The sequence below is a fragment of the Equus caballus genome, chromosome 9, assembly GCF_041296265.1.
Source record: "Equus caballus isolate H_3958 breed thoroughbred chromosome 9, TB-T2T, whole genome shotgun sequence".
NCBI lineage: Eukaryota > Metazoa > Chordata > Mammalia > Perissodactyla > Equidae > Equus > Equus caballus.
Window position 1 is genome coordinate 44504175 of NC_091692.1, and position 139881 is coordinate 44644055.

Here is a 139881-nt window from a genome sequence, read left to right on the forward strand (position 1 = left end):
CCCAGAGCATCTTGCTTCCAGCTCTTTGGGAAGCTAAGAAACAACTCGCTCTGCACAGTGCTCTTACAGCCTACCGGGAACATCTCTTACAAAGGCCTGTGAAACACAGTTTCCTTGCAGGCCTGATCTGGCTGAAGTAGAACTTCTGCCCTTGGTGTGCCACATTGCCCTAGAGCTGAAAGGCACAACGTGCAGGCTTCCTCACAAAGGGCGAGGTGGGCCCCAGAGCTTCTTGCTTCCAGCTCTTTGGGAAGCTAAGAAACAACTCGCTCTGCACAGTGCTCTTGCAACCTACCGGGAACATCTCTTACAAAGGCCTGTGAAACGCAGTTTCTGTGCAGGCCGGATCAGGCTGAAGTAGAACTTCTGCCCTGGGTGTGGCACATTGCCCTAGAGCTGAAAGGCACAACGTGCAGGCTTCTTAACAAAGGGCACGTTGGGCCCCAGAGCATCTTGCTTCCAGCTCTTTGGGAAGCTCAGAAACAACTCGCTCTGCACAGTGCTCTTACAGCCTACCGGGAACATCTCTTACAAAGGCCTGTGAAACGCAGTTTCTTTGCAGGCCTGATCAGGCTGAGGTAGAACTTCTGCCCTGGGTGTGCCACATTGACCTAGAGCTTAAAGGCACAACGTGCAGGCTTCTTAACAAAGGGCGAGTTGGGCCCCAGAGCATCTTGCTTCCAGCTCTTTGGGAAGCTAAGAAACAACTCGCTCTGCACAGTGCTCTTACAGCCTACCGGGAACATCTCTTACAAAGGTCTGTGAGACGCAGTTTCTTTGCAGGCCTGATCTGGCTGAAGTATAACTTCTGCTCTGGTTGCGCCACATTGGCCTAGAACTGAAAGCTACAACGTGCAATCTGCTTTCCAAAGTGCGAGTTGGGCCCCAGAGCATCTTGCTTCCAGCTCTTTGGTAAGCTAAGAAACAACTCGCTCTGCACAGTGCTCTTACAGCCTACCGGGAACATCTCTTACAAAGGCCTGTGAAACGCAGTTTCTTTGCAGGCCTGATCTGGCTGAAGTAGAACTTCTGCCCTGGGTGTGCCACATTGCCCTAGAGCTGAAAGGCACAACGTGCGGGCTTCTTGACAAAGGGCGAGTTGGGCCCCAGAGCATCTTGCTTCCAGCTATTTGGGAAGCTAAGAAAAAACTCGCTCTGCACAGTGCTCTTACAGCCTACCGGGAACATCTCTTACAAAGGCCTGTGAAACACGGTTACCTTGCAGGCCTGATCAGGCTGAAGTAGAACTTCTGCCCTGGGTGTGCCACATTGCCCTAGAGCTGAAAGGCACAACGTGCAGGCTTCTTCACAAAGGGCGAGTTGGGCCCCAGAGCAGCTTGCTTCCAGCTCTTTGGGAAGCTAAGAAACAACTCGCCCTGCACAGTGCTCTTACAGCCTAAGGGGAACATCTCTTACAAATGCCTGTGAAATGCAGTTTCTTTGCAGTCCTGATCTGGCTGAAGTAGAACTTCTGCCCTGGGTGTGCCACATTGCCCTATAGCTGAAAGGCACAACGTTCAGGATTCTTAACAAAGAGCGAGTTGGGCCCCAGAGCATCTTGCTTCCAGCTCTTTGGGAAGCTAAGAAACAACTCGCTCTGCACAGGGCTCTTACAGCCTACCGGGAACATCTCTTACAAAGGCCTGTGAAACGCAGTTTCTTTGCAGGCCTGATCAGGCTGAAGTAGAACTTCTGCCATGGGTGTGGCACATTGCCCTAGAGCTGAAAGGCACAACGTGCAGGCTTCTTAACAAAGGGCAAGTTTTGCCCCAGAGCATCTTGCTTCCAGCTCTTTGGGAAGCTAAGAAACAACTCGCTCTGCACAGTGCTCTTACAGCCTACCGGGAACATCTCTTACAAAGGTCTGTGAAACGCAGTTTCTTTGCAGGCCTGATCTGGATGAAGTAGAACTTCTGCCCTGGGTGTGGCACCTAGCCCTAGAGCGGAAAGGCACAACGTGCAGTCTGCATTCGAAAGGGCGAGTTGGGCGCCAGAGCATCTTGCTTCCAGCTCTTTGGGAACCTAAGAAACAACTCGCTCTGCACCGTGCTCTTACAGCCTACCGGGAACATCTCTTAAAAAGGCCTGTGAAACGCACTTTCTTTGCAGGCCTCATCTGGCTGCAGTAGAACTTCTGCTCTGGGTGTGCCACATTGCCCTAGAGCTGAAAGGCACAACGTGCAGGCTTCTTAACAAAGGGCGAGTTGGGCCCGATAGGATCTTCCTTCCAGCTCTTTGGGAAGCTAAGAAACAACTCGCTCTGCACAGTGCTCTTACAGCCTACCGGGAACATCTTTTCCAAAGGCCTGTGAAACGCAGTTTCTTTGCAGGCCTGATCTGGCTGAAGTAGGACTTCTGCTCTGGGTGTGCTACTTTGCCCTAGAGCTGAAAGGCACAACGTGCAGGCTTCTTAACAAAGGGCGAGTTGGCCCCAAAGCATCTTGCTTCCAGCTCTTTGGGAAGCTAAGAAACAACTCGCTCTGCACAGTGCTCTTACAGCCTACCGGGAACATCTCTTACAAAGGCCTGTGAAACGCAGTTTCTTTGCAGGCCTGATCTGGCTGAAGTAGAACTTCTGCCCTGGGTGTGCCACATTGCCCTAGAGCTGAAAGGCACAACGTGCAGGCTTCTTAACAAAGGGCAAGTTTTGCCCCAGAGCATCTTGCTTCCAGCTCTTTGGGAAGCTAAGAAGCAACTCGCTCTGCACAGTGCTCTTACAGCCTACCGGGAACATCTCTTACAAAGGCCTGTGTGATGCACTTTCTTTGCAGGCCTCATCTGGCTGCAGTAGAACTTCTGCCCTGGGTGTGCCACATTGCCCTAGAGCTGAAAGCTACAACGTGCCGTCTGCTTTCCAAAGGGCGAGTTGGGCCCCAGAGCATCTTGCTTCCAGCTCTTTGGGAAGCTAAGAAACAACTCACTCTGCACAGTGCTCTTACAGCCTACCGGGAACATCTCTTACAAAGGCCTGTGAGACGCAGTTTCTTTGCAGGCCTGATCTGGCTGAAGTATAACTTCTGCTCTGGTTGCGCCACATTGGCCTAGAACTGAAAGCTACAACGTGCAATCTGCTTTCCAAAGTGCGAGTTGGGCCCCAGAGCATCTTGCTTCCAGCTCTTTGGTAAGCTAAGAAACAACTCGCTCTGCACAGTGCTCTTACAGCCTACCGGGAACATCTCTTACAAAGGCCTGAGAAACGCAGTTTCTTTGCAGGCCTGATCTGGCTGAAGTAGAACTTCTGCCCTGGGTGTGCCACATTGCCCTAGAGCTGAAAGGCACAACGTGCGGGCTTCTTGACAAAGGGCGAGTTGGGCCCCAGAGCATCTTGCTTCCAGCTCTTTGGGAAGCTAAGAAACAACTCGCTCTGCACAGTGCTCTTACAGCCTACCGGGAACATCTCTTAGAAAGGCCTGTGAAACGCAGTTTCTTTGCAGGCCTGATCTGGCTGAAGTAGAACTTCTGCCCTGGTGTGCCACATTGCCCTAGAGCTGAAAGGCACAACGTGCAGGCTTCTTAACAAAGGGCGATTTGGGCCCCAGAGCATCTTGCTTCCAGCTCTTTGGGAAGCTAAGAAACAACTCGCTCTGCACAGTGCTCTTACAGCCTAAGGGGAACATCTCTTACAAAGGCCTGTGAAACGCAGTTTCTTTGCAGGCCTCATCTGGCTGAAGTAGAACTTCTGCCCTGGGTGTGCCACATTGCCCTAGAGCTGAAAGGCACAACGTGCGGGCTTCTTGACAAAGGGCGAGTTGGGCCCCAGAGCATCTTGCTTCCAGGTCTTTGGGAAGCTAAGAAACAACTCGCTCTGCACAGTGCTCTTACAGCCTACCGGGAACATCTCTTACAAAGGCCTGTGAAACACGGTTACCTTGCAGGCCTGATCTGGCTGAAGTAGAACTTCTGCCCTGGGTGTGCCACATTGCCCTAGAGCTGAAAGGCACAACGTGCAGGCTTCTTCACAAAGGGCGAGTTGGGCCCCAGAGCAGCTTGCTTCCAGCTCTTTGGGAAGCTAAGAAACAACTCGCCCTGCACAGTGCTCTTACAGCCTAAGGGGAACATCTCTTACAAATGCCTGTGAAACGCAGTTTCTTTGCAGTCCTGATCTGGCTGAAGTAGAACTTCTGCCCTGGGTGTGCCACATTGCCCTATAGCTGAAAGGCACAACGTTCAGACTTCTTAACAAAGGGCGAGTTGGGCCCCAGAGCATCTTGCTTCCAGCTCTTTGGGAAGCTAAGAAACAACTCGCTCTGCACAGGGCTCTTACAGCCTACCGGGAACATCTCTTACAAAGGCCTGTGAAACGCAGTTTCTTTGCAGGCCTGATCAGGCTGAAGTAGAACTTCTGCCAAGGGTGTGGCACATTGCCGTAGAGCTGAAAGGCACAACGTGCAGGCTTCTTAACAAAGGGCAAGTTTTGCCCCAGAGCATCTTGCTTCCAGCTCTTTGGGAAGCTAAGAAACAACTCGCTCTGCACAGTGCTCTTACAGCCTACCGGGAACATCTCTTACAAAGGCCTGTGAAACGCAGTTTCTTTGCAGGCCTGATCTGGATGAAGTAGAACTTCTGCCAAGGGTGTGGCACATTGCCGTAGAGCGGAAAGGCACAACGTGCAGTCTGCATTCGAAAGGGCGAGTTTGGCGCCAGAGCATCTTGCTTCCAGCTCTTTGGGAACCTAAGAAACAACTCGCTCTGCACAGTGCTCTTACAGCCTACCGGGAACATCTCTTAAAAAGGCCTGTGAAACGCAGTTTCTTTGCAGGCCTGATCTGGCTGAAGTAGAACTTCTGCCCTGGGTGTGCCACATTGCCCTAGAGCTGAAAGGCACAACGTGCAGGCTTCTTAACAAAGGGCGAGTTGGGCCCCAGAGGATCTTCCTTCCAGCTCTTTGGGAAGCTAAGAAACAACTCGCTCTGCACAGTGCTCTTACAGCCTACCGGGAACATCTCTTACAAAGGCCTGTGAAACGCAGTTTCTTTGCAGGCCTGATCTGGCTGAAGTAGAACTTCTGCCCTGGGTGTGCCACATTGCCCTAGAGCTGAAAGGCACAACGTGCAGGCTTCTTAACAAAGGGCGAGTTGGCCCCAGAGCATCTTGCTTCCAGCTCTTTGGGAAGCTAAGAAACAACTCGCTCTGCACAGTGCTCTTACAGCCTACCGGGAACATCTCTTACAAAGGCCTGTGAAACGCAGTTTCTTTGCAGGCCTGATCTGGCTGAAGTAGAACTTCTGCCCTGGGTGTGCCACATTGCCCTAGAGCTGAAAGGCACAACGTGCAGGTTTCTTAACAAAGGGCAAGTTTTGCCCCAGAGCATCTTGCTTCCAGCTCTTTGGGAAGCTAAGAAGCAACTCGCTCTGCACAGTGCTCTTACAGCCTACTGGGAACATCTCTTACAAAGGCCTGTGTGATGCACTTTCTTTGCAGGCCTCATCTGGCTGCAGTAGAACTTCTGCCCTGGGTGTGCCACATTGCCCTAGAGCTGAAAGCTACAACGTGCCGTCTGCTTTCCAAAGGGCGAGTTGGGCCCCAGAGCATCTTGCTTCCAGCTCTTTGTGAAGCTAAGAAACAACTTGCTCTGCACAGTGCACTTACAGCCTACCGGGAACATCTCTTACAAAGGCCTGTGAGACGCAGTTTCTTTGCAGGCCTGATCTGGCTGAGGTATAACTTCTGCTCTGGTTGCGCCACATTGGCCTAGAACTGAAAGCTACAACGTGCAATCTGCTTTCCAAAGTGCGAGTTGGGCCCCAGAGCATCTTGCTTCCAGCTCTTTGGTAAGCTAAGAAACAACTCGCTCTGCACAGTGCTCTTACAGCCTACCGGGAACATCTCTTACAAAGGCCTGTGAAACGCAGTTTCTTTGCAGGCCTGATCTGGCTGAAGTAGAACTTCTGCCCTGGGTGTGCCACATTGCCCTAGAGCTAAAGGCACACCGTGCGGGCTTCTTCACAAAGGGCGAGTTGGGGCCCAGAGCAGCTTGCTTCCAGATCTTTGGGAAGCTAAGAAACAACTCGCTCTGCACAGTGCTCTTACAGCCTACCGGGAACATCTCTTACAAAGGCCTGTGAAACACGGTTACCTTGCAGGCCTGATCTGGCTGAAGTAGAACTTCTGCCCTGGGTGTGCCACATTGCCCTAGAGCTGAAAGGCACAACGTGCAGGCTTCTTCACAAAGGGCGAGTTGGGCCCCAGAGCAGCTTGCTTCCAGCTCTTTGGTAAGATAAGAAACAACTCGCCCTGCACAGTGCTGTTACAGCCTAAGAGGAACATCTCTTACAAATGCCTGTGAAATGCAGTTTCTTTGCAGTCCTGATCTGGCTGAAGTAGAACTTCTGCCCTGGGTGTGCCACATTGCCCTATAGCTGAAAGGCACAACGTTCTGGCTTCTTAACAAAGCGCGAGTTGGGCCCCAGAGCATCTTGCTTCCAGCTCTTTGGGAAGCTAAGAAACAACTCGCTCTGCACATGGCTCTAACAGCCTACCGGGAACATCTCTTACAAAGGCCTGTGAAACGCAGTTTCTTTGCAGGCCTGATCAGGCTGAAGTAGAACTTCTGCCATGGGTGTGGCACATTGCCCTAGAGCTGAAAGGCACAACGTGCAGTCTTCTTAACAAAGGGCAAGTTTTGCCCCAGAGCATCTTGCTTCCAGCTCTTTGGGAAGCTAAGAAACAACTCGCTCTGCACAGTGCTCTTACAGCCTACCGGGAACATCTCTTACAAAGTCCTGTGTGATGCACTTTCTTTGCAGGCCTGATCTGGCTGCAGTAGAACTTTTGCTCTGGGTGTGCCACATTGCCCTAGTGCTGAAAGCTACAACGTGCCGTCTGCTTTCCAAAGGGCGAGTTGGGCCCCAGAGCATCTTGCTTCCAGCTGTTTGGGAAGCTAAGAAACAACTCGCTCTGCACAGTGCTCTTACAGCCTACCGGGAACATCTCTTACAAAGGCCTGTGAAACGCACTTTCTTTGCAGGCCTGATCAGGCTGAAGTAGAACTTCTGCCCTGGGTGTGGCACCTAGCCCCAGAGCTGAAAGGCACAACGTGCAGGCTTCTTAACAAAGGGCGAGTTGGGCCCCACAGCATCTTGCTTCCAGCTCTTTGGGAAGCTAAGAAACAACTCGCTCTGCACAGTGCTCTTACAGCCTACCGGGAACATCTCTTACAAAGGCCTGTGAAACGCAGTTTCTTTGCAGGCCTGATCTGGATGAAGTAGAACTTCTGCCCTGGGTGTGGCACCTAGCCCTAGAGCGGAAAGGCACAACGTGCAGTCTGCATTCGAAAGGGCGAGTTGGGCGCCAGAGCATCTTGCTTCCAGCTCTTTGGGAACCTAAGAAACAACTCGCTCTGCACAGTGCTGTTACAGCCTACCGGGAACATCTCTTACAAATGCCTGTGAAACGCAGTTTCTTTGCAGGCCTGATCTGGCTGAAGTAGAACTTCTGCCCTGGGTGTGCCACATTGCCCTAGAGCTGAAAGGCACAACGTGGAGGCTTCTTAACAAAGGGCGAGTTGGGCCCCAGAGCATCTTGCTTCCAGCTCTTTGGGAAGCTAAGAAACAACTCGCTCTGCACAGTGCTCTTACAGCCTACCGGGAACATCTCTTACAAAGGCCTGTGTGATGCAGTTTCTTTGCAGGCCTGATCTGGCTGCAGTAGAACTTCTGCTCTGGTTGCTCCACATTGCCTTAGAGCTGAAAGTCACAACGTGCAGGCTTCTTAACAAAAGGCGAGTTGGGCCCCAGAGCATCTTGCTTCCAGCTCATTGGGAAGCTAAGAAACAACTCGCTCTGCACAGTGCTCTTACAGCCTACCGGGAACATCTCTTACAAAGGCCTTTGAAACGCAGTTTCTTTGCAGGACTGATAAGGCTGAAGTAGAAGTTCTACCCTGGGTGAGCCACATAGCCCTAGAGCTGAAAGGCACAACGTGCAGGCTTCTTAACAAAGGGTGAGTTGGGCCCCAGAGCATCTTGCTTCCAGCTCTTTGGGAAGCTAAGAAACAACTCGCTCTGCACAGTGCTCTTACAGCCTACCGGGAACATCTCTTACAAAGGCCTGTGAAACGCAATTTCTTTGCAGGCCTGATCTGGCTGAAGTAGAACTTATGCGCTGGGTGTGCCACACTGCCCTAGACCTGAAAGCTACAACGTGCAGTCTCCTTTCCAATGTGCGAGTTGGGCCCCAGAGCATCTTGCTTCCAGCTCTTTGGGAAGCTAAGAAACAACTCGCTCTGCACAGTGCTCTTACAGCCTACCGGGAACATCTCTTACAAAGGCCTGTGAAACACGGTTACCTTGCAGGCCTAATCTGGCTGAAGTAGAACTTCTGCCCTGGGTGTGCCACATTGCCCTAGAGCTGAAAGGCACAACCTGCAGGCTTCTTCACAAAGGGCGAGTTGGGCCCCAGAGCAGCTTGCTTCCAGCTCTTTGGTAAGCTAAGAAACAACTCGCCCTGCACAGTGCTCTTACAGCCTAAGGGGAACATCTCTTACAAATGCCTGTGAAATGCAGTTTCTTTGCAGTCCTGATCTGGCTGAAGTAGAACTTCTGCCCTGGGTGTGCCACATTGCCCTATAGCTGAAAGGCACAACGTTCAGGCTTCTTAACAAAGTGCGAGTTGGGCCCCAGAGCATCTTGCTTCCAGCTCTTTGGGAAGCTAAGAAACAACTCGCTCTGCACAGGGCTCTTACAGTCTACCGGGAACATCTCTTACAAAGGCCTGTGAAACCCAGTTTCTTTGCAGGCCTGATCAGGCTGAAGTAGAACTTCTTCAGTGTGTGTGCCACATTGCCCAAGAGCTGAAAAGCACAACGTGCAGGCTTCTCTACAAAGGGCAAGTTGGGCCCCAGAGCATCTTGCTTCCAGCTCTTTGGGAAGCTAAGAAACAACTCGCTCTGCACAGCGCTCTTACAGCCTACCGGGAACGTCTCTTACAAAGGCCTGTGAAACGCAGTTTCTTTGCAGGCATGATCTGGCTGAAGTAGAACTTCTGCCCTGGGTGTGCCACATTGCCCTAGAGCTGAAAGGCACAACGTGCAGGCTTCTTAACAAAGGGCGAGTTGGGCCCCAGAGCTTCTTGCTTCCAGCTCTTTGGGAAGCTAAGAAACAACTCGCTCTGCACAGTGCTCTTACAGCCTACCGGGAACATCTCTTACAAAGGCCTGTGAAACGCAGTTTCTTTGCAGGCCTCATCTGGCTGAAGTAGAACTTCTGCCCTGGGTGTGGCACATTGCCCAGAGCTGAAAGGCACAAGGTGCAGGCTTCTTAACAAAGGGCGAGTTGGCCCCAGAGCATCTTGCTTCCAGCTCTTTGGGAAGCTAAGAAACAACTCGCTCTGCACAGTGCTCTTACAGCCTACCGGGAACATCTCTTACAAAGGCCTGTGAAACGCAGTTTCTTTGCAGGCCTGATCTGGCTGAAGTAGAACTTCTGCCCTGGGTGTGCCACATTGCCCTAGAGCTGAAAGGCACAACGTGCAGTCTTCTTAACAAAGGGAGAGTTGGGCCCCAGATCATCTTGCTTCCAGCTCTTTGGGAAGCTAAGAAACAACTCGCTCTGCACAGTGCTCTTACAGCCTACCGGGACCATCTCTTACAAAGGCCTGTGAGACACAGTTTCTTTGCATGCCTGATCTGGCTGAAGTAGAACCTCTGCTCTGGTTGCGCCACATTGGCCTAGAACTGAAAGCTACAACGTGCAATCTGCTTTCCAAAGTGCGAGTTGGGCCCCAGAGCAACTTGCTTCTAGCTCTTTGGTAAGCTAAGAAACAACTCGCTCTGCACAGTGCTCTTACAGCCTACCGGGAACATCTCTTACAAAGGCCTGTGAAACGCAGTTTCTTTGCAGGCCTGATCTGGCTGAAGTAGAACTTCTGCCCTGGGAGTGCCACATTGCCCTAGAGCTGAAAGGCAGAACGTGGGGGCTTCTTGACAAAGGGCGAGTTGGGCCCCAGAGCATCTTGCTTCCAGCTCTTTGGGAAGCTAAGAAACAACTCGCTCTGCACAGTGCTCTTACAGCCTACCGGGAACACCTCTTACAAAGGCCTGTGAAACGCAGTTTCTTTGCAGGCCTGATCTGGCTGAAGTAGAACTTCTGCCCTGGGTGTGCCACATTGCCCTAGAGCTGAAAGGCACAAAGTGCAGGCTTCTTAACAAAGGGCGAGTTGGGCCCCAGAGCATCTTGCTTCCAGCTCTTTGGGAAGCTAAGAAACAACTCGCTCTGGACAGTGCTCTTACAGCCTACCGGGAACATCTCTTACAAAGGCCTGTGAAACGCAGTTTCTTTGCAGGCCTGATCTGGCTGAAGTAGAACTTATGCTCTGGGTGTCCCACACTGCCCTAGACCTGAAAGCTACAACGTGCAGTCTCCTTTCCAATGTGCGAGTTGGGCCCCAGAGCATTTTGCTTCCAGCTCTTTGGGAAGCTAAGAAACAACTCGCTCTGCACAGTGCTCCTACAGCCTACCGGGAACATCTCTTACAAAGGCCTGTGAAACACGGTTACCTTGCAGGCCTGATCTGGCTGAAGTAGAACTTCTGCCCTGGGTGTGCCACATTGCCCTAGAGCTGAAAGGCACAACGTGCAGGCCTCTTCACAAAGGGCGAGTTGGGCCCCAGAGCAGCTTGCTTCCAGCTCTTTGGTAAGCTAAGAAACAACTCGCCCTGCACAGTGCTCTTACAGCCTAAGGGGAACATCTCTTACAAATGCCTGTGAAATGCAGTTTCTTTGCAGTCCTGATCTGGCTGAAGTAGAACTTCTGCCCTGGGTGTGCCACATTGCCCTATAGCTGAAAGGCACAACGTTCAGGCTTCTTAACAAAGCGCGAGTTGGGCCCCAGAGCATCTTGCTTCCAGCTCTTTGGGAAGCTAAGAAAAAACTCGCTCTGCACAGGGCTCTTACAGCCTACCGGGAACATCTCTTACAAAGGCCTGTGAAACGCAGTTTCTTTGCAGGCCTGATCAGGCTGAAGTAGAACTTCTGCAGTGTGTGTGCCACATTGCCCTAGAGCTGAAAGGCACAACGTGCAGGCTTCTTAACAAAGGGCAAGTTGGGCCCCAGAGCATCTTGCTTCCAGCTCTTTGGGAAGCTAATAACCAACTCGCTCTGCACAGTGCTCTTACAGCCTAGCGGGAACATCTCTTACAAAGGCGTGTGAAACGCAGTTTCTATGCAGGCCTGATTTGGCTGAAGTAGAAATTCTGCCCTGGGTGTGGCACCTAGCCCTAGAGCTGAAAGGCACAACGTGCAGTCTGCATTCGAAAGGGCGAGTTGGGCGCCAGAGCATCTTGCTTCCAGCTCTTTGGGAAGCTAAGAAACAACTCGCTCTGCACAGTGCTCTTACAGCCTACCGGGAACATCTCTTACAAAGGCCTGTGAAACACAGTTTCCTTGCAGGCCTGATCTGGCTGAAGTAGAACTTCTGCCCTGGGTTTGCCACATTGCCCTAGAGCTGAAAGGCACAACGTGCAGGCTTCCTAACAAAGGGCGAGTTCGGCCCCAGAGCAGCTTGCTTCCAGCTCTTTGGGAAGCTAAGAAACAACTCGCTCTGCACAGTGCTCTTACAGCCTACCGGGAACATCTCTTACAAAGGCCTGTGAAACGCAGTTTCTTTGCAGGCCTGATCAGGCTGAAGTAGAACTTCTGCCCTGGGTGTGGCACATTGCCCTAGAGCTGAAAGGGACAACGTGCAGGCTTCCTAACAAAGGGCACGTTGGGCCCCAGAGCATCTTGCTTCCAGCTCTTTGGGAAGCTAAGAAACAACTCGCTCTGCACAGTGCTCTTACAGCCTACCGGGAACATCTCTTACAAAGGCCTGTGTGATGCAGTTTCTTTGCAGGCCTGATCTGGCTGCAGTAGAACTTCTGCTCTGGTTGCGCCACATTGCCTTGGAGATGAAAGGCACAACGTGCAGGCTTCTTAACAAAGGGCGAGTTGGGCCCCAGAGCATCTTGCTTCCAGCTCATTGGGAAGCTAAGAAACAACTCGCTCTGCACAGTGCTCTTACAGCCTACCGGAAACATCTCTTACAAAGGCCTGTGAAACGCAGTTTCTTTGCAGGCCTGATCTGGCTGAAGTAGAACTTCTGCCCTGGGTGTGCCACATTGCCCTAGAGCTGAAAGGCACAACGTGCGGGCTTCTTAACAAAGGGCGAGTTGGGCCCCAGAGCATCTTGCTTCCAGCTCTTTGGAAAGCTAAGAAACAACTCGCTCTGCACAGTGCTCTTACAGCCTACCGGGAACATCTCTTACAAAGGCCTGTGAAACGCAGTTTCTTGGCAGGCCTGATCTGGCTGAAGTAGAACTTCTGCCCTGGGTGTGCCACATTGCCCTAGAGCTGAAAGGCACAACGTGGAGGCTTCTTAACAAAGGGCGAGTTGGGCCCCAGAGCATCTTGCTTCCAGCTCTTTGGGAAGCTAAGAAACAACTCGCTCTGCACAGTGCTCTTACAGCCTACCGGGAACATCTCTTACAAAGGCCTGTGAAACGCAGTTTCTTTGCAGGCCTGATCAGGCTGTAGTAGAACTTCTGCTCTGGGTGTGCCACACTGCCCTAGACCTGAAAGCTACAAGGTGCAGTCTCCTTTCCAATGTGCGAGTTGGGCCCCAGAGCATCTTGCTTCCAGCTCTTTGGGAAGCTAAGAAACAACTCGCTCTGCACAGTGCTCTTACAGCCTACCGGGAACATCTCTTACAAAGGCCTGTGAAACGCAGGTTCTTTGCAGGCCTGATCTGGCTGAAGTAGAACTTCTGCCGTGGCTGTGCCACATTGCCCTAGAGCTGAAAGGCACAACGTGCAGGCTTCTTAACAAAGGGCGAGTTGCGCCCCAGATCATCTTGCTTCCAGCTCTTTGGGAAGCTAAGAAACAGCTCGCTCTGCACAGTGCTCTTACAGCCTACCGGGAACATCTCTTACAAAGGCCTGTGAAACGCAGTTTCTTTGCAGGCCTGATCTGGATGAAGTAGAACTTCTGCCCTGGGTGTGGCACCTAGCCCTAGAGCTGAAAGGCACAACGTGCAGTCTGCATTCGAAAGGGCGAGTTGGGCGCCAGAGCTTCTTGCTTCCAGCTCTTTGGGAAGCTAAGAAACAACTCGCTCTGCACAGTGCTCTTACAGCCTACCGGGAACATCTCTTACAAAGGCCTGTGAAACGCAGTTTCCTTGCAGGCGTGATCTGGCTGAAGTAGAACTTCTGCCCTGGGTGTGGCACCTAGCCCTAGAGCTGAAAGGCACAACGGGCAGTCTGCATTCCAAAGGGCGAGTTGGGCGCGAGAGCATCTTGCTTCCAGCTCTTTGGGAAGCTAAGAAACAACTCGCTCTGCACAGTGCTCTTACAGCCTACCGGGAACATCTCTTAAAAAGGCCTGTGAAACACAGTTTCCTTGCAGGCCTGATCTGGCTGAAGTAGAACTTCTGCCCTGGGTGTGCCACATTGCCCTAGAGCTGAAAGGCACAACGTGCAGGCTTCCTAACAAAGGGCGAGTTGGGCCCCAGAGCAGCTTGCTTCCAGCTCTTTGGGAAGCTAAGAAACAACTCGCTCTGCACAGTGCTCTAACAGCCTACCGGGAACATCTCTTACAAAGGCTTGTGAAACGCAGTTTCTTTGCAGGCCTGATCAGGCTGAAGTAGAACTTCTGCCCTGGGTGTGCCACATTGCCCTAGAGCTGAAAGGCACAACGTGCAGGCTTCTTAGAAAAGGGCGAGTTGGGCCCCAGAGCATCTTGCTTCCAGCTGTTTGGGAAGCTAAGAAACAGCTCGCTCTGCACAGTGCTCTTACAGCCTACTGGGAACATCTCTTACAAAGGCCTGTGAAACGCAGTTTCTTTGCAGGCCTGATCTGGCTGAAGTAGAACTTCTGCCCTGGGTGTGCCACATTGCCCTAGAGCTGAAAGGCACAACGTGCAGGCTTCTTAACAAAGGGCGAGTTGGGCCCCAGAGCTTCTTGCTTCCAGCTCTTTGGGAAGCTAAGAAACAACTCGCTCTGCACAGTGCTCTTACAGCCTACCGGGAACATCTCTTACAAAGGCCTGTGAAACGCAGTTTCTTTGCAGGCCTGATCTGGCTGAAGTAGAACTTCTGCCCTGGGTGTGCCACATTGCCCAGAGCTGAAAGGCACAACGTGCAGGCTTCTTAACAAAGGGCGAGTTGGCCCCAGAGCATCTTGCTTCCAGCTCTTTGGGAAGCTAAGAAACAACTCGCTCTGCACAGTGCTCTTACAGCCTACCGGGAACATCTCTTACAAAGGCCTGTGAAACGCAGTTTCTTTGCAGGCCTGATCTGGCTGAAGTAGAACTTCTGCCCTGGGTGTGCCACATTGCCCTAGAGCTGAAAGGCACAACGTGCAGTCTTCTTAACAAAGGGCGAGTTGGGCCCCAGAGCATCTTGCTTCCAGCTCTTTGGGAAGCTAAGAAACAACTCGCTCTGCACAGTGCTCTTACAGCCTACCGGGAACATCTCTTACAAAGGCCTGTGAGACGCAGTTTCTTTGCAGGCCTGATCTGGCTGAAGTAGAACTTCTGCTCTGGTTGCGCCACATTGGCCTAGAACTGAAAGCTACAACGTGCAATCTGCTTTCCAAAGTGCGAGTTGGGCCCCAGAGCATCTTGCTTCCAGCTCTTTGTGAAGCTAAGAAACAACTCGCTCTGCACAGTGCTCTTACAGCCTACCGGGAACATCTCTTACAAAGGCCTGTGAAACGCAGTTTCTTTGCAGGCCTGATCTGGCTGAAGTAGAACTTCTGCCCTGGGTGTGCCACATTGCCCTAGAGCTGAAAGGCACAACGTGGGGGCTTCTTGACAAAGGGCGAGTTGGGCCCCAGAGCATCTTGCTTCCAGCTCATTGGGAAGCTAAGAAACAACTCGCTCTGCACAGTGCTCTTACAGCCTACCGGGAACATCTCTTACAAAGGCCTGTGAAACGCAGTTTCTTTCCAGGCCTGATCTGGCTGAAGTAGAACTTATGCTCTGGGTGTGCCACACTGCCCTAGACCTGAAAGCTACAACGTGCAGTCTCCTTTCCAATGTGCGAGTTGGGCCCCAGAGCATCTTGCTTCCAGCTCTTTGGGAAGCTAAGAAACAACTCGCTCTGCACAGTGCTCTTACAGCCTACCGGGAACATCTCTTACAAAGGCCTGTGAAACACGGTTACCTTGCAGGCCTGATCTGGCTGAAGTAGAACTTCTGCCCTGGGTGTGGCACCTAGCCCTAGAGCTGAAAGGCACAACGTGCAGTCTGCATTCGAAAGGGCGAGTTGGGCGCCAGAGCTTCTTGCTTCCAGCTCTTTGGGAAGCTAAGAAGCAACTCGCTCTGCACAGTGCTCTTACAGCCTACCGGGAACATCTCTTACAAAGGCCTGTGAAACACAGTTTCCTTGCAGGCGTGATCTGGCTGAAGTAGAACTTCTGCCCTGGGTGTGGCACCTAGCCCTAGAGCTGAAAGGCACAACGGGCAGTCTGCATTCCAAAGGGCGAGTTGGGCGCGAGAGCATCTTGCTTCCAGCTCTTTGGGAAGCTAAGAAACAACTCGCTCTGCACAGTGCTCTTACAGCCTACCGGGAACATCTCTTAAAAAGGCCTGTGAAACACAGTTTCCTTGCAGGCCTGATCTGGCTGAAGTAGAACTTCTGCCTGGGTGTGCCACATTGCCCTAGAGCTGAAAGGCACAACGTGCAGGCTTCCTAACAAAGGGCGAGTTCGGCCCCACAGCATCTTGCTTCCAGCTCTTTGGGAAGCTAAGAAACAACTCGCTCTGCACAGTGCTCTTACAGCCTACCGGGAACATCTCTTACAAAGGCTTGTGAAACGCAGTTTCTTTGCAGGCCTGATCAGGCTGAAGTAGAACTTCTGCCCTGGGTGTGCCACATTGCCCTAGAGCTGAAAGGCACAACGTGCAGGCTTCTTAGAAAAGGGCGAGTTGGGCCCCAGAGCATCTTGCTTCCAGCTGTTTGGGAAGCTAAGAAACAACTCGCTCTGCACAGTGCTCTTACAGCCTACTGGGAACATCTCTTACAAAGGCCTGTGAAACGCAGTTTCTTTGCAGGCCTGATCTGGCTGAAGTAGAACTTCTGCCCTGGGTGTGCCACATTGCCCTAGAGCTGAAAGGCACAACGTGCAGGCTTCTTAACAAAGGGCGAGTTGGGCCCCAGAGCTTCTTGCTTCCAGCTCTTTGGGAAGCTAAGAAACAACTCGCTCTGCACAGTGCTCTTACAGCCTACCGGGAACATCTCTTACATAGGCCTGTGAAACGCAGTTTCTTTGCAGGCCTGATCTGGCTGAAGTAGAACTTCTGCCCTGGGTGTGCCACATTGCCCTAGAGCTGAAAGGCACAACGTGGGGGCTTCTTGACAAAGGGCGAGATGGGCCCCAGAGCATCTTGCTTCCAGCTCATTGGGAAGCTAAGAAACAACTCGCTCTGCACAGTGCTCTTACAGCCTACCGGGAACATCTCTTACAAAGGCCTGTGAAACGCAGTTTCTTTCCAGGCCTGATCTGGCTGAAGTAGAACTTATGCTCTGGGTGTGCCACACTGCCCTAGACCTGAAAGCTACAACGTGCAGTCTCCTTTCCAATGTGCGAGTTGGGCCCCAGAGCATCTTGCTTCCAGCTCTTTGGGAAGCTAAGAAACAACTCGCTCTGCACAGTGCTCTTACAGCCTACCGGGAACATCTCTTACAAAGGCCTGTGAAACACGGTTACCTTGCAGGCCTGATCTGGCTGAAGTAGAACTTCTGCCCTGGGTGTGCCACATTGCCCTAGACGTGAAAGGCACAACGTGCAGGCTTCTTCACAAAGGGCGAGTTGGGCCCCAGAGCAGCTTGCTTCCAGCTCTTTGGTAAGCTAAGAAACAACTCGCCCTGCACAGTGCTCTTACAGCCTAAGGGGAACATCTCTTACAAATGCCTGTGAAATGCAGTTTCTTTGCAGTCCTGATCTGGCTGAAGTAGAACTTCTGCCCTGGGTGTGTCACATTGCCCTATAGCTGAAAGGCACAACGTTCAGGCTTCTAAACAAAGCGCGAGTTGGGCCCCAGAGCATCTTGCTTCCAGCTCTTTGGGAAGCTAAGAAAAAACTCGCTCTGCACAGGGCTCTTACAGCCTACCGGGAACATCTCTTACAAAGGCCTGTGAAACGCAGTTTCTTTGCATGCCTGATCAGGCTGAAGTAGAACTTCTGCAGTGTGTGTACCACATTGCCCTAGAGCTGAAAGGCACAACGTGCAGGCTTCTTAACAAAGGGCAAGTTGGGCCCCAGAGCATCTTGCTTCCAGCTCTTTGGGAAGCTAAGAAACAACTCGCTCTGCACAGTGCTCTTACAGCCTACCGGGAACATGTCTTACCAAGGCCTGTGAAACGCAGTTTCTTTGCAGGCCTGATTTGGCTGAAGTAGAACTTCTGCCCTGGGTGTGCCACATTGCCCTAGAGCTGAAAGGCACAACGTGCAGGCTTCTTAACAAAGGGCGAGTTGGGCCCCAGAGCATCTTGCTTACAGCTCTTTGGGAAGCTAAGAAACAACTCGCTCTGCACAGTGCTCTTACAGCCTACCGGGAACATCTCTTACAAAGGCCTGTGAAACACAGTTTCCTTGCAGGCCTGATCTGGCTGAAGTAGAACTTCTGCCCTGGGTGTGGCACCTAGCCCTAGAGCTGAAAGGCACAACGGGCAGTCTGCATTCCAAAGGGCGAGTTGGGCGCCAGAGCATCTTGCTTCCAGCTCTTTGGGAAGCTAAGAAACAACTCGCTCTGCACAGTGCTCTTACAGCCTAAGGGGAACATCTCTTACAAATGCCTGTGAAGTGCAGTTTCTTTGCAGTCCTGATCTGGCTGAAGTAGAACTTCTGCCCTGGGTGTGCCACATTGCCCTATAGCTGAAAGGCACAACGTTCAGGCTTCTTAACAAAGCGCGAGTTGGGCCCCAGAGCATCTTGCTTCCAGCTCTGTGGGAAGCTAAGAAACAACTCGCTCTGCACCGGGCTCTTACAGCCTACCGGGAACATCTCTTACAAAGGCGTGTGTGATGCACTTTCTTTGCAGGCCTCATCTGGCTGCAGTAGAACTTCTGCCCTGGGTGTGCTACTTTGCCCTCGAGCTGAAAGGCACAACGTGCAGGCTTCTTTCCAAAGGGCGAGTTCGGCCCCACAGCATCTTGCTTCCAGCTCTTTGGGAAGCTAAGAAACAGCTCGCTCTGCACAGTGCTCTTACAGCCTACCGGGAACATGTCTTCCAAAGGCCTGTGAAACGCAGTTTCTTTGCAGGCCTGATCTGGCTGAAGTAGGACTTCTGCTCTGGGTGTGCTACTTTGCCCTAGAGCTGAAAGGCACAACGTGCAGACTTCTTTCCAAAGGGCGAGTTGGGCCCCACAGCATCTTGCTTCCAGCTCTTTGGGAAGCTAAGAAACAACTCGCTCTGCACAGTGCTCTTACAGCCTACCGGGAACATCTCTTCCAAAGGCCTGTGAAACGCAGTTTCTTTGCAGGCCTGATCTGGCTGAAGTAGGACTTCTGCTCTGGGTGTGCTACTTTGCCCTAGAGCTGAAAGGCACAACGTGCAGGCTTCTTTCCAAAGGGAGAGTTGGGCCCCACAGCATCTTGCTTCCAGCTCTTTGGGAAGCTAAGAAACAACTCGCTCTGCACAGTTCTCTTACAGCCTACCGGGAAATCTCTTCCAAAGGTCTGTGAAACGCACTTTCTTTGCAGTGCTGATCTGGCTGAAGTAGGACTTCTGCTCTGGGTGTGCTACTTTGCCCTAGAGCTGAAAGGCACAACGTGCAGGCTTCTTTCCAAAGGGCGAGTTGGGCCCCACAGCATCTTGCTTCCAGCTCTTTGGGAAGCTAAGAAACAACTCGCTCTGCTCAGTGCTCTTACAGCCTACCGGGAACATCTCTTACAAAGGCCTGTGAAACACGGTTACCTTGCAGGCCTGATCTGGCTGAAGTAGAACTTCTGCCCTGGGTGTGCCACATTGCCCTAGAGCTGAAAGGCACAACGTGCAGGCTTCTTCACAAAGGGCGATTTGGGCCCCAGAGCAGCTTGCTTCCAGCTCTTTGGTAAGCTAAAAAACAACTCGCCCTGCACAGTGCTCTTACAGCCTAAGGGGAACATCTCTTACAAATGCCTGTGAAGTGCAGTTTATTTGCAGTCCTGATCTGGCTGAAGTAGAACTTCTGCCCTGGGTGTGCCACATTGCCCTATAGCTGAAAGGCACAACGTTCAGGCTTCTTAACAAAGCGCGAGTTGGGCCCCAGAGCATCTTGCTTCCAGCTCTGTGGGAAGCTAAGAAACAACTCGCTCTGCACATGGCTCTAACAGCCTACCGGGAACATCTCTTACAAAGGCCTGTGAAACGCAGTTTCTTTGCAGGCCTGATCAGGCTGAAGTAGAACTTCTGCCATGGGTGTGGCACATTGCCCTAGAGCTGAAAGGCACAACGTGCAGGCTTCTTAACAAAGGGCAAGTTTTGCCCCAGAGCATCTTGCTTCCAGCTCTTTGGGAAGCTAAGAAACAACTCGCTCTGCACAGTGCTCTTACAGCCTACCGGGAACATCTCTTACAAAGGCCTGTGAAACGCACTTTCTTTGCAGGCCTCATCTGGCTGCAGTAGAACTTCTGCTCTGGGTGTGCCACATTGCCCTAGAGCTGAAAGCTACAACGTGCCGTCTGCTTTCCAAAGGGCGAGTTGGGCCCCAGAGCATCTTGCTTCCAGCTCTTTGGGAAGCTAAGAAACAACTCGCTCTGCACAGTGCTCTTACAGCCTACAGGGAACATCTCTTACAAAGACCTGTGAAACGCAGTTTCTTTGCAGGCCTGATCTGGATGAATTAGAACTTCTGCCCTGGGTGTGGCACCTAGCCCTAGAGCAGAAAGGCACAACGTGCAGTCTCCATTCGAAAGGGCGAGTTGGGCGCCAGAGCATCTTGCTTCCAGCCCTTTGGGAACCTAAGAAACAACTCGCTCTGCACAGTGCTCTTACAGCCTACCGGGAACATCTCTTAAAAAGGCCTGTGAAACACAGTTTCCTTGCAGGCCTGATCTGGCTGAAGTAGAACTTCTGCCCTGGGTGTGCCACATTGCCCTAGAGCTGAAAGGCAGAACGTGCAGGCTTCCTAACAAAGGGCGAGTTGGGCCCCAGAGCATCTTGCTTCCAGCCCTTTGGGAAGCTAAGAAACAACTCGCTCTGCACAGTGCTCTTACAGCCTACCGGGAACATCTCTTACAAAGGCCTGTGAAACGCAGTTTCTTTGCAGGCCTGATCTGGCTGAAGTAGAACTTATGCTCTGGGTGTGCCACACTGCCCTAGACCTGAAAGCTACAACGTGCAGTCTCCTTTCCAGTGTGTGAGTTGGGCCCCAGAGCATCTTGCTTCCAGCCCTTTGGGAAGCTAAGAAACAAGTCGCTCTGCACAGTGCTCTTACAGCCTACCGGGAACATCTCTTACAAAGGCCTGTGAAACACGGTTACCTTGCAGGCCTGATCTGGCTGAAGTAGAACTTCTGCCCTGGGTGTGCCACATTGCCCTAGAGCTGAAAGGCACAACGTGCAGGCTTCTTCACAAAGGGCGAGTTGGGCCCCAGAGCAGCTTGCTTCCAGCTCTTTGGTAAGCTAAGAAACAACTCGCCCTGCACAGTGCTCTTACAGCCTAAGGGGAACATCTCTTACAAATGCCTGTGAAATGCAGTTTCTTTGCAGTCCTGATCTGGCTGAAGTAGAACTTCTGCCCTGGGTGTGCCACATTGCCCTATAGCTGAAAGGCACAACGTTCGGGCTTCTTAACAAAGCGCGAGTTGGGCCCCAGAGCATCTTGCTTCCATCTCTTTGGGAAGCTAAGAAACAACTCGCTCTGCACCGGGCTCTTACAGCCTACCGGGAACATCTCTTACAAAGGCCTGTGAAACGCAGTTTCTTTGCAGGCCTGATCAGGCTGAAGTAGAACTTCTGCCATGGGTGTGGCACATTGCCCTAGAGCTGAAAGGCACAACGTGCAGGCTTCTTAACAAAGGGCAAGTTTTGCCCCAGAGCATCTTGCTTCCAGCTCTTTGGGAAGCTAAGAAGCAACTCGCTCTGCACAGTGCTCTTACAGCCTACTGGGAACATCTCTTACAAAGGCTTGTGAAACGCAGTTTCTTTGCAGGCCTGATCAGGCTGAAGTAGAACTTCTGCCCTGGGTGTGCCACATTGCCCTAGAGCTGAAAGGCACAACGTGCAGGCTTCTTAGAAAAGGGCGAGTTGGGCCCCAGAGCATCTTGCTTCCAGCTGTTTGGGAAGCTAAGAAACAAATCGCTCTGCACAGTGCTCTTACAGCCTACTGGGAACATCTCTTACAAAGGCCTGTGAAACGCAGTTTCTTTGCAGGCCTGATCTGGCTGAAGTAGAACTTCTGCCCTGGGTGTGCCACATTGCCCTAGAGCTGAAAGGCACAACGTGCAGGCTTCTTAACAAACGGCGAGTTGGGCCCCAGAGCTTCTTGCTTCCAGCTCTTTGGGAAGCTAAGAAACAACTCGCTCTGCACAGTGCTCTTACAGCCTACCGGGAACATCTCTTACATAGGCCTGTGAAACGCACTTTCTTTGCAGGCCTGATCTGGCTGAAGTAGAACTTCTGCCCTGGGTGTGCCACATTGCCCTAGAGCTGAAAGGCACAACGTGGGGGCTTCTTGACAAAGGGCGAGATGGGCCCCAGAGCATCTTGCTTCCAGCTCATTGGGAAGCTAAGAAACAACTCGCTCTGCACAGTGCTCTTACAGCCTACCGGGAACATCTCTTACAAAGGCCTGTGAAACGCAGTTTCTTTCCAGGCCTGATCTGGCTGAAGTAGAACTTATGCTCTGGGTGTGCCACACTGCCCTAGACCTGAAAGCTACAACGTGCAGTCTCCTTTCCAATGTGCGAGTTGGGCCCCAGAGCATCTTGCTTCCAGCTCTTTGGGAAGCTAAGAAACAACTCGCTCTGCACAGTGCTCTTACAGCCTACCGGGAACATCTCTTACAAAGGCCTGTGAAACACGGTTACCTTGCAGGCCTGATCTGGCTGAAGTAGAACTTCTGCCCTGGGTGTGCCACATTGCCCTAGAGGTGAAAGGCACAACGTGCAGGCTTCTTCACAAAGGGTGAGTTGGGCCCCAGAGCAGCTTGCTTCCAGCTCTTTGGTAAGCTAAGAAACAACTCGCCCTGCACAGTGCTCTTACAGCCTAAGGGGAACATCTCTTACAAATGCCTGTGAAATGCAGTTTCTTTGCAGTCCTGATCTGGCTGAAGTAGAACTTCTGCCCTGGGTGTGTCACATTGCCCTATAGCTGAAAGGCACAACGTTCAGGCTTCTAAACAAAGCGCGAGTTGGGCCCCAGAGCATCTTGCTTCCAGCTCTTTGGGAAGCTAAGAAAAAACTCGCTCTGCACAGGGCTCTTACAGCCTACCGGGAGCATCTCTTACAAAGGCCTGTGAAACGCAGTTTCTTTGCATGCCTGATCAGGCTGAAGTAGAACTTCTGCAGTGTGTGTACCACATTGCCCTAGAGCTGAAAGGCACAACGTGCAGGCTTCTTAACAAAGGGCAAGTTGGGCCCCAGAGCATCTTGCTTCCAGCTCTTTGGGAAGCTAAGAAACAACTCGCTCTGCACAGTGCTCTTACAGCCTACCGGGAACATGTCTTACCAAGGCCTGTGAAACGCAGTTTCTTTGCAGGCCTGATTTGGCTGAAGTAGAACTTCTGCCCTGGGTGTGCCACATTGCCCTAGAGCTGAAAGGCACAACGTGCAGGCTTCTTAACAAAGGGCGAGTTGGGCCCCAGAGCATCTTGCTTACAGCTCTTTGGGAAGCTAAGAAACAACTCGCTCTGCACAGTGCTCTTACAGCCTACCGGGAACATCTCTTACAAAGGCCTGTGAAACACAGTTTCCTTGCAGGCCTGATCTGGCTGAAGTAGAACTTCTGCCCTGGGTGTGGCACCTAGCCCTAGAGCTGAAAGGCACAACGGGCAGTCTGCATTCCAAAGGGCGAGTTGGGCGCCAGAGCATCTTGCTTCCAGCTCTTTGGGAAGCTAAGAAACAACTCGCTCTGCACAGTGCTCTTACAGCCTAAGGGGAACATCTCTTACAAATGCCTGTGAAGTGCAGTTTCTTTGCAGTCCTGATCTGGCTGAAGTAGAACTTCTGCCCTGGGTGTGCCACATTGCCCTATAGCTGAAAGGCACAACGTTCAGGCTTCTTAACAAAGCGCGAGTTGGGCCCCAGAGCATCTTGTTTCCAGCTCTGTGGGAAGCTAAGAAACAACTCGCTCTGCACCGGGCTCTTACAGCCTACCGGGAACATCTCTTACAAAGGCGTGTGTGATGCACTTTCTTTGCAGGCCTCATCTGGCTGCAGTAGAACTTCTGCCCTGGGTGTGCTACTTTGCCCTCGAGCTGAAAGGCACAACGTGCAGGCTTCTTTCCAAAGGGCGAGTTCGGCCCCACAGCATCTTGCTTCCAGCTCTTTGGGAAGCTAAGAAACAGCTCGCTCTGCACAGTGCTCTTACAGCCTACCGGGAACATGTCTTCCAAAGGCCTGTGAAACGCAGTTTCTTTGCAGGCCTGATCTGGCTGAAGTAGGACTTCTGCTCTGGGTGTGCTACTTTGCCCTAGAGCTGAAAGGCACAACGTGCAGACTTCTTTCCAAAGGGCGAGTTGGGCCCCACAGCATCTTGCTTCCAGCTCTTTGGGAAGCTAAGAAACAACTCGCTCTGCACAGTGCTCTTACAGCCTACCGGGAACATCTCTTCCAAAGGCCTGTGAAACGCAGTTTCTTTGCAGGCCTGATCTGGCTGAAGTAGGACTTCTGCTCTGGGTGTGCTACTTTGCCCTAGAGCTGAAAGGCACAACGTGCAGGCTTCTTTCCAAAGGGAGAGTTGGGCCCCACAGCATCTTGCTTCCAGCTCTTTGGGAAGCTAAGAAACAACTCGCTCTGCACAGTTCTCTTACAGCCTACCGGGAAATCTCTTCCAAAGGTCTGTGAAACGCACTTTCTTTGCAGTGCTGATCTGGCTGAAGTAGGACTTCTGCTCTGGGTGTGCTACTTTGCCCTAGAGCTGAAAGGCACAACGTGCAGGCTTCTTTCCAAAGGGCGAGTTGGGCCCCACAGCATCTTGCTTCCAGCTCTTTGGGAAGCTAAGAAACAACTCGCTCTGCTCAGTGCTCTTACAGCCTACCGGGAACATCTCTTACAAAGGCCTGTGAAACACGGTTACCTTGCAGGCCTGATCTGGCTGAAGTAGAACTTCTGCCCTGGGTGTGCCACATTGCCCTAGAGCTGAAAGGCACAACGTGCAGGCTTCTTCACAAAGGGCGATTTGGGCCCCAGAGCAGCTTGCTTCCAGCTCTTTGGTAAGCTAAAAAACAACTCGCCCTGCACAGTGCTCTTACAGCCTAAGGGGAACATCTCTTACAAATGCCTGTGAAGTGCAGTTTATTTGCAGTCCTGATCTGGCTGAAGTAGAACTTCTGCCCTGGGTGTGCCACATTGCCCTATAGCTGAAAGGCACAACGTTCAGGCTTCTTAACAAAGCGCGAGTTGGGCCCCAGAGCATCTTGCTTCCAGCTCTTTGGGAAGCTAAGAAACAACTCGCTCTGCACATGGCTCTAACAGCCTACCGGGAACATCTCTTACAAAGGCCTGTGAAACGCAGTTTCTTTGCAGGCCTGATCAGGCTGAAGTAGAACTTCTGCCATGGGTGTGGCACATTGCCCTAGAGCTGAAAGGCACAACGTGCAGGCTTCTTAACAAAGGGCAAGTTTTGCCCCAGAGCATCTTGCTTCCAGCTCTTTGGGAAGCTAAGAAACAACTCGCTCTGCACAGTGCTCTTACAGCCTACGGGGAACATCTCTTACAAAGGCCTGTGAAACGCACTTTCTTTGCAGGCCTCATCTGGCTGCAGTAGAACTTCTGCTCTGGGTGTGCCACATTGCCCTAGAGCTGAAAGCTACAACGTGCCGTCTGCTTTCCAAAGGGCGAGTTGGGCCCCAGAGCATCTTGCTTCCAGCTCTTTGGGAAGCTAAGAAACAACTCGCTCTGCACAGTGCTCTTATAGCCTACAGGGAACATCTCTTACAAAGACCTGTGAAACGCAGTTTCTTTGCAGGCCTGATCTGGATGAATTAGAACTTCTGCCCTGGGTGTGGCACCTAGCCCTAGAGCAGAAAGGCACAACGTGCAGTCTCCATTCGAAAGGGCGAGTTGGGCGCCAGAGCATCTTGCTTCCAGCCCTTTGGGAACCTAAGAAACAACTCGCTCTGCACAGTGCTCTTACAGCCTACCGGGAACATCTCTTACAAAGGCCTGTGAAACGCAGTTTCTTTGCAGGCCTGATCTGGCTGAAGTAGAACTTATGCTCTGGGTGTGCCACACTGCCCTAGACCTGAAAGCTACAACGTGCAGTCTCCTTTCCAGTGTGTGAGTTGGGCCCCAGAGCATCTTGCTTCCAGCTCTTTGGGAAGCTAAGAAACAACTCGCTCTGCACAGTGCTCTTACAGCCTACCGGGAACATCTCTTACAAAGGCCTGTGAAACACGGTTACCTTGCAGGCCTGATCTGGCTGAAGTAGAACTTCTGCCCTGGGTGTGCCACATTGCCCTAGAGCTGAAAGGCACAACGTGCAGGCTTCTTCTCAAAGGGCGAGTTGGGCCCCAGAGCAGCTTGCTTCCAGCTCTTTGGTAAGCTAAGAAACAACTCGCCCTGCACAGTGCTCTTACAGCCTAAGGGGAACATCTCTTACAAATGCCTGTGAAATGCAGTTTCTTTGCAGTCCTGATCTGGCTGAAGTAGAACTTCTGCCCTGGGTGTGCCACATTGCCCTATAGCTGAAAGGCACAACGTTCGGGCTTCTTAACAAAGCGCGAGTTGGGCCCCAGAGCATCTTGCTTCCATCTCTTTGGGAAGCTAAGAAGCAACTCGCTCTGCACCGGGCTCTTACAGCCTACCGGGAACATCTCTTACAAATGCCTGTGAAACGCAGTTTCTTTGCAGGCCTGATCAGGCTGAAGTAGAACTTCTGCCATGGGTGTGGCACATTGCCCTAGAGCTGAAAGGCACAACGTGCAGGCTTCTTAACAAAGGGCAAGTTTTGCCCCAGAGCATCTTGCTTCCAGCTCTTTGGGAAGCTAAGAAGCAACTCGCTCTGCACAGTGCTCTTACAGCCTACCGGGAACATCTCTTACAAAGGCCTGTGTGATGCACTTTCTTTGCAGGCCTCATCTGGCTGCAGTAGAACTTCTGCCCTGGGTGTGCTACTTTGCCCTCGAGCTGAAAGGCACAACGTGCAGGCTTCTTTCCAAAGGGCGAGTTGGGCCCCACAGGATCTTGCTTCCAGCTCTTTGGGAAGCTAAGAAGCAACTCGCTCTGCACAGTGCTCTTACAGCCTACCGGGAACATGTCTTCCAAAGGCCTGTGAAACGCAGTTTCTTTGCAGGCCTGATCTGGCTGAAGTAGGACTTCTGCTCTGGGTGTGCTACTTTGCCCTAGAGCTGAAAGGCACAACGTGCAGGCTTCTTTCCAAAGGGCGAGTTGGGCCCCACAGCATCTTGCTTCCAGCTCTTTGGGAAGCTAAGAAACAACTCGCTCTGCACAGTGCTCTTACAGCCTACCGGGAACATCTCTTCCAAAGGCCTGTGAAACGCAGTTTCTTTGCAGTCCTGATCTGGCTGAAGTAGGACTTCTGCTCTGGGTGTGCTACTTTGCCCTAGAGCTGAAAGGCACAACGTGCAGGCTTCTTTCCAAAGGGCGAGTTGGGCCCCACAGCATCTTGCTTCCAGCTCTTTGGGAAGCTAAGAAACAACTCGCTCTGCACAGTGCTCTTACAGCCTAGTGGGAACATCTCTTCCAAAGGTCTGTGAAACGCAGTTTCTTTGCAGGCCTGATGTAGCTGAAGTAGGACTTCTGCTCTAGGTGTGCTACTTTGCCCTAGAGCTGAAAGGCACAACGTGCAGGCTTCTTTCCAAAGGGCGAGTTGGGCCCCACAGCATCTTGCTTCCTTCTCTTTGGGAAGCTAAGAAACAACTCGCTCTGCACAGTGCTCTTAGAGCCTAGTGGGAACATCTCTTCCAAAGGCCTGTGAAACGCAGTTTCTTTGCAGGCCTGATCTGGCTGAAGTAGGACTTCTGCTCTGGGTGTGCTACTTTGCCCTAGAGCTGAAAGGCACAACGTGCAGGCTTCTTTCCAAAGGGCGAGTTGGGCCCCACAGCATCTTGCTTCCAGCTCTTTGGGAAGCTAAGAAACAACTCGCTCTGCTCAGTGCTCTTACAGCCTACCGGGAACATCTCTTACAAAGGCCTGTGAAACACGGTTACCTTGCAGGCCTGATCTGGCTGAAGTAGAACTTCTGCCCTGGGTGTGCCACATTGCCCTAGAGCTGAAAGGCACAACGTGCAGGCTTCTTCACAAAGGGCGAGTTGGGCCCCAGAGCAGCTTGCTTCCAGCTCTTTGGTAAGCTAAAAAACAACTCGCCCTGCACAGTGCTCTTACAGCCTAAGGGGAACATCTCTTACAAATGCCTGTGAAGTGCAGTTTCTTTGCAGTCCTGATCTGGCTGAAGTAGAACTTCTGCCCTGGGTGTGCCACATTGCCCTATAGCTGAAAGGCACAACGTTCAGGATTCTTAACAAAGCGCGAGTTGGGCCCCAGAGCATCTTGCTTCCAGCTCTTTGGGAAGCTAAGAAACAACTCGCTCTGCACATGGCTCTAACAGCCTACCGGGAACATCTCTTACAAAGGCCTGTGAAACGCAGTTTCTTTGCCTTCCTGATCAGGCTGAAGTAGAACTTCTGCCATGGGTGTGGCACATTGCCCTAGAGCTGAAAGGCACAACGTGCAGGCTTCTTAACAAAGGGCAAGTTTTGCCCCAGAGCATCTTGCTTCCAGCTCTTTGGGAAGCTAAGAAACAACTCGCTCTGCACAGTGCTCTTACAGCCTACCGGGAACATCTCTTACAAACGCCTGTGTGATGCACTTTCTTTGCAGGCCTCATCTGGCTGCAGTAGAACTTCTGCTCTGGGTGTGCCACATTGCCCTAGAGCTGAAAGCTACAACGTGCCGTCTGCTTTCCAAAGGGCGAGTTGGGCCCCAGAGCATCTTGCTTCCAGCTCTTTGGGAAGCTAAGAAACAACTCGCTCTGCACAGTGCTCTTACAGCCTACAGGGAACATCTCTTACAAAGGCCTGTGAAACGCACTTTCTTTGCAGGCCTGATCAGGCTGAAGTAGAACTTCTGCCCTGGGTGTGGCACCTAGCCCTAGAGCTGAAAGGCACAACGTGCAGGCTTCTTAACAAAGGGCGAGTTGGGCCCCAGAGCATCTTGCTTCCAGCTCTTAGGGAAGCTAAGAAACAACTCGCTCTGCACAGTGCTCTTACAGCCTACCAGGAACATCTCTTACAAAGGCCTGTGAAACGCAGTTTCTTTGCAGGCCTGATCTGGATGAAGTAGAACTACTGCCCTGGGTGTGGCACCTAGCCCTAGAGCGGAAAGGCACAACGTGCAGTCTGCATTCGAAAGGGCGAGTTGGGCGCCAGAGCATCTTGCTTCCAGCTCTTTGGGAACCTAAGAAACAACTCGCTCTGCACAGTGCTCTTACAGCCTACCGGGAACATCTCTTACAAATGCCTGTGAAACGCAGTTTCTTTGCAGGCCTGATCTGGCTGAAGTAGAACTTCTGCCCTGGGTGTGCCACATTGCCCTAGAGCTGAAAGGCACAACGTGCAGGCTTCTTAACAAAGGGCGAGTTGGGCCCCAGAGCATCTTGCTTCCAGCTCTTTGGGAACCTAAGAAACAACTCGCTCTGCACAGTGCTCTTACAGCCTACCGGGAACATCTCTTACAAAGGCCTGTGTGATGCAGTTTCTTTGCAGGCCTGATCTGGCTGCAGTAGAACTTCTGCTCTGGTTGCTCCACATTGCCTTAGAGCTGAAAGTCACAACGTGCAGGCTTCTTAACAAAAGGCGAGTTGGGCCCCAGAGCATCTTGCTTCCAGCTCATTGGGAAGCTAAGAAACAACTCGCTCTGCACAGTGCTCTTACAGCCTACCGGGAACATCTCTTCCAAAGGCCTGTGAAACGCAGTTTCTTTGCAGGACTGATAAGGCTGAAGTAGAAGTTCTACCCTGGGTGAGCCACATTGCCCTAGAGCTGAAAGGCACAACGTGCAGGCTTCTTAACAAAGGGCGAGTTGGGCCCCACAGCATCTTGCTTCCAGCTCTTTGGGAAGCTAAGAAACAACTCGCTCTGCACAGTGCTCTTACAGCCTACCGGGAACATCTCTTACAAAGGCCTGTGAAACTCGGTTACCTTGCAGGCCTGATCTGGCTGAAGTAGAACTTCTGCCCTGGGTGTGCCACATTGCCCTAGAGCTGAAAGGCACAACGTGCAGGCTTCTTCACAAAGGGCGAGTTGGGCCCCAGAGCAGCTTGCTTCCAGCTCTTTGGTAAGCTAAGAAACAACTCGCCCTGCACAGTGCTCTTACAGCCTAAGGGGAACATCTCTTACAAATGCCTGTGAAATGCAGTTTCTTTGCAGTCCTGATCTGGCTGAAGTAGAACTTCTGCCCTGGGTGTGCCACATTGCCCTATAGCTGAAAGGCACAACGTTCAGGCTTCTTAACAAAGCGCGAGTTGTGCCCCAGAGCATCTTGCTTCCATCTCTTTGGGAAGCTAAGAAACAACTCGCTCTGCACCGGGCTCTTACAGCCTACCGGGAACATCTCTTACAAAGGCCTGTGAAACGCAGTTTCTTTGCAGGCCTGATCAGGCTGAAGTAGAACTTCTGCCATGGGTGTGGCACATTGCCCTAGAGCTGAAAGGCACAACGTGCAGGCTTCTTAACAAAGGGCAAGCTTTGCCCCAGAGCATCTTGCTTCCAGCTCTTTGGGAAGCTAAGAAGCAACTCGCTCTGCACAGTGCTCTTACAGCCTACCGGGAACATCTCTTACAAAGGCCTGTGTGATGCACTTTCTTTGCAGGCCTCATCTGGCTGCAGTAGAACTTCTGCCCTGGGTGTGCTACTTTGCCCTCGAGCTGAAAGGCACAACGTGCAGGCTTCTTTCCAAAGGGCGAGTTGGGCCCCACAGCATCTTGCTTCCAGCTCTTTGGGAAGCTAAGAAACAACTCGCTCTGCACAGTGCTCTTACAGCCTACCGGGAACATGTCTTCCAAAGGCCTGTGAAACGCAGTTTCTTTGCAGGCCTGATCTGGCTGAAGTAGGACTTCTGCTCTGGGTGTGCTACTTTGCCCTAGAGCTGAAAGGCACAACGTGCAGACTTCTTTCCAAAGGGCGAGTTGGGCCCCACAGCATCTTGCTTCCAGCTCTTTGGGAATCTAAGAAACAACTCGCTCAGCACACTGCTCTTACAGCCTACCGGGAACATCTCTTCCAAAGGCCTGTGAAACGCAGTTTCTTTGCAGGCCTGATCTGGCTGAAGTAGGACTTCTGCTCTGGGTGTGCTACTTTGCCCTAGAGCTGAAAGGCACAACGTGCAGGCTTCTTTCCAAAGGGCGAGTTGGGCCCCACAGCATCTTGCTTCCAGCTCTTTGGGAAGCTAAGAAACAACTCGCTCTGCACAGTGCTCTTACAGCCTAGTGGGAACATCTCTTCCATAGGCCTGTGAAACGCAGTTTCTTTGCAGGCCTGATCTGGCTGAAGTAGGACTTCTGCTCTGGGTGTGCTACTTTGCCCTAGAGCTGAAAGGCACAACGTGCAGGCTTCTTTCCAAAGGGCGAGTTGGGCCCCACAGCATCTTGCTTCCAGCTCTTTGGGAAGCTAAGAAACAACTCGCTCTGCACAGTGCTCTTACAGCCTACCGGGAACATCTCTTCCAAAGGCCTGTGAAACGCAGTTTCTTTGCAGGCCTGATCTGGATGAAGTAGAACTTCTGCCCTGGGTGTGGCACCTAGCCCTAGAGCGGAAAGGCAGAACGTGCAGTCTGCATTCGAAAGGGCGAGTTGGGCGCCAGAGCATCTTGCTTCCAGCTCTTTGGGAACCTAAGAAACAAGTCGCTCTGCACAGTGCTCTTACAGCCTACCGGGAACATCTCTTACAAATGCCTGTGAAACGCAGTTTCTTTGCAGGCCTGATGTAGCTGAAGTAGGACTTCTGCTCTGGGTGTGCTGCTTTGCCCTAGAGCTGAAAGGCACAACGTGCAGGCTTCTTTCCAAAGGGCGAGTTGGGCGCCAGAGCATCTTGCTTCCAGCTCTTTGGGAACCTAAGAAACAAGTCGCTCTGCACAGTGCTCTTACAGCCTACCGGGAACATCTCTTCCAAAGGCCTGTGAAACGCAGTTTCTTTGCAGGCCTGATCTGGCTGAAGTAGGACTTCTGCTCTGGGTGTGCTGCTTTGCCCTAGAGCTGAAAGGCACAACGTGCAGGCTTCTTTCCAAAGGGCGAGTTGGGCCCCACAGCATCTTGCTTCCAGCTCTTTGGGAAGCTAAGAAACAACTCGCTCTGCTCAGTGCTCTTACAGCCTACCGGGAACATCTCTTACAAAGGCCTGTGAAACACGGTTACCTTGCAGGCCTGATCTGGCTGAAGTAGAACTTCTGCCCTGGGTGTGCCACATTGCCCTAGAGCTGAAAGGCACAACGTGCAGGCTTCTTCACAAAGGGCGAGTTGGGCCCCAGAGCAGCTTGCTTCCAGCTCTTTGGTAAGCTAAAAAACAACTCGCCCTGCACAGTGCTCTTACAGCCTAAGGGGAACATCTCTTACAAATGCCTGTGAAGTGCAGTTTCTTTGCAGTCCTGATCTGGCTGAAGTAGAACTTCTGCCCTGGGTGTGCCACATTGCCCTAGAGCTGAAAGGCACAACGTTCAGGATTCTTAACAAAGCGCGAGTTGGGCCCCAGAGCATCTTGCTACCAGCTCTTTGGGAAGCTAAGAAACAACTCGCTCTGCACATGGCTCTAACAGCCTACCGGGAACATCTCTTACAAAGGCCTGTGAAACGCAGTGTCTTTGCCTTCCTGATCAGGCTGAAGTAGAACTTCTGCCATGGGTGTGGCACATTGCCCTAGAGCTGAAAGGCACAACGTGCAGGCTTCTTAACAAAGGGCAAGTTTTGCCCCAGAGCATCTTGCTTCCAGCTCTTTGGGAAGCTAAGAAACAACTCGCTCTGCACAGTGCTCTTACAGCCTACCGGGAACATCTCTTACAAAGGCCTGTGTGATGCACTTTCTTTGCAGGCCTCATCTGGCTGCAGTAGAACTTCTGCTCTGGGTGTGCCACATTGCCCTAGAGCTGAAAGCTACAACGTGCCGTCTGCTTTCCAAAGGGCGAGTTGGGCCCCAGAGCATCTTGCTTCCAGCTCTTTGGGAAGCTAAGAAACAACTCGCTCTGCACAGTGCTCTTACAGCCTACAGGGAACATCTCTTACAAAGGCCTGTGAAACGCACTTTCTTTGCAGGCCTGATCAGGCTGAAGTAGAACTTCTGCCCTGGGTGTGGCACCTAGCCCTAGAGCTGAAAGGCACAACGTGCAGGCTTCTTAACAAAGGGCGAGTTGGGCCCCACAGCATCTTGCTTCCAGCTCTTTGGGAAGCTAAGAAACAACTCGCTCTGCACAGTGCTCTTACAGCCTACCAGGAACATCTCTTACAAAGGCCTGTGAAACGCAGTTTCATTGCAGGCCTGATCTGGATGAAGTAGAACTACTGCCCTGGGTGTGGCACCTAGCCCTAGAGCGGAAAGGCACAACGTGCAGTCTGCATTCGAAAGGGCGAGTTGGGCGCCAGAGCATCTTGCTTCCAGCTCTTTGGGTACCTAAGAAACAACTCGCTCTGCACAGTGCTCTTACAGCCTACAGGGAACATCTCTTACAAAGGCCTGTGAAACGCAGTTTCTTTGCAGGCCTGATCTGGCTGAAGTAGAACTTCTGCCCTGGGTGTGCCACATTGCCCTAGAGCTGAAAGGCACAACGTGCAGGCTTCTTAACAAAGGGCGAGTTGGGCCACAGAGCATCTTGCTTCCAGCTCTTTGGGAAGCTAAGAAACAACTCGCTCTGCACAGTGCTCTTACAGCCTACCGGGAACATCTCTTACAAAGGCCTGTGTGATGCAGTTTCTTTGCAGGCCTGATCTGGCTGCAGTAGAACTTCTGCTCTGGTTGCTCCACATTGCCTTAGAGCTGAAAGTCACAACGTGCAGGCTTCTTAACAAAAGGCGAGTTGGGCCCCAGAGCATCTTGCTTCCAGCTCATTGGGAAGCTAAGAAACAACTCGCTCTGCACAGTGCTCTTACAGCCTACCGGGAACATCTCTTACAAAGGCCTGTGAAACGCAGTTTATTTGCAAACTGATAAGGCTGAAGTAGAAGTTCTACCCTGGGTGAGCCACATTGCCCTAGAGCTGAAAGGCACAACGTGCAGGCTTCTTAACAAAGGGCGAGTTGGGCCCCAGAGCATCTTGCTTCCAGCTCTTTGGGAAGCTAAGAAACAACTCGCTCTGCACAGTGCTCTTACAGCCTACCGGGAACATCTCTTACAAAGGCCTGTGAAACGCAGTTTCTTTGCAGGCCTGATCTGGCTGAAGTAGAACTTATGCTCTGCGTGTGCCACACTGCCCTAGACCTGAAAGCTACAACGTGCAGTCTCCTTTCCAATGTGCGAGTTGGGCCCCAGAGCATCTTGCTTCCAGCTCTTTGGGAAGCTAAGAAACAACTCGCTCTGCACAGTGCTCTTAGAGCCTACCGGGAACATGTCTTCCAAAGGCCTGTGAAACGCAGTTTCTTTGCAGGCCTGATCTGGCTGAAGTAGGACTTCTGCTCTGGGTGTGCTACTTTGCCCTAGAGCTGAAAGGCACAACGTGCAGGCTTCTTTCCAAAGGGCGAGTTGGGCCCCACAGCATCTTGCTTCCAGCTATTTGGGAAGCTAAGAAACAACTCGCTCAGCACAGTGCTCTTACAGCCTACCGGGAACATCTCTTCCAAAGGCCTGTGAAACGCAGTTTCTTTGCAGGCCTGATCTGGCTGAAGTAGGACTTCTGCTCTGGGTGTGCTACTTTGCCCTAGAGCCGAAAGGCACAACGTGCAGGCTTCTTTCCAAAGGGCGAGTTGGGCCCCACAGCATCTTGCTTCCAGCTCTTTGGGAAGCTAAGAAACAACTCGCTCTGCACAGTGCTCTTACAGCCTAGTGGGAACATCTCTTCCATAGGCCTGTGAAACGCAGTTTCTTTGCAGGCCTGATCTGGCTGAAGTAGGACTTCTGCTCTGGGTGTGCTACTTTGCCCTAGAGCTGAAAGGCACAACGTGCAGGCTTCTTTCCAAAGGGCGAGTTGGGCCCCACAGCATCTTGCTTCCAGCTCTTTGGGAAGCTAAGAAACAACTCGCTCTGCTCAGTGCTCTTACAGCCTACCGGGAACATCTCTTACAAAGGCCTGTGAAACACGGTTACCTTGCAGGCCTGATCTGGCTGAAGTAGAACTTCTGCCCTGGGTGTGCCACATTGCCCTAGAGCTGAAAGGCACAACGTGCAGGCTTCTTCACAAAGGGCCAGTTGGGCCCCAGAGCAGATTGCTTCCAGCTCTTTGGTAAGCTAAAAAACAACTCGCCCTGCACAGTGCTCTTACAGCCTAAGGGGAACATCTCTTACAAATGCCTGTGAAGTGCAGTTTCTTTGCAGTCCTGATCTGGCTGAAGTAGAACTTCTGCCCTGGGTGTGCCACATTGCCCTATAGCTGAAAGGCACAACGTTCAGGATTCTTAACAAAGCGCGAGTTGGGCCCCAGAGCATCTTGCTTCCAGCTCTTTGGGAAGCTAAGAAACAACTCGCTCTGCACATGGCTCTAACAGCCTACCGGGAACATCTCTTACAAAGGCCTGTGAAACGCAGTTTCTTTGCCTTCCTGATCAGGCTGAAGTAGAACTTCTGCCATGGGTGTGGCACATTGCCCTAGAGCTGAAAGGCACAACGTGCAGGCTTCTTAACAAAGGGCAAGTTTTGCCCCAGAGCATCTTGCTTCCAGCTCTTTGGGAAGCTAAGAAACAACTCGCTCTGCACAGTGCTCTTACAGCCTACCGGGAACATCTCTTACAAAGGCCTGTGTGATGCACTTTCTTTGCAGGCCTCATCTGGCTGCAGTAGAACTTCTGCTCTGGGTGTGCCACATTGCCCTAGAGCTGAAAGCTACAACGTGCCGTCTGCTTTCCAAAGGGCGAGTTGGGCCCCAGAGCATCTTGCTTCCAGCTCTTTGGGAAGCTAAGAAACAACTCCCTCTGCACAGTGCTCTTACAGCCTACAGGGAACATCTCTTACAAAGGCCTGTGAAACGCACTTTCTTTGCAGGCCTGATCTGGATGAAGTAGAACTTCTGCCCTGGGTGTGGCACCTAGCCCTAGAGCGGAAAGGCACAACGTGCAGTCTGCATTCGAAAGGGCGAGTTGGGCGCCAGAGCATCTTGCTTCCAGCTCTTTGGGAAGCTAAGAAACAACTCGCTCTGCACAGTGCTCTTACAGCCTACCGGGAACATCTCTTACAAAGGCCTGTGTGATGCAGTTTCTTTGCAGGCCTGATCTGGCTGCAGTAGAACTTCTGCTCTGGTTGCTCCACATTGCCTTAGAGCTGAAAGTCACAACGTGCAGGCTTCTTAACAAAAGGCGAGTTGGGCCCCAGAGCATCTTGCTTCCAGCTCTTTGGGAAGCTAAGAAACAACTCGCCCTGCACAGTGCTCTTACAGCCTACCGGGAACATCTCTTACAAAGGCCTGTGAAACGCAGTTTCTTTGCAGGACTGATAAGGCTGAAGTAGAAGTTCTACCCTGGGTGAGCCACATTGCCCTAGAGCTGAAAGGCACAACGTGCAGGCTTCTTAACAAAGGGCGAGTTGGGCCCCAGAGCATCTTGCTTCCAGCTCTTTGGGAAGCTAAGAAACAACTCGCTCTGCACAGTGCTCTTACAGCCTACCGGGAACATCTCTTACAAAGGCCTGTGAAACGCAGTTTCTTTGCAGGCCTGATCTGGCTGAAGTAGAACTTATGCTCTGCGTGTGCCACACTGCCCTAGACCTGAAAGCTACAACGTGCAGTCTCCTTTCCAATGTGCGAGTTGGGCCCCAGAGCATCTTGCTTCCAGCTCTTTGGGAAGCTAAGAAACAACTCGCTCTGCACAGTGCTCTTAGAGCCTACCGGGAACATGTCTTCCAAAGGCCTGTGAAACACGGTTACCTTGCAGGCCTGATCTGGCTCAAGTAGAACTTCTGCCCTGGGTGTGCCACATTGCCCTAGAGCTGAAAGGCACAACGTGCAGGCTTCTTCACAAAGGGCGAGTTGGGCCCCAGAGCAGCTTGCTTCCAGCTCTTTGGTAAGCTAAGATACAACTCGCCCTGCACAGTGCTCTTACAGCCTAAGGGGAACATCTCTTACAAATGCCTGTGAAATGCAGTTTCTTTGCAGTCCTGATCTGGCTGAAGTAGAACTTCTGCCCTGGGTGTGCCACATTGCCCTATAGCTGAAAGGCACAACGTTCAGGCTTCTTAACAAAGCGCGAGTTGGGCCCCAGAGCATGTTGCTTCCAGCTCTTTGGGAAGCTAAGAAACAACTCGCTCTGCACAGGGCTCTTACAGTCTACCGGGAACATCTCTTACAAAGGCCTGTGAAACGCAGTTTCTTTGCAGGCCTGATCAGGCTGAAGTAGAACTTCTGCCCTGGGTGTGGCACATTGCCCTAGAGCTGAAAGGGACAACGTGCAGGCTTCCTAACAAAGGGCACGTTGGGCCCCAGAGCATCTTGCTTCCAGCTCTTTGGGAAGCTAAGAAACAACTCGCTCTGCAGTGCTCTTACAGCCTACCGGGAACATCTCTTACAAAGGCCTGTGTGATGCAGTTTCTTTGCAGGCCTGATCTGGCTGCAGTAGAACTTCTGCTCTGGTTGCGCCACATTGCCTTAGAGATGAAAGGCACAACGTGCAGGCTTCTTAACAAAGGGCGAGTTGGGCCCCAGATCATCTTGCTTCCAGCTCATTGGGAAGCTGAGAAACAACTCGCTCTGCACAGTGCTCTTACAGCCTACCGGGAACATCTCTTACAAAGGCCTGTGAAACGCAGTTTCTTTGCAGGCCTGATCTGGCTCAAGTAGAACTTATGCTCTGGGTGTGCCACACTGCCCTAGACCAGAAAGCTACAACGTGCAGTCTCCTTTCCAGTGTGCGAGTTGGGCCCCAGAGCATCTTGCTTCCAGCTCTTTGGGAAGCTAAGAAACAACTCGCTCTGCACAGTGCTCTTACAGCCTACCGGGAACATGTCTTACAAAGGCCTGTGAAACACGGTTACCTTGCAGGCCTGATCTGGCTGAAGTAGAACTTCTGCCCTGGGTGTGCCACATTGCCTTCGAGCTGAAAGGCACAACGTGCAGGCTTCTTTCCAAAGGGCGAGTTGGGCCCCACAGCATCTTGCTTCCAGCTCTTTGGGAAGCTAAGAAACAACTCGCTCTGCACAGTGCTCTTACAGCCTACCGGGAACATGTCTTCCAAAGGCCTGTGAAACGCAGTTTCTTTGCAGGCCTGATCTGGCTGAAGTAGGACTTCTGCTCTGGGTGTGCTACTTTGCCCTAGAGCTGAAAGGCACAACGTGCAGACTTCTTTCCAAAGGGCGAGTTGGGCCCCACAGCATCTTGCTTCAAGCTCTTTGGGAAGCTAAGAAACAACTCGCTCAGCACAGTGCTCTTACAGCCTACCGGGAACATCTCTTACAAAGGCCTGTGAAACGCAGTTTCTTTGCAGGCCTGATCTGGCTGAAGTAGGACTTCTGCTCTGGGTGTGCTACTTTGCCCTAGAGCTGAAAGGCACAACGTGCAGGCTTCTTTCCAAAGGGCGAGTTGGGCCCCACAGCATCTTGCTTCCAGCTCTTTGGGAAGCTAAGAAACAACTCGCTCTGCACAGTGCTCTTACAGCCTAGTGGGAACATCTCTTCCATAGGCCTGTGAAACGCAGTTTCTTTGCAGGCCTGATCTGGCTGAAGTAGGTCTTCTGCTCTGGGTGTGCTACTTTGCCCTAGAGCTGAAAGGCACAACGTGCAGGCTTCTTTCCAAAGGGCGAGTTGGGTCCCACAGCATCTTGCTTCCAGCTCTTTGGGAAGCTAAGAAACAACTCGCTCTGCACAGTGCTCTTACAGCCTACCAGGAACATCTCTTCCAAAGGCCTGTGAAACGCAGTTTCTTTGCAGGCCTGATCTGGCTGAAGTAGGACTTCTGCTCTGGGTGTGCTACTTTGCCCTAGAGCTGAAAGGCACAACGTGCAGGCTTCTTTCCAAAGGGCGAGTTGGGCCCCACAGCATCTTGCTTCTAGCTCTTTGGGAAGCTAAAAAACAACTCGCTATGCACAGTGCTCTTACAGCCTAGTGGGAACATCTCTTCCAAAGGCCTGTGAAACGCAGTTTCTTTGCAGGCCTGATGTAGCTGAAGTAGGACTTCTGCTCTAGGTGTGCTACTTTGCCCTAGAGCTGAAAGGCACAACGTGCAGGCTTCTTTCCAAAGGGCGAGTTGGGCCCCACAGCATCTTGCTTCCTTCTCTTTGGGAAGCTAAGAAACAACTCGCTCTGCACAGTGCTCTTACAGCCTAGTGGGAACATCTCTTCCAAAGGCCTGTGAAACGCAGTTTCTTTGCAGGCCTGATCTGGCTGAAGTAGGACTTCTGCTCTGGGTGTGCTACTTTGCCCTAGAGCTGAAAGGCACAACGTGCAGGCTTCTTTCCAAAGGGCGAGTTGGGCCCCACAGCATCTTGCTTCCAGCTCTTTGGGAAGCTAAGAAACAACTCGCTCTGCTCAGTGCTCTTACAGCCTACCGGGAACATCTCTTACAAAGGCCTGTGAAACACGGTTACCTTGCAGGCCTGATCTGGCTGAAGTAGAACTTCTGCCCTGGGTGTGCCACATTGCCCTAGACCTGAAAGGCACAACGTGCAGGCTTCTTCACAAAGGGCGAGTTGGGCCCCAGAGCAGCTTGCTTCCAGCTCTTTGGTAAGCTAAAAAACAACTCGCCCTGCACAGTGCTCTTACAGCCTAAGGGGAACATCTCTTACAAATGCCTGTGAAGTGCAGTTTCTTTGCAGTCCTGATCTGGCTGAAGTAGAACTTCTGCCCTGGGTGTGCCACATTGCCCTAGAGCTGAAAGGCACAACGTTCAGGATTCTTAACAAAGCGCGAGTTGGGCCCCAGAGCATCTTGCTTCCAGCTCTTTGGGAAGCTAAGAAACAACTCGCTCTGCACAGTGCTCTTACAGCCTACCGGGAACATCTCTTACAAAGGCCTGTGTGATGCACTTTCTTTGCAGGCCTCATCTGGCTGCAGTAGAACTTCTGCTCTGGGTGTGCCACATTGCCCTAGAGCTGAAAGCTACAACGTGCCGTCTGCTTTCCAAAGGGCGAGTTGGGCCCCAGAGCATCTTGCTTCCAGCTCTTTGGGAAGCTAAGAAACAACTCGCTCTGCACAGTGCTCTTACAGCCTACAGGGAACATCTCTTACAAAGGCCTGTGAAACGCACTTTCTTTGCAGGCCTGATCAGGCTGAAGTAGAACTTCTGCCCTGGGTGTGGCACCTAGCCCTAGAGCTGAAAGGCACAACGTGCAGGCTTCTTAACAAAGGGCGAGTTGGGCCCCAGAGCATCTTGCTTCCAGCTCTTTGGGAAGCTAAGAAACAACTCGCTCTGCACAGTGCTCTTACCGCCTACCGGGAACATCTCTTACAAAAGCCTGTGTGATGCAGTTTCTTTGCAGGCCTGATCTGGCTGCAGTAGAACTTCTGCTCTGGTTGCTCCACATTGCCTTAGAGCTGAAAGTCACAACGTGCAGGCTTCTTAACAAAAGGCGAGTTGGGACCCAGAGCATCTTGCTTCCAGCTCATTGGGAAGCTAAGAAACAACTCGCTCTGCACAGTGCTCTTACAGCCTACCGGGAACATCTCTTACAAAGGCCTGTGAAACGCAGTTTCTTTGCAGGACTGATAAGGCTGAAGTAGAAGTTCTACCCTGGGTGAGCCACATTGCCCTAGAGCTGAAAGGCACAACGTGCAGGCTTCTTAACAAAGGGCATGTTGGGCCCCAGAGCATCTTGCTTCCAGCTCTTTGGGAAGCTAAGAAACAACTCGCTCTGCACAGTGCTCTTACAGCCTACCGGGAACATCTCTTACAAAGGCCTGTGAAACGCAGTTTCTTTGCAGGCCTGATCTGGCTGAAGTAGAACTTATGCTCTGCGTGTGCCACACTGCCCTAGACCTGAAAGCTACAACGTGCAGTCTCCTTTCCAATGTGCGAGTTGGGCCCCAGAGCATCTTGCTTCCAGCTCTTTGGGAAGCTAAGAAACAACTCGCTCTGCACAGTGCTCTTAGAGCCTACCGGGAACATGTCTTCCAAAGGCCTGTGAAACGCAGTTTCTTTGCAGGCCTGATGTAGCTGAAGTAGGACTTCTGCTCTAGGTGTGCTACTTTGCCCTAGAGGTGAAAGGCACAACGTGCAGGCTTCTTTCCAAAGGGCGAGTTGGGCCCCACAGCATCTTGCTTCCAGCTCTTTGGGAAGCTAAGAAACAACTCGCTCTGCACAGTGCTCTTACAGCCTAGTGGGAACATCTCTTCCAAAGGCCTGTGAAACGCAGTTTCTTTGCAGGCCTGATCTGGCTGAAGTAGGACTTCTGCTCTGGGTGTGCTACTTTGCCCTAGAGCTGAAAGGCACAACGTGCAGGCTTCTTTCCAAAGGGCGAGTTGGGCCCCACAGCATCTTGCTTCCAGCTCTTTGGGAAGCTAAGAAACAACTCGCTCTGCTCAGTGCTCTTACAGCCTACCGGGAACATCTCTTACAAAGGCCTGTGAAACACGGTTACCTTGCAGGCCTGATCTGGCTGAAGTAGAACTTCTGCCCTGGGTGTTCCACATTGCCCTAGAGCTGAAAGGCACAACGTGCAGGCTTCTTCACAAAGGGCGAGTTGGGCCCCAGAGCAGCTTGCTTCCAGATCTTTGGTAAGCTAAAAAACAACTCGCCCTGCACAGTGCTCTTACAGCCTAAGGGGAACATCTCTGACAAATGCCTGTGAAATGCAGTTTCTTTGCAGTCCTGATCTGGCTGAAGTAGAACTTCTGCCCTGGGTGTGCCACATTGCCCTAGAGCTGAAAGGCACAACGTTCAGGATTCTTAACAAAGCGCGAGTTGGGCCCCAGAGCATCTTGCTTCCAGCTCTTTGGGAAGCTAAGAAACAACTCGCTCTGCACATGACTCTAACAGCCTACCGGTAACATCTCTTACAAAGGCCTGTGAAACGCATTTTCTTTGCCTTCCTGATCAGGCTGAAGTAGAACTTCTGCCATGGGTGTGGCACATTGCCCTAGAGCTGAAAGGCACAACGTGCAGGCTTCTTAACAAAGGGCGAGTTGGGCCCCAGAGCATCTTGCTTCCAGCTCTTTGGGAAGCTAAGAAACAACTCGCTCTGCACAGTGCTCTTACAGCCTACCGGGAACATCTCTTACAAAGGCCTGTGTGATGCAGTTTCTTTGCAGGCCTGATCTGGCTGCAGTAGAACTTCTGCTCTGGTTGCGCCACATTGCCTTAGAGATGAAAGGCACAACGTGCAGGCTTCTTAACAAAGGGCGAGTTGGGCCCCAGAGCATCTTGCTTCCAGCTCATTGGGAAGCTGAGAAACAACTCGCTCTGCACAGTGCTCTTACAGCCTACCAGAAACATCTCTTACAAAGGCCTGTGAAACGCAGTTTCTTTGCAGGCCTGATCTGGCTGAAGTAGAACTTCTGCCCTGCATGTGCCACATTGCCCTAGAGCTGAAAGGCACAACGTGCGGGCTTCTTAACAAAGGGCGAGTTGGGCCCCAGAGCATCTTGCTTCCAGCTCTTTGGTAAGCTAAGAAACAACTCGCTCTGCACAGTGCTCTTACAGCCTACCGGGAACATCTCTTACAAAGGCCTGTGAAACGCAGTTTCTTTGCAGGCCTGATCTGGCTGAAGTAGAACTTCTGCCCTGGGTGTGCCACATTGCCCTAGAGCTGAAAGGCACAACGTGGAGGCTTCTTAACAAAGGGCGAGTTGGGCCCCAGAGCATCTTGCTTCCAGCTCTTTGGGAAGCTAAGAAACAACTCGCTCTGCACAGTGCTCTTACAGCCTACCGGGAACATCTCTTACAAAGGCCTGTGAAACGCAGTTTCTTTGCAGGCCTGATCTGGCTGAAGTAGAACTTCTGCCCTGGGTGTGGCACCTAGCCCTAGAGCTGAAAGGCACAACGGGCAGTCTGCATTCCAAAGGGCGAGTTGGGCGCCAGAGCATCTTGCTTCCAGCTCTTTGGGAAGCTAAGAAACAAGTCGCTCTGCACAGTGCTCTTACAGCCTACCGGGAACATCTCTTAAAAAGGCCTGTGAAACACAGTTTCCTTGCAAGCCTGATCTGGCTGAAGTAGAACTTCTGCCCTGGGTGTGCTACATTGCCCTAGAGCTGAAAGGCACAACGTGCAGGCTTCCTAACAAAGGGCGAGTTGGGCCCCAGAGCATCTTGCTTCCAGCTCTTTGGGAAGCTAAGAAACAACTCGCTCTGCACAGTGCTCTTACAGCCTACCGGGAACATCTCTTACAAAGGCCTGTGAAACGCAGTTTCTTTGCAGGCCTGATCTGGCTGAAGTAGAACTTATGCTCTGGGTGTGCCACACTGCCCTAGACCTGAAAGCTACAACGTGCAGTCTCCTTTCCAGTGTGCGAGTTGGGCCCCAGAGCATCTTGCTTCCAGCTCTTTGGGAAGCTAAGAAACAACTCGCTCTGCACAGTGCTCTTACAGCCTACCGGGAACATGTCTTACAAAGGCCTTTGAAACACGGTTACCTAGCAGGCCTGATCTGGCTGAAGTAGAACTTCTGCCCTGGGTGTGCCACATTGCCCTAGAGCTGAAAGGCAAAACGTGCAGGCTTCTTCACAAAGGGCGAGTTGGGCCCCAGAGCAGCTTGCTTCCAGCTCTTTGGTAAGCTAAGAAACAACTCGCCCTGCACAGTGCTCTTACAGCCTAAGGGGAACATCTCTTACAAATGCCTGTGAAATGCAGTTTCTTTGCAGTCCTGATCTGGCTGAAGTAGAAATTCTGCCCTGGGTGTGCCACATTGCCCTAGAGCTGAAAGGCACAACGTTCAGGATTCTTAACAAAGCGCGAGTTGGGCCCCAGAGCATCTTGCTTCCAGCTCTTTGGGAAGCTAAGAAACAACTCGCTCTGCACCGGGCTCTTACAGCCTACCGGGAACATCTCTTACAAAGGCCTGTGAAACGCAGTTTCTTTGCAGGCCTGATCAGGCTGAAGTAGAACTTCTGCCATGGGTGTGGCACATTGCCCTAGAGCTGAAAGGCACAACGTGCAGGCTTCTTAAGAAAGGGCAAGTTTTGCCCCAGAGCATCTTGCTTCCAGCTCTTTGGGAAGCTAAGAAACAACTCGCTCTGCACAGTGCTCTTACAGCCTACCGGGAACATGTCTTCCAAAGGCCTGTGAAACGCAGTTTCTTTGCAGGCCTGATCTGGCTGAAGTAGGACTTCTGCTCTGGGTGTGCTACTTTGCCCTAGAGCTGAAAGGCACAACGTGCAGACTTCTTTCCAAAGGGCGAGTTGGGCCCCACAGCATCTTGCTTCCAGCTCTTTGGGAAGCTAAGAAACAACTCGCTCTGCACATTGCTCTTACAGCCTACCGGGAACACCTCTTCCAAAGGCCTGTGAAACGCAGTTTCTTTGCAGGCCTGATCTGGCTGAAGTAGGACTTCTGCTCTGGGTGTGCTACTTTGCCCTAGAGCTGAAAGGCACAACGTGCAGGCTTCTTTCCAAAGGGCGAGTTGGGCCCCACAGCATCTTGCTTCCAGCTCTTTGGGAAGCTAAGAAACAACTCGCTCTGCACAGTGCTCTTACAGCCTACCGGGAACGTCTCTTCCAAAGGCCTGTGAAACGCAGTTTCTTTGCAGTACTGATCTGGCTGAAGTAGGACTTCTGCTCTGGGTGTGCTACTTTGCCCTAGAGCTGAAGGGCACAACGTGCAGGCTTCTTTCCAAAGGGCGAGTTGGGCCACACAGCATCTTGCTTCCAGCTCTTTGGGAAGCTAAGAAACAACTCGCTCTGCACAGTGCTCTTACAGCCTAGTGGGAACATCTCTTCCAAAGGCCTGTGAAACGCAGTTTCTTTGCAGGCCTGATCTGGCTGAAGTAGGACTTCTGCTCTGGGTGTGCTACTTTGCCCTAGAGCTGAAAGGCACAACGTGCAGGCTTCTTTCCAAAGGGCGAGTTGGGCACCACAGCATCTTGCTTCCAGCTCTTTGGGAAGCTAAGAAACAACTCGCTCTGCACAGTGCTCTTACAGCCTACCGGGAACATGTCTTCCAAAGGCCTTTGAAATGCAGTTTCTTTGCAGGCCTGATCTGGCTGAAGTAGGACTTCTGCTCTGGGTGTGCTACTTTGCCCTAGAGCTGAAAGGCACAACGTGCAGGCTTCTTTCCAAAGGGCGAGTTGGGCCCCACAGCATCTTGCTTCCAGCTCTTTGGGAAGCTAAGAAACAACTCGCTCTGCACAGTGCTCTTACAGACTACCGGGAACATGTCTTCCAAAGGGCTGTGAAACGCAGTTTCTTTGCAGGCCTTATCTGGCTGAAGTAGGACTTCTGCCCTGGGTGTCCTACTTTGCCCTAGAGCTGAAAGGCACAACGTGCAGGCTTCTTTCCAAAGGGCGAGTTGGGCCCCACAGCATCTTGCTTCCAGCTCTTTGGGAAGCTAAGAAACAACTCGCTCTGCACAGTGCTCTTACAGCCTAGTGGGAACATCTCTTCCAAAGGCCTGTGAAACGCAGTTTCTTTGCAGGCCTGATCTGGCTGAAGTAGGACTTCTGCTCTGGGTGTGCTACTTTGCCCTAGAGCTGAAAGGCACAACGTGCAGGCTTCTTTCCAAAGGGCGAGTTGGGCCCCACAGCATCTTGCTTCCAGCTCTTTGGGAAGCTAAGAAACAACTCGCTCTGCACAGTGCTCTTACAGCCTAGTGGGAACATCTCTTCCAAAGGCCTGTGAAACGCAGTTTCTTTGCAGGCCTGATCTGGCTGAAGTAGGACTTCTGCTCTGGGTGTGCTACTTTGCCCTAGAGCTGAAAGGCACAACGTGCAGGCTTCTTTCCAAAGGGCGAGTTGGGCCCCACAGCATCTTGCTTCCAGCTCTTTGGGAAGCTAAGAAACAACTCGCTCTGCACAGTGCTCTTACAGCCTAGTGGGAACATCTCTTCCATAGGCCTGTGAAACGCAGTTTCTTTGCAGGCCTGATCTGGCTGAAGTAGAACTTCTGCCCTGGGTGTGCCACATTGCCCTATAGCTGAAAGGCACAACGTTCAGGCTTCTTAACAAAGCGCGAGTTGGGCCCCAGAGCATCTTGCTTCCAGCTCTTTGGGAAGCTAAGAAACAACTCGCTCTGCACATGGCTCTAACAGCCTACCGGTAACATCTCTTACAAAGGCCTGTGAAACGCAGTTTCTTTGCAGGCCTGATCAGGCTGAAGTAGAACTTCTGCCATGGGTGTGGCACATTGCCCTAGAGCTGAAAGGCACAACGTGCAGGCTTCTTAACAAAGGGCAAGTTTTGCCCCAGAGCATCTTGCTTCCAGCTCTTTGGGAAGCTAAGAAACAACTCGCTCTGCACAGTGCTCTTACAGCCTACCGGGAACATCTCTTACAAAGGCCTGTGTGATGCACTTTCTTTGCAGGCCTCATCTGGCTGCAGTAGAACTTCTGCTCTGGGTGTGCCACATTGCCCTAGAGCTGAAAGCTACAACGTGCCGTCTGCTTTCCAAAGGGCGAGTTGGGCCCCAGAGCATCTTGCTTCCAGCTCTTTGGGAAGCTAAGAAACAACTCGCTCTGCACAGTGCTCTTACAGCCTACAGGGAACATCTCTTACAAAGGCCTGTGAAACGCACTTTCTTTGCAGGCCTGATCAGGCTGAAGTAGAACTTCTGCCCTGGGTGTGGCACCTAGCCCTAGAGCTGAAAGGCACAACGTGCAGGCTTCTTAAAAAAGGGCGAGTTGGGCCCCACAGCATCTTGCTTCCAGCTCTTTGGGAAGCTAAGAAACAACTCGCTCTGCACAGTGCTCTTACAGCCTACCAGGAACATCTCTTACAAAGGCCTGTGAAACGCAGTTTTTTTGCAGGCCTGATCTGGCTGAAGTAGAACTTCTGCCCTGGGTGTGCCACATTGCCCTAGAGCTGAAAGGCACAACGTGCAGGCTTCTTAACAAAGGGCGAGTTGGGCCCCAGAGCATCTTGCTTCCAGCTCTTTGGGAAGCTAAGAAACAACTCGCTCTGCACAGTGCTCTTACAGCCTACTGGGAACATCTCTTACAAAGGACTGTGAAACGCAGTTTCTTTGCAGGCCTGATCTGGATGAAGTAGAACTTCTGCCCTGGGTGTGGCACCTAGCCCTAGAGCGGAAAGGCACAACGTGCAGTCTGCATTCGAAAGGGCGAGTTGGGCGCCAGAGCATCTTGCTTCCAGCTCTTTGGGAACCTAAGAAACAACTCGCTCTGCACAGTGCTCTTACAGCCTACCGGGAACATCTCTTCCAAAGGCCTGTGAAACGCAGTTTCTTTGCAGGCCTGATCTGGCTGAAGTAGAACTTATGCTCTGGGTGTGCCACACTGCCCTAGACCTGAAAGCTACAACGTGCAGTCTCCTTTCCAGTGTGCGAGTTGGGCCCCACAGCATCTTGCTTCCAGCTCTTTGGGAAGCTAAGAAACAACTCGCTCTGCACAGTGCTCTTACAGCCTACCGGGAACATCTCTTACAAAGGCCTGTGAAACGCAGTTTCTTTGCAGGCCTGATCTGGCTGAAGTAGAACTTCTGCCCTGGGTGTGCCACATTGCCCTAGAGCTGAAAGGCACAACGTGCAAGCTTCCTAACAAAGGGCGAGTTGGGCCCCAGAGCATCTTGCTTCCAGCTCTTTGGGAAGCTAAGAAACAACTCGCTCTGCACAGTGCTCTTACAGCCTACTGGGAACATCTCTTACAAAGGCCTGTGAAACGCAGTTTCTTTGCAGGCCTGATCTGGATGAAGTAGAACTTCTGCCCTGGGTGTGGCACCTAGCCCTAGAGCGGAAAGGCACAACGTGCAGTCTGCATTCGAAAGGGCGAGTTGGGCGCCAGAGCATCTTGCTTCCAGCTCTTTGGGAACCTAAGAAACAACTCGCTCTGCACAGTGCTCTTACAGCCTACCGGGAACATCTCTTACTAAGGCCTGTGAAACACAGTTTCCTTGCAGGCGTGATCTGGCTGAAGTAGAACTTCTGCCCTGGGTGTGGCACCTAGCCCTAGAGCTGAAAGGCACAACGGGCAGTCTGCATTCCAAAGGGCGAGTTGGGCGCCAGAGCATCTTGCTTCCAGCTCTTTGGGAAGCTAAGAAACAACTCGCTCTGCACACTGCTCTTACAGCCTACCGGGAACATCTCTTAAAAAGGCCTGTGAAACACAGTTTCCTTGCAGGCCTGATCTGGCTGAAGTAGAACTTCTGCCCTGGGTGTGCCACATTGCCCTAGAGCTGAAAGGCACAACGTGCAGGCTTCCTAACAAAGGGCGAGTTGGGCCCCAGAGCAGCTTGCTTCCAGCTCTTTGGGAAGCTAAGAAACAACTCGCTCTGCACAGTGCTCTTACAGCCTACCGGGAACATCTCTTACAAAGGCTTGTGAAACGCAGTTTCTTTGCAGGCCTGATCAGGCTGAAGTAGAACTTCTGCCATGGGTGTGCCACATTGCCCTAGAGCTGAAAGGCACAACGTGCAGGCTTCTTAGAAAAGGGCGAGTTGGGCCCCAGAGCATCTTGCTTCCAGCTGTTTGGGAAGCTAAGAAACAACTCGGTCTGCACAGTGCTCTTACAGCCTACTGGGAACATCTCTTACATAGGCCTGTGAAACGCAGTTTCTTTGCAGGCCTGATCTGGCTGAAGTAGAACTTCTGCCCTGGGTGTGCCACATTGCCCTAGAGCTGAAAGGCACAACGTGCAGGCTTCTTAACAAAGGGCGAGTTGGACCCCAGAGCTTCTTGCTTCCAGCTCTTTGGGAAGCTAAGAAACAACTCGCTCTGCACAGTGCTCTAACAGCCTACCGGGAACATCTCTTACAAAGGCCTGTGAAACGCAGTTTCTTTGCAGGCCTGATCTGGCTGAAGTAGAACTTCTGCCCTGGGTGTGCCACATTGCCCTAGAGCTGAAAGGCACAACGTGCAGGCTTCTTAACAAAGGGCGAGTTGGGCCCCAGAGCATCTTGCTTCCAGCTCTTTGGGAAGCTAAGAAACAACTCGCTCTGCACAGTGCTCTTACAGCCTACTGGGAACATCTCTTACAAAGGACTGTGAAACGCAGTTTCTTTGCAGGCCTGATCTGGATGAAGTAGAACTTCTGCCCTGGGTGTGGCACCTAGCCCTAGAGCGGAAAGGCACAACGTGCAGTCTGCATTCGAAAGGGCGAGTTGGGCGCCAGAGCATCTTGCTTCCAGCTCTTTGGGAACCTAAGAAACAACTCGCTCTGCACAGTGCTCTTACAGCCTACCGGGAACATCTCTTACTAAGGCCTGTGAAACACAGTTTCCTTGCAGGCGTGATCTGGCTGAAGTAGAACTTCTGCCCTGGGTGTGGCACCTAGCCCTAGAGCTGAAAGGCACAACGGGCAGTCTGCATTCCAAAGGGCGAGTTGGGCGCCAGAGCATCTTGCTTCCAGCTCTTTGGGAAGCTAAGAAACAACTCGCTCTGCACACTGCTCTTACAGCCTACCGGGAACATCTCTTAAAAAGGCCTGTGAAACACAGTTTCCTTGCAGGCCTGATCTGGCTGAAGTAGAACTTCTGCCCTGGGTGTGCCACATTGCCCTAGAGCTGAAAGGCACAACGTGCAGGCTTCCTAACAAAGGGCGAGTTGGGCCCCAGAGCAGCTTGCTTCCAGCTCTTTGGGAAGCTAAGAAACAACTCGCTCTGCACAGTGCTCTTACAGCCTACCGGGAACATCTCTTACAAAGGCTTGTGAAACGCAGTTTCTTTGCAGGCCTGATCAGGCTGAAGTAGAACTTCTGCCATGGGTGTGCCACATTGCCCTAGAGCTGAAAGGCACAACGTGCAGGCTTCTTAGAAAAGGGCGAGTTGGGCCCCAGAGCATCTTGCTTCCAGCTGTTTGGGAAGCTAAGAAACAACTCGGTCTGCACAGTGCTCTTACAGCCTACTGGGAACATCTCTTACATAGGCCTGTGAAACGCAGTTTCTTTGCAGGCCTGATCTGGCTGAAGTAGAACTTCTGCCCTGGGTGTGCCACATTGCCCTAGAGCTGAAAGGCACAACGTGCAGGCTTCTTAACAAAGGGCGAGTTGGACCCCAGAGCTTCTTGCTTCCAGCTCTTTGGGAAGCTAAGAAACAACTCGCTCTGCACAGTGCTCTAACAGCCTACCGGGAACATCTCTTACAAAGGCCTGTGAAACGCAGTTTCTTTGCAGGCCTGATCTGGCTGAAGTAGAACTTCTGCCCTGGGTGTGCCACATTGCCCTAGAGCTGAAAGGCACAACGTGCAGGCTTCTTAACAAAGCGCGAGTTGGGCCCCAGAGCATCTTGCTTCCAGCTCTTTGGGAAGCTAAGAAACAACTCGCTCTGCACAGTGCTCTTACAGCCTACCGGGAACATCTCTTACAAAGGCCTGTGAAACGCAGTTTCTTTGCAGGCCTGATCAGGCTGAAGTAGAACTTCTGCCATGGGTGTGGCACATTGCCCTAGAGCTGAAAGGCACAACGTTCAGGCTTCTTAACAAAGGGCAAGTTTTGCCCTAGAGCATCTTGCTTCCAGCTCTTTGGGAAGCTAAGAAACAACTCGCTCTGCACAGTGCTCTTACAGCCTACCGGGAACATGTCTTCCAAAGGCCTGTGAAACGCAGTTTCTTTGCAGGCCTGATCTGGCTGAAGTAGGACTTCTGCTCTGGGTGTGCTACTTTGCCCTAGAGCTGAAAGGCACAACGTGCAGGCTTCTTTCCAAAGGGCGAGTTGGGCCCCACAGCATCTTGCTTCCAGCTCTTTGGGAAGCTAAGAAACAACTCGCTCTGCACAGTGCTCTTATAGCCTAGTGTCAAAATCTCTTCCAAAGGCCTGTGAAACGCAGTTTCCTTGCAGGCCTGATCTGGCTGAGGTAGGACTTCTGCTCTGGGTGTGCTACTTTGCCCTAGAGCTGAAAGGCACAGCGTGCAGGCTTCTTTCCAAAGGGCGAGTTGGGCACCACAGCATCTTGCTTCCAGCTCTTTGGGAAGCTAAGAAACAACTCGCTCTGCACAGTGCTCTTACAGCCTACCGGGAACATCTCTTCCAAAGGCCTGTGAAACGCAGTTTCTTTGCAGGCCTGATCTGGCTGAAGTAGGACTTCTGCTCTGGGTGTGCTACTTTGCCCTAGAGCTGAAAGGCACAACGTGCAGGCTTCTTTCCAAAGGGCGAGTTGGGCCCCACAGCATCTTGCTTCCAGCTCTTTGGGAAGCTAAGAAACAACTCGCTCTGCAAAGTGCTCTTACAGACTACCGGGAACATGTCTTCCAAAGGGCTGTGAAACGCAGTTTCTTTGCAGGCCTTATCTGGCTGAAGTAGGACTTCTGCCCTGGGTGTGCTACTTTGCCCTAGAGCTGAAAGGCACAACGTGCAGGCTTCTTTCCAAAGGGCGAGTTGGGCCCCACAGCATCTTGCTTCCAGCTCTTTGGGAAGCTAAGAAACAACTCGCTCTGCACAGTGCTCTTAAAGCCTACCGGGAACATCTCATCCAAAGGCCTGTGAAACGCAGTTTCTTTGCAGGCCTGATCTGGCTGAAGTAGGACGTCTGCTCTGGGTGTGCTACTTTGCCCTAGAGCTGAAAGGCACAACGTGCAGGCTTCTTTCCAAAGGGCGAGTTGGGGCCCACAGCATCTTGCTTCCAGCTCTTTGGGAAGCTAAGAAACAACTCGCTCTGCACAGTGCTCTTACAGCCTAGTGGGAACATCTCTTCCAAAGGCCTGTGAAACGCAGTTTCTTTGCAGGCCTGATCTGGCTGAAGTAGGACTTCTGCTCTGGGTGTGCTACTTTTCCCTAGAGCTGAAAGGCACAACGTGCAGGCTTCTTTCCAAAGGGCGAGTTGGGCCCCACAGCACCTTGCTTCCAGCTCTTTGGGAAGCTAAGAAACAACTCGCTCTGCACAGTGCTCTTACAGCCTAGTGGGAACATCTCTTCCATAGGCCTGTGAAACGCAGTTTCTTTGCAGGCCTGATCTGGCTGAAGTAGAACTTCTGCCCTGGGTGTGCCACATTGCCCTATAGCTGAAAGGCACAACGTTCAGGCTTCTTAACAAAGCGCGAGTTGGGCCCCAGAGCATCTTGCTTCCAGCTCTTTGGGAAGCTAAGAAACAACTCGCTCTGCACATGGCTCTAACAGCCTACCGGGAACATCTCTTACAAAGGCCTGTGAAACGCAGTTTCTTTGCAGGCCTGATCAGGCTGAAGTAGAACTTCTGCCATGGGTGTGGCACATTGCCCCAGAGCTGAAAGGCACAACGTGCAGGCTTCTTAACAAAGGGCAAGTTTTGCCCCAGAGCATCTTGCTTCCAGCTCTTTGGGAAGCTAAGAAACAACTCGCTCTGCACAGTGCTCTTACAGCCTACAGGGAACATCTCTTACAAAGGCCTGTGAAACGCACTTTCTTTGCAGGCCTGATCAGGCTGAAGTAGAACTTCTGCCCTGGGTGTGGCACCTAGCCCTAGAGCTGAAAGGCACAACGTGCAGGCTTCTTAACAAAGGGCGAGTTGGGCCCCACAGCATCTTGCTTCCAGCTCTTTGGGAAGCTAAGAAACAACTCACTCTTCACAGTGCTCTTACAGCCTACTGGGAACATCTCTTACAAAGGCCTGTGAAACGCAGTTTCTTTGCAGGCCTGATCTGGATGAAGTAGAACTTCTGCCCTGGGTGTGGCACCTAGCCCTAGAGCTGAAAGGCACAACGTGCAGTCTGCATTCGAAAGGGTGAGTTGGGCGCCAGAGCTTCTTGCTTCCAGCTCTTTGGGAAGCTAAGAAACAACTCGCTCTGCACAGTGCTCTTACAGCCTACCGGGAACATCTCTTACAAAGGCCTGTGAAACACAGTTTCCTTGCAGGCGTGATCTGGCTGAAGTAGAACTTCTGCCCTGGGTGTGGCACCTAGAGCTAGAGCTGAAAGGCACAACGGGCAGTCTGCATTCCAAAGGGCGAGTTGGGCGCCAGAGCATCTTGGTTCCAGCTCTTTGGGAAGCTAAGAAACAACTCGCTCTGCACAGTGCTCTTACAGCCTACCGGGAACATCTCTTAAAAAGGCCTGTGAAACACAGTTTCCTTGCAGGCCTGATCTGGCTGAAGTAGAACTTCTGCCCTGGGTGTGCCACATTGCCCTAGAGCTGAAAGGCACAACGTGCAGGCTTCTTAACAAAGGGCGAGTTGGGCCCCAGAGCTTCTTGATTCCAGCTCTTTGGGAAGCTAAGAAACAACTCGCTCTGCACAGTGCTCTTACAGCCTACCGGGAACATCTCTTACAAAGGCCTGTGAAACGCAGTTTCTTTGCAGGCCTGATCTGGCTGAAGTAGAACTTCTGCCCTGGGTGTGCCACATTGCCCAGAGCTGAAAGGCACAACGTGCAGGCTTCTTAACAAAGGGCGAGTTGGCCCCAGAGCATCTTGCTTCCAGCTCTTTGGGAAGCTAAGAAACAACTCGCTCTGCACAGTGCTCTTACAGCCTACCGGGAACATCTCTTACAAAGGCCTGTGAAACGCAGTTTCTTTGCAGGCCTGATCTGGCTGAAGTAGAACTTCTGCCCTGGGTGTGCCACATTGCCCTAGAGCTGAAAGGCACAACGTGCAGTCTTCTTAACAAAGGGCGAGTTGGGCCCCACAGCATCTTGCTTCCAGCTCTTTGGGAAGCTAAGAAACAACTCGCTCTGCACAGTGCTCTTACAGCCTACCGGGAACATCTCTTACAAAGGCCTGTGAAACGCAGTTTCTTTGCAGGCCTGATCTGGCTGAAGTAGAACTTATGCTCTGGGTGTGCCACACTGCCCTAGACCTGAAAGCTACAACGTGCAGTCTCCTTTCCAGTGTGCGAGTTGGGCCCCAGAGCATCTTGCTTCCAGCTCTTTGGGAAGCTAAGAAACAACTCGCTCTGCACAGTGCTCTTACAGCCTACCGGGAACATCTCTTACAAAGGCCTGTGAAACACGGTTACCTTGCAGACCTGATCTGGCTGAAGTAGAACTTCTGCCCTGGGTGTGCCACATTGCCCTAGAGCTGAAAGGCACAATGTGCAGGCTTCTTCACAAAGGGCGAGTTGGGCCCCAGAGCAGCTTGCTTCCAGCTCTTTGGGAAGCTAAGAAACAACACGCCCTGCACAGTGCTCTTACAGCCTAAGGGGAACATCTCTTACAAATGCCTGTGAAATGCAGTTTCTTTGCAGTCCTGATCTGGCTGAAGTAGAACTTCTGCCCTGGGTGTGCCACATTGCCCTAGAGCTGAAAGGCACTACGTTCAGGCTTCTTAACAAAGCGCGAGTTGGGCCCCAGAGCATCTTGCTTCCAGCTCTTTGGGAAGCTAAGAAGCAACTCGCTCTGCACAGTGCTCTTACAGCCTACCGGGAACATCTCTTACAAAGGCCTGTGTGATGCACTTTCTTTGCAGGCCTCATCTGGCTGCAGTAGACCTTCTGCCCTGGGTGTGCTACTTTGCCCTCGAGCTGAAAGGCACAACGTGCAGGCTTCTTTCCAAAGGGCGAGTTGGGCCCCACAGCATCTTGCTTCCAGCTCTTTGGGAAGCTAAGAAACAACTCGCTCTGCACAGTGCTCTTACAGCCTACCGGGAACATGTCTTCCAAAGGCCTGTGAAACGCAGTTTCTTTGCAGGCCTGATCTGGCTGAAGTAGGACTTCTGCTCTGGGTGTGCTACTTTGCCCTAGAGCTGAAAGGCACAACGTGCAGACTTCTTTCCAAAGGGCGAGTTGGGCCCCACAGCATCTTGCTTCCAGCTCTTTGGGAAGCTAAGAAACAACTCGCTCTGCACATTGCTCTTACAGCCTACCGGGAACACCTCTTCCAAAGGCCTGTGAAACGCAGTTTCTTTGCAGGCCTGATCTGGCTGAAGTAGGACTTCTGCTCTGGGTGTGCTACTTTGCCCTAGAGCTGAAAGGCACAACGTGCAGGCTTCTTTCCAAAGGGCGAGTTGGGCCCCACAGCATCTTGCTTCCAGCTCTTTGGGAAGCTAAGAAACAACTCGATCTGCACAGTGCTCTTACAGCCTACCGGGAACGTCTCTTCCAAAGGCCTGTGAAACGCAGTTTCTTTGCAGTACTGATCTGGCTGAAGTAGGACTTCTGCTCTGGGTGTGCTACTTTGCCCTAGAGCTGAAAGGCACAACGTGCAGGCTTCTTTCCAAAGGGCGAGTTGGGCCACACAGCATCTTGCTTCCAGCTCTTTGGGAAGCTAAGAAACAACTCGCTCTGCACAGTGCTCTTACAGCCTAGTGGGAACATCTCTTCCAAAGGCCTGTGAAACGCAGTTTCTTTGCAGGCCTGATCTGGCTGATGTAGGACTTCTGCTCTGGGTGTGCTACTTTGCCCTAGAGCTGAAAGGCACAACGTGCAGGCTTCTTTCCAAAGGGCGAGTTGGGCACCACAGCATCTTGCTTCCAGCTCTTTGGGAAGCTAAGAAACAACTCGCTCTGCACAGTGCTCTTACAGCCTACCGGGAACATCTCTTCCAAAGGCCTGTGAAACGCAGTTTCTTTGCAGGCCTGATCTGGCTGAAGTAGGACTTCTGCTCTGGGTGTGCTACTTTGCCCTAGAGCTGAAAGGCACAACGTGCAGGCTTCTTTCCAAAGGGCGAGTTGGGCCCCACAGCATCTTGCTTCCAGCTCTTTGGGAAGCTAAGAAACAACTCGCTCTGCACAGTGCTCTTACAGCCTAGTGGGAACATCTCTTCCAAAGGCCTGTGAAACGCAGTTTCTTTGCAGGCCTGATCTGGCTGAAGTAGGACTTCTGCTCTGGGTGTGCTACTTTGCCCTAGAGCTGAAAGGCACAACGTGCAGGCTTCTTTCCAAAGGGCGAGTTGGGCACCACAGCATCTTGCTTCCAGCTCTTTGGGAAGCTAAGAAACAACTCGCTCTGCACAGTGCTCTTACAGCCTACCGGGAACATCTCTTCCAAAGGCCTGTGAAACGCAGTTTCTTTGCAGGCCTGATCTGGCTGAAGTAGGACTTCTGCTCTGGGTGTGCTACTTTGCCCTAGAGCTGAAAGGCACAACGTGCAGGCTTCTTTCCAAAGGGCGAGTTGGGCCCCACAGCATCTTGCTTCCAGCTCTTTGGGAAGCTAAGAAACAACTCGCTCTGCACAGTGCGCTTACAGACTACCGAGAACATGTCTTCCAAAGGGCTGTGAAACGCAGTTTCTTTGCAGGCCTTATCTGGCTGAAGTAGGACTTCTGCCCTGGGTGTGCTACTTTGCCCTAGAGCTGAAAGGCACAACGTGCAGGCTTCTTTCCAAAGGGCGAGTTGGGCCCCACAGCATCTTGCTTCCAGCTCTTTGGGAAGCTAAGAAACAACTCGCTCTGCACAGTGCTCTTACAGCCTACCGGGAACATCTCTTCCAAGGCCTGTGAAACGCAGTTTCTTTGCAGGCCTGATCTGGCTGAAGTAGGACTTCTGCTCTGGGTGTGCTACTTTGCCCTAGAGCTGAAAGGCACAACGTGCAGGCTTCTTTCCAAAGGGCGAGTTGGGCCCCACAGCATCTTGCTTCCAGCTCTTTGGGAAGCTAAGAAACAACTCGCTCTGCACAGTGCTCTTACAGCCTAGTGGGAACATCTCTTCCAAAGGCCTGTGAAACGCAGTTTCTTTGCAGGCCTGATCTGGCTGAAGTAGGACTTCTGCTCTGGGTGTGCTACTTTGCCCTAGAGCTGAAAGGCACAACGTGCAGGCTTCTTTCCAAAGGGCGAGTTGGGCCCCACAGCATCTTGCTTCCAGCTCTTTGGGAAGCTAAGAAACAACTCGCTCTGCACAGTGCTCTTACAGCCTAGTGGGAACATCTCTTCCATAGGCCTGTGAAACGCAGTTTCTTTGCAGGCCTGATCTGGCTGAAGTAGAACTTCTGCCCTGGGTGTGCCACATTGCCCTAGAGCTGAAAGGCACAACGTTCAGGCTTCTTAACAAAGCGCGAGTTGGGCCCCACAGCATCTTGCTTCCAGCTCTTTGGGAAGCTAAGAAACAACTCGCTCTGCACATGGCTCTAACAGCCTACCGGGAACATCTCTTACAAATGCCTGTGAAACGCAGTTTCTTTGCAGGCCTGATCAGGCTGAAGTAGAACTTCTGCCATGGGTGTGGCACATTGCCCTAGAGCTGAAAGGCACAACGTGCAGGCTTCTTAACAAAGGGCAAGTTTTGCCCCAGAGCATCTTGCTTCCAGCTCTTTGGGAAGCTAAGAAACAACTCGCTCTGCACAGTGCTCTTACAGCCTACCGGGAACATCTCTTACAAAGGCCTGTGTGATGCACTTTCTTTGCAGGCCTCATCTGGCTGCAGTAGAACTTCTGCTCTGGGTGTGCCACATTGCCCTAGAGCTGAAAGCTACAACGTGCCGTCTGCTTTCCAAAGGGCGAGTTGGGCCCCAGAGCTTCTTGCTTCCAGCTCTTTGGGAAGCTAAGAAACAACTCGCTCTGCACAGTGCTCTTACAGCCTACAGGGAACATCTCTTACAAAGGCCTGTGAAACGCACTTTCTTTGCAGGCCTGATCAGGCTGAAGTAGAACTTCTGCCCTGGGTGTGGCACCTAGCCCTAGAGCTGAAAGGCACAACGTGCAGGCTTCTTAACAAAGGGCGAGTTGGGCCCCACAGCATCTTGCTTCCAGCTCTTTGGGAAGCTAAGAAACAACTCGCTCTGCACAGTGCTCTTACAGCCTACCAGGAACATCTCTTACAAAGGCCTGTGAAACGCAGTTTCTTTGCAGGCCTGATCTGGCTGAAGTAGAACTTCTGCCCTGGGTGTGCCACATTGCCCTAGAGCTGAAAGGCACAACGTGCAGGCTTCTTAACAAAGGGCGAGTTGGCCCCAGAGCATCTTGCTTCCAGCTCTTTGGGAAGCTAAGAAACAACTCGCTCTGCACAGTGCTCTTACAGCCTACCGGGAACATCTCTTACAAAGGCCTGTGAAACGCAGTTTCTTTGCAGGCCTGATCTGGCTGAAGTAGAACTTCTGCCCTGGGTGTGCCACATTGCCCTAGAGCTGAAAGGCACAACGTGCAGTCTTCTTAACAAAGGGCGAGTTGGGCCCCAGAGCATCTTGCTTCCAGCTCTTTGGGAAGCTAAGAAACAACTCGCTCTGCACAGTGCTCTTACAGCCTACCGGGAACATCTCTTACAAAGGCCTGTGAAACGCAGTTTCTTTGCAGGCCTGATCTGGCTGAAGTAGAACTTATGCTCTGGGTGTGCCACACTGCCCTAGACCTGAAAGCTACAACGTGCAGTCTCCTTTCCAGTGTGCGAGTTGGGCCCCAGAGCATCTTGCTTCCAGCTCTTTGGGAAGCTAAGAAACAACTCGCCCTGCACAGTGCTCTTACAGCCTAAGGGGAACATCTCTTACAAATGCCTGTGAAATGCAGTTTCTTTGCAGTCCTGATCTGTCTGAAGTAGAACTTCTGCCCTGGGTGTGCCACATTGCCCTAGAGCTGAAAGGCACAACGTGCAGTCTTCTTAACAAAGGGCGAGTTGGGCCCCAGAGCATCTTGCTTCCAGCTCTTTGGGAAGCTAAGAAACAACTCGCTCTGCACAGTGCTCTTACAGCCTACCGGGAACATCTCTTACAAAGGCCTGTGAAACGCAGTTTCTTTGCAGGCCTGATCTGGCTGAAGTAGAACTTCTGCCCTGGGTGTGCCACATTGCCCTAGAGCTGAAAGGCACAACGTGCAGGCTTCTTCACAAAGGGCGAGTTGGGCCCCAGAGCAGCTTGCTTCCAGCTCTTTGGGAAGCTAAGAAACAACTCGCTCTGCACAGTGCTCTTACAGCCTACCGGGAACATCTCTTACAAAGGCCTGTGTGATGCACTTTCTTTGCAGGCCTCATCTGGCTGCAGTAGAACTTCTGCCCTGGGTGTGCTACTTTGCCCTAGAGCTGAAAGGCACAACGTGCAGGCTTCTTTCCAAAGGGCGAGTTGGGCCCCACAGCATCTTGCTTCCAGCTCTTTGTGAAGCTAAGAAACAACTCGCTCTGCACAGTGCTCTTACAGCCTACCGGGAACATGTCTTCCAAAGGCCTGTGAAACGCAGTTTCTTTGCAGGCCTGATCTGGCTGAAGTAGGACTTCTGCTCTGGGTGTGCTACTTTGCCCTAGAGCTGAAAGGCACAACGTGCAGGCTTCTTTACAAAGGGCGAGTTGGGCCCCACAGCATCTTGCTTCCAGCTCTTTGGGAAGCTAAGAAACAACTCGCTCTGCACAGTGCTCTTATAGCCTAGTGTCAAAATCTCTTCCAAAGGCCTGTGAAACGCAGTTTCCTTGCAGGCCTGATCTGGCTGAAGTAGGACTTCTGCTCTGGGTGTGCTACTTTGCCCTAGAGCTGAAAGGCACAACGTGCAGGCTTCTTTCCAAAGGGCGAGTTGGGCCCCACAGCATCTTGCTTTCAGCTCTTTGGGAAGCTAAGAAACAACTCGCTCTGCAAAGTGCTCTTACAGACTACCGGGAACATGTCTTCCAAAGGGCTGTGAAACGCAGTTTCTTTGCAGGCCTTATCTGGCTGAAGTAGGACTTCTGCCCTGGGTGTGCTACTTTGCCCTAGAGCTGAAAGGCACAACGTGCAGGCTTCTTTCCAAAGGGCGAGTTGGGCCCCACAGCATCTTGCTTCCAGCTCTTTGGGAAGCTAAGAAACAACTCGCTCTGCACAGTGCTCTTAAAGTCTACCGGGAACATCTCTTCCAAAGGCCTGTGAAACTCAGTTTCTTTGCAGGCCTGATCTGGCTGAAGTAGGACGTCTGCTCTGGGTGTGCTACTTTGCCCTAGAGCTGAAAGGCACAACGTGCAGGCTTCTTTCCAAAGGGCGAGTTGGGGCCCACAGCATCTTGCTTCCAGCTCTTTGGGAAGCTAAGAAACAACTCGCTCTGCACAGTGCTCTTACAGCCTAGTGGGAACATCTCTTCCAAAGGCCTGAGAAACGCAGTTTCTTTGCAGGCCTGATCTGGCTGAAGTAGGACTTCTGCTCTGGGTGTGCTACTTTTCCCTAGAGCTGAAAGGCACAACGTGCAGGCTTCTTTCCAAAGGGCGAGTTGGGCCCCACAGCATCTTGCTTCCAGCTCTTTGGGAAGCTAAGAAACAACTCGCTCTGCACAGTGCTCTTACAGCCTAGTGGGAACATCTCTTCCATAGGCCTGTGAAACGCAGTTTCTTTGCAGTCCTGATCTGGCTGAAGTAGAACTTCTGCCCTGGGTGTGCCACATTGCCCTATAGCTGAAAGGCACAACGTTCAGGCTTCTTAACAAAGCGCGAGTTGGGCCCCACAGCATCTTGCTTCCAGCTCTTTGGGAAGCTAAGAAACAACTCGCTCTGCACATGGCTCTAACATCCTACCGGGAACATCTCTTACAAAGGCCTGTGAAACGCAGTTTCTTTGCAGGCCTGATCAGGCTGAAGTAGAACTTCTGCCATGGGTGTGGCACATTGCCCTAGAGCTGAAAGGCACAACGTGCAGGCTTCTTAACAAAGGGCAAGTTTTGCCCCAGAGCATCTTGCTTCCAGCTCTTTGGGAAGCTAAGAAACAACTCGCTCTGCACAGTGCTCTTACAGCCTACAGGGAACATCTCTTACAAAGGCCTGTGAAACGCACTTTCTTTGCAGGCCTGATCAGGCTGAAGTAGAACTTCTGCCCTGGGTGTGGCACCTAGCCCTAGAGCTGAAAGGCACAACGTGCAGGCTTCTTAACAAAGGGCGAGTTGGGCCCCACAGCATCTTGCTTCCAGCTCTTTGGGAAGCTAAGAAACAACTCACTCTTCACAGTGCTCTTACAGCCTACTGGGAACATCTCTTACAAAGGCCTGTGAAACGCAGTTTCTTTGCAGGCCTGATCTGGATGAAGTAGAACTTCTGCCCTGGGTGTGGCACCTAGCCCTAGAGCTGAAAGGCACAACGTGCAGTCTGCATTCGAAAGGGCGAGTTGGGCGCCAGAGCTTCTTGCTTCCAGCTCTTTGGGAAGCTAAGAAACAACTCGCTCTGCACAGTGCTCTTACAGCCTACCGGGAACATCTCTTACAAAGGCCTGTGAAACACAGTTTCCTTGCAGGCGTGATCTGGCTGAAGTAGAACTTCTGCCCTGGGTGTGGCACCTAGCCCTAGAGCTGAAAGGCACAACGGGCAGTCTGCATTCCAAAGGGCGAGTTGGGCGCCAGAGCATCTTGGTTCCAGCTCTTTGGGAAGCTAAGAAACAACTCGCTCTGCACAGTGCTCTTACAGCCTACCGGGAACATCTCGTACAAAGGTTTGTGAAACGCAGTTTCTTTGCAGGCCTGATCAGGCTGAAGTAGAACTTCTGCCCTGGGTGTGCCACATTGCCCTAGAGCTGAAAGGCACTACGTTCAGGCTTCTTAACAAAGCGTGAGTTGGGCCCCAGAGAATCTTGCTTCCAGCTGTTTGGGAAGCTAAGAATCAACTCGGTCTGCACAGTGCTCTTACAGCCTACTGGGAACATCTCTTACATAGGCCTGTGAAACGCAGTTTCTTTGCAGGCCTGATCTGGCTGAAGTAGAACTTCTGCCCTGGGTGTGCCACATTGCCCTAGAGCTGAAAGGCACAACGTGCAGGCTTCTTAACAAAGGGCGAGTTGGGCCCCAGAGCTTCTTGCTTCCAGCTCTTTGGGAAGCTAAGAAACAACTCGCTCTGCACAGTGCTCTTACAGCCTACCGGGAACATCTCTTACAAAGGCCTGTGAAACGCAGTTTCTTTGCAGGCCTGATCTGGCTGAAGTAGAACTTCTGCCCTGGGTGTGCCACATTGCCCAGAGCTGAAAGGCACAACGTGCAGGCTTCTTAACAAAGGGCGAGTTGGCCCCAGAGCATCTTGCTTCCAGCTCTTTGGGAAGCTAAGAAACAACTCGCTCTGCACAGTGCTCTTACAGCCTACCGGGAACATCTCTTACAAAGGCCTGTGAAACGCAGTTTCTTTGCAGGCCTGATCTGGCTGAAGTAGAACTTCTGCCCTGGGTGTGCCACATTGCCCTAGAGCTGAAAGGCACAACGTGCAGTCTTCTTAACAAAGGGCGAGTTGGGCCCCACAGCATCTTGCTTCCAGCTCTTTGGGAAGCTAAGAAACAACTCGCTCTGCACAGTGCTCTTACAGCCTACCGGGAACATCTCTTACAAAGGCCTGTGAAACGCAGTTTCTTTGCAGGCCTGATCTGGCTGAAGTAGAACTTATGCTCTGGGTGTGCCACACTGCCCTAGACCTGAAAGCTACAACGTGCAGTCTCCTTTCCAGTGTGCGAGTTGAGCCCCAGAGCATCTTGCTTCCAGCTCTTTGGGAAGCTAAGAAACAACTCGCTCTGCACAGTGCTCTTACAGCCTACCGGGAACATCTCTTACAAAGGCCTGTGAAACACGGTTACCTTGCAGGCCTGATCTGGCTGAAGTAGAACTTCTGCCCTGGGTGTGCCACATTGCCCTAGAGCTGAAAGGCACAATGTGCAGGCTTCTTCACAAAGGGCGAGTTGGGCCCCAGAGCAGCTTGCTTCCAGCTCTTTGGGAAGCTAAGAAACAACACGCCCTGCACAGTGCTCTTACAGCCTAAGGGGAACATCTCTTACAAATGCCTGTGAAATGCAGTTTCTTTGCAGTCCTGATCTGGCTGAAGTAGAACTTCTGCCCTGGGTGTGCCACATTGCCCTAGAGCTGAAAGGCACTACGTTCAGGCTTCTTAACAAAGCGCGAGTTGGGCCCCAGAGCATCTTGCTTCCAGCTCTTTGGGAAGCTAAGAAACAACTCGCTCTGCACATGGCTCTAACAGCCTACCGGGAACATCTCTTACAAAGGCCTGTGAAACGCAGTTTCTTTGCAGGCCTGATCAGGCTGAAGTAGAACTTCTGCCATGGGTGTGGCACATTGCCCTAGAGCTGAAAGGCACAACGTTCAGGCTTCTTAACAAAGGGCAAGTTTTGCCCCAGAGCATCTTGCTTCCAGCTCTTTGGGAAGCTAAGAAGCAACTCGCTCTGCACAGTGCTCTTACAGCCTACCGGGAACATCTCTTACAAAGGCCTGTGTGATGCACTTTCTTTGCAGGCCTCATCTGGCTGCAGTAGAACTTCTGCCCTGGGTGTGCTACTTTGCCCTAGAGCTGAAAGGCACAACGTGCAGGCTTCTTTCCAAAGGGCGAGTTGGGCCCCACAGCATCTTGCTTCCAGCTCTTTGGGAAGCTAAGAAACAACTCGCTCTGCTCAGTGCTCTTACAGCCTACCGGGAGCATCTCTTCCAAAGGCCTGTGAAACGCAGTTTCTTTGCAGGCCTGATCTGGCTGAAGTAGGACTTCTGCTCTGGGTGTGCTACTTTGCCCTAGAGCTGAAAGGCACAACGTGCAGGCTTCTTTCCAAAGGGCGAGTTGGGCCCCACAGCATCTTGCTTCCAGCTCTTTGGGAAGCTAAGAAACAACTCGCTCTGCACAGTGCTCTTACAGCCTAGTGGGAACATCTCTTCCAAAGGCCTGTGAAACGCAGTTTCTTTGCAGGCCTGATCTGGCTGAAGTAGGACTTCTGCTCTGGGTGTGCTACTTTGCCCTAGAGCTGAAAGGCACAACGTGCAGGCTTCTTTCCAAAGGGCGAGTTGGGCCCCACAGCATCTTGCTTCCAGCTCTTTGGGAAGCTAAGAAACAACTCGCTCTGCTCAGTGCTCTTACAGCCTACCGGGAACATCTCTTACAAAGGCCTGTGAAACACGGTTACCTTGCAGGCCTGATCTGGCTGAAGTAGAACTTCTGCCCTGGGTGTGCCACATTGCCCTAGAGCTGAAAGGCACAACGTGCAGGCTTCTTCACAAACGGCGAGTTGGGCCCCAGAGCAGCTTGCTTCCAGCTCTTTGGTAAGCTAAAAAACAACTCGCCCTGCACAGTGCTCTTACAGCCTAAGGGGAACATCTCTTACAAATGCCTGTGAAGTGCAGTTTCTTTGCAGTCCTGATCTGGCTGAAGTAGAACTTCTGCCCTAGGTGTGCCACATTGCCCTATAGCTGAAAGGCACAACGTTCAGGATTCTTAACAAAGCGCGAGTTGGGCCCCAGAGCATCTTGCTTCCAGCTCTTTGGGAAGCTAAGAAACAACTCGCTCTGCACATGGCTCTAACAGCCTACCGGGAACATCTCTTACAAAGGCCTGTGAAACGCAATTTCTTTGCAGGCCTGATCAGGCTGTAGTAGAACTTCTGCCATGGGTGTGGCACATTGCCCTAGAGCTGAAAGGCACAACGTGCAGGCTTCTTAACAAAGGGCAAGTTTTGCCCCAGAGCATCTTGCTTCCAGCTCTTTGGGAAGCTAAGAAACAACTCGCTCTGCACAGTGCTCTTAAAGCCTACCGGGAACATCTCTTACAAAGGCCTGTGTGATGCACTTTCTTTGCAGGCCTCATCTGGCTGCATTAGAACTTCTGCTCTGGGTGTGCCACATTGCCCTAGAGCTGAAAGCTACAACGTGCCGTCTGCTTTCCAAAGGGCGAGTTGGGCCCCAGAGCATCTTGCTTCCAGCTCCTTGGGAAGCTAAGAAACAACTCGCTCTGCACAGTGCTCTTACAGCCTACAGGGAACATCTCTTACAAAGGCCTGTGAAACGCAGTTTCTTTGCAGGCCTGATCTGGATGAAGTAGAACTTCTGCCCTGGGTGTGGCACCTAGCCCTAGAGCAGAAAGGCACAACGTGCAGTCTGCATTCGAAAGGGCGAGTTGGGCGCCAGAGCATCTTGCTTCCAGCCCTTTGGGAACCTAAGAAACAACTCGCTCTGCACAGTGCTCTTACAGCCTACCGGGAACATCTCTTAAAAAGGCCTGTGAAACACAGTTTCCTTGCAGGCCTGATCTGGCTGAAGTAGAACTTCTGCCGTGGGTGTGCCACATTGCCCTAGAGCTGAAAGGCAGAACGTGCAGGCTTCCTAACAAAGGGCGAGTTGGGCCCCAGAGCATCTTGCTTCCAGCCCTTTGGGAAGCTAAGAAACAACTCGCTCTGCACAGTGCTCTTACAGCCTACCGGGAACATCTCTTACAAAGGCCTGTGAAACGCAGTTTCTTTGCAGGCCTGATCTGGCTGAAGTAGAACTTATGCTCTGCGTGTGCCACACTGCCCTAGACCTGAAAGCTACAACGTGCAGTCTCCTTTCCAGTGTGCGAGTTGGGCCCCAGAGCATCTTGCTTCCAGCTCTTTGGGAAGCTAAGAAACAACTCGCTCTGCACAGTGCTCTTACAGCCTACCGGGAACATCTCTTACAAAGGCCTGTGAAACACGGTTACCTTGCAGGCCTGATCTGGATGAAGTAGAACTTCTGCCCTGGGTGTGCCACATTGCCCTAGAGCTGAAAGGCACAACGTGCAGGCTTCTTCACAAAGGGCGAGTTGGGCCCCAGAGCAGCTTGCTTCCAGCTCTTTGGTAAGCTAAGAAACAACTCGCCCTGCACAGTGCTCTTACAGCCTAAGGGGAACATCTCTTACAAATGCCTGTGAAATGCAGTTTCTTTGCAGTCCTGATCTGGCTGAAGTAGAACTTCTGCCCTGGGTGTGCCACATTGCCCTATAGCTGAAAGGCACAACGTTCAGGCTTCTTAACAAAGCGCGAGTTGGGCCCCAGAGCATCTTGCTTCCAGCTCTTTGGGAAGCTAAGAAAAAACTCGCTCTGCACCGGGCTCTTACAGCCTACCGGGAACATCTCTTACAAAGGCCTGTGAAACGCAGTTTCTTTGCAGGCCTGATCAGGCTGAAGTAGAACTTCTGACATGGGTGTGGCACATTGCCCTAGAGCTGAAAGGCACAACGTGCAGGCTTCTTAACAAAGGGCAAGTTTTGCCCCAGAGCATCTTGCTTCCAGCTCTTTGGGAAGCTAAGAAGCAACTCGCTCTGCACAGTGCTCTTACAGCCTACCGGGAACATCTCTTACAAAGGCCTGTGTGATGCACTTTCTTTGCTGGCCTCATCTGGCTGCAGTAGAACTTCTGCCCTGGGTGTGCTACTTTGCCCTCGAGCTGAAAGGCACAACGTGCAGGCTTCTTTCCAAAGGGCGAGTTGGGCCCCACAGCATCTTGCTTACAGCTCTTTGGGAAGCTAAGAAACAACTCGCTCTGCACAGTGCTCTTACAGCCTACCGGGAACATGTCTTCCAAAGGCCTGTGAAACGCAGTTTCTTTGCAGGCCTGATCTGGCCGAAGTAGGACTTCTGCTCTGGGTGTGCTACTTTGCCCTAGAGCTGAAAGGCACAACGTGCAGGCTTCTTTCCAAAGGGCGAGTTGGGCCCCACAGCATCTTGCTTCCAGCTCTTTGGGAAGCTAAGAAACAACTCGCTCTGCACAGTGCTCTTACAGCCTACCGGGAGCATCTCTTCCCAAGGCCTGTGAAACGCAGTTTCTTTGCAGGCCTGATCTGGCTGAAGTAGGACTTCTGCTCTGGGTGTGCTACTTTGCCCTAGAGCTGAAAGGCACAACGTGCAGGCTTCTTTCCAAAGGGCGAGTTGGGCCCCACAGCATCTTGCTTCCAGCTCTTTGGGAAGCTAAGAAACAACTCGCTCTGCACAGTGCTCTTACAGCCTACCGGGAACATCTCTTCCAAAGGCCTGTGAAACGCAGTTTCTTTGCAGTACTGATCTGGCTGAAGTAGGACTTCTGCTCTTGGTGTGCTACTTTGCCCTAGAGCTGAAAGGCACAACGTGCAGGCTTCTTTCCAAAGGGCGAGTTGGGCCCCACAGCATCTTGCTTCCAGCTCTTTGGGAAGCTAAGAAACAACTCGCTCTGCACAGTGCTCTTACAGCCTAGTGGGAACATCTCTTCGAAAGGCCTGTGAAACGCAGTTTCTTTGCAGGCCTGATCTGGCTGAAGTAGGACTTCTGCTCTGGGTATGCTACTTTGCCCTAGAGCTGAAACGCACAACGTGCAGGCTTCTTTCCAAAGGGCGAGTTGGGCACCACAGCATCTTGCTTCCAGCTCTTTGGGAAGCTAAGAAACAACTCGCTCTGCACAGTGCTCTTACAGCCTACCGGGAACATCTCTTCCAAAGGCCTGTGAAACGCAGTTTCTTTGCAGGCCTGATCTGGCTGAAGTAGGACTTCTGCTCTGGGTGTGATACTTTGCCCTAGAGCTGAAAGGCACAACGTGCAGGCTTCTTTCCAAAGGGCGAGTTGGGCCCCACAGCATCTTGCTTCCAGCTCTTTGGGAAGCTAAGAAACAACTCGCTCTGCACAGTGCTCTTACAGCCTACCGGGAATATCTCTTCCAAAGGCCTGTGAAACGCAGTTTCTTTGCAGGCCTGATCTGGCTGAAGTAGGACTTCTGCTCTGGGTGTGCTACTTTGCCCTAGAGCTGAAAGGCACAACGTGCAGGCTTCTTTCCAAAGGGCGAGTTGGGCCCCACAGCATCTTGCTTCCAGCTCTTTGGGAAGCTAAGAAACAACTCGCTCTGCACAGTGCTCTTACAGCCTAGTGGGAACATCTCTTCCATAGGCCTGTGAAACGCAGTTTCTTTGCAGGCCTGATCTGGCTGAAGTAGGACTTCTGCTCTGGGTGTGCTACTTTGCCCTAGAGCTGAAAGGCACAACGTGCAGGCTTCTTTCCAAAGGGCGAGTTGGGCCCCACAGCATCTTGCTTCCAGCTCTTTGGGAAGCTAAGAAACAACTCGCTCTGCACAGTGCTCTTACAGCCTACCGGGAACATCTCTTCCAAAGGCCTGTGAAATGCAGTTTCTTTGCAGGCCTGATCTGGCTGAAGTAGGACTTCTGCTCTGGGTGTGCTACTTTGCCCTAGAGCTGAAAGGCACAACGTGCAGGCTTCTTTCCAAAGGGCGAGTTGGGCCCCACAACATCTTGCTTCCTTCTCTTTGGGAAGCTAAGAAACAACTCGCTCTGCACAGTGCTCTTACAGCCTAGTGGGAACATCTCTTCCAAAGGCCTGTGAAACGCAGTTTCTTTGCAGGCCTGATCTGGCTGAAGTAGGACTTCTGCTCTGGGTGTGTTACTTTGCCCTAGAGCTGAAAGGCACAACGTGCAGGCTTCTTTCCAAAGGGCGAGTTGGGCCCCACAGCATCTTGCTTCCAGCTCTTTGGGAAGCTAAGAAACAACTCGCTCTGCTCAGTGCTCTTACAGCCTACCGGGAACATCTCTTACAAAGGCCTGTGAAACACGGTTGCCTTGCAGGCCTGATCTGGCTGAAGTAGAACTTCTGCCCTGGGTGTGCCACATTGCCCTAGAGCTGAAAGGCACAACGTGCAGGCTTCTTCACAAAGGGCGAGTTGGGCCCCAGAGCAGCTTGCTTCCAGCTCTTTGGTAAGCTAAAAAACAACTCGCCCTGCACAGTGCTCTTACAGCCTACCGGGAACATCTCTTCCAAAGGCCTGTGAAACGCAGTTTCTTTGCAGTACTGATCTGGCTGAATTAGGACTTCTGCTCTTGGTGTGCTACTTTGCCCTAGAGCTGAAAGGCACAACGTGCAGGCTTCCTTCCAAAGGGCGAGTTGGGCCCCACAGCATCTTGCTTCCAGCTCTTTGGGAAGCTAAGAAACAACTCGCTCTGCACAGTGCTCTTACAGCCTAGTGGGAACATCTCTTCGAAAGGCCTGTGAAACGCAGTTTCTTTGCAGGCCTGATCTGGCTGAAGTAGGACTTCTGCTCTGGGTATGCTACTTTGCCCTAGAGCTGAAACGCACAACGTGCAGGCTTCTTTCCAAAGGGCGAGTTGGGCACCACAGCATCTTGCTTCCAGCTCTTTGGGAAGCTAAGAAACAACTCGCTCTGCACAGTGCTCTTACAGCCTAGTGGGAACATCTCTTCCAAAGGCCTGTGAAACGCAGTTTCTTTGCAGGCCTGATCTGGCTGAAGTAGGACTTCTGCTCTGGGTGTGATACTTTGCCCTAGAGCTGAAAGGCACAACGTGCAGGCTTCTTTCCGAAGGGCGAGTTGGGCCCCACAGCATCTTGCTTCCAGCTCTTTGGGAAGCTAAGAAACAACTCGCTCTGCACAGTGCTCTTACAGCCTACCGGGAATATCTCTTCCAAAGGCCTGTGAAACGCAGTTTCTTTGCAGGCCTGATCTGGCTGAAGTAGGACTTCAGCTCTGGGTGTGCTACTTTGCCCTAGAGCTGAAAGGCACAACGTGCAGGCTTCTTTCCAAAGGGCGATTTGGGCCCCACAGCATCTTGCTTCCAGCTCTTTGGGAAGCTAAGAAACAACTCGCTCTGCACAGTGCTCTTATAGCCTAGTGGGGAAATCTCTTCCAAAGGCCTGTGAAACGCAGTTTCTTTGCAGGCCTGATCTGGCTGAAGTAGGACTTCTGCTCTGGGTGTGCTACTTTGCCCTAGAGCTGAAAGGCACAACGTGCAGGCTTCTTTCCAAAGGGCGAGTTGGGCCCCACAGCATCTTGCTTCCAGCTCTTTGGGAAGCTAAGAAACAACTCGCTCTGCACAGTGCTCTTACAGCCTAGTGGGAACATCTCTTCCATAGGCCTGTGAAACGCAGTTTCTTTGCAGGCCTGATCTGGTTGAAGTAGGACTTCTGCTCTGGGTGTGCTACTTTGCCCTAGAGCTGAAAGGCACAACGTGCAGGCTTCTTTCCAAAGGGCGAGTTGGGCCCCACAGCATCTTGCTTCCAGCTCTTTGGGAAGCTAAGAAACAACTCGCTCTGCACAGTGCTCTTACAGCCTACCGGGAACATCTCTTCCAAAGGCCTGTGAAACGCAGTTTCTTTGCAGGCCTGATCTGGCTGAAGTAGGACTTCTGCTCTGGGTGTGCTACTTTGCCCTAGAGCTGAAAGGCACAACGTGCAGGCTTCTTTCCAAAGGGCGAGTTGGGCCCCACAGCATCTTGCTTCCAGCTCTTTGGGAAGCTAAGAAACAACTCGCTCTGCACAGTGCTCTTACAGCCTAGTGGGAACATCTCTTCCAAAGGCCTGTGAAACGCAGTTTCTTTGCAGGCCTGATGTAGCTGAAGTAGGACTTCTGCTCTAGGTGTGCTACTTTGCCCTAGAGCTGAAAGGCACAACGTGCAGGCTTCTTTCCAAAGGGCGAGTTGGGCCCCACAACATCTTGCTTCCTTCTCTTTGGGAAGCTAAGAAACAACTCGCTCTGCACAGTGCTCTTACAGCCTAGTGGGAACATCTCTTCCAAAGGCCTGTGAAACGCAGTTTCTTTGCAGGCCTGATCTGGCTGAAGTAGGACTTCTGCTCTGGGTGTGCTACTTTGCCCTAGAGCTGAAAGGCACAACGTGCAGGCTTCTTTCCAAAGGGCGAGTTGGGCCCCACAGCATCTTGCTTCCAGCTCTTTGGGAAGCTAAGAAACAACTCGCTCTGCTCAGTGCTCTTACAGCCTACCGGGAACATCTCTTACAAAGGCCTGTGAAACGCAGTTTCTTTGCAGGCCTGATCTGGATGAAGTAGAACTTCTGCCCTGGGTGTGGCACCTAGCCCTAGAGCGGAAAGGCACAACGTGCAGTCTGCATTCGAAAGGGCGAGCTGGGCGCCAGAGCATCTTGCTTCCAGCTCTTTGGGAACCTAAGAAACAACTCGCTCTGCACAGTGCTCTTATAGCCTACCGGGAACATCTCTTACAAATGCCTGTGAAACGCAGTTTCTTTGCAGGCCTGATCTGGCTGAAGTAGAACTTCTGCCCTGGGTGTGCCACATTGCCCTAGAGCTGAAAGGCACAACGTGCAGGCTTCTTAACAAAGGGCGAGTTGGGCCCCAGAGCATCTTGCTTCCAGCTCTTTGGGAAGCTAAGAAACAACTCGCTCTGCACCGTGCTCTTACAGCCTACCCGGAACATCTCTTACAAAGGCCTGTGTGATGCAGTTTCTTTGCAGGCCTGATCTGGCTGCAGTAGAACTTCTGCTCTGGTTGCTCCACATTGCCTTAGAGCTGAAAGTCACAGCGTGCAGGCTTCTTAACAAAAGGCGAGTTGGGCCCCAGAGCAGCTTGCTTCCAGCTCATTGGGAAGCTAAGAAACAACTCGCTCTGCACAGTGCTCTTACAGCCTACCGGGAACATCTCTTACAAAGGCCTGTGAAACGCAGTTTCTTTGCAGGACTGATAAGGCTGAAGTAGAAGTTCTACCCTGGGTGAGCCACATTGCCCTAGAGCTGAAAGGCACAACGTGCAGGCTTCTTAACAAAGGGCGAGTTGGGCCCCAGAGCATCTTGCTTCCAGCTCTTTGGGAAGCTAAGAAACAACTCGCTCTGCACAGTGCTCTTACAGCCTACCGGGAACATCTCTTACAAAGGCCTGTGAAACGCAGTTTCTTTGCAGGACTGATAAGGCTGAAGTAGAAGTTCTACCCTGGGTGAGCCACATTGCCCTAGAGCTGAAAGGCACAACGTGCAGGCTTCTTAACAAAGGGCGAGTTGGGCCCCAGAGCATCTTGCTTCCAGCTCTTTGGGAAGCTAAGAAACAACTCGCTCTGCACAGTGCTCTTACAGCCTACCGGGAACATCTCTTACAAAGGCCTGTGAAACACGGTTACCTTGCAGGCCTGATCTGGCTGAAGTAGAACTTCTGCCCTGGGTGTGCCACATTGCCCTAGAGCTGAAAGGCACAACGTGCAGGCTTCTTCACAAAGGGCGAGTTGGGCCCTAGAGCAGCTTGCTTCCAGCTCTTTGGTAAGCTAAGAAACAACTCGCCCTGCACAGTGCTCTTACAGCCTACCGGGAACATCTCTTACAAATGCCTATGAAATGCAGTTTCTTTGCAGTCCTGATCTGGCTGAAGTAGAACTTCTGCCCTGGGTGTGCCACAGTGCCCTATAGCTGAAAGGCACAACGTTCAGGCTTCTTAACAAAGCGCAAGTTCTGCCCCAGAGCATGTTGCTTCCAGCTCTTTGGGAAGCTAAGAAACAGCTCGCTCTGCACAGGGCTCTTACAGTCTACCGGGAACATCTCTTACAAAGGCCTGTGAAACGCAGTTTCTTTGCAGGCCTGATCAGGCTGAAGTAGAACTTCTGCAGTGTGTGTGCCACATTGCCCAAGAGCTGAAAAGCACAACGTGCAGGCTTCTTAACAAAGGGCAATTTGGGCCCCAGAGTATCTTGCTTCCAGCTCTTTGGGAAGCTAAGAAACAACTCGCTCTGCACAGTGCTCTTACAGCCTACCGGGAACATCTCTTACAAAGGTCTGTGAAACGCAGTTTCTTTGCAGGCATGATCTGGCTGAAGTAGAACTTCTGCCCTGGGTGTGCCACATTGCCCTAGAGCTGAAAGGCACAACGTGCAGGCTTCTTAACAAAGGGCGAGTTGGGCCCCAGAGCTTCTTGCTTCCAGCTCTTTGGGAAGCTAAGAAACAACTCGCTCTGCACAGTGCTCTTACAGCCTACCGGGAACATCTCTTACAAAGGCCTGTGAAACGCAGTTTCTTTGCAGGCCTGATCTGGCTGAAGTAGAACTTCTGCCCTGGGTGTGCCACATTGCCCAGAGCTGAAAGGCACAACGTGCAGGCTTCTTAACAAAGGGCGAGTTGGCCCCAGAGCATCTTGCTTCCAGCTCTTTGGGAAGCTAAGAAACAACTCGCTCTGCACAGTGCTCTTACAGCCTACCGGGAACATCTCTTACAAAGGCCTGTGAAACGCAGTTTCTTTGCAGGCCTGATCTGGCTGAAGTAGAACTTCTGCTCTGGGTGTGCCACACTGCCCTAGACATGAAAGCTACAACGTGCAGTCTCCTTTGCAATGTGCGAGTTGGGCCCCAGAGCATCTTGCTTCCAGCTCTTTGGGAAGCTAAGAAACAACTCGCTCTGCACAGTGCTCTTACAGCCTACCGGGAACATCTCTTACAAAGGCCTGTGAAACGCAGGTTCTTTGCAGGCCTGATCTGGCTGAAGTAGAACTTCTGCCCTGGGTGTGCCACATTGCCCTAGAGCTGAAAGGCACAACGGCAGGCTTCTTAACAAAGGGCGAGTTGGGCCCCAGAGCATCTTGCTTCCAGCTCTTTGGGAAGCTAAGAAACAACTCGCTCTGCACAGTGCTCTTACAGCCTACCGGGAACATCTCTTACAAAGGCCTGTGAAACGCAGTTTCTTTGCAGGCCTGATCTGGCTGAAGTAGAACTTCTGCCCTGGGTGTGCCACATTGCCCTAGAGCTGAAAGGCACAACGTGCAGGCTTCTTAACAAAGGGCGAGTTGGGCCCCAGAGCATCTTGCTTCCAGCTCTTTGGGAAGCTAAGAAACAACTCACTCTGCACAGTGCTCTTACAGGATACTGGGAACAGCTCTTACAAAGGCCTGTGAAACGCAGTTTCTTTGCAGGCCTGATCTGGATGAAGTAGAACTTCTGCCCTGGGTGTGGCACCTAGCCCTAGAGCTGAAAGGCACAACGTGCAGTCTGCATTCGAAAGGGCGAGTTGGGCGCCAGAGCTTCTTGCTTCCAGCTCTTTGGGAAGCTAAGAAACAACTCGCTCTGCACAGTGCTCTTACAGCCTACCGGGAACATGTCTTACAAAGGCCTGTGAAACACGATTACCTTGCAGGCCTGATCTGGCTGAAGTAGAACTTCTGCCCTGGGTGTGCAACATTGCCCTAGAGCTGAAAGGCACAACGTGCAGGCTTCTTCACAAAGGGCGAGTTGGGCCCCAGAGCAGCTTGCTTCCAGCTCTTTGGTAAGCTAAGAAACAACTCGCCCTGCACAGTGCTCTTACAGCCTAAGGGGAACATCTCTTACAAATGCCTGTGAAATGCAGTTTCTTTGCAGTCCTGATCTGGCTGAAGTAGAACTTCTGCCCTGGGTGTGCCACATTGCCGTATAGCTGAAAGGCACAACGTTCAGGATTCTTAACAAAGCGCGAGTTGGGCCCCAGAGCATCTTGCTTCCAGCTCTTTGGGAAGCTAAGAAACAACTCGCTCTGCACCGGGCTCTTACAGCCTACCGGGAACATCTCTTACAAAGGCCTGTGAAACGCAGTTTCTTTGCAGGCCTGATCAGGCTGAAGTAGAACTTCTGCCATGGGTGTGGCACATTGCCCTAGAGCTGAAAGGCACAACGTGCAGGCTTCTTAACAAAGGGCAAGTTTTGCCTCAGAGCATCTTGCTTCCAGCTCTTTGGGAAGCTAAGAAGCAACTCGCTCTGCACAGTGCTCTTACAGCCTACCGGGAACATCTCTTACAAAGGCCTGTGTGATGCACTTTCTTTGCAGGCCTCATCTGGCTGCAGTAGACCTTCTGCCCTGGGTGTGCTACTTTGCCCTCGAGCTGAAAGGCACAACGTGCAGGCTTCTTTCCAAAGGGCGAGTTGGGCCCCACAGCATCTTGCTTCCAGCTCTTTGGGAAGCTAAGAAACAACTCGCTCTGCATAGTGCTCTTACAGCCTACCTGGAACATGTCTTCCAAAGGGCTGTGAAACGCAGTTTCTTTGCAGACCTGATCTGGCTGAAGTAGGACTTCTGCTCTGGGTGTGCTACTTTGCCCTAGAGCTGAAAGGCACAACGTGCAGACTTCTTTCCAAAGGGCGAGTTGGGCCCCACAGCATCTTGCTTCCAGCTCTTTGGGAAGCTAAGAAACAACTCGCTCTGCACAGTGCTCTTACAGCCTACCGGGAACATCTCTTCCAAAGGCCTGTGAAACGCAGTTTCTTTGCAGGCCTGATCTGGCTGAAGTAGAACTTCTGCCCTGGGTTTGCCACTTTGCCCTAGAGCTGAAAGGCACAACGTGCAGGCTTCCTAACAAAGGGAGAGTTCGGCCCAAGAGCAGCTTGCTTCCAGCTCTTTGGGAAGCTAAGAAACAACTCGCTCTGCACAGTGCTCTTACAGCCTACCGGGAACATCTCTTACAAAGGCCTGTGAAACGCAGTTTCATTGCAGGCCTGATCAGGCTGAAGTAGAACTTCTGCCCTGGGTGTGGCACATTGCCCTAGAGCTGAAAGGGACAACGTGCAGGCTTCCTAACAAAGGGCACGTTGGGCCCCAGAGCATCTTGCTTCCAGCTCTTTGGGAAGCGAAGAAACAGCTCGCTCTGCACAGTGCTCTTACAGCCTACCGGGAACATCTCTTACAAAGGCCTGTGTGATGCAGTTTCTTTGCAGGCCTGATCTGGCTGCAGTAGAACTTCTGCTCTGGTTGCGCCACATTGCCTTAGAGATGAAAGGCACAACGTGCAGGCTTCTTAACAAAGGGCGAGTTGGGCCCCAGAGCATCTTGCTTCCAGCTAATTGGGAAGCTAAGAAACAACTCGCTCTGCACAGTGCTCTTACAGCCTACCAGAAACATCTCTTACAAAGGCCTGTGAAAAGCAGTTTCTTTGCAGGCCTGATCTGGCTGAAGTAGAACTTCTGCCCTGCGTGTGCCACATTGCCCTAGAGCTGAAAGGCACAACGTGCGGGATTCTTAACAAAGGGCGAGTTGGGCCCCAGAGCATCTTGCTTCCAGCTCTTTGGTAAGCTAAGAAACAACTCGCTCTGCACAGTGCTCTTACAGCCTACCGGGAACATCTCTTACAAAGGCCTGTGAAACGCAGTTTCTTGGCAGGCCTGATCTGGCTGAAGTAGAACTTCTGCCCTGGGTGTGCCACATTGCCCTAGAGCTGAAAGGCACAACGTGGAGGCTTCTTAACAAAGGGCGAGTTGGGCCCCAGAGCATCTTGCTTCCAGCTCTTTGGGAAGCTAAGAAACAACTCGCTCTGCACAGTGCTCTTACAGCCTACCGGGAACATCTCTTACAAAGGCCTGTGAAACGCAGTTTCTTTGCAGGCCTGATCTGGCTGAAGTAGAACTTCTGCTCTGGGTGTGCCACACTGCCCTAGACATGAAAGCTACAACGTGCAGTCTCCTTTGCAATGTGCGAGTTGGGCCCCAGAGCATCTTGCTTCCAGCTCTTTGGGAAGCTAAGAAACAACTCGCTCTGCACAGTGCTCTTACAGCCTACCGGGAACATCTCTTACAAAGGCCTGTGAAACGCAGGTTCTTTGCAGGCCTGATCTGGCTGAAGTAGAACTTCTTCCCTGGGTGTGCCACATTGCCCTAGAGCTGAAAGGCACAACGGCAGGCTTCTTAACAAAGGGCGAGTTGGGCCCCAGAGCATCTTGCTTCCAGCTCTTTGGGAAGCTAAGAAACAACTCGCTCTGCACAGTGCTCTTACAGCCTACCGGGAACATCTCTTACAAAGGCCTGTGAAACGCAGTTTCTTTGCAGGCCTGATCTGGCTGAAGTAGAACTTCTGCCCTGGGTGTGCCACATTGCCCTAGAGCTGAAAGGCACAACGTGCAGGCTTCTTAACAAAGGGCGAGTTGGGCCCCAGAGCATCTTGCTTCCAGCTCTTTTGGAAGCTAAGAAACAACTCACTCTGCACAGTGCTCTTACAGCCTACTGGGAATATCTCTTACAAAGGCCTGTGAAACGCAGTTTCTTTGCAGGCCTGATCTGGATGAAGTAGAACTTCTGCCCTGGGTGTGGCACCTAGCCCTAGAGCTGAAAGGCACAACGTGCAGTGTGCATTCGAAAGGGCGAGTTGGGCGCCAGAGCTTCTTGCTTCCAGCTCTTTGGGAAGCTAAGAAACAACTCGCTCTGCACAGTGCTCTTACAGCCTACCGGGAACATGTCTTACAAAGGCCTGTGAAACACGGTTACCTTGCAGGCCTGATCTGGCTGAAGTAGAACTTCTGCCCTGGGTGTGCCACATTGCCCTAGAGCTGAAAGGCACAACGTGCAGGCTTCTTCACAAAGGGCGAGTTGGGCCCCAGAGCAGCTTGCTTCCAGCTCTTTGGTAAGGTAAGAAACAACTCGCCCTGCACAGTGCTCTTACAGCCTAAGGGGAACATCTCTTACAAATGCCTGTGAAATGCAGTTTCTTTGCAGTCCTGATCTGGCTGAAGTAGAACTTCTGCCCTGGGTGTGTCACATTGCCCTATAGCTGAAAGGCACAACGTTCAGGCTTCTTAACAAAGCGCGAGTTGGGCCCCAGAGCATCTTGCTTCCAGCTCTTTGGGAAGCTAAGTTAAAACTCGCTCTGCACAGGGCTCTTACAGCCTACCGGGAACATCTCTTACACAGGCCTGTGAAACGCAGTTTCTTTGCATGCCTGATCAGGCTGAAGTACAACTTCTGCAGTGTGTGTGCCACATTGCCCTAGAGCTGAAAGGCACAACGTGCAGGCTTCTTAACAAAGGGCAAGTTTTGCCCTAGAGCATCTTGCTTCCAGCTCTTTGGGAAGCTAAGAAACAACTCGCTCTGCACAGTGCTCTTACAGCCTACCGGGAACATGTCTTACCAAGGCCTGTGAAACGCAGTTTCTTTGCAGGCCTGATTTGGCTGAAGTAGAACTTCTGCCCTGGGTGTGCCACATTGCCCTAGAGCTGAAAGGCACAACGTGCAGGCTTCTTAACAAAGGGCGAGTTGGGGCCCAGAGCTTCTTGCTTTCAGCTCTTTGGGAAGCTAAGAAACAACTCGCTCTGCACAGTGCTCTTACAGCCTACCGGGAACATCTCTTACAAAGGCCTGTGAAACACAATTTCCTTGCAGGCCTGATCTGGCTGAAGTAGAACTTCTGCCCTGGGTGTGGCACCTAGCCCTAGAGCTGAAAGGCACAACGGGCAGTCTGCATTCCAAAGGGCGAGTTGGGCGCCAGAGCATCTTGCTTCCAGCACTTTGGGAAGCTAAGAAACAAGTCGCTCTGCCCAGTGCTCATACAGCCTACCGGGAACATCTCTTAAAAAGGCCTGTGAAACACAGTTTCCTTGCAGGCCTGATCTGGCTGAAGTAGAACTTCTGCCCTGGGTGTGCCACATTGCCCTAGAGCTGAAAGGCAGAACGTGCAGGCTTCCTAACAAAGGGCGAGTTGGGCGCCAGAGCATCTTGCTTCCAGCTCTTTGGGAAGCTAAGAAACAACTCGCTCTGCACAGTGCTCTTACAGCCTACCGGGAACATCTCTTACAAAGGCCTGTGAAACGCAGTTTCTTTGCAGGCCTGATCTGGCTGAAGTAGAACTTATGCTCTTGGTGTGCCACACTGCCCTAGACCTGAAAGCTACAACGTGCAGTCTCCTTTCCAGTGTGCGAGTTGGGCCCCAGAGCATCTTGCTTCCAGCTCTTTGGGAAGCTACGATACAACTCGCTCTTCACAGTGCTCTTACAGCCTACCGGGAACATGTCTTACAAAGGCCTGTGAAACACGGTTACCTTGCAGGCCTGATCTGGCTGAAGTAGAACTTCTGCACTGGGTGTGCCACATTGCCCTAGAGCTGAAAGGCACAACGTGCAGGCTTCTTCACAAAGGGCGAGTTGGGCCCCAGAGCAGCTTGCTTCCAGCTCTTTGGTAAGCTAAGAAACAACTCGCCCTGCACAGTGCTCTTACAGCCTAAGGGGAACATCTCTTACAAATGCCTGTGAAATGCAGTTTCTTTGCAGTCCTGATCTGGGTGAAGTAGAACTTCCGCCCTGGGTGTGCCAAATTGCCGTATAGCTGAAAGGCACAACGTTCAGGATTCTTAACAAAGCGCGAGTTGGGCCCCAGAGCATCTTGCTTCCAGCTCTTTGGGAAGCTAAGAAACAACTCGCTCTGCACCGGGCTCTTACAGCCTACCGGGAACATCTCTTACAAAGGCCTGTGAAACGCAGTTTCTTTGCAGGCCTGATCAGGCTGAAGTAGAACTTCTGCCATGGGTGTGGCACATTGCCCTAGAGCTGAAAGGCACAACGTGCAGGCTTCTTAACAAAGGGCAAGTTTTGCCCCAGAGCATCTTGCTTCCAGCTCTTTGGGAAGCTAAGAAGCAACTCGCTCTGCACAGTGCTCTTACAGCCTACCGGGAACATCTCTTACAAAGGCCTGTGTGATGCACTTTCTTTGCAGGCCTCATCTGGCTGCAGTAGACCTTCTGCCCTGGGTGTGCTACTTTGCCCTCGAGCTGAAAGGCACAACGTGCAGGCTTCTTTCCAAAGGGCGAGTTGGGCCCCACAGCATCTTGCTTCCAGCTCTTTGGGAAGCTAAGAAACAACTCGCTCTGCATAGTGCTCTTACAGCCTACCTGGAACATGTCTTCCAAAGGGCTGTGAAACGCAGTTTCTTTGCAGACCTGATCTGGCTGAAGTAGGACTTCTGCTCTGGGTGTGCTACTTTGCCCTAGAGCTGAAAGGCACAACGTGCAGACTTCTTTCCAAAGGGCGAGTTGGGCCCCACAGCATCTTGCTTCCAGCTCTTTGGGAAGCTAAGAAACAACTCGCTCTGCACAGTGCTCTTACAGCCTACCGGGAACATCTCTTCCAAAGGCCTGTGAAACGCAGTTTCTTTGCAGGCCTGATCTGGCTGAAGTAGGACTTCTGCTCTGGGTGTGCTACTTTGCCCTAGAGCTGAAAGGCACAACGTGCAGGCTTCTTTCCAAAGGGCGAGTTGGGCCCCACAGCATCTTGCTTCCAGGTCTTTGGGAAGCTCAGAAACAACTCGCTCTGCACAGTGCTCTTACAGCCTACCGGGAACATCTCTTCCAAAGGCCTGTGAAACGCAGTTTCTTTGCAGTACTGATCTGGCTGAAGTAGGACTTCTGCTCTGGGTGTGATACTTTGCCCTAGAGCTGAAAGGCACAACGTGCAGGCTTCTTTCCAAAGGGCGAGTTGGGCCACACAGCATCTTGCTTCCAGCTCTTTGGGAAGCTAAGAAACAACTCGCTCTGCACAGTGCTCTTACAGCCTAGTGGGAACATCTCTTCCAAAGGCCTGTGAAATGCAGTTTCTTTGCAGGCCTGATCTGGCTGAAGTAGGACTTCTGCTCTGGGTGTGCTACTTTGCCCTAGAGCTGAAAGGCACAACGTGCAGGCTTCTTTCCAAAGGGCGAGTTGGGCACCACAGCATCTTGCTTCCAGCTCTTTGGGAAGCTAAGAAACAACTCGCTCTGCACAGTGCTCTTACAGCCTAGTGGGAACATCTCTTCCAAAGGCCTGTGAAACGCAGTTTCTTTGCAGGCCTGATCTGGCTGAAGTAGGACTTCTGCTCTGGGTGTGCTACTTTGCCCTAGAGCTGAAAGGCACAACGTGCAGGCTTCTTTCCAAAGGGCGAGTTGGGCCCCACAGCATCTTGCTTCCAGCTCTTTGGGAAGCTAAGAAACAACTCGCTCTGCACAGTGCTCTTACAGACTACCGGGAACATGTCTTCCAAAGGGCTGTGAAACGAAGGTTCTTTGCAGGCCTTATCTGGCTGAAGTAGGACTTCTGCCCTGGGTGTGCTACTTTGCCCTAGAGCTGAAAGGCACAACGTGCAGGCTTCTTTCCAAAGGGCGAGTTGGGCCCCACAGCATCTTGCTTCCAGCTCTTTGGGAAGCTAAGAAACAACTCGCTCTGCACAGTGCTCTTACAGCCTACCGGGAACATCTCTTCCAAAGGCCTGTGAAACGCAGTTTCTTTGCAGGCCTGATCTGGCTGAAGTAGGACTTCTGCTCTGGGTGTGCTACTTTGCCCTAGAGCTGAAAGGCACAACGTGCAGGCTTCTTTCCAAAGGGCGAGTTGGGCACCACAGCATCTTGCTTCCAGCTCTTTGGGAAGCTAAGAAACAACTCGCTCTGCACAGTGCTCTTACAGCCTAGTGGGAACATCTCTTCCAAAGGCCTGTGAAACGCAGTTTCTTTGCAGGCCTGATCTGGCTGAAGTAGGACTTCTGCTCTGGGTGTGCTACTTTGCGCTAGAGCTGAAAGGCACAACGTGCAGGCTTCTTTCCAAAGGGCGAGTTGGGCCCCACAGCATCTTGCTTCCAGCTCTTTGGGAAGCTAAGAAACAACTCGCTCTGCACAGTGCTCTTACAGACTACCGGGAACATGTCTTCCAAAGGGCTGTGAAACGCAGTTTCTTTGCAGGCCTGATCTGGCTGAAGTAGAACTTCTGCCCTGGGTGTGCCACACTGCCCTAGAGCTGAAAGCTACAACGTGCAGTCTCCTTTCCAATGTGCGAGTTGGGCCCCAGAGCATCTTGCTTCCAGCTCTTTGGGAAGCTAAGAAACAACTCGCTCTGCACAGTGCTCTTACAGCCTACCGGGAACATCTCTTACAAAGGCCTGTGTGATGCACTTTCTTTGCAGGCCTGATCTGGCTGCAGTAGAACTTCTGCTCTGGGTGTGCCACATTGCCCTAGAGCTGAAAGCTACAACCTGCCGTCTGCTTTCCAAAGGGCGAGTTGGGCCCCAGAGCATCTTGCTTCCAGCTCTTTGGGAAGCTAAGAAACAACTCGCTCTGCACAGTGCTCTTACAGCCTACAGGGAACATCTCTTACAAAGGCCTGTGAAACGCACTTTCTTTGCAGGCCTGATCAGGCTGAAGTAGAACTTCTGCCCTGGGTGTGGCACCTAGCCCTAGATCTGAAAGGCACAACGTGCAGGCTTCTTAACAAAGGGCGAGTTGGGCCCCACAGCATCTTGCTTCCAGCTCTTTGGGAAGCTAAGAAACAACTCGCTCTGCACAGTGCTCTTACAGCCTACCGGGAACATCTCTTACAAAGGCCTGTGAAACGCAGTTTCTTTGCAGGCCTGATCTGGATGAAGTAGAACTTCTGCCCTGGGTGTGCCACATTGCCCTAGAGCTGAAAGGCACAACGTGCAGGCTTCTTAACAAAGGGCGAGTTGGGCCCCAGAGCATCTTGCTTCCAGCTCTTTGGGAAGCTAAGAAACAACTCGCTCTGCAGAGTGCTCTTACAGCCTACTGGGAACATCTCTTACAAAGGCCTGTGAAACGCAGTTTCTTTGAAGGCCTGATCTGGATGAAGTAGAACTTCTGCCCTGGTGTGGCACCTAGCCCTAGAGCGGAAAGGCACAATGTGCAGGCTTCTTCACAAAGGGCGAGTTGGGCGCCAGAGCATCTTGCTTCCAGCTCTTTGGGAACCTAAGAAACAACTCGCTCTGCACAGTGCTCTTACAGCCTACCGGGAACATCTCTTAAAAAGGCCTGTGAAACGCAGTTTCTTTGCAGGCCTGATCTGGCTGAAGTAGAACTTCTGCCCTGGGTGTGCCACATTGCCCTAGAGCTGAAAGGCACAACGTGCAGGCTTCTTAACAAAGGGCGAGTTGGGCCCCAGAGCATCTTCCTTCCAGCTCTTTGGGAAGCTAAGAAACAACTCGCTCTGCACAGTGCTCTTACAGCCTACCGGGAACATCTCTTACAAAGGCCTGTGAAACGCAGTTTCTTTGCAGGCCTGATCTGGCTGAAGTAGAACTTCTGCCCTGGGTGTGCCACATTGCCCTAGAGCTGAAAGGAACAACGTGCAGGCTTCTTAACAAAGGGCGAGTTGGCCCCAGAGCATCTTGCTTCCAGCTCTTTGGGAAGCTAAGAAACAACTCGCTCTGCACAGTGCTCTTACAGCCTACCGGGAACATCTCTTACAAAGGCCTGTGAAACGCAGTTTCTTGGCAGGCCTGATCTGGCTGAAGTAGAACTTCTGCCCTGGGTGTGCCACATTGCCCTAGAGCTGAAAGGCACAACGTGGAGGCTTCTTAACAAAGGGCGAGTTGGGCCCCAGAGCATCTTGCTTCCAGCTCTTTGGGAAGCTAAGAAACAACTCGCTCTGCACAGTGCTCTTACAGCCTACCGGGAACATCTCTTACAAAGGCCTGTGAAACGCAGTTTCTTTGCAGGCCTGATCTGGCTGAAGTAGGACTTCTGCTCTGGGTGTGCTACTTTGCCCTAGAGCTGAAAGGCACAACGTGCAGGCTTCTTTCCAAAGGGCGAGTTGGGCCCCACAGCATCTTGCTTCCAGGTCTTTGGGAAGCTCAGAAACAACTCGCTCTGCACAGTGCTCTTACAGCCTACCGGGAACATCTCTTCCAAAGGCCTGTGAAACGCAGTTTCTTTGCAGTACTGATCTGGCTGAAGTAGGACTTCTGCTCTGGGTGTGATACTTTGCCCTAGAGCTGAAAGGCACAACGTGCAGGCTTCTTTCCAAAGGGCGAGTTGGGCCACACAGCATCTTGCTTCCAGCTCTTTGGGAAGCTAAGAAACAACTCGCTCTGCACAGTGCTCTTACAGCCTAGTGGGAACATCTCTTCCAAAGGCCTGTGAAATGCAGTTTCTTTGCAGGCCTGATCTGGCTGAAGTAGGACTTCTGCTCTGGGTGTGCTACTTTGCCCTAGAGCTGAAAGGCACAACGTGCAGGCTTCTTTCCAAAGGGCGAGTTGGGCACCACAGCATCTTGCTTCCAGCTCTTTGGGAAGCTAAGAAACAACTCGCTCTGCACAGTGCTCTTACAGCCTAGTGGGAACATCTCTTCCAAAGGCCTGTGAAACGCAGTTTCTTTGCAGGCCTGATCTGGCTGAAGTAGGACTTCTGCTCTGGGTGTGCTACTTTGCCCTAGAGCTGAAAGGCACAACGTGCAGGCTTCTTTCCAAAGGGCGAGTTGGGCCCCACAGCATCTTGCTTCCAGCTCTTTGGGAAGCTAAGAAACAACTCGCTCTGCACAGTGCTCTTACAGACTACCGGGAACATGTCTTCCAAAGGGCTGTGAAACGAAGGTTCTTTGCAGGCCTTATCTGGCTGAAGTAGGACTTCTGCCCTGGGTGTGCTACTTTGCCCTAGAGCTGAAAGGCACAACGTGCAGGCTTCTTTCCAAAGGGCGAGTTGGGCCCCACAGCATCTTGCTTCCAGCTCTTTGGGAAGCTAAGAAACAACTCGCTCTGCACAGTGCTCTTACAGCCTACCGGGAACATCTCTTCCAAAGGCCTGTGAAACGCAGTTTCTTTGCAGGCCTGATCTGGCTGAAGTAGGACTTCTGCTCTGGGTGTGCTACTTTGCCCTAGAGCTGAAAGGCACAACGTGCAGGATTCTTTCCAAAGGGCGAGTTGGGCACCACAGCATGTTGCTTCCAGCTCTTTGGGAAGCTAAGAAACAACTCGCTCTGCACAGTGCTCTTACAGCCTAGTGGGAACATCTCTTCCAAAGGCCTGTGAAACGCAGTTTCTTTGCAGGCCTGATCTGGCTGAAGTAGGACTTCTGCTCTGGGTGTGCTACTTTGCGCTAGAGCTGAAAGGCACAACGTGCAGGCTTCTTTCCAAAGGGCGAGTTGGGCCCCACAGCATCTTGCTTCCAGCTCTTTGGGAAGCTAAGAAACAACTCGCTCTGCACAGTGCTCTTACAGACTACCGGGAACATGTCTTCCAAAGGGCTGTGAAACGCAGTTTCTTTGCAGGCCTGATCTGGCTGAAGTAGAACTTCTGCCCTGGGTGTGCCACACTGCCCTAGAGCTGAAAGCTACAACGTGCAGTCTCCTTTCCAATGTGCGAGTTGGGCCCCAGAGCATCTTGCTTCCAGCTCTTTGGGAAGCTAAGAAACAACTCGCTCTGCACAGTGCTCTTACAGCCTACCGGGAACATCTCTTACAAAGGCCTGTGTGATGCACTTTCTTTGCAGGCCTGATCTGGCTGCAGTAGAACTTCTGCTCTGGGTGTGCCACATTGCCCTAGAGCTGAAAGCTACAACCTGCCGTCTGCTTTCCAAAGGGCGAGTTGGGCCCCAGAGCATCTTGCTTCCAGCTCTTTGGGAAGCTAAGAAACAACTCGCTCTGCACAGTGCTCTTACAGCCTACAGGGAACATCTCTTACAAAGGCCTGTGAAACGCACTTTCTTTGCAGGCCTGATCAGGCTGAAGTAGAACTTCTGCCCTGGGTGTGGCACCTAGCCCTAGATCTGAAAGGCACAACGTGCAGGCTTCTTAACAAAGGGCGAGTTGGGCCCCACAGCATCTTGCTTCCAGCTCTTTGGGAAGCTAAGAAACAACTCGCTCTGCACAGTGCTCTTACAGCCTACCGGGAACATCTCTTACAAAGGCCTGTGAAACGCAGTTTCTTTGCAGGCCTGATCTGGATGAAGTAGAACTTCTGCCCTGGGTGTGCCACATTGCCCTAGAGCTGAAAGGCACAACGTGCAGGCTTCTTAACAAAGGGCGAGTTGGGCCCCAGAGCATCTTGCTTCCAGCTCTTTGGGAAGCTAAGAAACAACTCGCTCTGCAGAGTGCTCTTACAGCCTACTGGGAACATCTCTTACAAAGGCCTGTGAAACGCAGTTTCTTTGAAGGCCTGATCTGGATGAAGTAGAACTTCTGCCCTGGTGTGGCACCTAGCCCTAGAGCGGAAAGGCACAATGTGCAGGCTTCTTCACAAAGGGCGAGTTGGGCGCCAGAGCATCTTGCTTCCAGCTCTTTGGGAACCTAAGAAACAACTCGCTCTGCACAGTGCTCTTACAGCCTACCGGGAACATCTCTTAAAAAGGCCTGTGAAACGCAGTTTCTTTGCAGGCCTGATCTGGCTGAAGTAGAACTTCTGCCCTGGGTGTGCCACATTGCCCTAGAGCTGAAAGGCACAACGTGCAGGCTTCTTAACAAAGGGCGAGTTGGGCCCCAGAGCATCTTCCTTCCAGCTCTTTGGGAAGCTAAGAAACAACTCGCTCTGCACAGTGCTCTTACAGCCTACCGGGAACATCTCTTACAAAGGCCTGTGAAACGCAGTTTCTTTGCAGGCCTGATCTGGCTGAAGTAGAACTTCTGCCCTGGGTGTGCCACATTGCCCTAGAGCTGAAAGGAACAACGTGCAGGCTTCTTAACAAAGGGCGAGTTGGCCCCAGAGCATCTTGCTTCCAGCTCTTTGGGAAGCTAAGAAACAACTCGCTCTGCACAGTGCTCTTACAGCCTACCGGGAACATCTCTTACAAAGGCCTGTGAAACGCAGTTTCTTGGCAGGCCTGATCTGGCTGAAGTAGAACTTCTGCCCTGGGTGTGCCACATTGCCCTAGAGCTGAAAGGCACAACGTGGAGGCTTCTTAACAAAGGGCGAGTTGGGCCCCAGAGCATCTTGCTTCCAGCTCTTTGGGAAGCTAAGAAACAACTCGCTCTGCACAGTGCTCTTACAGCCTACCGGGAACATCTCTTACAAAGGCCTGTGAAACGCAGTTTCTTTGCAGGCCTGATCTGGCTGAAGTAGAACTTCTGCTCAGGGTGTGCCACACTGCCCTAGACCTGAAAGCTACAACGTGCAGACTCCTTTCCAATGTGCGAGTTGGGCCCCAGAGCATCTTGCTTCCAGCTCTTTGGGAAGCTAAGAAACAACTCGCTCTGCACAGTGCTCTTACAGACTACCGGGAACATCTCTTACAAAGGCCTGTGAAACGCAGGTTCTTTGCAGGCCTGATCTGGCTGAAGTAGAACTTCTGCCGTGGGTGTGCCACATTGCCCTAGAGCTGAAAGGCACAACGGCAGGCTTCTTAACAAAGGGCGAGTTGGGCCCCAGAGCATCTTGCTTCCAGCTCTTTGGGAAGCTAAGAAACAACTCGCTCTGCACAGTGCTCTTACAGCCTACCGGGAACATCTCTTACAAAGGCCTGTGAAACGCAGTTTCTTTGCAGGCCTGATCTGGCTGAAGTAGAACTTCTGCCCTGGGTGTGCCACATTGCCCTAGAGCTGAAAGGCACAACGTGCAGGCTTCTTAACAAAGGGCGAGTTGGGCCCCAGAGCATCTTGCTTCCAGCTCTTTGGGAAGCTAAGAAACAACTCACTCTTCACAGTGCTCTTACAGCCTACCGGGAACATCTCTTACAAAGGCCTGTGAAACGCAGTTTCTTTGCAGGCCTGTTCTGGATGAAGTAGAACTTCTGCCCTGGGTGTGGCACCTAGCCCTAGAGCTGAAAGGCACAACGTGCAGTCTGCATTCGAAAGGGCGAGTTGGGCGCCAGAGCTTGTTGCTTCCAGCTCTTTGGGAAGCTAAGAAACAACTCGCTCTGCACAGTGCTCTTACAGCCTACCGGGAACATCTCTTACAAAGGCCTGTGAAACACAGTTTCCTTGCAGGCGTGATCTGGCTGAAGTAGAACTTCAGCCCTGGGTGTGGCACCTAGCCCTAGAGCTGAAAGGCACAACGGGCAGTCTGCATTCCAAAGGGCGAGTTGGGCGCCAGAGCATCTTGCTTCCAGCTCTTTGGGAAGCTAAGAAACAACTCGCTCTGCACAGTGCTCTTACAGCCTACCGGGAACATCTCTTACAAAGGCCTGTGAAACGCAGTTTCTTTGCAGGCCTGATCTGGCTGAAGTAGAACTTCTGCCCTGGGTGTGCCACATTGCCCTAGAGCTGAAAGGCACAACGTGCAGGCTTCTTAACAAAGGGCGAGTTGGGCCCCAGAGCATCTTGCTTCCAGCTCTTTGGGAAGCTAAGAAACAACTCACTCTTCACAGTGCTCTTACAGCCTACTGGGAACATCTCTTACAAAGGCCTGTGAAACGCAGTTTCTTTGCAGGCCTGATCTGGATGAAGTAGAACTTCTGCCCTGGGTGTGGCACCTAGCCCTAGAGCTGAAAGGCACAACGTGCAGTCTGCATTCGAAAGGGCGAGTTGGGCGCCAGAGCTTCTTGCTTCCAGCTCTTTGGGAAGCTAAGAAACAACTCGCTCTGCACAGTGCTCTTACAGCCTACCGGGAACATCTCTTAAAAAGGCCTGTGAAACACAGTTTCCTTGCAGGCCTGATCTGGCTGAAGTAGAACTTCTGCCCTGGCTGTGCCACATTGCCCTAGAGCTGAAAGGCACAACGTGCAGGCTTCTTTCCAAAGGGCGAGTTGGGCACCACAGCATCTTGCTTCCAGCTCTTTGGGAAGCTAAGAAACAACTCGCTCTGCACAGTGCTCTTACAGCCTAGTGGGAACATCTCTTCCAAAGGCCTGTGAAACGCAGTTTCTTTGCAGGCCTGATCTGGCTGAAGTAGGACTTCTGCTCTGGGTGTGCTACTTTGCCCTAGAGCTGAAAGGCACAACGTGCAGGCTTCTTTCCAAAGGGCGAGTTGGGCACCACAGCATCTTGCTTCCAGCTCTTTGGGAAGCTAAGAAACAACTCGCTCTGCACAGTGCTCTTACAGCCTACCGGGAACATCTCTTCCAAAGGCCTGTGAAACGCAGTTTCTTTGCAGGCCTGATCTGGCTGAAGTAGGACTTCTGCTCTGGGTGTGCTACTTTGCCCTAGAGCTGAAAGGCACAACGTGCAGGCTTCTTTCCAAAGGGCGAGTTGGGCCCCACAGCATCTTGCTTCCAGCTCTTTGGGAAGCTAAGAAACAACTCGCTCTGCACAGTGCTCTTACAGACTACCGGGAACATGTCTTCCAAAGGGCTGTGAAACTAAGTTTCTTTGCAGGCCTTATCTGGCTGAAGTAGGACTTCTGCCCTGGGTGTGCTACTTTGCCCTAGAGCTGAAAGGCACAACGTGCAGGCTTCTTTCCAAAGGGCGAGTTGGGCCCCACAGCATCTTGCTTCCAGCTCTTTGGGAAGCTAAGAAACAACTCGCTCTGCACAGTGCTCTTACAGCCTACCGGGAACATCTCTTCCAAAGGCCTGTGAAACGCAGTTTCTTTGCAGGCCTGATCTGGCTGAAGTAGGACTTCTGCTCTGGGTGTGCTACTTTGCCCTAGAGCTGAAAGGCACAACGTGCAGGCTTCTTTCCAAAGGGCGAGTTGGGCACCACAGCATCTTGCTTCCAGCTCTTTGGGAAGCTAAGAAACAACTCGCTCTGCACAGTGCTCTTACAGCCTAGTGGGAACATCTCTTCCAAAGGCCTGTGAAACGCAGTTTCTTTGCAGGCCTGATCTGGCTGAAGTAGGACTTCTGCTCTGGGTGTGCTACTTTGCCCTAGAGCTGAAAGGCACAACGTGCAGGCTTCTTTCCAAAGGGCGAGTTGGGCCCCACAGCATCTTGCTTCCAGCTCTTTGGGAAGCTAAGAAACAACTCGCTCTGCACAGTGCTCTTACAGACTACCGGGAACATGTCTTCCAAAGGGCTGTGAAACGCAGTTTCTTTGCAGGCCTGATCTGGCTGAAGTAGAACTTCTGCCCTGGGTGTGCCACACTGCCCTAGAGCTGAAAGCTACAACGTGCAGTCTCCTTTCCAATGTGCGAGTTGGGCCCCAGAGCATCTTGCTTCCAGCTCTTTGGGAAGCTAAGAAACAACTCGCTCTGCACAGTGCTCTTACAGCCTACCGGGAACATCTCTTACAAAGGCCTGTGTGATGCACTTTCTTTGCAGGCCTGATCTGGCTGCAGTAGAACTTCTGCTCTGGGTGTGCCACATTGCCCTAGAGCTGAAAGCTACAACGTGCCGTCTGCTTTCCAAAGGGCGAGTTGGGCCCCAGAGCATCTTGCTTCCAGCTCTTTGGGAAGCTAAGAAACAACTCGCTCTGCACAGTGCTCTTACAGCCTACAGGGAACATCTCTTACAAAGGCCTGTGAAACGCACTTTCTTTGCAGGCCTGATCAGGCTGAAGTAGAACTTCTGCCCTGGGTGTGGCACCTAGCCCTAGATCTGAAAGGCACAACGTGCTGGCTTCTTAACAAAGGGCGAGTTGGGCCCCACAGCATCTTGCTTCCAGCTCTTTGGGAAGCTAAGAAACAACTCGCTCTGCACAGTGCTCTTACAGCCTACCAGGAACATCTCTTACAAAGGCCTGTGAAACGCAGTTTCTTTGCAGGCCTGATCTGGCTGAAGTAGAACTTCTGTCCTGGGTGTGCCACATTGCCCTAGAGCTGAAAGGCACAACGTGCAGGCTTCTTAACAAAGGGCGAGTTGGGCCCCAGAGCATCTTGCTTCCAGCTCTTTGGGAAGCTAAGAAACAACTCGCTCTGCACAGTGCTCTTACAGCCTACTGGGAACATCTCTTACAAAGGCCTGTGAAACGCAGTTTCTTTGCAGGCCTGATCTGGATGAAGTAGAACTTCTGCCCTGGGTGTGGCACCTAGCCCTAGAGCGGAAAGGCACAACGTGCAGTCTGCATTCGAAAGGGCGAGTTGGGCGCCAGAGCATCTTGCTTCCAGCTCTTTGGGAACCTAAGAAACAACTCGCTCTGCACAGTGCTCTTACAGCCTACCGGGAACATCTCTTAAAAAGGCCTGTGAAACGCAGTTTCTTTGCAGGCCTGATCTGGCTGAAGTAGAACTTCTGCCCTGGGTGTGCCACATTGCCCTAGAGCTGAAAGGCACAACGTGCAGGCTTCTTAACAAAGGGCGAGTTGGGCCCCAGAGCATCTTCCTTCCAGCTCTTTGGGAAGCTAAGAAACAACTCGCTCTGCACAGTGCTCTTACAGCCTACCGGGAACATCTCTTACAAAGGCCTGTGAAACGCAGTTTCTTTGCAGGCCTGATCTGGCTGAAGTAGAACTTCTGCCCTGGGTGTGCCACATTGCCTTAGAGCTGAAAGGCACAACGTGCAGGCTTCTTAACAAAGGGCGAGTTGGCCCCAGAGCATCTTGCTTCCAGCTCTTTGGGAAGCTAAGAAACAACTCGCTCTGCACAGTGCTCTTACAGCCTACCGGGAACATCTCTTACAAAGGCCTGTGAAACGCAGTTTCTTGGCAGGCCTGATCTGGCTGAAGTAGAACTTCTGCCCTGGGTGTGCCACATTGCCCTAGAGCTGAAAGGCACAACGTGGAGGCTTCTTAACAAAGGGCGAGTTGGGCCCCAGAGCATCTTGCTTCCAGCTCTTTGGGAAGCTAAGAAACAACTCGCTCTGCACAGTGCTCTTACAGCCTACCGGGAACATCTCTTACAAAGGCCTGTGAAACGCAGTTTCTTTGCAGGCCTGATCTGGCTGAAGTAGAACTTCTGCTCAGGGTGTGCCACACTGCCCTAGACCTGAAATCTACAACGTGCAGACTCCTTTCCAATGTGCGAGTTGGGCCCCAGAGCATCTTGCTTCCAGCTCTTTGGGAAGCTAAGAAACAACTCGCTCTGCACAGTGCTCTTACAGACTACCGGGAACATCTCTTACAAAGGCCTGTGAAACGCAGGTTCTTTGCAGGCCTGATCTGGCTGAAGTAGAACTTCTGCCGTGGGTGTGCCACATTGCCCTAGAGCTGAAAGGCACAACGGCAGGCTTCTTAACAAAGGGCGAGTTGGGCCCCAGAGCATCTTGCTTCCAGCTCTTTGGGAAGCTAAGAAACAACTCACTCTTCACAGTGCTCTTACAGCCTACCGGGAACATCTCTTACAAAGGCCTGTGAAACGCAGTTTCTTTGCAGGCCTGATCTGGATGAAGTAGAACTTCTGCCCTGGGTGTGGCACCTAGCCCTAGAGCTGAAAGGCACAACGGGCAGTCTGCATTCCAAAGGGCGAGTTGGGCGCCAGAGCATCTTGCTTCCAGCTCTTTGGGAAGCTAAGAAACAACTCGCTCTGCACAGTGCTCTTACAGCCTACCGGGAACATCTCTTACAAAGGCCTGTGAAACGCAGTTTCGTGGCAGGCCTGATCTGGCTGAAGTAGAACTTCTGCCCTGGGTGTGCCACATTGCCCTAGAGCTGAAAGGCACAACGTGCAGGCTTCTTAACAAAGGGCGAGTTGGCCCCAGAGCATCTTGCTTCCAGCTCTTTGGGAAGCTAAGAAACAACTCGCTCTGCACAGTGCTCTTACAGCCTACCGGGAACATCTCTTACAAAGGCCTGTGAAACGCCGTTTCTTGGCAGGCCTGATCTGGCTGAAGTAGAACTTCTGCCCTGGGTGTGCCACATTGCCCTAGAGCTGAAAGGCACAACGTGGAGGCTTCTTAACAAAGGGCGAGTTGGGCCCCAGAGCATCTTGCTTCCAGCTCTTTGGGAAGCTAAGAAACAACTCGCTCTGCACAGTGCTCTTACAGCCTACCGGGAACATCTCTTAGAAAGGCCTGTGAAACGCAGTTTCTTTGCAGGCCTGATGTGGCTGAAGTAGAACTTCTGCTCAGGGTGTGCCACACTGCCCTAGACCTGAAAGCTACAACGTGCAGACTCCTTTCCAATGTGCGAGTTGGGCCCCAGAGCATCTTGCTTCCAGCTCTTTGGGAAGCTAAGAAACAACTCGCTCTGCACAGTGCTCTTACAGACTACCGGGAACATCTCTTACAAAGGCCTGTGAAACGCAGGTTCTTTGCAGGCCTGATCTGGCTGAAGTAGAACTTCTGCCGTGGGTGTGCCACATTGCCCTAGAGCTGAAAGGCACAACGGCAGGCTTCTTAACAAAGGGCGAGTTGGGCCCCAGAGCATCTTGCTTCCAGCTCTTTGGGAAGCTAAGAAACAACTCGCTCTGCACAGTGCTCTTACAGCCTACAGGGAACATCTCTTACAAAGGCCTGTGAAACGCAGTTTCTTTGCAGGCCTGATCTGGCTGAAGTAGAACTTCTGCCCTGGGTGTGCCACATTGCCCTAGAGCTGAAAGGCACAACGTGCAGGCTTCTTAACAAAGGGCGAGTTGGGCCCCAGAGCATCTTGCTTCCAGCTCTTTGGGAAGCTAAGAAACAACTCACTCTTCACAGTGCTCTTACAGCCTACCGGGAACATCTCTTACAAAGGCCTGTGAAACGCAGTTTCTTTGCAGGCCTGATCTGGATGAAGTAGAACTTCTGCCCTGGTTGTGGCACCTAGCCCTAGAGCTGAAAGGCACAACGTGCAGTCTGCATTCGAAAGGGCGAGTTGGGCGCCAGAGCTTCTTGCTTCCAGCTCTTTGGGAAGCTAAGAAACAACTCGCTCTGCACAGTGCTCTTACCGCCTACCGGGAACATCTCTTACAAAGGCCTGTGAAACACAGTTTCCTTGCAGGCGTGATCTGGCTGAAGTAGAACTTCTGCCCTGGGTGTGGCACCTAGCCCTAGAGCTGAAAGGCACAACGGGCAGTCTGCATTCCAAAGGGCGAGTTGGGCCCCAGAGCATCTTGCTTCCAGCTCTTTGGGAAGCTAAGAAACAACTCGCTCTGCACAGTGCTCTTACAGCCTACAGGGAACATCTCTTACAAAGGCCTGTGAAACGCACTTTCTTTGCAGGCCTGATCAGGCTGAAGTAGAACTTCTGCCCTGGGTGTGGCACCTAGCCCTAGATCTGAAAGGCACAACGTGCTGGCTTCTTAACAAAGGGCGAGTTGGGCCCCACAGCATCTTGCTTCCAGCTCTTTGGGAAGCTAAGAAACAACTCGCTCTGCACAGTGCTCTTACAGCCTACCAGGAACATCTCTTACAAAGGCCTGTGAAACGCAGTTTCTTTGCAGGCCTGATCTGGCTGAAGTAGAACTTCTGTCCTGGGTGTGCCACATTGCCCTAGAGCTGAAAGGCACAACGTGCAGGCTTCTTAACAAAGGGCGAGTTGGGCCCCAGAGCATCTTGCTTCCAGCTCTTTGGGAAGCTAAGAAACAACTCGCTCTGCACAGTGCTCTTACAGCCTACTGGGAACATCTCTTACAAAGGCCTGTGAAACGCAGTTTCTTTGCAGGCCTGATCTGGATGAAGTAGAACTTCTGCCCTGGGTGTGGCACCTAGCCCTAGAGCGGAAAGGCACAACGTGCAGTCTGCATTCGAAAGGGCGAGTTGGGCGCCAGAGCATCTTGCTTCCAGCTCTTTGGGAACCTAAGAAACAACTCGCTCTGCACAGTGCTCTTACAGCCTACCGGGAACATCTCTTAAAAAGGCCTGTGAAACGCAGTTTCTTTGCAGGCCTGATCTGGCTGAAGTAGAACTTCTGCCCTGGGTGTGCCACATTGCCCTAGAGCTGAAAGGCACAACGTGCAGGCTTCTTAACAAAGGGCGAGTTGGGCCCCAGAGCATCTTCCTTCCAGCTCTTTGGGAAGCTAAGAAACAACTCGCTCTGCACAGTGCTCTTACAGCCTACCGGGAACATCTCTTACAAAGGCCTGTGAAACGCAGTTTCTTTGCAGGCCTGATCTGGCTGAAGTAGAACTTCTGCCCTGGGTGTGCCACATTGCCTTAGAGCTGAAAGGCACAACGTGCAGGCTTCTTAACAAAGGGCGAGTTGGCCCCAGAGCATCTTGCTTCCAGCTCTTTGGGAAGCTAAGAAACAACTCGCTCTGCACAGTGCTCTTACAGCCTACCGGGAACATCTCTTACAAAGGCCTGTGAAACGCAGTTTCTTGGCAGGCCTGATCTGGCTGAAGTAGAACTTCTGCCCTGGGTGTGCCACATTGCCCTAGAGCTGAAAGGCACAACGTGGAGGCTTCTTAACAAAGGGCGAGTTGGGCCCCAGAGCATCTTGCTTCCAGCTCTTTGGGAAGCTAAGAAACAACTCGCTCTGCACAGTGCTCTTACAGCCTACCGGGAACATCTCTTACAAAGGCCTGTGAAACGCAGTTTCTTTGCAGGCCTGATCTGGCTGAAGTAGAACTTCTGCTCAGGGTGTGCCACACTGCCCTAGACCTGAAATCTACAACGTGCAGACTCCTTTCCAATGTGCGAGTTGGGCCCCAGAGCATCTTGCTTCCAGCTCTTTGGGAAGCTAAGAAACAACTCGCTCTGCACAGTGCTCTTACAGACTACCGGGAACATCTCTTACAAAGGCCTGTGAAACGCAGGTTCTTTGCAGGCCTGATCTGGCTGAAGTAGAACTTCTGCCGTGGGTGTGCCACATTGCCCTAGAGCTGAAAGGCACAACGGCAGGCTTCTTAACAAAGGGCGAGTTGGGCCCCAGAGCATCTTGCTTCCAGCTCTTTGGGAAGCTAAGAAACAACTCGCTCTGCACAGTGCTCTTACAGCCTACCGGGAACATCTCTTCCAAAGGCCTGTGAAACGCAGTTTCTTTGCAGGCCTGATCTGGCTGAAGTAGAACTTCTGCCCTGGGTGTGCCACATTGCCCTAGAGCTGAAAGGCACAACGTGCAGGCTTCTTAACAAAGGGCGAGTTGGGCCCCAGAGCATCTTGCTTCCAGCTCTTTGGGAAGCTAAGAAACAACTCACTCTTCACAGTGCTCTTACAGCCTACCGGGAACATCTCTTACAAAGGCCTGTGAAACGCAGTTTCTTTGCAGGCCTGATCTGGATGAAGTAGAACTTCTGCCCTGGGTGTGGCACCTAGCCCTAGAGCTGAAAGGCACAACGTGCAGTCTGCATTCGAAAGGGCGAGTTGGGCGCCAGAGCTTCTTGCTTCCAGCTCTTTGGGAAGCTAAGAAACAACTCGCTCTGCACAGTGCTCTTACAGCCTACCGGGAACATCTCTTACAAAGGCCTGTGAAACACAGTTTCCTTGCAGGCGTGATCTGGCTGAAGTAGAACTTCTGCCCTGGGTGTGGCACCTAGCCCTAGAGCTGAAAGGCACAACGGGCAGTCTGCATTCCAAAGGGCGAGTTGGGCGCCAGAGCATCTTGCTTCCAGCTCTTTGGGAAGCTAAGAAACAACTCGCTCTGCACAGTGCTCTTACAGCCTACCGGGAACATCTCTTACAAAGGCCTGTGAAACGCAGTTTCTTGGCAGGCCTGATCTGGCTGAAGTAGAACTTCTGCCCTGGGTGTGCCACATTGCCCTAGAGCTGAAAGGCACAACGTGCAGGCTTCTTAACAAAGGGCGAGTTGGCCCCAGAGCATCTTGCTTCCAGCTCTTTGGGAAGCTAAGAAACAACTCGCTCTGCACAGTGCTCTTACAGCCTACCGGGAACATCTCTTACAAAGGCCTGTGAAACGCAGTTTCTTGGCAGGCCTGATCTGGCTGAAGTAGAACTTCTGCCCTGGGTGTGCCACATTGCCCTAGAGCTGAAAGGCACAACGTGGAGGCTTCTTAACAAAGGGCGAGTTGGGCCCCAGAGCATCTTGCTTCCAGCTCTTTGGGAAGCTAAGAAACAACTCGCTCTGCACAGTGCTCTTACAGCCTACCGGGAACATCTCTTAGAAAGGCCTGTGAAACGCAGTTTCTTTGCAGGCCTGATGTGGCTGAAGTAGAACTTCTGCTCAGGGTGTGCCACACTGCCCTAGACCTGAAAGCTACAACGTGCAGACTCCTTTCCAATGTGCGAGTTGGGCCCCAGAGCATCTTGCTTCCAGCTCTTTGGGAAGCTAAGAAACAACTCGCTCTGCACAGTGCTCTTACAGACTACCGGGAACATCTCTTACAAAGGCCTGTGAAACGCAGGTTCTTTGCAGGCCTGATCTGGCTGAAGTAGAACTTCTGCCGTGGGTGTGCCACATTGCCCTAGAGCTGAAAGGCACAACGGCAGGCTTCTTAACAAAGGGCGAGTTGGGCCCCAGAGCATCTTGCTTCCAGCTCTTTGGGAAGCTAAGAAACAACTCGCTCTGCACAGTGCTCTTACAGCCTACCGGGAACATCTCTTACAAAGGCCTGTGAAACGCAGTTTCTTTGCAGGCCTGATCTGGCTGAAGTAGAACTTCTGCCCTGGGTGTGCCACATTGCCCTAGAGCTGAAAGGCACAACGTGCAGGCTTCTTAACAAAGGGCGAGTTGGGCCCCAGAGCATCTTGCTTCCAGCTCTTTGGGAAGCTAAGAAACAACTCACTCTTCACAGTGCTCTTACAGCCTACCGGGAACATCTCTTACAAAGGCCTGTGAAACGCAGTTTCTTTGCAGGCCTGATCTGGATGAAGTAGAACTTCTGCCCTGGGTGTGGCACCTAGCCCTAGAGCTGAAAGGCACAACGTGCAGTCTGCATTCGAAAGGGCGAGTTGGGCGCCAGAGCTTCTTGCTTCCAGCTCTTTGGGAAGCTAAGAAACAACTCGCTCTGCACAGTGCTCTTACCGCCTACCGGGAACATCTCTTACAAAGGCCTGTGAAACACAGTTTCCTTGCAGGCGTGATCTGGCTGAAGTAGAACTTCTGCCCTGGGTGTGGCACCTAGCCCTAGAGCTGAAAGGCACAACGGGCAGTCTGCATTCCAAAGGGCGAGTTGGGCGCCAGAGCATCTTGCTTCCAGCTCTTTGGGAAGCTAAGAAACAACTCGCTCTGCACAGTGCTCTTACAGCCTACCGGGAACATCTCTTACAAAGGCCTGTGAAACGCAGTTTCTTTGCAGGCCTGATCTGGCTGAAGTAGAACTTCTGCCCTGGGTGTGCCACATTGCCCTAGAGCTGAAAGGCACAACGTGCAGGCTTCTTAACAAAGGGCGAGTTGGGCCCCAGAGCATCTTGCTTCCAGCTCTTTGGGAAGCTAAGAAACAACTCACTCTTCACAGTGCTCTTACAGCCTACTGGGAACATCTCTTACAAAGGCCTGTGAAACGCAGTTTCTTTGCAGGCCTGATCTGGCTGAAGTAGAACTTCTGCCCTGGGTGTGCCACATTGTCCTAGAGCTGAAAGGCACAACGTGCAGGCTTCTTTCCAAAGGGCGAGTTGGGCCCCACAGCATCTTGCTTCCAGCTCTTTGGGAAGCTAAGAAACAACTCGCTCTGCACAGTGCTCTTACAGACTACCGGGAACATGTCTTCCAAAGGGCTGTGAAACGCAGTTTCTTTGCAGGCCTTATCTGGCTGAAGTAGGACTTCTGCCCTGGGTGTGCTACTTTGCCCTAGAGCTGAAAGGCACAACGTGCAGGCTTCTTTCCAAAGGGCGAGTTGGGCCCCACAGCATCTTGCTTCCAGCTCTTTGGGAAGCTAAGAAACAACTCGCTCTGCACAGTGCTCTTACAGCCTACCGGGATCATCTCTTCCAAAGGCCTGTGAAACGCAGTTTCTTTGCAGGCCTGATCTGGCTGAAGTAGGACTTCTGCTCTGGGTGTGCTACTTTGCCCTAGAGCTGAAAGGCACAACGTGCAGGCTTCTTTCCAAAGGGCGAGTTGGGCCCCACAGCATCTTGCTTCCAGCTCTTTGGGAAGCTAAGAAACAACTCGCTCTGCACAGTGCTCTTACAGCCTAGTGGGAACATCTCTTCCAAAGGCCTGTGAAATGCAGTTTCTTTGCAGGCCTGATCTGGCTGAAGTAGGACTTCTGCTCTGGGTGTGCTACTTTGCCCTAGAGCTGAAAGGCACAACGTGCAGGCTTCTTTCCAAAGGGCGAGTTGGGCCCCACAGCATCTTGCTTCCAGCTCTTTGGGAAGCTAAGAAACAACTCGCTCTGCACAGTGCTCTTACAGCCTAGTGGGAACATCTCTTCCATAGGCCTGTGAAACGCAGTTTCTTTGCAGGCCTGATCTGGCTGAAGTAGAACTTCTGCCCTGGGTGTGCCACATTGCCCTATAGCTGAAAGGCACAACGTTCAGGCTTCTTAACAAAGCGCGAGTTGGGCCCCAGAGCATCTTGCTTCCAGCTCTTTGGGAAGCTAAGAAACAACTCGGTCTGCACATGGCTCTAACAGCCTACCGGGAACATCTCTTACAAAGGCCTGTGAAACGCAGTTTCTTTGCAGGCCTGATCAGGCTGAAGTAGAACTTCTGCCATGGGTGTGGCAATTGCCCTAGAGCTGAAAGGCACAACGTGCAGGCTTCTTAACAAAGGGCAAGTTTTGCCCCAGAGCATCTTGCTTCCAGCTCTTTGGGAAGCTAAGAAACAACTCGCTCTGCACAGTGCTCTTACAGCCTACCGGGAACATCTCTTACAAAGGCCTGTGTGATGCACTTTCTTTGCAGGCCTCATCTGGCTGCAGTAGAACTTCTGCTCTGGGTGTGCCACATTGCCCTAGAGCTGAAAGCTACAACGTGCCGTCTGCTTTCCAAAGGGCGAGTTGGGCCCCAGAGCATCTTGCTTCCAGCTCTTTGGGAAGCTAAGAAACAACTCGCTCTGCACAGTGCTCTTACAGCCTACAGGGAACATCTCTTACAAAGGCCTGTGAAACGCACTTTCTTTGCAGGCCTGATCAGGCTGAAGTAGAACTTCTGCCCTGGGTGTGGCACCTAGCCCTAGAGCTGAAAGGCACAACGTGCAGGCTTCTTCACAAAGGGCGAGTTGGGCCCCACAGCATCTTGCTTCCAGCTCTTTGGGAAGCTAAGAAACAACTCGCTCTGCACAGTGCTCTTACAGCCTACCAGGAACATCTCTTACAAAGGCCTGTGAAACGCAGTTTCTTTGCAGGCCTGATCTGGCTGAAGTAGAACTTCTGCCCTGGGTGTGCCACATTGCCCAGAGCTGAAAGGCACAACGTGCAGGCTTCTTAACAAAGGGCGAGTTTGGCCCCAGAGCATTTTGCTTCCAGCTCTTTGGGAAGGTAAGAAACAACTCGCTCTGCACAGTGCTCTTACAGCCTACTGGGAACATCTCTTACAAAGGCCTGTGAAACGCAGATTCTTTGCAGGCCTGATCTGGATGAAGTAGAACTTCTGCCCTGGGTGTGGCACCTAGCCCTAGAGCGGAAAGGCACAACGTGCAGTCTGCATTCGAAAGGGCGAGTTGGGCGCCAGAGCATCTTGCTTCCAGCTCTTTGGGAACCTAAGAAACAACTCGCTCTGCACAGTGCTCTTACAGCCTACCGGGAACATCTCTTAAAAAGGCCTGTGAAACGCAGTTTCTTTGCAGGCCTGATAAGGCTGAAGTAGAACTTCTGCCCTGGGTGTGCCACATTGCCCTAGAGCTGAAAGGCACAACGTGCAGGCTTCTTAACAAAGGGCGAGTTGGGCCCCAGAGCATATTCCTTCCAGCTCTTTGGGAAGCTAAGAAACAACTCGCTCTGCACAGTGCTCTTACAGCCTACCGGGAACATCACTTACAAAGGCCTGTGAAACGCAGTTTCTTTGCAGGCCTGATATGGCTGAAGTAGAACTTCTGCCCTGGGTGTGCCACATTGCCCTAGAGCTGAAAGGCACAACGTGCAGGCTTCTTAACAAAGGGCGAGTTGGCCCCACAGCATCTTGCTGCCAGCTCTTTGGGAAGCTAAGAAACAACTCGCTCTGCACAGTGCTCTTACAGCCTACCGGGAACATCTCTTACAAAGGCCTGTGAAACGCAGTTTCTTGGCAGGCCTGATCTGGCTGAAGTAGGACTTCTGCTCTGGGTGTGCTACTTTGCCCTAGAGCTGAAAGGCACAACGTGCAGGCTTCTTTCCAAAGGGCGAGTTGGGCCCCACAGCATCTTGCTTCCAGCTCTTTGGGAAGCTAAGAAACAACTCGCTCTGCACAGTGCTCTTACAGCCTAGTGGGAACATCTCTTCGAAAGGCCTGTGAAACGCAGTTTCTTTGCAGGCCTGATCTGGCTGAAGTAGGACTTCTGCTCTGGGTATGCTACTTTGCCCTAGAGCTGAAACGCACAACGTGCAGGCTTCTTTCCAAAGGGCGAGTTGGGCACCACAGCATCTTGCTTCCAGCTCTTTGGGAAGCTAAGAAACAACTCGCTCTGCACAGTGCTCTTACAGCCTACCGGGAACATCTCTTCCAAAGGCCTGTGAAACGCAGTTTCTTTGCAGGCCTGATCTGGCTGAAGTAGGACTTCTGCTCTGGGTGTGATACTTTGCCCTAGAGCTGAAAGGCACAACGTGCAGGCTTCTTTCCAAAGGGCGAGTTGGGCCCCACAGCATCTTGCTTCCAGCTCTTTGGGAAGCTAAGAAACAACTCGCTCTGCACAGTGCTCTTACAGCCTACCGGGAATATCTCTTCCAAAGGCCTGTGAAACGCAGTTTCTTTGCAGGCCTGATCTGGCTGAAGTAGGACTTCTGCTCTGGGTGTGCTACTTTGCCCTAGAGCTGAAAGGCACAACGTGCAGGCTTCTTTCCAAAGGGCGAGTTGGGCCCCACAGCATCTTGCTTCCAGCTCTTTGGGAAGCTAAGAAACAACTCGCTCTGCACAGTGCGCTTACAGCCTACCGGGAACATCTCTTCCAAAGGCCTGTGAAACGCAGTTTCTTTGCAGGCCTGATCTCGCTGAAGTAGGACTTCTGCTCTGGGTGTGCTACTTTGCCCTAGAGCTGAAAGGCACAACGTGCAGGCTTCTTTCCAAAGGGCGAGTTGGGCCCCACAGCATCTTGCTTCCAGCTCTTTGGGAAGCTAAGAAACAACTCGCTCTGCACAGTGCTCTTACAGCCTAGTGGGAACATCTCTTCCATAGGCCTGTGAAACGCAGTTTCTTTGCAGGCCTGATCTGGCTGAAGTAGGACTTCTGCTCTGGGTGTGCTACTTTGCCCTAGAGCTGAAAGGCACAACGTGCAGGCTTCTTTCCAAAGGGCGAGTTGGGCCCCACAGCATCTTGCTTCCAGCTCTTTGGGAAGCTAAGAAACAACTCGCTCTGCACAGTGCTCTTACAGCCTACCGGGAACATCTCTTCCAAAGGCCTGTGAAACGCAGTTTCTTTGCAGGCCTGATCTGGCTGAAGTAGGACTTCTGCTCTGGGTGTGCTACTTTGCCCTAGAGCTGAAAGGCACAACGTGCAGGCTTCTTAACAAAGGGCGAGTTGGGCCCCAGAGCATATTCCTTCCAGCTCTTTGGGAAGCTAAGAAACAACTCGCTCTGCACAGTGCTCTTACAGCCTACCGGGAACATCACTTACAAAGGCCTGTGAAACGCAGTTTCTTTGCAGGCCTGATATGGCTGAAGTAGAACTTCTGCCCTGGGTGTGCCACATTGCCCTAGAGCTGAAAGGCACAACGTGCAGGCTTCTTAACAAAGGGCGAGTTGGCCCCACAGCATCTTGCTGCCAGCTCTTTGGGAAGCTAAGAAACAACTCGCTCTGCACAGTGCTCTTACAGCCTACCGGGAACATCTCTTACAAAGGCCTGTGAAACGCAGTTTCTTGGCAGGCCTGATCTGGCTGAAGTAGGACTTCTGCTCTGGGTGTGCTACTTTGCCCTAGAGCTGAAAGGCACAACGTGCAGGCTTCTTTCCAAAGGGCGAGTTGGGCCCCACAGCATCTTGCTTCCAGCTCTTTGGGAAGCTAAGAAACAACTCGCTCTGCACAGTGCTCTTACAGCCTAGTGGGAACATCTCTTCGAAAGGCCTGTGAAACGCAGTTTCTTTGCAGGCCTGATCTGGCTGAAGTAGGACTTCTGCTCTGGGTATGCTACTTTGCCCTAGAGCTGAAACGCACAACGTGCAGGCTTCTTTCCAAAGGGCGAGTTGGGCACCACAGCATCTTGCTTCCAGCTCTTTGGGAAGCTAAGAAACAACTCGCTCTGCACAGTGCTCTTACAGCCTACCGGGAACATCTCTTCCAAAGGCCTGTGAAACGCAGTTTCTTTGCAGGCCTGATCTGGCTGAAGTAGGACTTCTGCTCTGGGTGTGATACTTTGCCCTAGAGCTGAAAGGCACAACGTGCAGGCTTCTTTCCAAAGGGCGAGTTGGGCCCCACAGCATCTTGCTTCCAGCTCTTTGGGAAGCTAAGAAACAACTCGCTCTGCACAGTGCTCTTACAGCCTACCGGGAATATCTCTTCCAAAGGCCTGTGAAACGCAGTTTCTTTGCAGGCCTGATCTGGCTGAAGTAGGACTTCTGCTCTGGGTGTGCTACTTTGCCCTAGAGCTGAAAGGCACAACGTGCAGGCTTCTTTCCAAAGGGCGAGTTGGGCCCCACAGCATCTTGCTTCCAGCTCTTTGGGAAGCTAAGAAACAACTCGCTCTGCACAGTGCGCTTACAGCCTACCGGGAACATCTCTTCCAAAGGCCTGTGAAACGCAGTTTCTTTGCAGGCCTGATCTCGCTGAAGTAGGACTTCTGCTCTGGGTGTGCTACTTTGCCCTAGAGCTGAAAGGCACAACGTGCAGGCTTCTTTCCAAAGGGCGAGTTGGGCCCCACAGCATCTTGCTTCCAGCTCTTTGGGAAGCTAAGAAACAACTCGCTCTGCACAGTGCTCTTACAGCCTAGTGGGAACATCTCTTCCATAGGCCTGTGAAACGCAGTTTCTTTGCAGGCCTGATCTGGCTGAAGTAGGACTTCTGCTCTGGGTGTGCTACTTTGCCCTAGAGCTGAAAGGCACAACGTGCAGGCTTCTTTCCAAAGGGCGAGTTGGGCCCCACAGCATCTTGCTTCCAGCTCTTTGGGAAGCTAAGAAACAACTCGCTCTGCACAGTGCTCTTACAGCCTACCGGGAACATCTCTTCCAAAGGCCTGTGAAACGCAGTTTCTTTGCAGGCCTGATCTGGCTGAAGTAGGACTTCTGCTCTGGGTGTGCTACTTTGCCCTAGAGCTGAAAGGCACAACGTGCAGGCTTCTTTCCAAAGGGCGAGTTGGGCCCCACAGCATCTTGCTTCCAGCTCTTTGGGAAGCTAAGAAACAACTCGCTCTGCACAGTGCTCTTACAGCCTAGTGGGAACATCTCTTCCAAAGGCCTGTGAAACGCAGTTTCTTTGCAGGTCTGATGTAGCTGAAGTAGGACTTCTGCTCTAGGTGTGCTCCTTTGCCCTAGAGCTGAAAGGCACAACGTGCAGGCTTCTTTCCAAAGGGCGAGTTGGGCCCCACAACATCTTGCTTCCAGCTCTTTGGGAAGCTAAGAAACAACTCGCTCTGCACAGTGCTCTTACAGCCTAGTGGGAACATCTCTTCCAAAGGCCTGTGAAACGCAGTTTCTTTGCAGGCCTGATCTGGCTGAAGTAGGACTTCTGCTCTGGGTGTGCTACTTTGCCCTAGAGCTGAAAGGCACAACGTGCAGGCTTCTTTCCAAAGGGCGAGTTGGGCCCCACAGCATCTTGCTTCCAGCTCTTTGGGAAGCTATGAAACAACTCGCTCTGCTCAGTGCTCTTACAGCCTACCGGGAACATCTCTTACAAAGGCCTGTGAAACACGGTTACCTTGCAGGCCTGATCTGGCTGAAGTAGAACTTCTGCCCTGGGTGTGCCACATTGCCCTAGAGCTGAAAGGCACAACGTGCAGGCTTCTTCACAAAGGGCGAGTTGGGCCCCAGAGCAGCTTGCTTCCAGCTCTTTGGTAAGCTAAAAAACAACTCGCCCTGCACAGTGCTCTTACAGCCTACCGGGAACATCTCTTACAAAGGCCTGTGTGATGCACTTTCTTTGCAGGCCTCATCTGGCTGCAGTAGAACTTCTGCTCTGGGTGTGCCACATTGCCCTTGAGCTGAAAGCTACAACGTGCCGTCTGCTTTCCAAAGGGCGAGTTGGGCCCCAGAGCATCTTGCTTCCAGCTCTTTGGGAACCTAAGAAACAACTCGCTCTGCACAGAGCTCTTACAGCCTAGTGGGAACATCTCTTCGAAAGGCCTGTGAAACGCAGTTTCTTTGCAGGCCTGATCTGGCTGAAGTAGGACTTCTGCTCTGGGTATGCTACTTTGCCCTAGAGCTGAAACGCACAACGTGCAGGCTTCTTTCCAAAGGGCGAGTTGGGCACCACAGCATCTTGCTTCCAGCTCTTTGGGAAGCTAAGAAACAACTCGCTCTGCACAGTGCTCTTATAGCCTACCGGGAACATCTCTTACAAAGGCCTGTGAAACGCAGTTTCTTTGCAGGCCTGATCTGGATGAAGTAGAACTTCTGCCCTGGGTGTGGCACCTAGCCCTAGAGCAGAAAGGCACAACGTGCAGGCTTCCTAACAAAGGGCGAGTTGGGCCCCAGAGCATCTTGCTTCCAGCTCTTTGGGAACCTAAGAAACAACTCGCTCTGCACAGTGCTCTTACAGCCTACCGGGAACATCTCTTACAAATGCCTGTGAAACGCAGTTTCTTTGCAGGCCTGATCTGGCTGAAGTAGAACTTCTGCCCTGGGTGTGCCACTTTGCCCTAGAGCTGAAAGGCACAACGTGCAGGCTTCTTAACAAAGGGCGAGTTGGCCCCAGAGCATCTTGCTTCCAGCTCTTTGGGAAGCTAAGAAACAACTCGCTCTGCACAGTGCTCTTACAGCCTACCGGGAACATCTCTTACAAAGGCCTGTGAAACGCAGTTTCTTTGCAGGCCTGATCAGGCTGAAGTAGAACTTCTGCCATGGGTGTGGCACATTGCCCTAGAGCTGAAAGGCACAACGTGCAGGCTTCTTAACAAAGGGTAAGTTTTGCCCCAGAGCATCTTGCTTCCAGCTCTTTGGGAAGCTAAGAAACAACTCGCTCTGCACAGTGCTCTTAAAGCCTACCGGGAACATCTCTTACAAAGGCCTGTGTGATGCACTTTCTTTGCAGGCCTCATCTGGCTGCAGTAGAACTTCTGCTCTGGGTGTGCCACATTGCCCTAGAGCTGAAAGCTACAACGTTCCGTCTGCTTTCCAAAGGGCGAGTTGGGCCCCAGAGCATCTTGCTTCCAGCTCTTTGGGAAGCTAAGAAACAACTCGCTCTGCACAGTGCTCTTACAGCCTACAGGGAACATCTCTTACAAAGGCCTGTGAAACGCAGTTTCTTTGCAGGCCTGATCTGGATGAAGTAGAACTTCTGCCCTGGGTGTGGCACCTAGCCCTAGAGCAGAAAGGCACAACGTGCAGTCTGCATTCGAAAGGGCGAGTTGGGCGCCAGAGCATCTTGCTTCCAGCCCTTTGGGAACCTAAGAAACAACTCGCTCTGCACAGTGCTCTTACAGCCTACCGGGAACATCTCTTAAAAAGGCCTGTGAAACACAGTTTCCTTGCAGGCCTGATCTGGCTGAAGTAGAACTTCTGCCCTGGGTGTGCCACATTGCCCTAGAGCTGAAAGGCAGAACGTGCAGGCTTCCTAACAAAGGGCGAGTTGGGCCCCAGAGCATCTTGCTTCCAGCCCTTTGGGAAGCTAAGAAACAACTCGCTCTGCACAGTGCTCTTACAGCCTACCGGGAACATCTCTTACAAAGGCCTGTGAAACGCAGTTTCTTTGCAGGCCTGATCTGGCTGAAGTAGAACTTATGCTCTGCCTGTGCCACACTGCCCTAGACCTGAAAGCTACAACGTGCAGTCTCCTTTCCAGTGTGCGAGTTGGGCCCAGAGCATCTTGCTTCCAGCTCTTTGGGAAGCTAAGAAACAACTCGCTCTGCACAGTGCTCTTACAGCCTACCGGGAACATCTCTTACAAAGGCCTGTGAAACACGGTTACCTTGCAGGCCTGATCTGGCTGAAGTAGAACTTCTGCCCTGGGTGTGCCACATTGCCCTAGAGCTGAAAGGCACAACGTGCAGGCTTCTTCACAAAGGGCGAGTTGGGCCCCAGAGCAGCTTGCTTCCAGCTCTTTGGTAAGCTAAGAAACAACTCGCCCTGCACAGTGCTCTTACAGCCTAAGGGGAACATCTCTTACAAATGCCTGTGAAATGCAGTTTCTTTGCAGTCCTGATCTGGCTGAAGTAGAACTTCTGCCCTGGGTGTGCCACATTGCCCTATAGCTGAAAGGCACAACGTTCAGGCTTCTTAACAACGCGCGAGTTGGGCCCCAGAGCATCTTGCTTCCAGCTCTTTGGGAAGCTAAGAAAAAACTCGCTCTGCACCGGGCTCTTACAGCCTACCGGGAACATCTCTTACAAAGGCCTGTGAAACGCAGTTTCTTTGCAGGCCTGATCAGGCTGAAGTAGAACTTCTGCCATGGGTGTGGCACATTGCCCTAGAGCTGAAAGGCACAACGTGCAGGCTTCTTAACAAAGGGCAAGTTTTGCCCCAGAGCATCTTGCTTCCAGCTCTTTGGGAAGCTAAGAAGCAACTCGCTCTGCACAGTGCTCTTACAGCCTACCGGGAACATCTCTTACAAAGGCCTGTGTGATGCACTTACTTTGCAGGCCTCATCTGGCTGCAGTAGAACTTCTGCCCTGGGTGTGCTACTTTGCCCTCGAGCTGAAAGGCACAACGTGCAGGCTTCTTTCCAAAGGGCGAGTTGGGCCCCACAGCATCTTGCTTCCAGCTCTTTGGGAAGCTAAGAAACAACTCGCTCTGCACAGTGCTCTTACAGCCTACCGGGAACATCTCTTACAAAGGCCTGTGAAACGCAGTTTCTTTGCAGGCCTGATCTGGCCGAAGTAGGACTTCTGCTCTGGGTGTGCTACTTTGCCCTAGAGCTGAAAGGCACAACGTGCAGGCTTCTTTCCAAAGGGCGAGTTGGGCCCCACAGCATCTTGCTTCCAGCTCTTTGGGAAGCTAAGAAACAACTCGCTCTGCACAGTGCTCTTACAGCCTACCGGGAGCATCTCTTCCAAAGGCCTGTGAAACGCAGTTTCTTTGCAGGCCTGATCTGGCTGAAGTAGAACTTCTGCCCTGGGTGTGCCACATTGCCCAGAGCTGAAAGGCACAACGTGCAGGCTTCTTAACAAAGGGCGAGTTGGGCCCCAGAGCATTTTGCTTCCAGCTCTTTGGGAAGCTAAGAAACAACTCGCTCTGCACAGTGCTCTTACAGCCTACTGGGAACATCTCTTACAAAGGCCTGTGAAACGCAGATTCTTTGCAGGCCTGATCTGGATGAAGCAGAACTTCTGCCCTGGGTGTGGCACCTAGCCCTAGAGCGGAAAGGCACAACGTGCAGTCTGCATTCGAAAGGGCGAGTTGGGCGCCAGAGCATCTTGCTTCCAGCTCTTTGGGAACCTAAGAAACAACTCGCTCTGCACAGTGCTCTTACAGCCTACCGGGAACATCTCTTAAAAAGGCCTGTGAAACGCAGTTTCTTTGCAGGCCTGATAAGGCTGAAGTAGAACTTCTGCCCTGGGTGTGCCACATTGCCCTAGAGCTGAAAGGCACAACGTGCAGGCTTCTTAACAAAGGGCGAGTTGGGCCCCAGAGCATATTCCTTCCAGCTCTTTGGGAAGCTAAGAAACAACTCGCTCTGCACAGTGCTCTTACAGCCTACCGGGAACATCACTTACAAAGGCCTGTGAAACGCAGTTTCTTTGCAGGCCTGATCTGGCTGAAGTAGAACTTCTGCCCTGGGTGTGCCACATTGCCCTAGAGCTGAAAGGCACAACGTGCAGGCTTCTTAACAAAGGGCGAGTTGGCCCCAGAGCATCTTGCTGCCAGCTCTTTGGGAAGCTAAGAAACAACTCGCTCTGCACAGTGCTCTTACAGCCTACCGGGAACATCTCTTACAAAGGCCTGTGAAACGCAGTTTCTTGGCAGGCCTGATCTGGCTGAAGTAGGACTTCTGCTCTGGGTGTGCTACTTTGCCCTAGAGCTGAAAGGCACAACGTGCAGGCTTCTTTCCAAAGGGCGAGTTGGGCCCCACAGCATCTTGCTTCCAGCTCTTTGGGAAGCTAAGAAACAACTCGCTCTGCACAGTGCTCTTACAGCCTACCGGGAACATCTCTTCCAAAGGCCTGTGAAACGCAGTTTCTTTGCAATACTGATCTGGCTGAAGTAGGACTTCTGCTCTTGGTGTGCTACTTTGCCCTAGAGCTGAAAGGCACAACGTGCAGGCTTCTTTCCAAAGGGCGAGTTGGGCCCCACAGCATCTTGCTTCCAGCTCTTTGGGAAGCTAAGAAACAACTCGCTCTGCACAGTGCTCTTACAGCCTAGTGGGAACATCTCTTCGAAAGGCCTGTGAAACGCAGTTTCTTTGCAGGCCTGATCTGGCTGAAGTAGGACTTCTGCTCTGGGTATGCTACTTTGCCCTAGAGCTGAAACGCACAACGTGCAGGCTTCTTTCCAAAGGGCGAGTTGGGCCCCACAGCTTCTTGCTTCCAGCTCTTTGGGAAGCTAAGAAACAACTCGCTCTGCACAGTGCTCTTACAGCCTACCGGGAACATCTCTTCCAAAGGCCTGTGAAACGCAGTTTCTTTGCAGGCCTGATCTGGCTGAAGTAGGACTTCTGCTCTGGGTGTGATACTTTGCCCTAGAGCTGAAAGGCACAACGTGCAGGCTTCTTTCCAAAGGGCGAGTTGGGCCCCACAGCATCTTGCTTCCAGCTCTTTGGGAAGCTAAGAAACAACTCGCTCTGCACAGTGCTCTTACAGCCTACCGGGAATATCTCTTCCAAAGGCCTGTGAAACGCAGTTTCTTTGCAGGCCTGATCTGGCTGAAGTAGGACTTCTGCTCTGGGTGTGCTACTTTGCCCTAGAGCTGAAAGGCACAACGTGCAGGCTTCTTTCCAAAGGGCGAGTTGGGCCCCACAGCATCTTGCTTCCAGCTCTTTGGGAAGCTAAGAAACAACTCGCTCTGCACAGTGCGCTTACAGCCTACCGGGAACATCTCTTCCAAAGGCCTGTGAAACGAAGTTTCTTTGCAGGCCTGATCTGGCTGAAGTAGGACTTCTGCTCTGGGTGTGCTACTTTGCCCTAGAGCTGAAAGGCACAACGTGCAGGCTTCTTTCCAAAGGGCGAGTTGGGCCCCACAGCATCTTGCTTCCAGCTCTTTGGGAAGCTAAGAAACAACTCGCTCTGCACAGTGCTCTTACAGCCTAGTGGGAACATCTCTTCCATAGGCCTGTGAAACGCAGTTTCTTTGCAGGCCTGATCTGGCTGAAGTAGGACTTCTGCTCTGGGTGTGCTACTTTGCCCTAGAGCTGAAAGGCACAACGTGCAGGCTTCTTTCCAAAGGGCGAGTTGGGCCCCACAGCATCTTGCTTCCAGCTCTTTGGGAAGCTAAGAAACAACTCGCTCTGCACAGTGCTCTTACAGCCTACCGGGAACATCTCTTCCAAAGGCCTGTGAAACGCAGTTTCTTTGCAGGCCTGATCTGGCTGAAGTAGGACTTCTGCTCTGGGTGTGCTACTTTGCCCTAGAGCTGAAAGGCACAACGTGCAGGCTTCTTTCCAAAGGGCGAGTTGGGCCCCACAGCATCTTGCTTCCAGCTCTTTGGGAAGCTAAGAAACAACTCGCTCTGCACAGTGCTCTTACAGCCTAGTGGGAACATCTCTTCCAAAGGCCTGTGAAACGCAGTTTCTTTGCAGGCCTGATGTAGCTGAAGTAGGACTTCTGCTCTAGGTGTGCTACTTTGCCCTAGAGCTGAAAGGCACAACGTGCAGGCTTCTTTCGAAAGGGCGAGTTGGGCCCCACAACATCTTGCTTCCTTCTCTTTGGGAAGCTAAGAAACAACTCGCTCTGCACAGTGCTCTTACAGCCTAGTGGGAACATCTCTTCCAAAGGCCTGTGAAACGCAGTTTCTTTGCAGGCCTGATCTGGCTGAAGTAGGACTTCTGCTCTGGGTGTGCTACTTTGCCCTAGAGCTGAAAGGCACAACGTGCAGGCTTCTTTCCAAAGGGCGAGTTGGGCCCCACAGCATCTTGCTTCCAGCTCTTTGGGAAGCTAAGAAACAACTCGCTCTGCTCAGTGCTCTTACAGCCTACCGGGAACATCTCTTACAAAGGCCTGTGAAACACGGTTACCTTGCAGGCCTGATCTGGCTGAAGTAGAACTTCTGCCCTGGGTGTGCCACATTGCCCTAGAGCTGAAAGGCACAACGTGCAGGCTTCTTCACAAAGGGCGAGTTGGGCCCCAGAGCAGCTTGCTTCCAGCTCTTTGGTAAGCTAAAAAACAACTCGCCCTGCACAGTGCTCTTACAGCCTAACGGGAACATCTCTTACAAACGCCTGTGTGATGCACTTTCTTTGCAGGCCTCATCTGGCTGCAGTAGAACTTCTGCTCTGGGTGTGCCACATTGCCCTTGAGCTGAAAGCTACAACGTGCCGTCTGCTTTCCAAAGGGCGAGTTGGGCCCCAGAGCATCTTGCTTCCAGCTCTTTGGGAACCTAAGAAACAACTCGCTCTGCACAGTGCTCTTACAGCCTACAGGGAACATCTCTTACAAAGGCCTGTGAAACGCACTTTCTTTGCAGGCCTGATCAGGCTGAAGTAGAACTTCTGCCCTGGGTGTGGCACCTAGCCCTAGAGCTGAAAGGCACAACGTGCAGGCTTCTTAACAAAGGGCGAGTTGGGCCCCACAGCATCTTACTTCCAGCTCTTTGGGAAGCTAAGAAACAACTCGCTCTGCACAGTGCTCTTATAGCCTACCAGGAACATCTCTTACAAAGGCCTGTGAAACGCAGTTTCTTTGCAGGCCTGATCTGGATGAAGTAGAACTTCTGCCCTGGGTGTGGCACCTAGCCCTAGAGCGGAAAGGCACAACGTGCAGGCTTCCTAACAAAGGGCGAGTTGGGCCCCAGAGCATCTTGCTTCCAGCTCTTTGGGAACCTAAGAAACAACTCGCTCTGCACAGTGCTCTTACAGCCTACCGGGAACATCTCTTACAAATGCCTGTGAAACGCAGTTTCTTTGCAGGCCTGATCTGGCTGAAGTAGAACTTCTGCCCTGGGTGTGCCACATTGCCCTAGAGCTGAAAGGCACAACGTGCAGGCTTCTTAACAAAGGGCGAGTTGGCCCCAGAGCATCTTGCTTCCAGCTCTTTGGGAAGCTAAGAAACAACTCGCTCTGCACAGTGCTCTTACAGCCTACCGGGAACATCTCTTACAAAGGCCTGTGAAACGCAGTTTCTTTGCAGGCCTGATCAGGCTGAAGTAGAACTTCTGCCATGGGTGTGGCACATTGCCCTATAGCTGAAAGGCACAACGTGCAGGCTTCTTAACAAAGGGTAAGTTTTGCCCCAGAGCATCTTGCTTCCAGCTCTTTGGGAAGCTAAGAAACAACTCGCTCTGCACAGTGCTCTTAAAGCCTACCGGGAACATCTCTTACAAAGGCCTGTGTGATGCACTTTCTTTGCAGGCCTCATCTGGCTGCAGTAGAACTTCTGCTCTGGGTGTGCCACATTGCCCTAGAGCTGAAAGCTACAACGTTCCGTCTGCTTTCCAAAGGGCGAGTTGGGCCCCAGAGCATCTTGCTTCCAGCTCTTTGGGAAGCTAAGAAACAACTCGCTCTGCACAGTGCTCTTACAGCCTACAGGGAACATCTCTTACAAAGGCCTGTGAAACGCAGTTTCTTTGCAGGCCTGATCTGGATGAAGTAGAACTTCTGCCCTGGGTGTGGCACCTAGCCCTAGAGCAGAAAGGCACAACGTGCAGTCTGCATTCGAAAGGGCGAGTTGGGCGCCAGAGCATCTTGCTTCCAGCCCTTTGGGAACCTAAGAAACAACTCGCTCTGCACAGTGCTCTTACAGCCTACCGGGAACATCTCTTAAAAAGGCCTGTGAAACACAGTTTCCTTGCAGGCCTGATCTGGCTGAAGTAGAACTTCTGCCCTGGGTGTGCCACATTGCCCTAGAGCTGAAAGGCAGAACGTGCAGGCTTCCTAACAAAGGGCGAGTTGGGCCCCAGAGCATCTTGCTTCCAGCCCTTTGGGAAGCTAAGAAACAACTCGCTCTGCACAGTGCTCTTACAGCCTACCGGGAACATCTCTTACAAAGGCCTGTGAAACGCAGTTTCTTTGCAGGCCTGATCTGGCTGAAGTAGAACTTATGCTCTGCCTGTGCCACACTGCCCTAGACCTGAAAGCTACAACGTGCAGTCTCCTTTCCAGTGTGCGAGTTGGGCCCAGAGCATCTTGCTTCCAGCTCTTTGGGAAGCTAAGAAACAACTCGCTCTGCACAGTGCTCTTACAGCCTACCGGGAACATCTCTTACAAAGGCCTGTGAAACACGGTTACCTTGCAGGCCTGATCTGGCTGAAGTAGAACTTCTGCCCTGGGTGTGCCACATTGCCCTAGAGCTGAAAGGCACAACGTGCAGGCTTCTTCACAAAGGGCGAGTTGGGCCCCAGAGCAGCTTGCTTCCAGCTCTTTGGTAAGCTAAGAAACAACTCGCCCTGCACAGTGCTCTTACAGCCTAAGGGGAACATCTCTTACAAATGCCTGTGAAATGCAGTTTCTTTGCAGTCCTGATCTGGCTGAAGTAGAACTTCTGCTCTGGGTGTGCCACATTGCCCTAGAGCTGAAAGGCACAACGTGCAGGCTTCTTCACAAAGGGCGAGTTGGGCCCCAGAGCAGCTTGCTTCCAGCTCTTTGGTAAGCTAAAAAACAACTCGCCCTGCACAGTGCTCTTACAGCCTAACGGGAACATCTCTTACAAAGGCCTGTGTGATGCACTTTCTTTGCAGGCCTCATCTGGCTGCAGTAGAACTTCTGCTCTGGGTGTGCCACATTGCCCTTGAGCTGAAAGCTACAACGTGCCGTCTGCTTTCCAAAGGGCGAGTTGGGCCCCAGAGCATCTTGCTTCCAGCTCTTTGGGAACCTAAGAAACAACTCGCTCTGCACAGTGCTCTTACAGCCTACAGGGAACATCTCTTACAAAGGCCTGTGAAACGCACTTTCTTTGCAGGCCTGATCAGGCTGAAGTAGAACTTCTGCCCTGGGTGTGGCACCTAGCCCTAGAGCTGAAAGGCACAACGGGCAGGCTTCTTAACAAAGGGCGAGTTGGGCCCCACAGCATCTTACTTCCAGCTCTTTGGGAAGCTAAGAAACAACTCGCTCTGCACAGTGCTCTTATAGCCTACCAGGAACATCTCTTACAAAGGCCTGTGAAACGCAGTTTCTTTGCAGGCCTGATCTGGATGAAGTAGAACTTCTGCCCTGGGTGTGGCACCTAGCCCTAGAGCGGAAAGGCACAACGTGCAGGCTTCCTAACAAAGGGCGAGTTGGGCCCCAGAGCATCTTGCTTCCAGCTCTTTGGGAACCTAAGAAACAACTCGCTCTGCACAGTGCTCTTACAGCCTACCGGGAACATCTCTTACAAATGCCTGTGAAACGCAGTTTCTTTGCAGGCCTGATCTGGCTGAAGTAGAACTTCTGCCCTGGGTGTGCCACATTGCCCTAGAGCTGAAAGGCACAACGTGCAGGCTTCTTAACAAAGGGCGAGTTGGCCCCAGAGCATCTTGCTTCCAGCTCTTTGGGAAGCTAAGAAACAACTCGCTCTGCACAGTGCTCTTACAGCCTACCGGGAACATCTCTTACAAAGGCCTGTGAAACGCAGTTTCTTTGCAGGCCTGATCAGGCTGAAGTAGAACTTCTGCCATGGGTGTGGCACATTGCCCTATAGCTGAAAGGCACAACGTGCAGGCTTCTTAACAAAGGGTAAGTTTTGCCCCAGAGCATCTTGCTTCCAGCTCTTTGGGAAGCTAAGAAACAACTCGCTCTGCACAGTGCTCTTAAAGCCTACCGGGAACATCTCTTACAAAGGCCTGTGTGATGCACTTTCTTTGCAGGCCTCATCTGGCTGCAGTAGAACTTCTGCTCTGGGTGTGCCACATTGCCCTAGAGCTGAAAGCTACAACGTTCCGTCTGCTTTCCAAAGGGCGAGTTGGGCCCCAGAGCATCTTGCTTCCAGCTCTTTGGGAAGCTAAGAAACAACTCGCTCTGCACAGTGCTCTTACAGCCTACAGGGAACATCTCTTACAAAGGCCTGTGAAACGCAGTTTCTTTGCAGGCCTGATCTGGATGAAGTAGAACTTCTGCCCTGGGTGTGGCACCTAGCCCTAGAGCAGAAAGGCACAACGTGCAGTCTGCATTCGAAAGGGCGAGTTGGGCGCCAGAGCATCTTGCTTCCAGCCCTTTGGGAACCTAAGAAACAACTCGCTCTGCACAGTGCTCTTACAGCCTACCGGGAACATCTCTTAAAAAGGCCTGTGAAACACAGTTTCCTTGCAGGCCTGATCTGGCTGAAGTAGAACTTCTGCCCTGGGTGTGCCACATTGCCCTAGAGCTGAAAGGCAGAACGTGCAGGCTTCCTAACAAAGGGCGAGTTGGGCCCCAGAGCATCTTGCTTCCAGCCCTTTGGGAAGCTAAGAAACAACTCGCTCTGCACAGTGCTCCTACAGCCTACCGGGAACATCTCTTACAAAGGCCTGTGAAACGCAGTTTCTTTGCAGGCCTGATCTGGCTGAAGTAGAACTTATGCTCTGCCTGTGCCACACTGCCCTAGACCTGAAAGCTACAACGTGCAGTCTCCTTTCCAGTGTGCGAGTTGGGCCCAGAGCATCTTGCTTCCAGCTCTTTGGGAAGCTAAGAAACAACTCGCTCTGCACAGTGCTCTTACAGCCTACCGGGAACATCTCTTACAAAGGCCTGTGAAACACGGTTACCTTGCAGGCCTGATCTGGCTGAAGTAGAACTTCTGCCCTGGGTGTGCCACATTGCCCTAGAGCTGAAAGGCACAACGTGCAGGCTTCTTCACAAAGGGCGAGTTGGGCCCCAGAGCAGCTTGCTTCCAGCTCTTTGGTAAGCTAAGAAACAACTCGCCCTGCACAGTGCTCTTACAGCCTAAGGGGAACATCTCTTACAAATGCCTGTGAAATGCAGTTTCTTTGCAGTCCTGATCTGGCTGAAGTAGAACTTCTGCCCTGGGTGTGCCACATTGCCCTATAGCTGAAAGGCACAACGTTCAGGCTTCTTAACAAAGCGCGAGTTGGGCCCCAGAGCATCTTGCTTCCAGCTCTTTGGGAAGCTAAGAAAAAACTCGCTCTGCACCGGGCTCTTACAGCCTACCGGGAACATCTCTTACAAAGGCCTGTGAAACGCAGTTTCTTTGCAGGCCTGATCAGGCTGAAGTAGAACTTCTGCCATGGGTGTGGCACATTGCCCTAGAGCTGAAAGGCACAACGTGCAGGCTTCTTAACAAAGGGCAAGTTTTGCCCCAGAGCATCTTGCTTCCAGCTCTTTGGGAAGCTAAGAAGCAACTCGCTCTGCACAGTGCTCTTACAGCCTACCGGGAACATCTCTTACAAAGGCCTGTGTGATGCACTTACTTTGCAGGCCTCATCTGGCTGCAGTAGAACTTCTGCCCTGGGTGTGCTACTTTGCCCTCGAGCTGAAAGGCACAACGTGCAGGCTTCTTTCCAAAGGGCGAGTTGGGCCCCACAGCATCTTGCTTCCAGCTCTTTGGGAAGCTAAGAAACAACTCGCTCTGCACAGTGCTCTTACAGCCTACCGGGAACATCTCTTCCAAAGGCCTGTGAAACGCAGTTTCTTTGCAGGCCTGATCTGGCCGAAGTAGGACTTCTGCTCTGGGTGTGCTACTTTGCCCTAGAGCTGAAAGGCACAACGTGCAGGCTTCTTTCCAAAGGGCGAGTTGGGCCCCACAGCATCTTGCTTCCAGCTCTTTGGGAAGCTAAGAAACAACTCGCTCTGCACAGTGCTCTTACAGCCTACCGGGAGCATCTCTTCCAAAGGCCTGTGAAACGCAGTTTCTTTGCAGGCCTGATCTGGCTGAAGTAGGACTTCTGCTCTGGGTGTGCTACTTTGCCCTAGAGCTGAAAGGCACAACGTGCAGGCTTCTTTCCAAAGGGCGAGTTGGGCCCCACAGCATCTTGCTTCCAGCTCTTTGGGAAGCTAAGAAACAACTCGCTCTGCACAGTGCTCTTACAGCCTACTGGGAACATCTCTTCCAAAGGCCTGTGAAACGCAGTTTCTTTGCAGTACTGATCTGGCTGAAGTAGGACTTCTGCTCTTGGTGTGCTACTTTGCCCTAGAGCTGAAAGGCACAACGTGCAGGCTTCTTTCCAAAGGGCGAGTTGGGCCCCACAGCATCTTGCTTCCAGCTCTTTGGGAAGCTAAGAAACAACTCGCTCTGCACAGTGCTCTTACAGCCTAGTGGGAACATCTCTTCGAAAGGCCTGTGAAACGCAGTTTCTTTGCAGGCCTGATCTGGCTGAAGTAGGACTTCTGCTCTGGGTATGCTACTTTGCCCTAGAGCTGAAACGCACAACGTGCAGGCTTCTTTCCAAAGGGCGAGTTGGGCACCACAGCATCTTGCTTCCAGCTCTTTGGGAAGCTAAGAAACAACTCGCTCTGCACAGTGCTCTTACAGCCTACCGGGAACATCTCTTCCAAAGGCCTGTGAAACGCAGTTTCTTTGCAGGCCTGATCTGGCTGAAGTAGGACTTCTGCTCTGGGTGTGATACTTTGCCCTAGAGCTGAAAGGCACAACGTGCAGGCTTCTTTCCAAAGGGCGAGTTGGGCCCCACAGCATCTTGCTTCCAGCTCTTTGGGAAGCTAAGAAACAACTCGCTCTGCACAGTGCTCTTACAGCCTACCGGGAATATCTCTTCCAAAGGCCTGTGAAACGCAGTTTCTTTGCAGGCCTGATCTGGCTGAAGTAGGACTTCTGCTCTGGGTGTGCTACTTTGCCCTAGAGCTGAAAGGCACAACGTGCAGGCTTCTTTCCAAAGGGCGAGTTGGGCCCCACAGCATCTTGCTTCCAGCTCTTTGGGAAGCTAAGAAACAACTCGCTCTGCACAGTGCTCTTATAGCCTAGTGGGAAATCTCTTCCAAAGTCCTGTGAAACGCAGTTTCTTTGCAGGCCTGATCTGGCTGAAGTAGGACTTCTGCTCTGGGTGTGCTACTTTGCCCTAGAGCTGAAAGGCACAACGTGCAGGCTTGTTTCCAAAGGGCGAGTTGGGCCCCACAGCATCTTGCTTCCAGCTCTTTGGGAAGCTAAGAAACAACTCGCTCTGCACAGTGCTCTTACAGCCTAGTGGGAACATCTCTTCCAAAGGCCTGTGAAACGCAGTTTCTTTGCAGGCCTGATGTAGCTGAAGTAGGACTTCTGCTCTAGGTGTGCTACTTTGCCCTAGAGCTGAAAGGCACAACGTGCAGGCTTCTTTCCAAAGGGCGAGTTGGGCCCCACAGCATCTTGCTTCCTTCTCTTTGGGAAGCTAAGAAACAACTCGCTCTGCACAGTGCTCCTACAGCCTAGTGGGAACATCTCTTCCAAAGGCCTGTGAAACGCAGTTTCTTTGCAGGCCTGATCTGGCTGAAGTAGGACTTCTGCTCTGGGTGTGCTACTTTGCCCTAGAGCTGAAAGGCACAACGTGCAGGCTTCTTTCCAAAGGGCGAGTTGGGCCCCACAGCATCTTGCTTCCAGCTCTTTGGGAAGCTAAGAAACAACTCGCTCTGCACAGTGCTCTTACAGCCTAGTGGGAACATCTCTTCCATAGGCCTGTGAAACGCAGTTTCTTTGCAGGCCTGATCTGGCTGAAGTAGGACTTCTGCTCTGGGTGTGCTACTTTGCCCTAGAGCTGAAAGGCACAACGTGCAGGCTTCTTTCCAAAGGGCGAGTTGGGCCCCACAGCATCTTGCTTCCAGCTCTTTGGGAAGCTAAGAAACAACTCGCTCTGCACAGTGCTCTTACAGCCTACCGGGAACATCTCTTCCAAAGGCCTGTGAAACGCAGTTTCTTTGCAGGCCTGATCTGGCTGAAGTAGGACTTCTGCTCTGGGTGTGCTACTTTGCCCTAGAGCTGAAAGGCACAACGTGCAGGCTTCTTTCCAAAGGGCGAGTTGGGCCCCACAGCATCTTGCTTCCAGATTTTTGGGAAGCTAAGAAACAACTCGCTCTGCACAGTGCTCTTACAGCCTACCGGGAACATCTCTTAAAAAGGCCTGTGAAACACAGTTTCCTTGCAGGCCTGATCTGGCTGAAGTAGAACTTCTGGCCTGGGTGTGCCACATTGCCCTAGAGCTGAAAGGCAGAACGTGCAGGCTTCCTAACAAAGGGCGAGTTGGGCCCCAGAGCATCTTGCTTCCAGCCCTTTGGGAAGCTAAGAAACAACTCGCTCTGCACAGTGCTCTTACAGCCTACAGGGAACATCTCTTACAAAGGCCTGTGAAACGCAGTTTCTTTGCAGGCCTGATCTGGCTGAAGTAGAACTTATGCTCTGAGTGTGCCACACTGCCCTAGACCTGAAAGCTACAACGTGCAGTCTCCTTTCCAGTGTGCGAGTTGGGCCCAGAGCATCTTGCTTCCAGCTCTTTGGGAAGCTAAGAAACAACTCGCTCTGCACAGTGCTCTTACAGCCTACCGGGAACATCTCTTACAAAGGCCTGTGAAACACGGTTACCTTGCAGGCCTGATCTGGCTGAAGTAGAACTTCTGCCCTGGGTGTGCCACATTGCCCTAGAGCTGAAAGGCACAACGTGCAGGCTTCTTCACAAAGGGCGAGTTGGGCCCCAGAGCAGCTTGCTTCCAGCTCTTTGGTAAGCTAAGAAACAACTCGCCCTGCACAGTGCTCTTACAGCCTAAGGGGAACATCTCTTACAAATGCCTGTGAAATGCAGTTTCTTTGCAGTCCTGATCTGGCTGAAGTAGAACTTCTGCCCTGGGTGTGCCACATTGCCCTATAGCTGAAAGGCACAACGTTCAGGCTTCTTAACAAAGCGCGAGTTGGGCCCCAGAGCATCTTGCTTCCAGCTCTTTGGGAAGCTAAGAAAAAACTCGCTCTGCACCGGGCTCTTACAGCCTACCGGGAACATCTCTTACAAAGGCCTGTGAAACGCAGTTTCTTTGCAGGCCTGATCAGGCTGAAGTAGAACTTCTGACATGGGTGTGGCACATTGCCCTAGAGCTGAAAGGCACAACGTGCAGGCTTCTTAACAAAGGGCAAGTTTTGCCCCAGAGCATCTTGCTTCCAGCTCTTTGGGAAGCTAAGAAGCAACTCGCTCTGCACAGTGCTCTTACAGCCTACCGGGAACATCTCTTACAAAGGCCTGTGTGATGCACTTTCTTTGCTGGCCTCATCTGGCTGCAGTAGAACTTCTGCCCTGGGTGTGCTACTTTGCCCTCGAGCTGAAAGGCACAACGTGCAGGCTTCTTTCCAAAGGGCGAGTTGGGCCCCACAGCATCTTGCTTACAGCTCTTTGGGAAGCTAAGAAACAACTCTCTCTGCACAGTGCTCTTACAGCCTAGTGGGATCATCTCTTCCAAAGGCCTGTGAAACGCAGTTTCTTTGCAGGCCTGATCTGGCTGAAGTAGGACTTCTGCTCTGGGTGTGCTACTTTGCCCTAGAGCTGAAAGGCACAACGTGCAGGCTTCTTTCCAAAGGGCGAGTTGGGCCCCACAGCATCTTGCTTCCAGCTCTTTGGGAAGCTAAGAAACAACTCGCTCTGCACAGGGCTCTTACAGCCTACCGGGAGCATCTCTTCCAAAGGCCTGTGAAACGCAGTTTCTTTGCAGGCCTGATCTGGCCGAAGTAGGACTTCTGCTCTGGGTGTGCTACTTTGCCCTAGAGCTGAAAGGCACAACGTGCAGGCTTCTTTCCAAAGGGCGAGTTGGGCCCCACAGCATCTTGCTTCCAGCTCTTTGGGAAGCTAAGAAACAACTCGCTCTGCACAGTGATCTTACAGCCTACTGGGAACATCTCTTCCAAAGGCCTGTGAAACGCAGTTTCTTTGCAGTACTGATCTGGCTGAAGTAGGACTTCTGCTCTTGGTGTGCTACTTTGCCCTAGAGCTGAAAGGCACAACGTGCAGGCTTCTTTCCAAAGGGCGAGTTGGGCCCCACAGCATCTTGCTTCCAGCTCTTTGGGAAGCTAAGAAACAACTCGCTCTGCACAGTGCTCTTACAGCCTAGTGGGAACATCTCTTCGAAAGGCCTGTGAAACGCAGTTTCTTTGCAGGCCTGATCTGGCTGAAGTAGGACTTCTGCTCTGGGTATGCTACTTTGCCCTAGAGCTGAAACGCACAACGTGCAGGCTTCTTTCCAAAGGGCGAGTTGGGCACCACAGCATCTTGCTTCCAGCTCTTTGGGAAGCTAAGAAACAACTCGCTCTGCACAGTGCTCTTACAGCCTAGTGGGAACATCTCTTCCATAGGCCTGTGAAACGCAGTTTCTTTGCAGGCCTGATCTGGCTGAAGTAGGACTTCTGCTCTGGGTGTGCTACTTTGCCCTAGAGCTGAAAGGCACAACGTGCAGGCTTCTTTCCAAAGGGCGAGTTGGGCCCCACAGCATCTTGCTTCCAGCTCTTTGGGAAGCTAAGAAACAACTCGCTCTGCACAGTGCTCTTATAGCCTAGTGGGAAATCTCTTCCAAAGTCCTGTGAAACGCAGTTTCTTTGCAGGCCTGATCTGGCTGAAGTAGGACTTCTGCTCTGGGTGTGCTACTTTGCCCTAGAGCTGAAAGGCACAGCGTGCAGGCTTCTTTCCAAAGGGCGAGTTGGGCCCCACAGCATCTTGCTTCCAGCTTTTTGGGAAGCTAAGAAACAACTCGCTCTGCACAGTGCTCTTACAGCCTACCGGGAACATCTCTTACAAAGGCCTGTGAAACGCAGTTTCTTTGCAGGCCTGATCTGGCTGAAGTAGGACTTCTGCTCTGGGTGTGCTACTTTGCCCTAGAGCTGAAAGGCACAACGTGCAGGCTTCTTTCCAAAGGGCGAGTTGGGCCCCACAGCATCTTGCTTCCAGCTCTTTGGGAAGCTAAGAAACAACTCGCTCTGCACAGTGCTCTTACAGCCTAGTGGGAACATCTCTTCCAAAGGCCTGTGAAACGCAGTTTCTTTGCAGACCTGATGTAGCTGAAGTAGGACTTCTGCTCTAGGTGTGCTACTTTGCCCTAGAGCTGAAAGGCACAACGTGCAGGCTTCTTTCCAAAGGGCGAGTTGGGCCCCACAGCATCTTGCTTCCTTCTCTTTGGGAAGCTAAGAAACAACTCGCTCTGCACAGTGCTCCTACAGCCTAGTGGGAACATCTCTTCCAAAGGCCTGTGAAACGCAGTTTCTTTGCAGGCCTGATCTGGTTGAAGTAGGACTTCTGCTCTGGGTGTGCTACTTTGCCCTAGAGCTGAAAGGCACAACGTGCAGGCTTCTTTCCAAAGGGCGAGTTGGGCCCCACAGCATCTTGCTTCCAGCTCTTTGGGAAGCTAAGAAACAACTCGCTCTGCACAGTGCTCTTACAGCCTACCGGGAACATCTCTTCCAAAGGCCTGTGAAACGCAGTTTCTTTGCAGGCCTGATCTGGCTGAAGTAGGACTTCTGCTCTGGGTGTGCTACTTTGCCCTAGAGCTGAAAGGCACAACGTGCAGGCTTCTTTCCAAAGGGCGAGTTGGGCCCCACAGCATCTTGCTTCCAGCTCTTTGGGAAGCTAAGAAACAACTCGCTCTGCACAGTGCTCTTACAGCCTAGTGGGAACATCTCTTCCAAAGGCCTGTGAAACGCAGTTTCTTTGCAGGCCTGATGTAGCTGAAGTAGGACTTCTGCTCTAGGTGTGCTACTTTGCCCTAGAGCTGAAAGGCACAACGTGCAGGCTTCTTTCCAAAGGGCGAGTTGGGCCCCACAGCATCTTGCTTCCTTCTCTTTGGGAAGCTAAGAAACAACTCGCTCTGCACAGTGCTCCTACAGCCTAGTGGGAACATCTCTTCCAAAGGCCTGTGAAACGCAGTTTCTTTGCAGGCCTGATCTGGCTGAAGTAGGACTTCTGCTCTGGGTGTGCTACTTTGCCCTAGAGCTGAAAGGCACAACGTGCAGGCTTCTTTCCAAAGGGCGAGTTGGGCCCCACAGCATCTTGCTTCCAGCTTTTTGGGAAGCTAAGAAACAACTCGCTCTGCACAGTGCTCTTACAGCCTACCGGGAACATCTCTTACAAAGGCCTGTGAAACGCAGTTTCTTTGCAGGCCTGATCTGGCTGAAGTAGGACTTCTGCTCTGGGTGTGCTACTTTGCCCTAGAGCTGAAAGGCACAACGTGCAGGCTTCTTTCCAAAGGGCGAGTTGGGCCCCACAGCATCTTGCTTCCAGCTCTTTGGGAAGCTAAGAAACAACTCGCTCTGCACAGTGCTCTTACAGCCTAGTGGGAACATCTCTTCCAAAGGCCTGTGAAACGCAGTTTCTTTGCAGACCTGATGTAGCTGAAGTAGGACTTCTGCTCTAGGTGTGCTACTTTGCCCTAGAGCTGAAAGGCACAACGTGCAGGCTTCTTTCCAAAGGGCGAGTTGGGCCCCACAGCATCTTGCTTCCTTCTCTTTGGGAAGCTAAGAAACAACTCGCTCTGCACAGTGCTCCTACAGCCTAGTGGGAACATCTCTTCCAAAGGCCTGTGAAACGCAGTTTCTTTGCAGGCCTGATCTGGCTGAAGTAGGACTTCTGCTCTGGGTGTGCTACTTTGCCCTAGAGCTGAAAGGCACAACGTGCAGGCTTCTTTCCAAAGGGCGAGTTGGGCCCCACAGCATCTTGCTTCCAGCTCTTTGGGAAGCTAAGAAACAACTCGCTCTGCACAGTGCTCTTACAGCCTAGTGGGAACATCTCTTCCATAGGCCTGTGAAACGCAGTTTCTTTGCAGGCCTGATCTGGCTGAAGTAGGACTTCTGCTCTGGGTGTGCTACTTTGCCCTAGAGCTGAAAGGCACAACGTGCAGGCTTCTTTCCAAAGGGCGAGTTGGGCCCCACAGCATCTTGCTTCCAGCTCTTTGGGAAGCTAAGAAACAACTCGCTCTGCACAGTGCTCTTACAGCCTACCGGGAACATCTCTTCCAAAGGCCTGTGAAACGCAGTTTCTTTGCAGGCCTGATCTGGCTGAAGTAGGACTTCTGCTCTGGGTGTGCTACTTTGCCCTAGAGCTGAAAGGCACAACGTGCAGGCTTCTTTCCAAAGGGCGAGTTGGGCCCCACAGCATCTTGCTTCCAGATTTTTGGGAAGCTAAGAAACAACTCGCTCTGCACAGTGCTCTTACAGCCTACCGGGAACATCTCTTAAAAAGGCCTGTGAAACACAGTTTCCTTGCAGGCCTGATCTGGCTGAAGTAGAACTTCTGCCCTGGGTGTGCCACATTGCCCTAGAGCTGAAAGGCAGAACGTGCAGGCTTCCTAACAAAGGGCGAGTTGGGCCCCAGAGCATCTTGCTTCCAGCCCTTTGGGAAGCTAAGAAACAACTCGCTCTGCACAGTGCTCTTACAGCCTACAGGGAACATCTCTTACAAAGGCCTGTGAAACGCAGTTTCTTTGCAGGCCTGATCTGGCTGAAGTAGAACTTATGCTCTGAGTGTGCCACACTGCCCTAGACCTGAAAGCTACAACGTGCAGTCTCCTTTCCAGTGTGCGAGTTGGGCCCAGAGCATCTTGCTTCCAGCTCTTTGGGAAGCTAAGAAACAACTCGCTCTGCACAGTGCTCTTACAGCCTACCGGGAACATCTCTTACAAAGGCCTGTGAAACACGGTTACCTTGCAGGCCTGATCTGGCTGAAGTAGAACTTCTGCCCTGGGTGTGCCACATTGCCCTAGAGCTGAAAGGCACAACGTGCAGGCTTCTTCACAAAGGGCGAGTTGGGCCCCAGAGCAGCTTGCTTCCAGCTCTTTGGTAAGCTAAGAAACAACTCGCCCTGCACAGTGCTCTTACAGCCTAAGGGGAACATCTCTTACAAATGCCTGTGAAATGCAGTTTCTTTGCAGTCCTGATCTGGCTGAAGTAGAACTTCTGCCCTGGGTGTGCCACATTGCCCTATAGCTGAAAGGCACAACGTTCAGGCTTCTTAACAAAGCGCGAGTTGGGCCCCAGAGCATCTTGCTTCCAGCTCTTTGGGAAGCTAAGAAAAAACTCGCTCTGCACCGGGCTCTTACAGCCTACCGGGAACATCTCTTACAAAGGCCTGTGAAACGCAGTTTCTTTGCAGGCCTGATCAGGCTGAAGTAGAACTTCTGACATGGGTGTGGCACATTGCCCTAGAGCTGAAAGGCACAACGTGCAGGCTTCTTAACAAAGGGCAAGTTTTGCCCCAGAGCATCTTGCTTCCAGCTCTTTGGGAAGCTAAGAAGCAACTCGCTCTGCACAGTGCTCTTACAGCCTACCGGGAACATCTCTTACAAAGGCCTGTGTGATGCACTTTCTTTGCTGGCCTCATCTGGCTGCAGTAGAACTTCTGCCCTGGGTGTGCTACTTTGCCCTCGAGCTGAAAGGCACAACGTGCAGGCTTCTTTCCAAAGGGCGAGTTGGGCCCCACAGCATCTTGCTTACAGCTCTTTGGGAAGCTAAGAAACAACTCTCTCTGCACAGTGCTCTTACAGCCTAGTGGGATCATCTCTTCCAAAGGCCTGTGAAACGCAGTTTCTTTGCAGGCCTGATCTGGCTGAAGTAGGACTTCTGCTCTGGGTGTGCTACTTTGCCCTAGAGCTGAAAGGCACAACGTGCAGGCTTCTTTCCAAAGGGCGAGTTGGGCCCCACAGCATCTTGCTTCCAGCTCTTTGGGAAGCTAAGAAACAACTCGCTCTGCACAGGGCTCTTACAGCCTACCGGGAGCATCTCTTCCAAAGGCCTGTGAAACGCAGTTTCTTTGCAGGCCTGATCTGGCCGAAGTAGGACTTCTGCTCTGGGTGTGCTACTTTGCCCTAGAGCTGAAAGGCACAACGTGCAGGCTTCTTTCCAAAGGGCGAGTTGGGCCCCACAGCATCTTGCTTCCAGCTCTTTGGGAAGCTAAGAAACAACTCGCTCTGCACAGTGATCTTACAGCCTACTGGGAACATCTCTTCCAAAGGCCTGTGAAACGCAGTTTCTTTGCAGTACTGATCTGGCTGAAGTAGGACTTCTGCTCTTGGTGTGCTACTTTGCCCTAGAGCTGAAAGGCACAACGTGCAGGCTTCTTTCCAAAGGGCGAGTTGGGCCCCACAGCATCTTGCTTCCAGCTCTTTGGGAAGCTAAGAAACAACTCGCTCTGCACAGTGCTCTTACAGCCTAGTGGGAACATCTCTTCGAAAGGCCTGTGAAACGCAGTTTCTTTGCAGGCCTGATCTGGCTGAAGTAGGACTTCTGCTCTGGGTATGCTACTTTGCCCTAGAGCTGAAACGCAAAACGTGCAGGCTTCTTTCCAAAGGGCGAGTTGGGCACCACAGCATCTTGCTTCCAGCTCTTTGGGAAGCTAAGAAACAACTCGCTCTGCACAGTGCTCTTACAGCCTAGTGGGAACATCTCTTCCATAGGCCTGTGAAACGCAGTTTCTTTGCAGGCCTGATCTGGCTGAAGTAGGACTTCTGCTCTGGGTGTGCTACTTTGCCCTAGAGCTGAAAGGCACAACGTGCAGGCTTCTTTCCAAAGGGCGAGTTGGGCCCCACAGCATCTTGCTTCCAGCTCTTTGGGAAGCTAAGAAACAACTCGCTCTGCACAGTGCTCTTATAGCCTAGTGGGAAATCTCTTCCAAAGTCCTGTGAAACGCAGTTTCTTTGCAGGCCTGATCTGGCTGAAGTAGGACTTCTGCTCTGTGTGTGCTACTTTGCCCTAGAGCTGAAAGGCACAGCGTGCAGGCTTCTTTCCAAAGGGCGAGTTGGGCCCCACAGCATCTTGCTTCCAGCTTTTTGGGAAGCTAAGAAACAACTCGCTCTGCACAGTGCTCTTACAGCCTACCGGGAACATCTCTTACAAAGGCCTGTGAAACGCAGTTTCTTTGCAGGCCTGATCTGGCTGAAGTAGGACTTCTGCTCTGGGTGTGCTACTTTGCCCTAGAGCTGAAAGGCACAACGTGCAGGCTTCTTTCCAAAGGGCGAGTTGGGCACCACAGCATCTTGCTTCCAGCTCTTTGGGAAGCTAAGAAACAACTCGCTCTGCACAGTGCTCTTACAGCCTAGTGGGAACATCTCTTCCAAAGGCCTGTGAAACGCAGTTTCTTTGCAGACCTGATGTAGCTGAAGTAGGACTTCTGCTCTAGGTGTGCTACTTTGCCCTAGAGCTGAAAGGCACAACGTGCAGGCTTCTTTCCAAAGGGCGAGTTGGGCCCCACAGCATCTTGCTTCCTTCTCTTTGGGAAGCTAAGAAACAACTCGCTCTGCACAGTGCTCCTACAGCCTAGTGGGAACATCTCTTCCAAAGGCCTGTGAAACGCAGTTTCTTTGCAGGCCTGATCTGGTTGAAGTAGGACTTCTGCTCTGGGTGTGCTACTTTGCCCTAGAGCTGAAAGGCACAACGTGCAGGCTTCTTTCCAAAGGGCGAGTTGGGCCCCACAGCATCTTGCTTCCAGCTCTTTGGGAAGCTAAGAAACAACTCGCTCTGCACAGTGCTCTTACAGCCTAGTGGGAACATCTCTTCCATAGGCCTGTGAAACGCAGTTTCTTTGCAGGCCTGATCTGGCTGAAGTAGGACTTCTGCTCTGGGTGTGCTACTTTGCCCTAGAGCTGAAAGGCACAACGTGCAGGCTTCTTTCCAAAGGGCGAGTTGGGCCCCACAGCATCTTGCTTCCAGCTCTTTGGGAAGCTAAGAAACAACTCGCTCTGCACAGTGCTCTTACAGCCTACCGGGAACATCTCTTCCAAAGGCCTGTGAAACGCAGTTTCTTTGCAGGCCTGATCTGGCTGAAGTAGGACTTCTGCTCTGGGTGTGCTACTTTGCCCTAGAGCTGAAAGGCACAACGTGCAGGCTTCTTTCCAAAGGGCGAGTTGGGCCCCACAGCATCTTGCTTCCAGCTCTTTGGGAAGCTAAGAAACAACTCGCTCTGCACAGTGCTCTTACAGCCTAGTGGGAACATCTCTTCCAAAGGCCTGTGAAACGCAGTTTCTTTGCAGGCCTGATGTAGCTGAAGTAGGACTTCTGCTCTAGGTGTGCTACTTTGCCCTAGAGCTGAAAGGCACAACGTGCAGGCTTCTTTCCAAAGGGCGAGTTGGGCCCCACAGCATCTTGCTTCCTTCTCTTTGGGAAGCTAAGAAACAACTCGCTCTGCACAGTGCTCCTACAGCCTAGTGGGAACATCTCTTCCAAAGGCCTGTGAAACGCAGTTTCTTTGCAGGCCTGATCTGGCTGAAGTAGGACTTCTGCTCTGGGTGTGCTACTTTGCCCTAGAGCTGAAAGGCACAACGTGCAGGCTTCTTTCCAAAGGGCGAGTTGGGCCCCACAGCATCTTGCTTCCAGCTCTTTGGGAAGCTAAGAAACAACTCGCTCTGCACAGTGCTCTTACAGCCTAGTGGGAACATCTCTTCCATAGGCCTGTGAAACGCAGTTTCTTTGCAGGCCTGATCTGGCTGAAGTAGGACTTCTGCTCTGGGTGTGCTACTTTGCCCTAGAGCTGAAAGGCACAACGTGCAGGCTTCTTTCCAAAGGGCGAGTTGGGCCCCACAGCATCTTGCTTCCAGCTCTTTGGGAAGCTAAGAAACAACTCGCTCTGCACAGTGCTCTTACAGCCTACCGGGAACATCTCTTCCAAAGGCCTGTGAAACGCAGTTTCTTTGCAGGCCTGATCTGGCTGAAGTAGGACTTCTGCTCTGGGTGTGCTACTTTGCCCTAGAGCTGAAAGGCACAACGTGCAGGCTTCTTTCCAAAGGGCGAGTTGGGCCCCACAGCATCTTGCTTCCAGCTCTTTGGGAAGCTAAGAAACAACTCGCTCTGCACAGTGCTCTTACAGCCTAGTGGGAACATCTCTTCCAAAGGCCTGTGAAACGCAGTTTCTTTGCAGGCCTGATGTAGCTGAAGTAGGACTTCTGCTCTAGGTGTGCTACTTTGCCCTAGAGCTGAAAGGCACAACGTGCAGGCTTCTTTCCAAAGGGCGAGTTGGGCCCCACAGCATCTTGCTTCCTTCTCTTTGGGAAGCTAAGAAACAACTCGCTCTGCACAGTGCTCCTACAGCCTAGTGGGAACATCTCTTCCAAAGGCCTGTGAAACGCAGTTTCTTTGCAGGCCTGATCTGGCTGAAGTAGGACTTCTGCTCTGGGTGTGCTACTTTGCCCTAGAGCTGAAAGGCACAACGTGCAGGCTTCTTTCCAAAGGGCGAGTTGGGCCCCACAGCATCTTGCTTCCAGCTTTTTGGGAAGCTAAGAAACAACTCGCTCTGCACAGTGCTCTTACAGCCTACCGGGAACATCTCTTACAAAGGCCTGTGAAACGCAGTTTCTTTGCAGGCCTGATCTGGCTGAAGTAGGACTTCTGCTCTGGGTGTGCTACTTTGCCCTAGAGCTGAAAGGCACAACGTGCAGGCTTCTTTCCAAAGGGCGAGTTGGGCCCCACAGCATCTTGCTTCCAGCTCTTTGGGAAGCTAAGAAACAACTCGCTCTGCACAGTGCTCTTACAGCCTAGTGGGAACATCTCTTCCAAAGGCCTGTGAAACGCAGTTTCTTTGCAGACCTGATGTAGCTGAAGTAGGACTTCTGCTCTAGGTGTGCTACTTTGCCCTAGAGCTGAAAGGCACAACGTGCAGGCTTCTTTCCAAAGGGCGAGTTGGGCCCCACAGCATCTTGCTTCCTTCTCTTTGGGAAGCTAAGAAACAACTCGCTCTGCACAGTGCTCCTACAGCCTAGTGGGAACATCTCTTCCAAAGGCCTGTGAAACGCAGTTTCTTTGCAGGCCTGATCTGGCTGAAGTAGGACTTCTGCTCTGGGTGTGCTACTTTGCCCTAGAGCTGAAAGGCACAACGTGCAGGCTTCTTTCCAAAGGGCGAGTTGGGCCCCACAGCATCTTGCTTCCAGCTCTTTGGGAAGCTAAGAAACAACTCGCTCTGCACAGTGCTCTTACAGCCTAGTGGGAACATCTCTTCCATAGGCCTGTGAAACGCAGTTTCTTTGCAGGCCTGATCTGGCTGAAGTAGGACTTCTGCTCTGGGTGTGCTACTTTGCCCTAGAGCTGAAAGGCACAACGTGCAGTCTCCTTTCCAGTGTGCGAGTTGGGCCCCAGAGCATCTTGCTTCCAGCTCTTTGGGAAGCTACGAAACAACTCGCTCTGCACAGTGCTCTTACAGCCTACCGGGAACATGTCTTACAAAGGCCTGTGAAACACGGTTACCTTGCAGGCCTGATCTGGCTGAAGTAGAACTTCTGCCCTGGGTGTGCCACATTGCCCTAGAGCTGAAAGGCACAACGTGCAGGCTTCTTCACAAAGGGCGAGTTGGGCCCCAGAGAAGCTTGCTTCCAGCTCTTTGGTAAGCTAAGAAACAACTCGCCCTGCACAGTGCTCTTACAGCCTAAGGGGAACATCTCTTACAAATGCATGTGAAATGCAGTTTCTTTGCAGTCCTGATCTGGCTGAAGTAGAACTTCTGCCCTGGGTGTGCCACATTGCCGTATAGCTGAAAGGCACAACGTTCAGGATTCTTAACAAAGCGCGAGTTGGGCCCCAGAGCATCTTGCTTCCAGCTCTTTGGGAAGCTAAGAAACAACTCGCTCTGCACCGGGCTCTTACAGCCTACCGGGAACATCTCTTACAAAGGCCTGTGAAACGCAGTTTCTTTGCAGGCCTGATCAGGCTGAAGTAGAACTTCTGCCATGGGTGTGGCACATTGCCCTAGAGCTGAAAGGCACAACGTGCAGGCTTCTTAACAAAGGGCAAGTTTTGCCCCAGAGCATCTTGCTTCCAGCTCTTTGGGAAGCTAAGAAACAACTCGCTCTGCACAGTGCTCTTACAGCCTACCGGGAGCATCTCTTCCAAAGGCCTGTGAAACGCAGTTTCTTTGCAGGCCTGATCTGGCTGAAGTAGGACTTCTGCTCTGGGTGTGCTACTTTGCCCTAGAGCTGAAAGGCACAACGTGCAGGCTTCCTAACAAAGGGCACGTTGGGCCCCAGAGCATCTTGCTTCCAGCTCTTTGGGAAGCTAAGAAACAGCTCGCTCTGCACAGTGCTCTTACAGCCTACCGGGAACATCTCTTACAAAGGCCTGTGTGATGCAGTTTCTTTGCAGGCCTGATCTGGCTGCAGTAGAACTTCTGCTCTGGTTGCGCCACATTGCCTTAGAGATGAAAGGCACAACGTGCAGGCTTCTTAACAAAGGGCGAGTTGGGCCCCACAGCATCTTGCTTCCAGCTCTTTGGGAAGCTAAGAAACAACTCGCTCTGCACAGTGCTCTTACAGCCTACCGGGAACATCTCTTACAAAGGCCTGTGAAACGCAGTTTCTTGGCAGGCCTGATCTGGCTGAAGTAGAACTTCTGCCCTGGGTGTGCCACATTGCCCTAGAGCTGAAAGGCACAACGTGGAGGCTTCTTAACAAAGGGCGAGTTGGGCCCCAGAGCATCTTGCTTCCAGCTCTTTGGGAAGCTAAGAAACAACTCGCTCTGCACAGTGCTCTTACAGCCTACCGGGAACATCTCTTACAAAGGCCTGTGAAACGCAGTTTCTTTGCAGGCCTGATCTGGCTGAAGTAGAACTTCTGCTCTGGGTGTGCCACACTGCCCTAGACATGAAAGCTACAACGTGCAGTCTCCTTTGCAATGTGCGAGTTGGGCCCCAGAGCATCTTGCTTCCAGCTCTTTGGGAAGCTAAGAAACAACTCGCTCTGCACAGTGCTCTTACAGCCTACCGGGAACATGTCTTACAAAGGCCTGTGAAACACGGTTACCTTGCAGGCCTGATCTGGCTGAAGTAGAACTTCTGACCTGGGTGTGCCACATTGCCCTAGAGCTGAAAGGCACAACGTGCAGGCTTCTTCACAAAGGGCGAGTTGGGCCCCAGAGCAGCTTGCTTCCAGCTCTTTGGTAAGCTAAGAAACAACTCGCCCTGCACAGTGCTCTTACAGCCTAAGGGGAACATCTCTTACAAATGCCTGTGAAATGCAGTTTCTTTGCAGTCCTGATCTGGCTGAAGTAGAACTTCTGCCCTGGGTGTGTCACATTGCCCTATAGCTGAAAGGCACAACGTTCAGGCTTCTTAACAAAGCGCGAGTTGGGCCCCAGAGCATCTTGCTTCCAGCTCTTTGGGAAGCTAAGAAAAAACTCGCTCTGCACAGGGCTCTTACAGCCTACCGGGAACATCTCTTCCAAAGGCCTGTGAAACGCAGTTTCTTTGCAGGCCTGATCTGGCTGAAGTAGGACTTCTGCTCTGGGTGTGATACTTTGCCCTAGAGCTGAAAGGCACAACGTGCAGGCTTCTTTCCAAAGGGCGAGTTGGGCCCCACAGCATCTTGCTTCCAGCTCTTTGGGAAGCTAAGAAACAACTCGCTCTGCACAGTGCTCTTACAGCCTACCGGGAATATCTCTTCCAAAGGCCTGTGAAACGCAGTTTCTTTGCAGGCCTGATCTGGCTGAAGTAGGACTTCTGCTCTGGGTGTGCTACTTTGCCGTAGAGCTGAAAGGCACAACGTGCAGGCTTCTTTCCAAAGGGCGAGTTGGGCCCCACAGCATCTTGCTTCCAGCTCTTTGGGAAGCTAAGAAACAACTCGCTCTGCACAGTGCTCTTATAGCCTAGTGGGGAAATCTCTTCCAAAGTCCTGTGAAACGCAGTTTCTTTGCAGGCCTGATCTGGCTGAAGTAGGACTTCTGCTCTGGGTGTGCTACTTTGCCCTAGAGCTGAAAGGCACAACGTGCAGGCTTCTTAACAAAGGGCGAGTTGGGCCCCACAGCATCTTGCTTCCAGCTCTTTGGGAAGCTAAGAAACAACTCGCTCTGCACAGTGCTCTTACAGCCTAGTGGGAACATCTCTTCCATAGGCCTGTGAAACGCAGTTTCTTTGCAGGCCTGATCTGGCTGAAGTAGGACTTCTGCTCTGGGTGTGCTACTTTGCCCTAGAGCTGAAAGGCACAACGTGCAGGCTTCTTTCCAAAGGGCGAGTTGGGCCCCACAGCATCTTGCTTCCAGCTCTTTGGGAAGCTAAGAAACAACTCGCTCTGCACAGTGCTCTTACAGCCTACCGGGAACATCTCTTCCAAAGGCCTGTGAAACGCAGTTTCTTTGCAGGCCTGATCTGGCTGAAGTAGGACTTCTGCTCTGGGTGTGCTACTTTGCCCTAGAGCTGAAAGGCACAACGTGCAGGCTTCTTTCCAAAGGGCGAGTTGGGCCCCACAGCATCTTGCTTCCAGCTCTTTGGGAAGCTAAGAAACAACTCGCTCAGCACAGTGCTCTTACAGCCTAGTGGGAACATCTCTTCCAAAGGCCTGTGAAACGCAGTTTCTTTGCAGGCCTGATGTAGCTGAAGTAGGACTTCTGCTCTAGGTGTGCTACTTTGCCCTAGAGCTGAAAGGCACAACGTGCAGGCTTCTTTCCAAAGGGCGAGTTGGGCCCCACAGCATCTTGCTTCCTTCTCTTTGGGAAGCTAAGAAACAACTCGCTCTGCACAGTGCTCCTACAGCCTAGTGGGAACATCTCTTCCAAAGGCCTGTGAAACGCAGTTTCTTTGCAGGCCTGATCTGGCTGAAGTAGGACTTCTGCTCTGGGTGTGCTACTTTGCCCTAGAGCTGAAAGGCACAACGTGCAGGCTTCTTTCCAAAGGGCGAGTTGGGCCCCACAGCATCTTGCTTCCAGCTCTTTGGGAAGCTAAGAAACAACTCGCTCTGCTCAGTGCTCTTACAGCCTACCGGGAACATCTCTTACAAAGGCCTGTGAAACACGGTTACCTTGCAGGCCTGATCTGGCTGAAGTAGAACTTCTGCCCTGGGTGTGCCACATTGCCCTAGAGCTGAAAGGCACAACGTGCAGGCTTCTTCACAAAGGGCGAGTTGGGCCCTAGAGCAGCTTGCTTCCAGCTCTTTGGTAAGCTAAGAAACAACTCGCCCTGCACAGTGCTCTTACAGCCTACCGGGAACATCTCTTACAAATGCCTGTGAAATGCAGTTTCTTTGCAGTCCTGATCTGGCTGAAGTAGAACTTCTGCCCTGGGTGTGCCACATTGCCCTATAGCTGAAAGGCACAACGTTCAGGCTTCTTAACAAAGCGCAAGTTCTGCCCCAGAGCATCTTGCTTCCAGCTCTTTGGGAAGCTAAGAAACAACTCGCTCTGCACAGTGCTCTTACAGCCTACCGGGAACATCTCTTACAAAGGCCTGTGAAACGCAGTTTCTTTGCAGGCATGATCTGGCTGAAGTAGAACTTCTGCCCTGGGTGTGCCACATTGCCCTAGAGCTGAAAGGCACAACGTGCAGGCTTCTTAACAAAGGGCGAGTTGGGCCCCAGAGCTTCTTGCTTCCAGCTCTTTGGGAAGCTAAGAAACAACTCGCTCTGCACAGTGCTCTTACAGCCTACCGGGAACATCTCTTACAAAGGCCTGTGAAACGCAGTTTCTTTGCAGGCCTGATCTGGCTGAAGTAGAACTTCTGCCCTGGGTGTGCCACATTGCCCAGAGCTGAAAGGCACAACGTGCAGGCTTCTTAACAAAGGGCGAGTTGGCCCCAGAGCATCTTGCTTCCAGCTCTTTGGGAAGCTAAGAAACAACTCGCTCTGCACAGTGCTCTTACAGCCTACCGGGAACATCTCTTACAAAGGCCTGTGAGACACAGTTTCTTTGCAGGCCTGATCTGGCTGAAGTAGAACTTCTGCTCTGGGTGTGCCACACTGCCCTAGAACTGAAAGCTACAACGTGCAATCTGCTTTCCAATGTGCGAGTTGGGCCCCAGAGCATTTTGCTTCCAGCTCTTTGGGAAGCTAAGAAACAACTCGCTCTGCACAGTGCTCTTACAGCCTACCGGGAACATCTCTTACAAAGGCCTGTGAAACACGGTTACCTTGCAGGCCTGATCTGGCTGAAGTAGAACTTCTGCCCTGGGTGTGCCACATTGCCCTAGAGCTGAAAGGCACAACGTGCAGGCTTCTTCACAAAGGGCGAGTTGGAGCCCAGAGCAGCTTGCTTCCAGCTCTTTGGTAAGCTAAGAAACAACTCGCCCTGCACAGTGCTCTTACAGCCTAAGGGGAACATCTCTTACAAATGCCTGTGAAATGCAGTTTCTTTGCAGTCCTGATCTGGCTGAAGTAGAACTTCTGCCCTGGGTGTGTCACATTGCCCTATAGCTGAAAGGCAAAACGTTCAGGCTTCTTAACAAAGCGCGAGTTGGTCCCCAGAGCATCTTGCTTCCAGCTCTTTGGGAAGCTAAGAAAAAACTCGCTCTGCACAGGGATCTTACAGCCTACCGGGAACATCTCTTACAAAGGCCTGTGAAACGCAGTTTCTTTGCAGGCCTGATCTGGCTGAAGTAGAACATCTGCCCTGGGTGTGCCACATTGACCTAGAGCTGAAAGGCACAACGTGCAGGCTTCTTCACAAAGGGCGAGTTGGGCCCCAGAGCATCTTGCTTCCAGCTCTTTGGGAAGCTAAGAAACAACTCGCTCTGCACAGTGCTCTTACAGCCTACCGGGAACATCTCTTACAAAGGCCTCTGAGACGCAGTTTCTTTGCAGGCCTGATCTGGCTGAAGTAGAACATCTGCCCTGGGTGTGCCACATTGCCCTAGAGCTGAAAGGCACAACGTGCAGGCTTCTTAACAAAGGGCGAGTTGGGTCCCAGACCATCTTGCTTCCAGCTCTTTGGGAAGCTAAGAAACAACTCGCTCTGCACAGTGCTCTTACAGCCTACCGGGAACATCTCTTACAAAGGCCTGTGAAACGCAGTTTCTTTGCAGGCCTGATCTGGATGAAGTAGAACTTCTGCCCAGGGTGTGGCACCTAGCCCTAGAGCTGAAAGACACAACGTGCAGTCAGCATTCGAAAGGGCGAGTTGGGCGCCAGAGCATCTTGCTTCCAGCTCTTTGGGAAGCTAAGAAACAACTCGCTCTGCACAGTGCTCTTACAGCCTACAGGGAACATCTCTTACAAAGGCCTGTGAAACAGAGTTTCCTTGCAGGCCTGATCTGGCTGAAGTAGAACTTCTGCCCTGGGTTTGCCACATTGCCCTAGAGCTGAAAGGCACAACGTGCAGGCTTCCTAACAAAGGGCGAGTTCGGCCCAAGAGCAGCTTGCTTCCAGCTCTTTGGGAAGCTAAGAAACAACTCGCTCTGCACAGTGCTCTTACAGCCTACCGGGAACATCTCTTACAAAGGCCTGTGAAACGCAGTTTCATTGCAGGCCTGATCAGGCTGAAGTAGAACTTCTGCCCTGGGTGTGGCACATTGCCCTAGAGCTGAAAGGGACAACGTGCAGGCTTCCTAACAAAGGGCACGTTGGGCCCCAGAGCATCTTGCTTCCAGCTCTTTGGGAAGCTAAGAAACAGCTCGCTCTGCACAGTGCTCTTACAGCCTACCGGGAACATCTCTTACAAAGGCCTGTGTGATGCAGTTTCTTTGCAGGCCTGATTTGGCTGCAGTAGAACTTCTGCTCTGGTTGCGCCACATTGCCTTAGAGATGAAAGGCACAACGTGCAGGCTTCTTAACAAAGGGCGAGTTGGGCCCCAGAGCATCTTGCTTCCAGCTCTTTGGGAAGCTAAGAAACAACTCGCTCTGCACAGTGCTCTTACAGCCTACCGGGAACATCTCTTACAAAGGCCTGTGAAACGCAGTTTCTTGGCAGGCCTGATCTGGCTGAAGTAGAACTTCTGCCCTGGGTGTGCCACATTGCCCTAGAGCTGAAAGGCACAACGTGGAGGCTTCTTAACAAAGGGCGAGTTGGGCCCCAGAGCATCTTGCTTCCAGCTCTTTGGGAAGCTAAGAAACAACTCGCTCTGCACAGTGCTCTTACAGCCTACCGGGAACATCTCTTACAAAGGCCTGTGAAACGCAGTTTCTTTGCAGGCCTGATCTGGCTGAAGTAGAACTTCTGCTCTGGGTGTGCCACACTGCCCTAGACATGAAAGCTACAACGTGCAGTCTCCTTTGCAATGTGCGAGTTGGGCCCCAGAGCATCTTGCTTCCAGCTCTTTGGGAAGCTAAGAAACAACTCGCTCTGCACAGTGCTCTTACAGCCTACCGGGAACATCTCTTACAAAGGCCTGTGAAACGCAGGTTCTTTGCAGGCCTGATCTGGCTGAAGTAGAACTTCTGCCTTGGGTGTGCCACACTGCCCTAGAGCTGAAAGGCACAACGGCAGGCTTCTTAACAAAGGGCGAGTTGGGCCCCAGAGCATCTTGCTTCCAGCTCTTTGGGAAGCTAAGAAACAACTCGCTCTGCACAGTGCTCTTACAGCCTACCGGGAACATCTCTTACAAAGGCCTGTGAAACGCAGTTTCTTTGCAGGCCTGATCTGGCTGAAGTAGAACTTCTGCCCTGGGTGTGCCACATTGCCCTAGAGCTGAAAGGCACAACGTGCAGGCTTCTTAACAAAGGGCGAGTTGGGCCCCAGAGCATCTTGCTTCCAGCTCTTTGGGAAGCTAAGAAACAACTCACTCTGCACAGTGCTCTTACAGCCTACTGGGAACATCTCTTACAAAGGCCTGTGAAACGCAGTTTCTTTGCAGGCCTGATCTGGATGAAGTAGAACTTCTGCCCTGGGTGTGGCACCTAGCCCTAGAGCTGAAAGGCACAACGTGCAGTCTGCATTCGAAAGGGCGAGTTGGCCGCCAGAGCTTCTTGCTTCCAGCTCTTTGGGAAGCTACGAAACAACTCGCTCTGCACAGTGCTCTTACAGCCTACCGGGAACATGTCTTACAAAGGCCTGTGAAACACGGTTACCTTGCAGGCCTGATCTGGCTGAAGTAGAACTTCTGACCTGGGTGTGCCACATTGCCCTAGAGCTGAAAGGCACAACGTGCAGGCTTCTTCACAAAGGGCGAGTTGGGCCCCAGAGCAGCTTGCTTCCAGCTCTTTGGTAAGCTAAGAAACAACTCGCCCTGCACAGTGCTCTTACAGCCTAAGGGGAACATCTCTTACAAATGCCTGTGAAATGCAGTTTCTTTGCAGTCCTGATCTGGCTGAAGTAGAACTTCTGCCCTGGGTGTGTCACATTGCCCTATAGCTGAAAGGCACAACGTTCAGGCTTCTTAACAAAGCGCGAGTTGGGCCCCAGAGCATCTTGCTTCCAGCTCTTTGGGAAGCTAAGAAAAAACTCGCTCTGCACAGGGCTCTTACAGCCTACCGGGAACATCTCTTCCAAAGGCCTGTGAAACGCAGTTTCTTTGCAGGCCTGATCTGGCTGAAGTAGGACTTCTGCTCTGGGTGTGATACTTTGCCCTAGAGCTGAAAGGCACAACGTGCAGGCTTCTTTCCAAAGGGCGAGTTGGGCCCCACAGCATCTTGCTTCCAGCTCTTTGGGAAGCTAAGAAACAACTCGCTCTGCACAGTGCTCTTACAGCCTACCGGGAATATCTCTTCCAAAGGCCTGTGAAACGCAGTTTCTTTGCAGGCCTGATCTGGCTGAAGTAGGACTTCTGCTCTGGGTGTGCTACTTTGCCGTAGAGCTGAAAGGCACAACGTGCAGGCTTCTTTCCAAAGGGCGAGTTGGGCCCCACAGCATCTTGCTTCCAGCTCTTTGGGAAGCTAAGAAACAACTCGCTCTGCACAGTGCTCTTATAGCCTAGTGGGGAAATCTCTTCCAAAGTCCTGTGAAACGCAGTTTCTTTGCAGGCCTGATCTGGCTGAAGTAGGACTTCTGCTCTGGGTGTGCTACTTTGCCCTAGAGCTGAAAGGCACAACGTGCAGGCTTCTTTCCAAAGGGCGAGTTGGGCCCCACAGCATCTTGCTTCCAGCTCTTTGGGAAGCTAAGAAACAACTCGCTCTGCACAGTGCTCTTACAGCCTAGTGGGAACATCTCTTCCATAGGCCTGTGAAACGCAGTTTCTTTGCAGGCCTGATCTGGCTGAAGTAGGACTTCTGCTCTGGGTGTGCTACTTTGCCCTAGAGCTGAAAGGCACAACGTGCAGGCTTCTTTCCAAAGGGCGAGTTGGGCCCCACAGCATCTTGCTTCCAGCTCTTTGGGAAGCTAAGAAACAACTCGCTCTGCACAGTGCTCTTACAGCCTACCGGGAACATCTCTTCCAAAGGCCTGTGAAACGCAGTTTCTTTGCAGGCCTGATCTGGCTGAAGTAGGACTTCTGCTCTGGGTGTGCTACTTTGCCCTAGAGCTGAAAGGCACAACGTGCAGGCTTCTTTCCAAAGGGCGAGTTGGGCCCCACAGCATCTTGCTTCCAGCTCTTTGGGAAGCTAAGAAACAACTCGCTCTGCACAGTGCTCTTACAGCCTAGTGGGAACATCTCTTCCAAAGGCCTGTGAAACGCAGTTTCTTTGCAGGCCTGATGTAGCTGAAGTAGGACTTCTGCTCTAGGTGTGCTACTTTGCCCTAGAGCTGAAAGGCACAACGTGCAGGCTTCTTTCCAAAGGGCGAGTTGGGCCCCACAGCATCTTGCTTCCTTCTCTTTGGGAAGCTAAGAAACAACTCGCTCTGCACAGTGCTCCTACAGCCTAGTGGGAACATCTCTTCCAAAGGCCTGTGAAACGCAGTTTCTTTGCAGGCCTGATCTGGCTGAAGTAGGACTTCTGCTCTGGGTGTGCTACTTTGCCCTAGAGCTGAAAGGCACAACGTGCAGGCTTCTTCCCAAAGGGCGAGTTGGGCCCCACAGCATCTTGCTTCCAGCTCTTTGGGAAGCTAAGAAACAACTCGCTCTGCTCAGTGCTCTTACAGCCTACCGGGAACATCTGTTACAAAGGCCTGTGAAACACGGTTACCTTGCAGGCCTGATCTGGCTGAAGTAGAACTTCTGCCCTGGGTGTGCCACATTGCCCTAGAGCTGAAAGGCACAACGTGCAGGCTTCTTCACAAAGGGCGAGTTGGGCCCTAGAGCAGCTTGCTTCCAGCTCTTTGGTAAGCTAAGAAACAACTCGCCCTGCACAGTGCTCTTACAGCCTACCGGGAACATCTCTTACAAATGCCTGTGAAATGCAGTTTCTTTGCAGTCCTGATCTGGCTGAAGTAGAACTTCTGCCCTGGGTGTGCCACATTGCCCTATAGCTGAAAGGCACAACGTTCAGGCTTCTTAACAAAGCGCAAGTTCTGCCCCAGAGCATCTTGCTTCCAGCTCTTTGGGAAGCTAAGAAACAACTCGCTCTGCACAGTGCTCTTACAGCCTACCGGGAACATCTCTTACAAAGGCCTGTGAAACGCAGTTTCTTTGCAGGCATGATCTGGCTGAAGTAGAACTTCTGCCCTGGGTGTGCCACATTGCCCTAGAGCTGAAAGGCACAACGTGCAGGCTTCTTAACAAAGGGCGAGTTGGGCCCCAGAGCTTCTTGCTTCCAGCTCTTTGGGAAGCTAAGAAACAACTCGCTCTGCACAGTGCTCTTACAGCCTACCGGGAACATCTCTTACAAAGGCCTGTGAAACGCAGTTTCTTTGCAGGCCTGATCTGGCTGAAGTAGAACTTCTGCCCTGGGTGTGCCACATTGCCCAGAGCTGAAAGGCACAACGTGCAGGCTTCTTAACAAAGGGCGAGTTGGCCCCAGAGCATCTTGCTTCCAGCTCTTTGGGAAGCTAAGAAACAACTCGCTCTGCACAGTGCTCTTACAGCCTACCGGGAACATCTCTTACAAAGGCCTGTGAGACACAGTTTCTTTGCAGGCCTGATCTGGCTGAAGTAGAACTTCTGCTCTGTGTGTGCCACACTGCCCTAGAACTGAAAGCTACAACGTGCAATCTGCTTTCCAATGTGCGAGTTGGGCCCCAGAGCATTTTGCTTCCAGCTCTTTGGGAAGCTAAGAAACAACTCGCTCTGCACAGTGCTCTTACAGCCTACCGGGAACATCTCTTACAAAGGCCTGTGAAACACGGTTACCTTGCAGGCCTGATCTGGCTGAAGTAGAACTTCTGCCCTGGGTGTGCCACATTGCCCTAGAGCTGAAAGGCACAACGTGCAGGCTTCTTCACAAAGGGCGAGTTGGAGCCCAGAGCAGCTTGCTTCCAGCTCTTTGGTAAGCTAAGAAACAACTCGCCCTGCACAGTGCTCTTACAGCCTAAGGGGAACATCTCTTACAAATGCCTGTGAAATGCAGTTTCTTTGCAGTCCTGATCTGGCTGAAGTAGAACTTCTGCCCTGGGTGTGCCACATTGCCCTATAGCTGAAAGGCAAAACGTTCAGGCTTCTTAACAAAGCGCGAGTTGGTCCCCAGAGCATCTTGCTTCCAGCTCTTTGGGAAGCTAAGAAAAAACTCGCTCTGCACAGGGCTCTTACAGCCTACCGGGAACATCTCTTACAAAGGCCTGTGAAACGCAGTTTCTTTGCAGGCCTGATCTGGCTGAAGTAGAACATCTGCCCTGGGTGTGCCACATTGACCTAGAGCTGAAAGGCACAACGTGCAGGCTTCTTCACAAAGGGCGAGTTGGGCCCCAGAGCATCTTGCTTCCAGCTCTTTGGGAAGCTAAGAAACAACTCGCTCTGCACAGTGCTCTTACAGCCTACCGGGAACATCTCTTACAAAGGCCTCTGAGACGCAGTTTCTTTGCAGGCCTGATCTGGCTGAAGTAGAACATCTGCCCTGGGTGTGCCACATTGCCCTAGAGCTGAAAGGCACAACGTGCAGGCTTCTTAACAAAGGGCGAGTTGGGTCCCAGACCATCTTGCTTCCAGCTCTTTGGGAAGCTAAGAAACAACTCGCTCTGCACAGTGCTCTTACAGCCTACAGGGAACATCTCTTACAAAGGCCTGTGAAACAGAGTTTCCTTGCAGGCCTGATCTGGCTGAAGTAGAACTTCTGCCCTGGGTTTGCCACATTGCCCTAGAGCTGAAAGGCACAACGTGCAGGCTTCCTAACAAAGGGCGAGTTCGGCCCAAGAGCAGCTTGCTTCCAGCTCTTTGGGAAGCTAAGAAACAACTCGCTCTGCCCAGTGCTCTTACAGCCTACCGGGAACATCTCTTACAAAGGCCTGTGAAACGCAGTTTCATTGCAGGCCTGATCAGGCTGAAGTAGAACTTCTGCCCTGGGTGTGGCACATTGCCCTAGAGCTGAAAGGGACAACGTGCAGGCTTCCTAACAAAGGGCACGTTGGGCCCCAGAGCATCTTGCTTCCAGCTCTTTGGGAAGCTAAGAAACAGCTCGCTCTGCACAGTGCTCTTACAGCCTACCGGGAACATCTCTTACAAAGGCCTGTGTGATGCAGTTTCTTTGCAGGCCTGATCTGGCTGCAGTAGAACTTCTGCTCTGGTTGCGCCACATTGCCTTAGAGATGAAAGGCACAACGTGCAGGCTTCTTAACAAAGGGCGAGTTGGGCCCCAGAGCATCTTGCTTCCAGCTCTTTGGGAAGCTAAGAAACAACTC